Genomic DNA, 134,222 nt, shown 5'->3' with positions numbered 1-134,222 from the left:
CGGACCTTTGTTGGCAAAGTCATATCTCTGCTTTTTAATATGCTGTCTAGGTTAGTCATAACTTTTCTTCCAAGGAGCAAACGTCTTTTAATTTCATGGCTGCAGTCACCATCTGCAGTGATTTTGGAGCCCCCCAAAATAAAGGCTGTCACTATTTCCATTGTTTCCCCATCTATTTGCCATGAAGTGATGGGACCAGATGCTATGATCTTAGTTTTCTGAATGTTGAGTTTTAAGCCATCTTTTTCACTGTCCTCTTTCACTTTCATCAAGAGGCTCTTTAGTTCTTCTTCATATCTGAGGTTATTGATATTTCTCCCAGAAATCTTGATTCCAGCTTGTGGGGAGAGTCAACCATGAACCCTCAGTTTTGAGCAGGGAGCAGGCCTTCCTTAGTGGAAGCTTCTCCAGCTCAGAACTGAATGTTGAACTGCACCTGAGGTCCCCTTGAACCTGAACTACACAGGTGGGTTGCAAACATGTCGCTGTGTGCCTCTCGTTCTAGGATGTTTTCTCAGAGTGAATTTGTTTTTTGTGACATTGGCATTTTTGAAGTGTACAGACAGGTTAATTTTTATTTTCTTTTTGAATTATGAAAGCATAACACATTTACAGGAGACTTGGAAAATACAGAACAAGGTTACATAATAGTTCCACTGTATATTATAGGTATTTTTTTTTTAAAGTAGATCAGGCTGGTTAATCTTGCAGACTGTGTATCTGATGTTATTGATATTTCTCCCAGCAATCTTGTTTCCAGCTTGAAATTTATCCAGCCCAGCATTTCTCATGATATACTCTGCATAGAAGTTAAATAAAGAGGGTGACAATATACAGCCTTGACGTACCTTTTTCCCAATTCTGAACCAGTCTCTCCATGTCCAGTTCTAACTGTTGCTTCTTGATCTGCCTACAGGTTTCTCAGGAGACAGGTAAGGTGGTCTGGTATTCCCATCTCTTTAAGAATTTTCCACAGTTTATTGTGGTCCACACAGTCACAGTCTTTAGTGTAGTCAGTGAAGCAGAAGGAGATGTTTTTCTGGGATTCCCTTGCTTTTTTTAGGATCCAGTGGATGTTGGCAATTTGATCTCTGGTTCCTCTGCCTTTTCGAAATCCAGCTTGTACATCTGGAAGTTCTCAGTTCACATACTGTTGAAGCCTAGCTTGAAGGGTTTTGAGCGTTACTTTGCTATCATGTGAAATGAGCACAATTGCACGGTAGTCTGAACATTCTTTGCCATTGCCTTTCTTTGGGATTGGAATGAAAACTGACCTTTTCCAGTCCTGTGGCCACTGCTGCTTTTTCCAAATTTGCTGGCATATTGAGTGCAGCACTTTCGCAGTATCATCTCTTAGGATTTGAAATAGCTCAGCTGGAATGCCAAAAAGTAAAAAAACAGAGGGCAACTCCCATACCCATCGATATTGAATTTTTTTTTCTTTTGACCCCTTGTGTGATCTTAGTTCTCCAGTTCCCCTCCCCACAACAGGAGTGGGAACACCCACCCCACCCCCACCCTGCCCCCTGAGGTGGAAACTGATTCTTAACCCCTGAACCTCCAGGGAATTCCTCCATCACCATTGATTTTTACCTTAGTTGCATTGTAATCTCAGAACATTTTCTGCATTATTTAAATTCTTTGAAATGTGTTGAGATTTGTGTCACGGCCCCAGTCATCTTTGATAAAAACTGAATGTTTTTTAAGATTCTTTCCCCCCATTGGTGCATTTAGCCCCAGTTCGTTTATTTTGATTTCTCTATGGTGTCTCCCTGTGCAAATATATTTAGGTAGTTTCCAGTTTTTCTCTGTTATAAACCATGATGCGGCGAACACTCTGGAATGTGTCTCCTTGTTCCTGTGTGAGAGCTTCTGAATGTTTAAATAGAAGTGGGCACGCTGGCCTGACGCTGTTGGTTGCTTCAGCTTTACCGGCGCCTGCCAGGTTGCTCTGCATCGTTCCTCCATTGGCACACAGCCTCCTAACAGGGGAGGAGAGTGTCTGTCTCTTGGTACCAGCAGACTTGACGATTTTTCTTCATCCTCATTGTGATTTTAACCTGCATTTCCCTGGTCAATAGAGGAATTGCCCAGCTTTTCACTGTTTATCGGCCATCCTGGTTTCTGCTGTGAATTGCCATTTACATCCTTTGTTTCTTCCATGGGTTGTCTTCTCCTTGTTGATTTTTTAATATTTATTTTTATTTATTTGTCTGCATAGGGTCTTAGTTGTGGCACATGGGATCTAGTTCCCTGACCAGGGATCGAACCCAGGCCCCCTGCATTGGGAGAGCAGGGTCTTAGTCACTGGACCACCAGGGAGGTTCCTCCGTGTGCATGTTTTGGATGCTAATCACTTGCCAACTGTAGAGTTGCCAAAAGACGCCTTCCTTGTGTGACTTCAACTTTTTTATGGATTTATATTTATTTATGGCTGTGCTGGGTCTTTGCTGCTGTGGGGGCTTTTCTCTAGTTGAGGTGGGCGGCCCTCTCCTTGCAGGGCACCCCCCTTGATGCGAAGCAGGGGCTCTGGGGTGCATGGACGTCAGAGGTTGGAGCACGGGCCCTGAGCAGTTGTGGCTCCTGGTTCTCGAGCACAGGTTCAACAGCTGCAGTGCACGGGCTTCGTCGCTCTGAGGTCGCACATGGAATCTTCCCGGACCAGGGATGGAACCTGAGTCTCCTACTCTGGAAGGTGGATTCTTTATAACTGAGCCAACAGGGACACCCTTAAACTTTTTAAAGTGGTTTTACATTTTAAGGGCTTCCCCGGTGGCTCAGATGAGAAAGAATCCACCTACAGTGCAGGAGACTCAGGTCCGATCCCTGGGTCGGGAAGATCTCCAGGAGAAGGGAATGGCTACCCACTCCAGTATTCTTGCCTGGAGAATTCCAAGGACAGAGGAGCCTGGTGGGCTACAGTCAATGGGGTTGCAAAGAGTCAGACATGACCGAGTGATTTTCACTTACATTTTAACGTCCACTTTGAAAATTAAAAAACAACAACAACAACAACCTTTCAGAAGTTTTATCTAGATGTTTCAGACACTCATTTCGTGATAAAAAGTGACAGGTTCCCTCTGGGGAGCAGTTTGGGTACATCTTTCCAGACCTTTTCCTGTGCATCTAGGATCAGTTATTTACTTTCCTCTCAAATGGGATGTGGAGAAGGCAATGGCACCCCACTCCAGTACTCTTGCCTGGAAAATCCCATGGACGGAGGAGCCTGGTAGGCTGCAGTCCATGGGGTCGCTAAGAGTCGGACACGACTGAGCGACTTCACTTTCACTTTCACTTTCCTGCATTGGAGAAGGAAATGGCAACCCACTCCAGTGTTCTTGCCTGGAGAATCCCAGGGATGGCGGAGCCTGGTGGGCTGCCGTCTATGGGGTTGCAGAGTCAGACATGACTGAATCGACTTAGCAGCAGCAGCAGCAAATGGGATGAATACTCTGGGTATCATGTGGCCTTTACACCAGGTGACCTCTGTGTACCTCTCCTGAGGACAAAGATTTCCCCCTATGCCTACACATGTATAAACATGCGTACACACATATACAACCTGCCACCACCCCGCTCCGCCCTGATCTAGGAGTTGCCTAGCACTAAAGAGAGAACCAACCAGCCAGCTTGTCTACACATATTCCTTTTTAAAAAGGTTGTGGTAAAATATGCGTAACTTGGGATTTACCATTTTAACCATTTTTAAGTGTTCAGTTCAGTGGCCTTATGTATATTTGAAACAGGAGGGAAAAGGGCAGGGCATACATAGCCTTTAAAAGAATGACATAAACTGGTCAGAACTGATGGGGTCCTAGATGGTGGAAGATTTAACTTGACCTTGAGCCTCATTATACGCTCATTGTAATATATTAGCATATACTAAACAACACACCCACAAGTGCCACGGCAGTTCCGAGGGCAACCACAGAAGACCAAAACATGGGTGGTGGCCCCATTTCTGGAAATCTCTACTCCTTCTCCAAAATATTTGGAATAATTCTCCCATTCATCGGGTTTCCCTGGTGGCTCAGCTGGTTAAGAATTCGCCTGCAATGAGGGAGACCTGGGTTCGATCCCTGGGTTGGGACGATCCCCTGGAGAAGTGAATGGCTACCCACTCCAGTATTCTGGTCTGGAGAATTCCATGGACTATATAGTCCATGGGGTCACAGAGTCCGACACGAATGAGTGAATTGCACTTTCTCACTCATTCAGTTCAGTCGCTCAGTCGTGTCCGACTCTTTGCGACCCCATAAATCGCAGCACGCCAGGCCTCCCTATCCATCACCAACTCTCAGAGTTCACTCAGATTCATGTCCATCAAGTCGGTGATGCCATCCAGCCATCTCCTCCTCTGTTGTCCCCTTCTCCTCCTGCCCCCAATCCCTCCCAGCATGAGTCTTTTCCAGTGAGTCAGCTCTTCACATGAGGTGGCCAAAGTACTGGAGTTTCAGCTTTAGCATCATTCCTTCCAAAGAACACCCAGGGCTGATCTCCTTTAGAATGGACTGGTTGGATCTCCTTGCAGTCCAAGGGACTCTCAAGAGTCTTCTCCAACACCACAGTTCAAAAGCATCAATTCTTCTGCGTTCAGCCTTCTTCACAGTCCAACTCTCACATCCATACATGACCACAGGAAAAACCATAGCCTTGACGAGACGGACCTTTGATGGCAAAGTAATGTCTCTGCTTTTGAATATGCTATCTAGGTTGGTCATAACTTTTCTTCCAAGGAGTAAGCGTCTTTTAATTTCATGGCTGCAATCACCATCTACAGTAATTTTGGAGCCCCCAAAAATAAAGTCTGACACTGTTTCCACATCTATTTCCCATGCAGTGATGGGATCAGATGCCATGATCGTCGTTTTCTGAATGTTGAGCTTTAAGCCAACTTTTTCACTCTCAACTTTCACCTTCATCAAGAGGCTTTTTAGTTCCTCTTCACTTTCTGCCGTAAGGGTGGTGTCATCTGCATATCTGAGGTTATTGATATTTCTCCCGGCAATCTTGATTCCAGCCCAGCGTTTCTCATGATGTACTCTGCATAGAAGTTAAATAAGCAGGGTAACAATATACAGCCTTGACGAACTCCTTTTCCTATTTGGAACCAGTCTGTTGTTCCATGTCCAGTTCTAACTGTTGCTTCCTGACCTGCATACAAATTTCTCAAGAGGCAGGTCAGGTGGTCTGGTATTCCCATCTCTTGAAGAATTTTCCACAGTTTATTGTGATCCACACAGTCAAAGGCTTTGGCATAGTCAATAAAGCAGAAATAGATGTTTTTCTGGAATGCTGTTGCTTTTTCGATGATCCAGCGGATGTTGGCAATTTGATCTCTGGTTCCTCTGCCTTTTCTAAAACCAGCTTGAACATCTGGAAGTTCACGGTTCACGTATTGATTAGCCTATGAAATTAGCCAGCCCATAAAAACTAGCCACCCTATATTTCAGGGCCTCTTGCCTTCTGAGATGGCCCACACCCTGTCTGCAAAGTTTGTTTCTCCCAGGGACACTCTTGCCTTTTGAATTCTGTCTATGAAAAGTGTGTCTTTCTCTGTTTTAAATTAAAGTATAACTGCTTTACTATGTTGTGTTCGTTTCTGCTGTACAACAAAGTGAATCCGCTGTATGTCTACATACATCCCGCCCACCCCGCCTCCCACCCCACCCCTCTAAGTCATCATGGGGCACTGAGCTGAGCTCCCTGTGCTATGCAGCAGCTTCCCACTGGCTGTCTGTCTTACACACGGTCCTGTGTATATGTCAAGGCTACTCTCTCAATTTGTCCCACCACCCACTTCCCCCTCTGTGTCCACAAGTCTCTGTGTCCATATGTCTGCATATGTATCCCTGCCAAGCTGATGGTTCATCAGTACCATCTTTCTAGATTCTATATATATGGGTTAATATATGATGTTTTTCTCTTCCTGACTTCACTCTATATGACAGACTCAACAAGTGACCCAATTTCATTCCTTTTTAATGTTTGCATAATATTCCATTGTGTATCTGTATTACATCTTCTTTATCCATTTCTCTGTTGATGGACATTTAAGTTGCTTCCATGTCTTGGCTGTTGTAAATAGCGCTGCAACAAACATTTGTTGTTTAGTCACTAAGTCATGTCTGATTCTTTTACGACCTTGTGGACTGTAGCCCACCAGACTGCCCATGGGATGTCCCAGGCAAGAATACTGGAGTGGATTGCCATTTCCTTCTCCAAGGGACCTTCCTGACCCAGGGATTGAACCCAAGCCTCCTGCATTGGCAGGTAGATTCTTTACCACTGAGCCACAAAAGGAAGCCCACCATGAACACTGGGGTGCATGAATATTTTCAAATTACACTTTTCTCAGGGTATATGCTCAATAGTAGAATTGCTGGGTCATATGGTAGTTCTATTTTTAGTTTTTTTTAAGGAACCTCTGTAGTGTTCTCCATAATGGCTACATCAATTTACATTCCCACCAATAGTGGAAGAGGATTCCCTGTTCTCCACACCCTCTCCAGAATTGATTGTTTGCAAGTTTTTTTGATAATGGCCCTTCTGACCAGTGTGAGGTGGCACCTCCATGTGGTTTTGATTTGCATTTCTCTAACAATTAGTGATGTTGAACATCTTTTCATGTGTTTGATGGCCATCTGTGTGTCTTCTTTGGAGAAATGTCTATTTAATTCTCCTGCCCATTTTTAAATTTAAAAAAAAAAATATTTATTTGGCTGTGTGGGGTCTTAGTTGCAGCACGTAGGATCTTTCACTGAGGTGCACAAACATTCTGGTTGTGGCAGGTGGGCTTAGTTCCTCTGCTGCGTGTGGGATCTTAGTTTCCTGATCAGGGATCAGACCCACATCCCCTGCATTGCAAGGCAGATTCTTAACCACTGTTACCACCAGGGAAGTCCTGGGTTGTTTGTTTCTTTGATCTTGAGCTGCATGAACCGCTTCTATGTTCTGGAGATTCATCCTTTGTCAGTTGTTTCATTTGTAAATACTGAGCTGTGTACCTTTCATCACTTCTTATCACTTTGCCTCACTTGTTTCCTTCTACACTGAGACGTAAAGAACCTGAGCTTCGTTAAGTCCTGAGATCAGGTTTGTGATCTTTTTTAAAGACAGTGGATTTGAATCCCAGCCCTTGGGTTCAAGTCCCAGTGTGGGTTTTGGCCAGAGTTCGAGTCCCACCTGAGCTGTGCAGTTTCATATTCACATTCTTGGGCAACCATCACCACTGCCCATCTCCAGAACCTTCTCTCCTCAAACTGAAACTTTGTACACATTTAACAATCCCTCCCCATTCCCCACCTTTCTCAGCCCCTAACAACCGCCTTTCTACTCCCTGTCTCTATGGATTTGACTCCTTTGGGAACCTAATGTAATATGATCATACAGTACTTAGCCTTTTGTGACTTAGCATAATTGTTCCACTTAGCATAATGTCCTCCAGATTCACTCGTGTTGTAGTATCAGAATTGCCTTCCTTTTTAGGGTTAAATAATATTCCATTGTTTGGATAGATGCTTTTTTCCCCCACACCGAGCAGTTTGCAGGATCTTAGCTCCCCAACCAGGGATTGAACCTGGGCCCTTGGCAGTGAGGGTCCTAACCACTGGACTGCCAGAGAATTCCTAATAGACCACATGTTGTTCATTCATTTATTGATGGACTTTGGATTGTTTCTACCTTTTAGCTCTTCTGAAGAATACTGCTGTGAACGTGGATTGTATAAATATCTGATTCCCTGCTTTCAGTCCTTTTGGTTGTATACCCAGAAGTGAAATTGCTGAGTCATTCCCTGGTGGCTCAGATGGTAAAGCATCTGCCCGCAGTGCCAGAGACCCGGGTGCTACAGTCCATGGGGTTGACTGAGCGACTTCACTTTCACTTTTCACTTGCACTTTCATAGTAATTCTATGTTTACTTTTTCTGAGGAATGCTGTTTTGCATAGTGACTACACCATTTCCCATTTTTACCAGCAATGCACCAGTGTTCCAGTTTCTCTACGTTCTCGTCAACACTTGGTATTTTCTGTTTTGTTTTGTTGTTGTTGCTGTTCATTTGATAATGACCATCCTAATAGATTGAAGTGGTCTCTCACTGTGGTTTTGATTTTTATTTCCTTCATCACTGGACGTTGATCAACATTTCGTGTGCTTACTCATTTATGTACCTTCTTCAGAGAAATGTGTATTTCAGTACCTTTGCCTATTTTTCAGCTGGATCATTTGTCACTGAATTGTAGGAGTTCTTTGTATTAATCTCTTATCAGATATGTAATTTGCAAATATTTTCTCCCTTTTTGTGGGTTGCCTTCTTACTTTTGCATTGTTGTTGTCTGTATTTATTTATTTGGCTGCCCTGGGTTGGTTGCGGCCTGTGTGATCGCCCATCCTCATTGTGGCATGTAGGATTTTTAGTTGCAGCATGTGGGGTCTAGTTTCCTGACTAGGGCTCAAACTGGGGACCCTTGCACTGGGAGCATAGAGTCTTAGCCACGCACCACCAGGGAGGGTCCTCTTCCTCTGTTGATGGTGTCCCTTGATGTACAGAAATCTTCATGTTGATGAAGCCCCACTCACCTGTTTTTGTCTTCCGTTGCCTGTGCTTTTGGTGTCATATCCATGAAGTTGTTGCCAAATCCAGTGTCATGAAGCTTTTAGAGTTGTGTAGTGTGGACTCTCATACTTAGAACTTTGATCTATTTTGGGGTTAATTTTTGTGTCTAGTGTAAGGTAAGGGTCCAGCTACTTTCTTTCACCTGTGGATGTTAAATTTTCCCAGCACCATCGTTGAAAAAGACTGCCTTTCCCCCATCGAATGGCCTCAGCACCGTCCTTCTACACCTGTTCTTGTCTACTCTTTACACAGTCGTCCCTTCACAGTGTTGGCTTGGGGCTGGGCTCCCTCGGATGATTCTCTGTCCTTCAGGGGTGGAGCGGTGTCTGCAGAGGCAGACGGAGCAGTGCAGAGCCCAGGGCTTTCCCGCAGTCTGTGTGTCTGCTGCAGGCGGAGAGTTCGTGCAGTCCGCCCGCTTCACTGTCTTTGCTGTTCTCCAGTGGCACCTGGAGCCCTGGTCCTAACCCGGACAAGCTCTGAGACTAAGCTCAAGGAATGTTCATTGTTGTTGTTCAGTCGCTCAGTCGTGTCCGAGTCTTTGTGACCCTATGGATCGCAGCACTCCAGGCCTCCCTGTCCATCACCAACTCCCGGAGCTTTCTCAAACACATGTTCATTGAGTCGGAGATGCCATCCAACCATCTCATCCTCTGTCGTCCCCTTCTCCTCCTGCCCCCAATCCCTCCCAGCATCAGGGTCTTTTCCAGTGAGCCGGCTCTTCGCATCAGGTGGCCAAAGTATTGGAGCTTCAGCTTCAGCATTAGTCGTTGCAATGAATATTCATGATTGATTTCCTTTAGGATTGACTGGTTTGATCTTGCAGTCTAAGGGATCCTCCTGATTAATGATGTTACTGTGTAGGCTTAGGGTATTAGGGGTACAATGGAGCAGATTATCAGATATCAGAATGTTTCATGTAAACATTAAAACTTAGGATGTGCACCTGATGTCTGCTCTGGAGCCCTGCATTTTAGTTACCACGGCTGGTCATGTAGCAGGAACATGTGTGTGTGACCATCTTGTGAGTCTTTTTTTTTTTTTTTTTTTTTTTGGTAAGCTTGACTCTTTTTAAAAAAGAAGTTTAAATTATTTGGTCGCTCCAGGTCTTAGTTGCAGCATACAGGATCTAGTTTCCTGACCAGGGATCGAACCTGTGCCCCCTGCACTGGGAGCGTGGAGTTTTAATTGCTGGACCACCAAGGAAGTCCTGTGTGTGACCTGTCTTCTTATAAGAGCTCTGTTCCAAGACCTGAGTGGCTTTCCTCGGGCAGATAGCTCACATGTCCGTGGTTGACAGAGGGAACTAATCTCAGAAGGCCCTTGGAAAGTGCTGTTCCCCAAAGATGTGGCCAGCGGGATGCTGAGGAATGGTGGTTGAGTCTCCTGTCCATAACAGCCACCTTCCGCTACCTCCTAACTGGATCTGGCTTTCCCTGGAGGCTGCCACGTGGGGACATGGCATGTTGGAGGGACCTGCAATGCTTGGTCTGTCTCAACATCAGTTTCAGGAACCACCCCTCCTACTTCTGGCTGCCCCCCCCCCCTTTTTTTTGGCTATGCTCCAGCACTTGAGGGATCTTAGTTCCCCGACCAGGGATTGAACCTGGGCCATGGCAGTGGAAGTGCCGAGTCCTAACCATTGGACCGCCAGGGAATTCCCATGCTTCTTCTGGCTTTGATCTGCCCTCCGCTAAGACCTCATGCTCGCACAGGTCACAGAGCATGGGCAAGGGGAGCAGGAGAGAGTAAAAACCTCCCCTCCCCTCGCCATGCTCCTGGCTGCCATGGGGATGCTATGACTGCCATTTGTGTATTGAAGGGTTTTTTTTTAAGGGAGGGGCATTTTTATTTATTTATTTTTGTCCGTGCTGGGTCTTCACTGCTGCGTGGGCTTTTCTCTAGTTGCGGTGAGCCAGGGAGTGCTCTCTGGTTGCGGCTTCTCATTGCAGTGCTTTCTCTTGTTGCAGAGTGCGGGCTCTAGGGCAGGGGCTTCAGTAGTTGTGGTGATGGGCTTAGTTGCCCTGCAACATGTGGAATCTTCTTGGCCCAGGGATCAGACCTGTGTCTGCTGCATTGGCAGGCAGACTCTTTTTCTCCCCCGCTTTGGAAAAGGAGTACTTTTCAAGGCTGTATATTGTCACCCTGCTTATTTAACTTATATGCAGAGTACATCATGAGAAACGCTGGGCTGGAAGAAGATGGAATCAAGATTGCCGGGAAAAATATCAATAATCTCACATAATGCAGATGACACCACCCTTATGGCAGAAAGTGAAGAACTAAAGGGCCTCTTGATGAAAGTGAAAGAGGAGAGTGAAAAAGTTGGCTTAAAGCTCAACATTCAGAAAACTAAGATCATGGTATCTGGTCTCATCACTTCATGGGAAATAGATGCAGAAACAGTGGAAACAGCGGCTGACTTTATTATTTTGGGTTCCAAAATCACTGCAGATGGTGATTGCAGCCATGAAATTTAAAGACGCTTACTCCTTGGAAGGAAAATTATGACCAACCTAGATAGCATATTAAAAAGCAGAGACATTACTTTGTCAACAAAGGTCTGTCCAGTCAAGGCTATGGTCTTTCCAGTAGTCATGTATGGATGTGAGAGTTGGACTATAAGGAAAGCTGAGCACTGAAGAATTGATGCTTTTGAACTGTGGTGTTGGAGAAGACTCTTGAGAGTCCCTTGGACTGCAAAGAGATCCAACCAGTCCATCCTGAAGGAGATCAGCCCTGGGTGTTCATTGGAAGGACTGATGTTGAAGCTGAAACTCCAATACTTTGGCCACCTGATGTGAAGAGCTGACTTATTTGAAAAGACCTTGATGCTGGGAAAGATTGAGGGCAAGAGGAGAAGGGGACGACAGAGGATGAGATGGTTGGATGGCATCACCGACTCGATGGACATGAGTTTGGGTGAACTTTGGGAGTTGGCGATGGACAGGGAGGCCTGGCGTGCTGTGGTTCATGGGGTTGCAAAGAGTCAGACACGACTGAGCAACTGAACTGAACTTGGTTCTTTTTTTAAAAAAAAGTTATTTTTAATCAGAGCATAATTGCTTTACAATGTTGTGTTGGTTTCTGTAATACATCAACATAGGTATGCATATGTCCCCTCCCTCTTGAACCTCCTTTCCACCCCTCTAAGTTATTACAGAACCAGGTTGAGTTCGCTGAGTCACACAGCAAATTCCCAATGGCTATCTATTTTACATATGGTAATGTGTATTTTTCAGCGCTACTCTCTCAATGAATGTATGATATTTGTTTTTCTGACCTACTTCACTCTGTATAACAGGCTCTAGGTTCATCACTCGAACTGATTCAAATCCATTCCTTTTCATGGCCGAGTAATATTCCATTGCATACATACACACACACACACACACACACACACACACACACACACACCACAACTTCTTTATCCATTCATCTGTTAATGGACATCTAGTTTGCTTCCATGTCCTGGCTATTGTAAACAGTGCTGTAATGAACACTGGGGTACATGTGTCTTTAAAATTGTGGTTTTCTCAGGTTATATATCCAGTAGTGGGATTGTCGGGTCATATGGTAGTTTTATTCCTAGTTTTTAAAGAAATCTCCATACTCTTCTCCATAGTGGCTGTATCAATGTACATTCTCATCAGCAGTAAAAGAGGGTTCCCTTGTCTCTACATCCTCTCCAGCATTTGTTGTTTGCCAAGTTTCTGATGATGGCCATTCTGACTGGTATGAGATGATACCCCATTTTTGCTTTGGTTTGCATTTCTTTCCCTAATGATAAGTGATGTTGAGCAATTTTTTCATGTGCTTATTAACCATCTGTATGTCTTCTTTGGAGAAATGTCTGTTTAGGTCTTCTGGCAAGTGGATTCTTAACCACTGGACCACTAGGGAAGTCCAAGGAGGGACGTTTTAATAGCGTTGAGATAATTGTGGATTTTAAAAAATTACTGTATTTATTTGGCTATGTCAGGTCTTAGCTGTGGCTCTCAGGATCTTGGTCATGTCAGGCGGGATCTTTAAGCAAAGATCCCAAGACTGCTCAGGCTTCAGTAGCTGTCGTGAGTCGACTTAGGTTCTCCAAGGCATGTGGGATCTTTGTTCTCTGACCAGATATCAATGCCTGCTGCATTGCAAGGCAGATTCTTTACCGCTGGGCCACCAAAGTGAAAGTCGCTCAGTCCTGTCCAACTCCTTGCCACCCCATGGACTATAAAGTCCATGGAATTCTCCAGGCCAGAATACTGGAGTGGGTAGCCTTTCCCTTCTCAGGTTTTTATATTAAATGTGTTCGGTTGGTTTAAAAGTGAAAACCACTTCATCTGAACACCACCACCACCAACAAAACCTAATTTCTATACCACAGATGACCTCTGCCTGCATTTGAACTTCATGTAATTACAGTACAATGTGGACTCTTTGGAGTCTTTTTTCACTCAGCACTGTCTGTGGGATTCATCTGTGATGTCAAAGTATGGTGAGCAGTTTATTCTTTTTTCCAAGCTGTGTATTTACTGTGTGAATATGCCATGAGCTGTTTATGCATTCTACCGTTGATGGGTTTTTAGGTGGTTCCTAGTTTTTCATGCAGATCATGCAGATACGAGCATTTTTTTTGCCTGTGTCTTTTGAGACATAGCTCTCAGTTGTGTTGGATGTATGCCCGGTGGGGTGGAATCGCCAGTCACGGGGCATGGATGTGTTGAGGGGTTACTGGGCACTGTTTCTCCACAGCAGTTTTACCTATTTACTCCCCTGCTCACAAGAGGGACAATTCCAGCGGCTCCATATCTCAGCTGACCCTTGTTTTTAGATGCCTTTTTCAGGGCAAGGGGCAGGTCTTTTTTTTAAATTCAGTTTTAAGACTTTATTATTATTATGGCCCCACGGCATGGCATGTGGGATCTAGTTTCCTGACCAGGGATCGAACCTGACCAGGGATCGAACCTGCCCTCCCTGCATTGGAAGCATGGAGTCTTAACCCATGGACCATCAGGGCAGGGAAGTCCTATTATCGTTATTCTTATTTGGAGCAGAGAAAGATTTATTGCAGGGCCGTGCAAAGGAGAACAGGCAGTTTGTGGTAAAAAATGAACAAACCAACCCCAAGCACAACTGAACCTAAGACTTTATTTTAGGGCAGTTTTAGGTTTCCAGTAAAATGGGGAGGAAAGTAGTGAGATTTCCCATTTCCCTCCCCCCATGCAACACTCGCAGCCTCCACCATCGTCACCGTGCCCCCGAGATGGGGACTTGGTCACTAGTCACGGCCCTAGGGTGACACGCACTTACCCAGAGTCCAGAGTTTATACCAAGGTTCACTCTTGGCGTTACATAGTTTGGACAAGTGTATAATGACATGGACCCTCCTTTATAGTATCATATGGTGTTTTCCCTCAGAGGGCAGGTTCTTAACAGTTTTTTCAATTTGTTCTAGACTAACTGGTCTAGTCCTTTTTTCTGCCCCCCTGCTTCTTCTAGGATAAATTCTGTTAATTTCTGTTTCCCCAGAAAATAGACCATTTATGTAGATTTAAAATTTCACAGGTGTAACTTACAGGTTTTGACATATACTGTTTTCATTTTATAGTAATTTTTTCCCAAAATACAATATGCAAAGATTAAATCATATTGCAAGTCTTCTAACAAAACAAAACCCTCGGTGTCCTGTCTCACCTTCTCACTTTCCCAGATTGGCTCAGTACTGATATACATATGCTTTTTAAAAATAAGTGAATGCTGATGTTTACATATTTATTCCATTTAGGCTGTTTTTTAAAAATATTTATTTGGTTGCATCTGGTCTTAGTTGTGGCATTTGTTGTTGTTGTCTGTCGCTAAGTCGTGTCTGACTCTGCGATCCCACGGACACAGCACTTCAGGCTTTCCTGTCCTTCACTATCTCCTGGAGTTTGCTCAAATTCATGTCCATTGAGTCAGTGATGCTACCAAACTATCTCATCTTCTGCCACCCCCTTCTCCTTTTGCCTTCAGTCTTTCCCAGCATCAGGGGCTTTTCCAATGAGTCAGCTCTTTGCATCATGTAGCCAACATATTGGAGTTTCAGCTTCAGCTTCAGTCCTTCCAATGAATATTCAGGGTTGATTTCCCTTAGGATTGACTGGTTGGATCTCCTTGCAGTCCAAGGAACTTTCAAGGGTCTTCTCCAGCACCACAATTCAAAAGCATCAATTCTTCAGTGCTCAGCCTTCTTTATAGTCTAACTCTCCTCATACATGACTACTGGGAAAACCATAGCTTTGACTATATGGACCTTTGTCAGCTAAGTGATGTCTCTGCTGCTTTTTAATATGCTGTCTAGGTTGGTTATAGCTTTCCTTCCGAGGAGCAAGCGCCTTTCAATTTCATGGCTGCAGTCACCAGCTGCAGTGATTTTGGAGCCCAAGAAAATAAAATCTGTCAATGCTTCCACTTTTCCCCCTTCTGTTCACCATGAAGTGATGGGGCTGGATGCTACGATCTTAGTTTTTCTGATATTGCATTTCAAGCCAGCTTTGCCACTCTTCTTTTACCCTCATCAACAGCTGTGGCACGTGGGGTCTTTTGTTGCAGCATGTGGAATCTAGTTCCCTGACCAGGGATCGAACCAGGCTCCCTGCATTGGGAGCTCATAGTTCTAGCCACTGGACCACCAGAGAAGTCCCCTAGTCCATTTCTCGATTTATAATTTTTGAATTTCCTTGTTCATGTCCCAGTTGTAAAGGTTGAAATTGTAGCACTCTTTCCCCAAACCATCCTTCCAACCCTCTCCCTCACATTCTCTGTCTAGTTCCCTGACTCCATTCTTGGCTTAGTTAGTACTCAATGTCAACCCTTGTCACACTGAACCAAGTTGTGATTTCCTTTTTTTTTTTTTTTAAACAATGCTCTTTTTTCCTGGAGTTAGTAATTGCCTCATTTTCCTGTTTATTAGCTCTGTGTATCTATCACTAAATTTTCCCATCTCTGCATCAGAAGGAAACAGCTCTTCTGATTATGTTTTCTGCATATTCACACACATCACTTGTCCTATAGGTTCTGAGTTTTTCTTGGTACCTTCCCTTCAGAAGGCCTCCTGTGTTGGTCCAGGACCTTCAAGAAGGGACACCAAGGTGAGACTAAATGTTCGGGTTTGGGGTGGAGGGGGAGGGTTATCTGGGGAAATACCCAGAGAGACAAGGAAAGAGCTGGTCAAGGCTGCAAGGACTCCAGGGAAGGTGAGCAGCAGAGAAGGGTGGACAGAAGCTCCCGAGACGGCCGTGCACCCCCAGGAAGTTTCCGCAAAGCTGCCAGGGAGTTCTCAAACCAAAGTTGGCTCAGAGGCGTCCTGGGTCTCCCAGCAACCAGCCCGCCTCAGCATCTGGTCCTGTGCCCTCAGCAGGGGGGAGGCCCGTGGGAGGCGTGGCCTCGACACAGATTGAAGGGTGGGTTTCAAAGCTCCGCAGCGACTGGGGCTCTTGGTCAAGGATCCTCCGTGAAATCGGAGGGCTTTGAGGCACGTGTTTAGTTCCGTTTCTCCACAGGTTTGGGGAGCTGCAATCCCGTGGTTTCCGTGGGTCCTCCTTCCTCAGGGGACACCCCGAAGTGTGCTCATCCTCACCCTCCCCCATTGTCCGTTTCAAACTCCTCTCACCCGCAGTCCATCACCCGAGCAGGCGCTGGGGGCCTGCCTGGACGAGCAGCCCAGACCTTCCTTTCGGAAGCCTCGGAACACTTACCGTGCGTCTCCGGCGGGGGTTCTGCACGTCTGTTGGCCATTGCGGTGGGGTGAGGGGAGACCAGCCGCGTCTAGGTGGATCACCTGAGGTCCACCCACGTCGTCTCCCGTCCCCGCGCCTGCTGAGGGTCACCCCCACCCACGTGGCAGTTCTTCTCTGCTCCCGCCCATCCTCGGGCAGCAGGAGCCACCGTGTCCTGGCGGGAGCTGCAGCTTGCAGCGCGATAGGATCCGGGCTGTTGGTCCCAGGGCCGTCCAGCCCTGCAGAGCCTAGAGTGGTGGCGAAATGGGAGTGGGGCCACCCCTGTTGCCCTTCTCTATTTCAGCCAAGAGCCTTGTGTCCTTCCTTTGGGGGAAGGAACTAGATAGAAACCTCTGATTTAATAAAACAGCCCCATCCGGATGGACAGCACTCGTCCTTTGAGAGCGCTTCCTCAGCTGGCCTTTCAGCTGTGCCTTTAGGCTATTCCAGCGTCCCCCCGGCTGCCTCTGGGCAGTGTCCAATCTGAACGCCATCCCACGAGGTGGCTCCTTCATGGCCACGTGCTGTGCCGGGCTCTGGGCCCCTTACCCGCAGCAGCCAGAATCACCACACTGTTCTCCATAGTGCCTGGATCCATTTTTTTCCCACCAATATTGCAGGAGGGTTTCCTTTTCTCCATAGCCTCTCCGGCATTTAGATTTTTAGGTTAAGTGTTTTTAGATTTTCTTGGTGATGGCTGTTCTGACTGGCATGAGGTAGCACTCCATTGTAGTTCTGAGTTGCATTCTACTGATAATTAGTGATGTTGAGCATATTTTCATGCGCCTCGAAGAGGCCATCTGTATCTCCTCTTTGGAAAAATGACTTTTTTTAAGGCAAAAAATAGGTCTTTTGCCTATTTTTTGATGGGGTTGTGTTTTTTTCTGGGGATAGGTATTGAGCTGCATAAGCTGTGTATTTTGAAGATTAATTTTTTAAAAAAAGTTTTAAAATTTATTAATTTTTGGCTGTATTAGGTCTCCGTTGCTGTGAGGAATTTTTCTCTAGTTGCAGCAAACAGGGACTGCTCTTCATTGCAGCGTGTGGGCTTCTTGTGGTGGCTTCTCCTGTCACGGGGCTCAAGCTCAAGAGCACAGGCTCAGAAGCTGTAGCACTGTGGCTCAGTTGCTCTGTGGCATGTGCAATCTTCCGGGACCAGGAATCAAACCCATGTCTCCTGAATTGGCCAGTGGATTCTTTACCACTGAGCCACCAGGGAAGCCCTAAATGTTTATGAATTTTAATTTGATCTTCTCAAATAATTGGCCTTTGGTTTAACCCCTGTCTCTATTATTTTTCTGTATTTGACTTCATTGATTTGTGTGCCTTTATCTGTGTTATTTCCTCTTGTGCCGACTATGGTCTTTGTATTCTACTTTCTTAAGACAGAAGCTTAGGTAATTTGAGACTTTTCTTCATTTAATTATAAGCATTTAAAAGATAAATTCTCAGGAAGTCTCTGACAGTCCAGTTGTTAGGACTAGGAACTTTCACTGCTGGGGCCCAGGTTGAATCCCTGGTCAGGGAACAAGATCCCACAAGCTGCATGGTTTGGCCAAAAAAGCAAAAACAACTCCTGTGTATCAATGTTTATTCTGTCCTTTATTAACCCCTTGTATGTTTGGCTGGGTGTAGAACTCTAGTTTGGAGTTATATTTCTTCAGAATTTTAAAGGTATCCATTGTCTCTTAGCTTCCAGTGTTACCATTTAGGCTTCTCAGGCAGCGCTAATGGTAAAGAACCTGCTTTCCCATATAGGAGACACAGGAGATGTGGGTTTGATCCCTGGGTCAGGAAGATCCCCTGGAGGAGGGCATGGCAACCCACTCCATGTTCTTACCTGGAGAATCCCACGGACAGAGGAGCCTGGCAGGCTAGGGTCCATAGGGTTGCGGAGTTGAACACGACTTAGAAATGCAGAGTCCTTTTGATTCTCAAATGTTTGTAGGTGACCTTTATTTTCTCTAGGAAAGCTTGTAGCATTTCTGTTTCCAGTGTCTGCAACCTTAAGGCAATGTGTGGTCATTTTGGGTGTGGGTGATTTTCCTTTTTTCAAGTTGACATATATTTGATTTACAATGTTGCGTTAGTTTGTGGTGTACAACAAAGTGATTCAGTCATACATGTATATGTGTGCATATATATTTTTTCAGGTTATTTTTGATTTTAGGTTATTACATAATATTGAACATAGTTCCCTGTGCTGTACAGCAGGTCCTTGTTGTTTTTCTGTTTTATATATAGTAGAGTGTATCTGTGAAGCCCAAACTCCTGAATTGGCTGCCCCTCTTCCCCTTTGGTAACCAGCAGTTTGTTTTCTATGTCTGTGAGTCTGTTTCTGTTTTATAAACAAGTTCATCAGTCATATTTTAGATCTGCCTGTGATAGCATATATGTGTTTTTTTCCATCTTAGTATGATAGTCTCTAGATCCAGCATTGCTGCTGCAGATAGCAGTATTTCATTCTTTTTTATGGCTGAGTAGTATTCAATTGTGTGTATGTATATGTCACTTTTTTTTCATCCATTTAGTTGGGTGCTTGTGGGCTTTCTCAATCTGGAGATCCATGTTCTCAACTTCTTAGGAAATTACATTATTTCTTTGATCATTTTATTCTGTTTTCTTTCTAAAATTCCTGATTATTCCTTCTTGATTGAACCTCTGATTTTCTCTCCTATCTTCCTTCTTGTCTCTCCATCTTCCTCTTTGGCGGGTTGTCAATTTCATGTCCATGTTTTTGTGTGTTCATTTGCAAATATGTATCGACACTTATTTTAAGTGCTGGCGATACAGCAGTGAATAAGTCCATGCCCTTGCTGTTTCTAATTTTCCTATGTGTTTCTAGTGATATTCCAAAGCAATTATGCTAGCATATTCTAGTGCTTTGGAGAAAAAGCAATCAGTTGTTCGTACATTACAGAATATGTGATTTTGTGAGGGTCTAACTTATGATCAGTTTCCATTGCTATTCCATGGGAAACTAAGAAGGCTATGTTTTCTGTGACAGTAAATGAGTTGAATCAGATCAATCTAATAAGTATTGATACTTCGATTCAGGTTCATTTATGGCTCCCATGTTTATTGCAGCACCTACTATATTTGAGATACTGTGCAGGCCACTGGGGGAAATGGTAGGTGAGCACAAGCAGGATTCCTTTACTCAGAACTCTCATAGGTTGGTGGTGGAGGTTGTGGTGGGGGCAGACATTAACCAGATAATAGCCTCAATGGGAGAAGTCCTGTGCGGGAAAGGAGCTGTGCTCTCTGAGAGCATAACACAGAGGCATCTGAGCTAGAATGGAAGGTCACAGAAGGCTTTCCTGGCAAGGTGACAGGTGAGCTGAGATCTGAAGCATGAATTGGCCTTAGTGAGACAGAGCCGGAGGTAAGCAGTCCAGGTCCAGGATATGGCTGGTGCAGATGAATACCCAGAGGTGGGAGAGGAGCCTGGTCTTGAAGGAGTGGAAGGATGTCCAGAGGACGGAGTAGTGACACGTGGTGTGAAAGGAGCTGGAGAGGCAGGGAGGGCCATGGTGGACACGGCCCTGAGGGTTGCAGGATGGATTTCTGCCATACCCTGAGAGCAAGGGCAAGTCCTTGGCTCGTGGACCCAGCAGAGTGGTAAAAGTTTTCCATTTTGTAAAGATGGCTCTGGCTGTGGTGTGCAGAGCAGGTGATGGGAGGTGGAAGGGGAGGTTTATCAGAGTGAGTTAGGAGGCTCCTGTCATAATCTAGGGGCGAGACCCTAGTGTCTGGTATCAGAGTGGAGACAGAGGTGATGGAGAGAAATGGACAGATTCCAAGGGCATTCAGGAGGTTAAGTGGACAGGACTCAGTGATGGATTGGTTGGTCATGGGGGTAGCGGGGCTCGTCCGGCTGTGTAGAGGGACATGGCTGGCAGAGGTGGAGCTGAGGAGAGCACTGACCTGGCTCAGACATGATGAGCTTTTCCTTTCTATGCACAATTTTTTTTTTTAAATGCATACTCCTTTTATTACCCACTCCCTACTTGACTTGTCCAGGACTGAGATTATGTAATTCTTCAACCACGTTTTAATTTCTATCAGTTTCTTGTCTTGCATTTTCTTCTTAGAGTTTGATATGTTGACAGTTAAGGTTCATAACGGTGTCAGATCTTAAGATTTCTATATTTAATTCTTGTAGTAATGCCTGAGACTGTTAAAAAATATTTGAAATTATGGACAGTCCATATTTCTGTGCCCCCCTCAGTTCCATTCCCCTTTCTGAGAATCGTGCTGGTTCACAGCTTGAGCTGAATGATGAGATACTGAGTGGAGTATGTTCCTCACACTGTGAAACTTCCGTCGTGCTTCATGCTTTTTACCGAATCCCAGCTCTTCTGGGTGTGACTTCACAGCCTTGCCTTCTCACGTGTGTGTGCTTGCTGTATCTTTGCTCTTTTACTTTGGAATTGAGTCACTTACAAGCGTTTGGATTTATCTTTTTGGTCGAATATGAACTTTTTCTTCTAGTAAATGACTTTTTCCCTCCTAGATTAGTGCCAGTCACAGTCACTTGACCTTCACTTTCCTATTTTTCACACTACCCCCCTTATTAATGCTGCCTAAGTTTTTCCCAGAACACAAGCACAACTATGTATAAGATAAAGCATCTGATGGTAACAGTTATATAATTGATTGATTTAAAGCAATGCTGATGGAAATCATGAGAAAAACTTATTTGTGCACATCCAGAAACATGAATTCCAGGATAACATTTTCTCAGATTCCTATTTTCTGTTGACTTCCTTCAACATTTAGTATGACTCTTGTATTTCAAATTAATTTTTATTGGAGTATTGTTGCCTTACGGTGCTGTTAGTTTCTACTGTACAGCAAATGAATCAGCTGTGTGTACACGTATATTCCCCTTCTGGATTTCTTTCCTTTAGATCAGTGCAGAGTACTGAATAGAGTTCCCAGTAGGTTCTCATTAATGATCTATTTTATACATAGTATCAGTACTATAGATATGAAGCATAACTCATTTTTTGTAGGTGCCGTTATCAAACAAGGACGTTCCTTTCTATTGCTAGTTTGCCGAAACTGTTTAAAATGAATGGATGTTGGATTTCGTTAAATGCCTTTTGGGTGTCAGCAATTTTTCTTTAGTCTGTTGATATGAATGAATGTTTTTTAAAAAATATATGGTTTGCTGGTCTTCCCGTTGTGGAGTGTGGGCTCACAACACGGGCTCCAGGGCACTCGGGGTCATTGTTGCAGCGTGTGCTGGATCAAGACCACAGGCTCATTAGTCGTGGCGAACCATCTTAGTTGCTCCACACCATGTGTGATCTTCCCGGACCAGGGCTTGAACCTGTGTCCCCTGTTTTGCAAGGCAGATTCTTAACCACTGGACCACCAGGAAAGCCCTGAATAATTGAATGTTAAGCCAAACCTGCATTTGTTGAATAAACTCCACTTGGTCGTGATACATTATCCTTTTTATATGTTGTTGGATTCAATTTGCCAAAAGTTTAAGGATTTGTATGTCCAGGTTCATAAAGGATACTCGTCTGTAGTTTTCTGATCTTGCAGCATCTGTCTGGTTTTGTTACCAGGGAAATGCTTCCCTAATAGAGGAAGTATTTCCTTGTTTAATTTTCTGGAAGAATTTGTTTAGACTTGATAATCAGTTTAGTTGCTCAGTCGTGTCCAACTCTTTCCAACCCCATGGGTGGAATTGATAATATTTCTCTTAAATATTTGTTAGAATTCACTATCGATGATATCTGAACCTGGAGTTTTTTTGTAGGAAGGTTTCAAATTAGAAATTTAGTTTAATAGACCTAGGGCTTTTCAGGTTATCTATCTCCACTTCACTGAGCTTTGGTAGTTTTAATCTTTCAAGAAATATGTCCATTTCAGGGATTTCCCTGGTAGTCTACTGATTAAGACTTGGCACGTTCACCGCTGTGGCTGGGGTTTGATCCCTGGTTGGGGAACTAAGACTCCCACAAGCTGGGTGGACAAAAGAAAAAAATCTGTACAATATACATACACACAGACACACACATATATGAATTCTCTGTAAGCATTGCTTTTGCAGTATCCCACAAGCTTGACATGTCATGTTTTTCTTTCCATTCAAAGTATTTTTTTCTAGCTTTTCCTGTGATTCCATTTTGAGCCGTGAGTTATTCGTGCCAAGTTGCTTCTGTCGCGTCCAACTCTTTGTGATCCTATGGACTGGGGCCCACCAAGGCCCTCTGTCCGTGGATTCTCCAGGCAAGAATACTGGAGTGGGTTGCCGTGGCCTCTTCCAAGGGATCTTCCTGACCCAGGGATCGAACCCCCATCTCTTATGTCTGCTGCATTGGCAGGCGGGTTCTTTGCCACTAGTGCCACCTGGGAATTAGAAGTGCATTATTCAGCTTACACATATTTGAGGATTTTCTCTATTTTTAGTTTTGTTGTAGAGGACATACTTCGTATTGTTTCAGTACTTTCTCATTATCTTACTGCTCAGACTATGGTGTATCCTGGTAAATGTTCTTCATGCACTTGGAAGGAATATGTATCCTGCTATTGCTGGGTGGAATGTTCTATAAATGTTAATTAGGTCAAGGAGTTTGCGTTAATTCTATGTCCTTCCTCATTTTCTATCTACTTCGTTTATGGATTAGTGAGAGAGGGGTATTGAAATTTCAACCATACTTGTGGGTTAGACTATTTTTCTTATTTATATCAGTTTCTGCTTCAAATATTTTGAAGTTTTACTATTAGCTACATAAACATTTAGGATTATTATGTACTTCAGATAAATGAACCAATTTATTATTATGGAGGGATCTGCTTTAGTCTCAATAATATTCCTTGTCCTGAAATCTATTTTCGTATTATAGCCACTCCATCTTTCTAATGATTGGTGTTAGCATGAAAATGTGTTTTTCCACCCTTTTAATCTTTATGTCTTTATGCTTAAAGTTGGTTTCTCAAAAGTAGCATATAATTGAACCCTGCTTTTAAAATCCCATCTGAGAACTTCTGCCTTTTAATTGGGGTGTTAAAATGTAAGTAGTCCAATGTGAATATTTATGTTTCGTCATATATCCACCCTCCTGCATTGTGTTTCCTATTTGCCTCATTTCTTCTTTTGGATTATTTTTATGATTCCATTTTGTCTCCTTCACTGGCTGACTTTGTTTCTCTAGGATTTACAGTATACCTCTTTATCACAGTTTATTTTCAAATAATATATTAGCTCATACGTAATAAAGAATGTTGATGTTCCTCTCTTCCAACCTTGTGTGATAGCTGCCATACATTTCTTTAATATTATGAACCTCACATCTTCTTTTGCTTCAAGCTATTATTATCTCTATCTTCCATAAAAATAATTATTTATACTTAAGTAGTTAAGACAGAGGGAAATAAAACAATTGGAAGACAACAAAGAGGAGCATCTCAAGATTGTTAGAGGCTAATTTCTTTAGCATCTCATTTAGTATTATACTTGATGAGGTCAGTGTGATGATTTAGCATTGGGAGGAAATGCTCACCCCCAGACTTACATGATAATCAGACAAGTTTTCCTGAACCTGTGAACTCACGATGATATTCCTCAGCCCGCACATTATCCATCTGCCTGAAGAGTCAAGATCTGCTGGCACTAATAAATCTCAACCGTGTGTTCCTTTCAAGGTCCATTCATCTGTCACAGATGGCAGAATATCACTTTTCTTTTTTATAGCTGAGTAGTATTCCACGGTGTATCATATTTTAAAACTCTTTCACCATCAATGGACACAGGTTGTGACAGGCAGATTAACTCAGGAACAGCCAGAGAGACAGACGCGCAGGGTCCTGTATGGGGAAGGGCGCACATTTTATGCCAAGTCACAGGTATTTCATCTTTATACAACATACACCATATACAGTGTCTACCAGACGATGTCAGAAATGTTTGCTGTTATATGCATTAAAGAAATTGAGACAAGCCTTTTTAATATTTAATCCACACATTTACTATCGCCAGTTTTATGATGTATTGCTCCATAACTACCCCACAGCTTAGTGACTTAACACAGTAAATGCTTGTCTTCCACAGTTTCCATGAGTCAGGAATCCAGAATTGGCTTGTGGTTTCGTGTGAGATTACAGTGAAAATATTGGCCAGGGCTGAGTCGTTTGAAGGTCTGACTTGGGTTGGAGGATCCGCTCCAAGATTTCACATCACAGCCCTTTGATACAGCTACTCCCCAGTATGAGTGACCCAGAAGAGTAAGACGGAGGGGTCCTTTTGGGGTAAGTTTATATATAATTCTCATATAATTCACCCTTTAAAAGTATACAATTCAGTGTTGTTTTTTTGTAGTCTAGTCACAAAGTTGTGGGATATTTCTTATAATTGAAACCTTGTTTCCTCATATAATATGCCATTTCTATCTTGTTGGCTTTCAAGATTTTTCAGTTTTTAGATTCTATAATCATTAAGTTTGATTAAGAAGTCTCTGGGAATGGGTTTCTTTATATTTATCCTACCTGTGGTTTGCTGTGATTCCTGAACTATCCCCCAATTTGGGAAAATTCAGCCATTCATCTTTAAAAAAAAATGCCCCAATTCTCTTCTCATGCTGGGACTACAACTATGTCTATGTTAGGACTGATGTTGGGCTTCCCTGGTGGCTCAGTTGGTAAAGAATCTGCCTACAACGCAAGAAACGCGGGTTTGATGCTTAGGTCGGGAAGATTCCCTAGAGAAGGGAATGGCAACCCACTCCAGTATTCTTGCCTGGAGAATCCCAAGGACAGAGGAACCTGGCAGGCTACAGTCCAAAGGGTAGCAAAGAGTTGGACACATGAGCAAATAACACGCTCACTTTAGACTGATGTTAGATGTTTATGTTAGATCAATGTTTACAATCTTTTTTCTCTCATTAATTTTTTTTAAATTGTAGTTGTTTTACCATGTTGTATTACTTTCTGCTGTATAGCAAAGTGAATCACTTATACATTATGTCCACTTTTTAAAAAGATTTCCTTCCCCTATAGGTCATCACAGAGCACTGAGTTCCCTGTGCTGTAACAGTAGGTCCTTATTATCTATTTTATATACAGTAGTGTGTATATGGGGAGAGGGAAATGGCAACCCACTCCAGTATGCTTGCCTGGAGAATCCTGAGGACAGAGGAGCCTGGTGGGCTGCTGTCCATGTGGTCGCACAGTCAGACAACACTGAAACGACTAAGCAGCAGCAGTGTGTATACGTCAATCCCGATCTCCCAATTTTACCCTCCCCCAACCCTGGCAACCCTAAGTTTTCTATATCTGTGACTATTTCTGTTTTGTAATTAAGTTCATTTGTACCCTTTTGTTAAGATTCTCCCTATCAGTGACATATGATATTTATCCTTTTCTGGCTTACTTTAGTCAGTATGATAACCTCTAGGTCCATCCATGTTGCTGCAAATGAATGGTAATAGTTGATTTAAAACTCTGAGTGTTAGTGTTAACATCTGGGTCATCTCAGTTTCCACTAATAGCCTTTTCCCTGGAGTATGGATCTTTCTCTTGTCTTTTCATATGTACAGTGATTCTGAACTACAGCCTGGCTATTGTTAATCATACACTGTAGAAACTCTATTTCCATGTATTTTTTCAACACGACTCAGCCATAGGTGTGTATATGTATGTCCCCTCCCCTGAAGAACACTTTTAAAGTAGGCAGTCAACTGGGCTGAACTCATACTTCAAACTCTGGCTCTTCTGCGGCGGGCAGCCGCTGAGAACGTCCCTTTAATTCTTTTAGCCGGCTGCTTGGAGTCTGCTCTGTGGGTGTGTATTTACAGGCCATAGCGTCGGGCAGAGTTTGTACACAGGCTGTGGGGCCAGAGTTTTAACTACCCCACACGGTGCCCCTTGGGGCCTGTCTTCAGGCAAAAAGCCATAAAAGTGGGCACTAACTTGGTGCCACTCCCTTCCAACTGTCAGCTCCCCTCCAGTTTCTCCTGAGTTTGGTTGTCCTACGCGGCCTTAAGGTTGCTTCTGTATTTTGTTGAGAATTTATAGCTGTCATTTGTGGCAGGGTTGGACGAAACAGGAGTTGTTCTCCCATCATTAGCAGAAGCAGAAGCTTCTCCGTTGCTTTTCAAAAGATATTTTTGGTATTTCATCTTATTTTTAGCAGGAGGGTTGGTCTGAATTACAGCCCACCATTACTGGCGATCGGAACAGCAGCTGACAGTTGTTTTCGTTTATTTTTATGGTTTGCTGTTTTAATGACAGCAACGAGGGACACTGAGGTCTGGATGTGGCTTGCCAGGAGGCATGTGTCCCGGTCCCTGTGTGAGGCTGTGAGTGCCCTAGCTTAGCACTCGCGGTGCTACAGCCTTCCGGGGAGGGAGGCAGGCCCGCACACCCTGTGGGCAGCAGCTGCATCAGCGGAAGGCTCAGGCAACCAGACCCCAGCTCCTCCTTGCCTAAGATGGTCAGTGGTTCCCCTACTTCTAGTAGGAAGTTGTTGGCACGGTCCTTCCCTGTTTACAGAAACTTTAAGCCGAACAAAACGTGGGTGTGACTATGTTCTGATAATGAGCTCAGGCTCTGGAGGCAGGAAGATCTGGGGCAAATTAGCTGACCATGAACCTCCTCGTCTGTTATAACATGGGTAATGACATTTGCCCTGCCTACACTGTATCATGAGATCTTACTACAAGTGTGACATGTCTGAGCAGCACTCTGGCCCACGGTGTGGATTACACACCGGATTTGGATTTGGGAAGACGAGGACAGCGGTGGCTGTGGCAGCCTTTGATCCTACGGGCAGTGGTTGGACTGAAAACGTCTGCGAGCAGGGAGTAGGCTTCTCTGTATTTCCTGAGGGTGGGGGCTGTGAGGGATTCCGCGGGGGAGGAAGGACAGTGGGCAAGGCCCCAGGCCTGTGCTCCCTCTGCCACGTGGCAGGCGCTGGCGACAGCGACGCCCACCGCAGGGGCCCCGGGCACTGCCGAGTGTGGCGCTCAGCGCCAGACTCCCCTGTGTCTGATCTGACCCAAATTTGCTAAGCTGTGTCTGCAGCCACATTATCAAGAGATGTGTGGGCAGGGCTGGGGACAAAGGCAAGAACCTTTGGGATAACAGGGCCATTCAACTAGTTATTTAATCTGCTTCGTCAGTGATACTCTGGATGCCCCCACTTCCCCACCTTAACCTAGAGGATAGAGATGCTTCCAAATGCTTTGTTGACATCTTTTATTAAGAGTGGACTTCTTGAGAAAAGACAGTCTATTCAATAGAGGTGCTGGGAAAACTGGGCAGCTACGAGTGGAAGAAGGAAATTAGAACACTTCCTAACACAAGACACAAAAACAAACTCCAAATGGATTAAAGACCTAAATGTAAGGTCAGATACTATAAAACTGTTAGAGGAAAACATACTCTGTGACATAAATTACAGCCAAGATCTTTTTCGATCTACAGCCAAAAGCAATGAAAATAAAAACAAAATTAAAAAGGACCTAACTAAACTTAAAAGCTTTTGCACAGCAACTAAAATCCTAAATAAAACAAAGACAGCCCTCAAATAGGAGAAAATTATTTGCAAACAAAGCAACTGACAGGGGTGTAATTCCAAAATATATGAACAGCTTGTGCAGCTCAATATAAAAAAAAAAAACAAACTTCAAAAATGGGCAGAAGATCTAAATAGACATTTCTCCAAAGAAGACATTTAGATGGGCCAAAAGACACAAAAAGATGCTCAATGTCACTAATTCTTACAGAAATGCAAATCAAAACTATAACAGGGTTATCACCTCACACCAGTCAGAATGGCCATCATCAAAAGTCTACAAACAATAAAATGCTGGCGAGGGTGAGGAGAAAAGGGAAGCCTCCTCCACTATTGGTGGGAAAGGTGAATTGGTACAGGCACTAGGGGAACTGGAGGTTCCTTAGGACACTAAAACCAGAACCACTGTATGACCCAGTAATCACGCTCCTGGGGTATTATCTGGAGAAAACCATAATCTGAACGGATGCATGCACCTCGATGTACATTACGGCGCTATTTACAAGACAAAACATGGAAGCCACCCAGGTGTCCGCTGACAGATGAATGGATAAAGATGTGCTACATCTATACAACAGAACATCACTCAGCCATAAAAAGGAACGAAATAACGCCATCTGCAGCGCTACGGATGGACCCAGAGAGTGTCACACAGACTGAAGTCAGTCAGAAAGGTAAGGTGTAATACTGCTTATATGTGGAATCTAGAAAAATGGTACAAATGAACTTATTGGCAAAGCAGAAAAAGTCACAGGTGTAGAGAACAAACTTAAGTTATCAAGGGGGAAGGAGAGGCGGATGAGCTGGTCGATTACGACTGACCTACTTACACTACTATGTATAAAACAGACAACTAACCAGAACAGACTGTATAGCACAGGGACTTCTACTCAATGCTCTGTAGTGACCTAAATCGGAGGGAAAGCCAAGAAAGAGCGGATACATGTATATACACACATGTAACTGATTCACTTTGCCGTACAGCAGAAGCTGACGAGACTGTAAAGCAACTGCACTCCAATAAAATTATTATTAAAAGAGAGTAGACTGCAACCTCTACCTAGCCTGGTCTGCTTTTCCCATCTGTGGACTGACACGCGACAAGAGGCTTATGATGACACTGCTCTTTATTTGCAAACAGGCTGGGAGTTTGGTCCATCGAGTCTTCTGTTACAAAGGGTGTTTAAGAAAAGCTTTCAGATTTAAGGCCCACGATGACGGACAGGGAGCTTTACAGTGGGACAACTACCTTTTCCCTCAAAATAGGCAGATTTCTAAAGTACAACAAAGAGGGCATAGATAGCCTTTATTATGAAAAAGCTAATCAAAAGGATAGAAAAATAAAAGATGTCAACATTGGGCAAAAATATGTCAATATTGGTTTGTTTGCAGAGCCTGGTCAGAGGCCGATATGTTTGGTTTTAAGCCCCACAATGTGAAGGATCTGTTTGGCAGACCAGCCCCCAGGTGAGTTCCTGCCAGGGCAAGTCCAGGACCCCTCGCAGGCCCCCCGGGTCCTGTCGTGAGGACACTTCCTGCTTTTGCTGTGAGCAATCTGCTCAGACATGGAGTGGCCTCTTATGGAAAGGCTCTAGGAAGCCCTCAGGGGTGCGCCTCAAACCTGCCCAGGTGGCCCCTGGGCCCTTCCCCAGAGGAGCTGTGGCAGCAGACACGCGTGCAGGCGCCCCAGGACACACGGGTGTGGGGCACCTGTACTCAGGCTCACTCACCCGCCTCCCTGCACCAAGTCCTCCAGCGTGTCGAGAAGAGCGTCCAGACCCTGGACTGGCCTAGGCTAACGGCGGTGGCCCTGCTGCAACCCAGCCACTGCCAAGATCCGAAAGCCGAGACAGGAAGGCAGGGCTTTCACCCCTCGACAGGGGAAGCCTCCTCAGTGACGAGCTGCATTACCAAAGCTGTGCTCATCTGGATAATGGAAGTGTGTCTGTTTAAATCTGATCTTTTTAAAGTGTATTCTAACTCTGTGAAGACTGGCAAATTGCCTGTGGAGTACACGAAAAACTCAATAAACCTGAATGGTGCCTAATATTCTTGTGATACTTCAAATAAGGCCCCTTTATTCCCACTCCAGACTGAGAAACTAAGGCTCTGAAGAGCTCTGTCATCGAGGAAGGTCCTGTGTGGCCATGAGGGCCACGTGCTTCCAGGAACCTTGACACACAGAACCTTGTGGGAGCGATTCTCTGACCTGTCACTGTTGAGTACAGCTTGTATAAATATATCCCCCAAGGCTTTGAATACCATTTCTAAGCTTTCATCCTGACACTGGGAAAGATTGAAGGCAACAGGAGAAGAGGGTGGCAGAGGATGCATCACCAACTCAATGGACATGAGTTTGAGGAAGCTCCGGGAGGTGATGAGGGACAGGGAAGCCTGGTGGGCTTCAGTTCATGGGGTCACAGGGAGTCGGACACAACTGAGTGAGTGAACGACAACAACATGCTTTCATCCCAATCTCTGAGCTTTAGTTACCTCTACCAACTAGACCAGGACTCCCTATCTTTTCCTTATCTTAGTTTTGGCAATTAATTGTTTTCAGGTCAGAAGCCAGAGTCATCATCCAGCCCCCACCCTCTGCATCCACCGTGGCACCAAGTTCTGTCTGTCCTTCCCACTCCAAGAGCCCAGGTCAGCTCTCACAGGAAGGCCTATTGGCAGAAGAGCTCAGTGAAGGACAGAGAGAGGCAGGGAGACCCAGCAGGTGACACTGAACGATGCAGACACGGAACGCACCAGTGGCCAGGGTGGCAGGGCCGCGGCCCCCGTGGACGGCGCTGGGGAGGCAACACTGTTCCCGCCGTCGCGCAGCTGGTGAGGCCGTGACTCACCGCACCATCAGCTCAGAGGCCAGGGCCGCTCCTCCCATATGACCGAGTCCTCCATCTCCTCTACTGATGCCAGGTTTCTGCCCTCCCCTGTGAGCCTGCACGGCTGGGCACAGCTACCCTACACTCGGGGTGGGGGGAGGGGACGGAAAACAAGCCACAGTGCTGACCCAAAGTGTGAGAAATCCAACGCCTCCGACAGAAAAGGATCGACCGCCACAAGTTAGCGCATGAGCTCGCCAGGCCCGGGAGGATCCAGTGAACTCTCCTTGGAAGGCTGACGCGTAACCTGCCCGGGGCGAGGCCCCCAGAACCCCGGGGCTGGAGTGCTAGCTGGGGGGGCCTCCTGCCCCGTGCTGCCCTCTGCCTTTGTCCTCTGGACATTCACTTCCTGCCTCTCATTCCTCACAAGACAGAAGTCTGCGCCCATTGCCTGGCAGACCTCTTCACTCCCCTCAGCCTCCCCATTCCTCTGTCTTCCTGGGGTCCAGTGGGCACTGGAGGAAGCCCAGGCACCCCACCCTCCTATCTCAGGACCCTCAGAGCCTCTGTTCATCTAGGAACCAGGGGAAGGCTTCACAGGTTCTACCCAACAGGGGGTAGACTTCCTGGATCTTAAGAAACTGACCAGGCAGAATCCATCTCTCAGCTGGAGTCCTCCAGGTCCATCTCCACTAACTCGGGTATCTAAGAGCGCCACTGCACAGCCAAGGGTCACCGCTGAAGAGCACTGCACTGAGTGAGATTTCCACAGCGGACCACGAGGCACTGAGATGAGACCCCTGCTGACCGCCGGCTCTGAGCGGTAAGACATCCAAACTGGGCTTGGCGCTGAGTTCAGCGGGCAGAGAGACCCTTGGCCCAGTGCTGGCCTCTGTCCATCGGGACAGAGGAGCACTCCCCACCCTGCTCCCAACCTCCTCCTGGCCGGCACACCCAGCCCTGTGGATCGGCATTCCCGGCTAGGCCCCCAGTTGTGCACTGAGAGCTACTGCTGCACACCCGCCTCACGGGGGGGATGCCCGCCACCCCACCTGCCTCACATGCCAGGTGAGCTGAAGCAAGGCTGGCGTTAGACCACGAGGGTGGCATCAGGGTGTCTGGTTCTGTTCAAGGAGCACTTAGTGACTGACACAGCTTAAACTGAAACGTAACTGAAATACTTCCAACAGAGGCAAAGGGCTTTGAATTCCAAGGAAAAGGTTGGGGAGGAAACAAGTCATAGCTGACACAGTCCTGGGAGAGCTCCATACACCAGAGGCTGGATTCCGAACCTGGAGAAAAGACCTCACAAGTGGAAAGCAGTGTGTAAACTGCGTGGGAATAGAATTTCTGGATTAAAAAACAAACAAAAGTCTCTTACCTGGCTTATACCTCCAAGAAGAGGGGAGGGCCTGGGTTCTAAGTCACAGCTCTTCAGTACAAACGTCTGTGGCAAGGCTGACACTGGTGCTAGGAGCCCTGGCTCCTGAAGTGATCCCATCGCTGGAAACTGCCAAAGCAATGGGACCGAGTGAAGGTGGGAGGCTGTCCGGGCCCCTACGCGCTGGAGGACCAGGAGCCGAGCGGGCTGGCCTCCGTGGAGGAGGAGAGCCGCACAGCGCACATTCACGCATGTACCAGACTGCTACATTCTGAGGCTGTAACACACGTCAGACGTTACAAAACACAAACACCTGCGGACGACGCTGCAGCGGGCTGGTGGTTCCGTGAGCACTGCTATGCAGGCACGGCGGATTCTATTTTTAACACTTTATTGGCGAAACAGAGCTCCCTTCCCTCCACCCTCACAGAGAACTAGCCCTTTTCCTTTGCTTGCGGGTAACGTAACTCACCTGCTTCGCCAAGGCCTGTGCTGGCATGCTACAAAGGCAGTTCACACAGCAGCCGGCCGCACCCCTGTAGCCCCCCCAGCCTGAACTGCTCCTACACAGGGAACTGTGTAGCTGTTTTACTCAGAAAAGGCGTAAGTGGTAATAATAGTAATGTGACGTGCTAGGCTTTGGATAAACTGCTGTCGTGTCTCCATTCGTTCAAATTAGAAGAAAGTGACTGCGAGTTAGTGGGAGTTCCAACATGCAGACTTGTTGCACGAAAAAGATCCCCAGACTGAGGGTGTGGGGGGCAGTCCATGATGGAACGTTGCCAACACCCCTTGCCTAATTAATGCAAGAGACTTCTTAGACAGAAAACCCCAAAACTCAAAGAATATCTGAGAAACCAGGAAAAGTAAGACCAGGACCTAAGTGTATCAAGCAAGGCTGAGAGGCTGGAAGGAGAAACTGGAAGCACGCAGTTTAACTGCACCCCGCCTCCCACCTTTCCCTGTCAGGAGACCACACCACCTCCAGAACCGGGCACGTTCTGGCGCGGCTCCTGGGCTTAATTTAAAACAAAAGGAACATTTGTGGTCACTCTGCCAAAGTTTCAAGTGCCCTGCAGACTACAGCTGGAATCCCGATTACATTCAGGAGTCCTGTATGGGTATTCCCCCCACTAAACCTGCATAGGAGTGATGACAGAAATTTACCTTCTGTCTGGAATTGTTTTGTAATGAAAAGTCAGAAAAATGAAAATGGCCAACTGCCAGAAGGTTATTTTTGACTCTGGTCGGCACTTGCCCTTGATCAGGGTCATTGTGGAAGAGCCCCCCCCTCCCCCCCCCGCCCCCGCCTCTCGCCCCGCCCCTTAGTTAGCTTTCGGCATCCTCGAGGGCATAAGAGGGCTGGCTCCTCAGCAGGGGTCGCACTGTGTACTCCTCGTCTCCGCTGAACCCAGAGACTGCTGGGAGCTGTGTGGACAGCGGAAGCCTCTGTCCTGGGACGTGTGCAGCATGAACCACAGCTGCGGGGGACGCCGCTGGTCTCTTGGACAGGCCGAGCAGGTAGGTGGTGACGGGAGCTCCACTTGGTACCAACACCCAAAAGTGAAGGTGAGGTAACAAAGGCTAGAAAGGAGGCACTTATTAAAAACAATAACAACAAAAACCAACAAAACCACCAAAGAGCCTTCAGTGGGACCTGAAGACATGGAGGAATGCAGTACGCTGACGGCCACATGCACCGCCCGCCTGTGAATGCCGCACACCGCGACCTCCAGCCACAGGGCCAGTGCCCCCGGTTTCTACACAGGTCACCTGTCTCAGGGAGAGCCCAGGACAGCAGGCCCCTCTCCAGCCTGTGCTCCCAGGTGTACAGGCCCATCCCCGGCTTCCCTCGATCCAGATGACAGGCAACTCCCCCATCAGGCACCCCACGGATGCCACTCACATTGGTCACCGCCTGGACGCTGGCCCCCCGTCGAGGCTGTAGCTGCAAGCTCGAGCTGCGACTCCTGCAACGGAGGGCCCGTCTTTGGGGGGCGTCTGAAATTTGTCCCCAGTGCCCAGCTGTCACCACAGGGAAACCAAGACTGCAATCACAACAGCAAGGACAGGCTCGTGTTGCTTTTTTCCTTTTTTTTTCTTAAAGGAGTGAGGGCATGGAAAATACAGCACACCAATGAAACAAAAGGCCAAAAAAAAAAAAAAAATACAAAAAAAATAGAAAATAGAAAAATGTATTTACAAGTAGTACATTACTATGATCAGAAGCACAGACACCTGCTGCCATAATACATGCATTGGTTCAAGAAACTACTGAAAACCCTGCGAGGAAGAAGCCTGTCAAAACAAAACAAAAAAACGGGCCAGAGAGGTTTAACTTTTCATCCCTAATTTGCTACACTGATCAAAACCAAATGAGAGTCCCCTATAGTCCATGAGTCTATCAGTACAAATACTATACTGGTTTTTAACTGCACGTTCAGTCGTGGAGGGAGAGACAGCAGCTTGTCTGTATACAAGGAAGCCAGCGGGAACTGCTCTACATGCTAGAAATTACAGCAAGCCCCTGTCCGCTACACAGCATGAGCTTAGCGGGTTTTAATTTCTGTTTATTCATATATATCTATGTGCATGTGGGTGTGTATGTACGTATAAAAACCGTGCCCTCGTTCACTGCCAACACGACGTCTGGGTGGACATGAACTCATTACAACAAATTCTTATGTGTATGTTGTAAGAAGTCACTCAATGTCTGTGGATTTAATAAGTCACTTCACACCACAGAAAATATTTAATAAATCCAAAAAAAGGAAAGAAGAATATAACGACAGAAGAGCTTCTGTCTCAGTTCTCTGAAACTGAGTCCCCCGTAGGAAACTGGTCCCAAAGTTCTTGAGGGTTCACTGAAGAAACCAGTTTGCTAAGGTTTCCATCCTTTTAGTGTCAAAGGTACAGAACGACTGCTTGCCGTTGTCAGTGTCAACAGCCGCATCTCCATCCCCCGCAGGTAACAGTCCGGTGCAGATCCATAAAAACGGGGGAGGGAGGTGCGCTGGGGGGTGGGGGAGGACCTGTCACTCCAGGAGGGGCTCCACCTCTCCGGCGGCAGGAAGAGAAGGAACCACGCAGGCTCCAGCACCTCGCTCCCGAAAATGCAAAATCTGGGCACACGGCAGTCCTTACACAGGTGCATCTCCAAGTACCAGGCCAGCTCTAAGAGGAAACAAGCCACACGTTGACAGAGAAGGACTGAGAGGCCATTCTGGTCGCCCGCTGTGATCCATCATACTTCCAGGAATCGGGAGCTGCTGGACTTGGAGTGGAATGGCTCAGACCACATTCGCCGTAGGTCACCCTGGGAAAGACAACGACTTCAGCCACATGTTTCAGATCGAGGCACACCTATCTATGTACAAGCCCTTCCTGACTCCTGACCTCAGAGCAGATTGGTTCTGTGCAGAATCAAAGAACATTCACATTTTACTCATTGAAAAGTAACCTCCCAGTTCTTTGAAGAACTTGCTAGAAGGGCTCTTGGCACCCCGAGCAGAAAGGGCTCTGACTCGGTCCTGGGGGCAGTTCAACCACTTGTGAGTCATATGATCCAGGCTCATACTTAACCTCTGTGTCTGCTTCCTAGTCTGTAAAATGTGAGTGACAGTATAAACCTTGTGAATCAGATAGGGCCCTCAGGTTTTACATTTCTTATTTCCAGTCTTTAATGCAGAGTACTAAAAGAGCTATTAGGTGGCAATAGCATGCTGCTTTTAAGAGAAACAGGAAGTCTCTGCAGCAGGGTTTTAGGGATTTCAGTTAACTAATCCATGACTAGGTGGTGAGGGGTCTAACTCATTAGTATTTTCAGCCAATGGCTGTTAAAAATCTGGAAGAGGTTGCTAGTAGCAGGTTAGCAAAAACACACAGATCCCAAGATGAAGAGCTTAGGGGAATACCTCAAGCAAGGGAAATACCTAGCCAAGTCCAGGGTCAATGCCATTTTATCATTTCCACTGGCTTATACCTGCCTTTCTCACCTTTAAATAGGCCATCGTGAGGAGTGGCAATAAGGTAAATGGCACCAAATAGAGAAGGGCAGGCTGGGCCGCTCGGTGAACCCGAGACGCCACAGTCGCGGTGAGCAGACCTGCAGGGAGAGAAACGCTGGTGAGTAACTCCAAGCAGCAAGCCCACGGGAGGAGGCCTCTGCCACCTGACGGCTTCGCAGCATGGCCCTGAGACTGTGCAGCTCTGATGTGACGCTCCCCCCAGTGGTAGGGAGTGACTTGCCTAGCTTGAGCAGGGAAAGAAACAGGGAGCAGCACAGCTTTTTAAAAACTTAGAATTCCAAGGACCTGTAAGTGGCCCAAGTCCCTGGTTCCAGACCTCATTTCGGCCCCAAATGTGCCTGGTCTCCCCGTCTCCTATATATATGATGATGACAGGCGTGTGGACGTGCTAAGCTGCATCAGTCGTGTCTGACTCTTTGTGACCCCATGGACTGTAGCCCGCCAGGCTCCTCTGTCCATGGGATTCTCCAGGCGAGAATACTGGAGTGGGCTGCTTCCCGACCCAGGGTGGAACCCGCATCTCTAATGTCTCCTGAATTGGCAGGAGGTGGGCTCTTTACCACTAGTGCCACTGGGAAGCTGGATGAGGACAGACTTGGAGGCAAAAGACCTGGGTTCAAGTTCTAGCCCTGCTGCTTATGACAGCCATGTGGCCTTGCACATCTCAAGCCTCAGGGCAGTGGCCCTGGCCCACTGGGAGCTGCTGGAGTGGAAATGAGCGCAGGCCTAGGAAAGCGCCATGGAACTGTGCAGGGCTCCCTCAGCAGGAGGCACTGAGGTGAGCAAGGTGCTCCTCTCCCCTCGCTGTCACAGCTCACGCAGGGCAGACATACAACCGTCTCTCCCTGTCCAGCCAAAACAGAGCTGGCTAGAGAAACACTAGCCATGGGAGAGTCCAGGTGAGAGGTGATGGAAATGTCAGAGCAGATGAAGGCAAATATCTGTCAAACAGCAGAGGAAATAAACATGACATCCATTAAACTCACGCTGAAGATGTAATTAAGCACACACACTGCTCCATCACCGTGCGGTAGGTGTTCTCAGCTCTGAGGCCCGACCACACTTTTCCTACAATGTCCTTCAAACACACTATTATTGGATAGGGAACGAGGCTGCTGGCCTCACCTCAGGGTCAGGAGTTTCCTTCCCCTTTGTGGTTGTTTATAGCAACGACTAGAGTGACTGCTCTTCTTCCTCCAGCATCTGTAGCTGCAAGATCTGGGTTAACTCCGGGGCTTGGAAGATAGTCAGGGAGGGGATCGCATGCAGCCTCCCAGGTCCTCTTACCTACAAAGTATCCAATGAGGGTGCAATGAAAGTAGGAAACCTTCTGCATGCGCCCGGAGATGTTGGCGGGTCCGGAGGCACCGCAGGAGTCACCGCTGGCTTGCTTCTTGTAGTTGTCATAACGCAGGACAAAGCACAACAGGAGTCCAGGCATCACGATGTCTCCGATGCCCAACATAGAGAAGTGGCTGCCTGTGGAGCTGGAACGCAGTGTCACACGTCAGGGGCTTCACCCTCTACAACCCCACACCTCCTCCTGCTCAAGGTCTGTTCGCTTTTTAAGAAGCCAAAAAGAATTCATCTGACGGCTGATGGCAATCGCTACTGGTTTGACAGCACTAGCTGTTAGAGGAGTGTGGAGACTGAGCGCCACTGGAGTACTGGAAGAACGGTCTGCAGCAGCCAGCGCTGTGGGACAGCACCACCGAAGCGGCTGCTGAAGCTCCGCATGGTGCTGCCGCCTCTAGAGATGTCAGCTCACCATGTGTCACACATTCACTGCTGAGATTTCCCGTAAGCACCCGACTACTACCAGACATGGGAGATGAAAGCAGCACATTAATTTTTCCAAGATTATAGTTCCAGGGACTCTGTAATTTTAGCATTAGCACATTTTTACAAATGTCTGAAAAGTAAAAAAAAAAAAGACCCAGATCCTCCTGTTAATCCCCTCTAGCCAACTTTAAACTGCAGTACAGCAGTAATGTATGGCTGTTTGATAACATTAATCAATTATTAAAAAGCTGCATCCGCATCACTTAATGACCCATCTCTGGAAGTTGTCAGTACTCCTGTCCTGTCATCTGTAAGATGGAGACGATTCACAACCCTTTCCTGGTCCCCATCAGAATGCTGATGACAACGACAACCAAGCGGGGACGGAGGGGCAGAGGAGGGTGGGGTCCTCACCCTCCCGAGACGAGGCCCAGTCCTACCTAGGGAAGACCAGTTTTCCAGGCAGAGACAGGCGCGGGACATCGCGCCCAACGTTGGGCCCCAGGTGGAGCTTCCGGGATAGGACGTCAAGGGGATTGTCAGCCGGCTGCGTGGCCACCTTCACCATGACGTTGCTATTAAAGATGTAGGCGGAGAAAAACACCTGCCAGGGGAGAGTCACCTTTACCAGAGGGAGCTAGAGGCACCCTGACCCCACCACCAGCCCTCTTTGTTTCTGAAAGCAGAGTCTCAGGACTGCAGCATCAGGCTTTTCAGACTGTACGCTTTGAGGAAAGAGAAGATCTCTGCTCTTGTATGTGTTGCAGATTTCTTCTCTCCACACCCAGAGAGGGAGCCCTGAGTGCACAGCTGGCCATGGTCCAGGGTTGAGAGCCTTGCTTCTCTCCAGGGCAGAGAGCCTTGTGCTCCCTCCTCACCCAAGAGTCACCCGCGGACTCTCTACTCTGACAAGTCTCCGTGCACACAGGCCCGCTCATGTTCCAACAGGTACAGTGCTGGCCCGGAGGAGTGGTCTTGGACAGGAGGTACCCTGGCCAGCAGACTTGGCGTACCGAGTACATTTTCAGGAGTGAATGTTCCAGTCAGACCCGAAGGAGAGCAGCAGCTCTGGGGGAACACTCACCCAAAAGACATCGTAGATGAGAAGCCCTGAGAGCAGCAGGCAGGAGACCTTGAGGCTGGGCAGGCGGACGAAGGCGATCATGGCGACACAGAGACCCATGGCCAGGGCTGGGGAGGAGACGGCGGTCAGAGTGGAGCACATGCACAGCCTCCCTCCACACGCTATTCAGCTCGGAAACCTAACAGAGCTTGTAAGTCCCTCAGCCCTACGCCCCAGGTGAGGTGCTTATACTCCACGAGTGCAATGTGCCCACCTCAGCCCATTCTGACCTCCTGGTATTTGGGAAAACCCCTTGCCTTATGCTGGCGATGGTGGTCAACTAAGACCCCCAGGGCTGTTTTGAATGATAAAGCTCTAGGCCAAGCCCAGCTCTCCCAGCTCTGTCTCCTGCCTCCCCCACTACTTCACTGCATTGCCCTTACTCCTTTAAAGCCACACCCTAGAGCACATCTTCTTCACTTCCTTAAGGACACTGTTCCAGTCAAGTCACTCCTTTATGCTCATCCTCTCCACCTGGGTCTATAGTAAAGGGGACAAGACAGAACTGCTCAATGACAGGGTTTCTCATGACTCCACACAATGTCATCCTATTGCTCATCTTCGAAGCAAGAAACCCTGCGTTCCTTTTCAACTTAACACAACCTTCCTCACGCGTGCACAGGCTGCTGCTACCATCTGGGGTGCTCCTCTTTACCACCACTGCACATCTCGGTCCGGATTCCCCACACTTCCTGCTTTGCTGTGTGTATCCTTTCCTGTTTTCTCTCTCCCCCGCTTACACTCTTCACTGCCCTTGTCAAAAATCATCCCCTGCCTCAAGTCACGAGGTCCCCTTCTCTGTGATGGATCACTTCTGACTGAGGAGGCACGACTCACACACAGGCTATGCTGCAGGGGCCTGGCCCCAAGTTTCCTCTTGTGTTCCTATTCCTCCACTGATCCTCCTCCCCATCTGAGTTGAGCGATAACCTCCTTCCAACCGTGCCAACCAAGTCTCCCCACCAGACTCCCAAGTTCCATGTCTGAAAAGGCAGCGTGCATCCCGTCTGACTACTACAGAGAAGGTTCTCAGCACAAGTCCAATGACAATAAGTTCAATGCCCACCAACCGAATAGCGCCACCAGCCGGTCACAGCCCCAAAACACACTCTCAAGTATTCATCCGGTTGGCCTTTCTTTTTCTTCATTCTTTCACTCAAGTCATCCTTAAAAAATCTTACCTCCTCTTCTGGGTTCTTCTAAGGAATAGAGCTGACAACTTTCCCTCACTGCATGCTGCCTGAGAAAACCCAAGACTTTCCCTAATAGATTTACCAACAGACTTAACTTCCGGTTAAATGTAAATTAATCAAAAATGTTAGAGAGGTAAATTATTAATCTCTGCCATTTAGTTATAATTATTTTTAATATACTATTGATAGACTCTCGATCACTTTCTCCTTCTCAACCAGGAGGGCCAGGAACAAAGAAAAGGACACCAAGCCAAGACGCAATGTTCTCTAAAAGGACTGTGTAACCTGGAAGGTCTTAAGCAGTGCTCACATCTAAGACAAAGGCTTCCGCAAAGCTAATCTGGATGTGGACCAAGCGCCAGAGTCTAGCATTTTAAAACCAAACCAAACAAAAAAAAAAGATCAACTGCTAGATTTCTGGGATTGACCATTTTCTAATCCTAGGCAAATAGGAAGAGCTATAAAAGGAGACATCTATCTGTCAGGGCTCTTCTAGGCCCTGAACTGCTCAGGGGAAGTAGAGTATGAACCTGGCTCAATGGTCCTTGAACATGAGGAATGTGTGTACAAGATTCATCAGCCTTTGTAACATACCACACCACTTACTGGTCAAATTCTTTCAAGTCCTTCCAAATTTAAAAGGTTAATTTGTTAAGAGTAGGAAACTGAGTAGGTAAAAAAGAAGCTATAGATTTAGTTCAAGAAAACTCTATAAAGTACCTTCTTAATATTACTGCTTCTCAGAACAACTCTGAAAACAAGCTTCAAGCCTCACCCTTTAAAATAACCATATTTATCATTCTGTTTTCACTGTAAATTAACTTCAAAGAATAGGATTTAATTGAAAAAACACTCATTTAAAAGAAATCCACATTATCACTACCTACAAAATGATACCTGATTCTGCACAGAAGTCTGGAAAGACAGTTTGCATGTCAGGGGAGAACATATTTCAGAATGTTACAGATGTGTGGCTAGCAAGCTAGCTTTTCTGTAACAGCAGAAAACAAGTCACAAACATATCAGACAATGATATATATGAGAAACAAACAACTAAAAGCTCAAAGGCTCTCTCTCTTTTTAGGGAAAACTGTAAACTTGGTCACAAGGACAATTTAACCAGTATAACCAGTAAGAGATCCTTATCATTTGGGGAAGTAGCAAAAATGATAGAAAATGATATAAGTTTACAAGTTAGGGCCACTAAGGGTTTGGGGAGCCTAGATGAACACTCAAAAAATGTCAACTATTAGGTACATTTCACAATGGAAATTTGTTTCTGATCCTGGTCTCTGGGAAAATAAAGCTTGTCCTTTATGGCCAATTTGTACTGACTCTAGTCTAGAGGCAAGAATCCCGTGGGGAGATGGCCCCGTCCCTGTAGAACAGCGTGTGGAGAGCTGCTGCCCCCACTTTGCTACAGAGTCTAATAGGGCTCTCCCCACCCTACCTGCAGCCGTGCAGTACAGACCATTCAGCTGACTGCTCTCAAAACTGAGCTTCAGATGGCTGTGCAAATCAATTTATCTGGAAAAGAACGTCACCTTCCCTCATGCCAACCTCTTCTTTTTTAGAGGCACGCTACTTTGGTATTTTCCGGTCCTACGTAATGCTCGAGGAGAGGAGAGAATGGAGTATGAAGGATACGCTGCTTGCTGTTTTGAGAGGAACCTAGTCTTTTAAAAACTGGGTCAGCAGCTTAGTAAACTTCAAATCCTTAGCAAAACCTGTAAACAGTATCATGTGTGTCCAGTTGTTGTTTAGTTGCTCAGTCGTGTCTGACTCCTTTGTGGCCCCATGGACTGTAGCCTGCCAGGCTCCTGTGTCCATGGGATTTCCTAGGCAACAATACAGGAGTGGGCTGCCATTTCCTTCTCCAGGGGATCTTCCCAACCCAGGGATTGAACTCATGTCTCCTGTGCTGGCAGGTGGATTCTTTACCACTGAGCCACCTGGGAAGCCCCAGCTCCACGGAAGCAGAGCCACCGACAGTATGGAGTGGGATTACAGAGAGCCTCAGACTACCCAGGGGCCAGAAGCTCCAAGGTTGTTCAAGCATCACCATCACCACGTCAGCTCTGAGTGCCAGGATGGAGACTAACCAGTCCCAGGTAGGTGACTGTGGTTTCCAGAGGTCTAGGTGAAACTGTCGTGCTTGGAGCTTTCCTCTGTGTTCATGAACTTAGGGGTGCCATTTATGGGAAAGGGCTCTGTCATTTAAGGACATCATCACAGAACATTTTCTCTTAATATGTAGCTAACAATCATCCAAACTGTCAATTTATACGGGACTGAAATAATTCAGTTTAGATTTTAACCAACTAACCAACCTTTATATCAAGTTTTTGTTCAGAAGTAGTAGAGGAGAAATGGCTGTTTGCTTCCTCATCAGGAAGCACTGGACTGGATGAGATTAAAGGGCTATAATCACAAAAGCAGCTGTGAGACTGACTTACTGACACTACTCTAATCATTAACAGGACCAACACTCCTTAATTTTCTACAATACATATTTTAAAGACCAATTAGGTTCTATTAAAGTCTTTCAAAATCACCTACATGCTCAATTTCAATATTGCTCTTGGTTAACAAATCAGCCCTTGGAAGGAATCAGGAGTTAATGTTAGGAAAAGTCAAATGCAGGTTAATGGCTACATTACGACTACTAACTTCTAGTCTCTATAAAACAGTTCTTACCCTTCTGCTATAATCTGGCCAAGCCCTGCTGTGACTGTGGATGGAACTTCTTCTCAACTTATTCTTTATCAACCTTCAGAAGCACTTAAGTTATCAACCACCAATCCACAAGGATACTGAAAGCACAGATACTTGAATCTGGGAAATTTAGCAGTTCGATAAACCACTTAAAAATTCTAAACACTACACTTCAGAATGCATATTTATATGCGCAGTGGGTATTCCAGTACTGAAGCAAATGATCATAGTTAATTTTTTTTTTTTAATCAGGCAATATATGGCACTACCACAAGAGACCACGCCTGTCAAGAGATCAGTCCGTCACTACACAGACTGGGCCTGGTGATTGAGACTCTTGACTTCCTACTGAGTCATTTAAAGGTCTGTATGTAAGTCTAAACGGTAACTTGATCTGCAACCTCAAGGAACTGCTTTTGAGTTCCCATACTTGGTCTATCGTAGGCACTTAAAAAAAAAAAAGGCACCCAACAACAAGTATGACAGCAAGTATGCAGAGTCATATCCCAGGCCGCAGGTGCGAGGCCTTGTACCACGGCCACAGAAGCAGAGCCCAGAACCAAGGTCACCTCCAAAGCTAATTGATCCCCTTTGTAACCGTTGCCAAAAGCCCCTGATCATCACTATCAGGCTTCCTGACTCCCAGTTAGGCAAAGATGCCCACTCCGGTAAACACCCTGTAGCGCCCCAACCTGACACCTAATGCCAGCCTTCCGGCGGGAAGCTACTTTGTCTTCAGGCTATAAAAACTGGCTATTAACTCACGAATACTGTCAACTCTCCCTGGTCTGTCCAGAGGTCTGCCTACTGTGCTCACAGTGCCCACAGTATCTCTGCTCTTTGTTCTTAATAAACTCCTTCCCTTCTGAGATGCTCTGTGTCTGGAAATTCTTTTCTGACCCGCACCTGGACAGCCTCAAATATATACAAACAAATTATATAAAATCGTAAGTACATATATTTAACGTTTCACAGATTATCACCGGCAGAAACAGCAGTCTGGCTTCAGACATGCAGTTCTGTGGGTGTGAACATGTGCAGAGACGTGTAGAGCCACCCCCACACTCAGCAGAGAGCAGTGTGTCGCCCCGCAGAAGCCCTGTGCTGTCCCTTCACGGCCACACCCTGCTCTGCGCTGAGACAGCACCGCTGCAGGCGTGCCATCCTCCGAGCTGCAGGACACGGAGCCTGGCAAGAGGAGGAGCCCTCAGACTTGGCAGTGCCTTCAAAAAGCTCTGTCCTAAGGCCTGGATTAGCCTTGTGGTTGTTGGAATGGGTTAGAGGAAGAAGTGCCACCCATACCCATATCTCTGCTTTCCAAATTCCCCACTTTAAAAAATTCTTTAGATAGTGCTGATACACATTACAACATGGATGAGCTAAAACAGCATAAAACTGACTGTAGTATTTCAACTTCCTTCCCTTCTGAAACATCAAAAGAAAGCAAAGGGTGAACAGACTTCGTGGGGCAAGGCAGTCAGATAAACTCTCATGAGATGAGTAAAGTGAACTGTGAAAACGAGAGAAGGAATGAATGAAAAAGGAGGTGAAGATGGTTACAGGGTCTTAAATCAAGAAGAGACTAAAAGTCACTTCTCTGAAATTATTTCCTCTTCTGTAAAATAAGAACAACAACAGTACCTACTTCAAAGAGCTGTTTTCAGGATTTCATGAAAAAATCCATGTAAAACACTCAGCAGCTCAATGTTAGCTATTATTACCCTGTATATAATGATATAGACGTGTATTTATATCAATACACTATTATATAGTCCTCATATTTATATATAATATGGATATATTATAGTATAAGCCCATGTATATTAACAAAGTACAGAAATTTGTACTCCATTTCTCACAGTAGCATTATTCACAACAGTCAAAATAGTGAAAACAACTAATGAATGGATAAATAAAACTGATGCATCTATAAAATTAAACAATATCTGGCCATAAAAAGGCACAGAGGAGTACTGATGTATGGTACAACATGGATGAACCTTGAAAACAGTATGCTAAGTGAAAGAGACAAAAAAGGTCATACATGATGTCATTTCTGCAAAATGTCTGTAAGAGACACATTCACTGAAACACAAAGTAGACCAGGGTATATCTGGGGCTGGGGTGGGGAACGGGGCAGTGACTGCTAATGGGTGTGGGTTTTGGAGGGTGGGTGTTAAAATGCTCTAAAGTGGTGGCTGCCCAACTCTGAACATACTAAAAACGACTGAATTGTACACTTCAAATATATAAATTGTATGATATGTGAATTACATCTCAAAAAAGCTGTTATTAGAAAATATCTTAAGAGTGTGGGTAAAAACTGATAACAAAACACCATCTCTGGACACCTAATAATTCATGGTAATCAGAAGTAGTATATTACTAAAACACAGAAAGTAGAGGAAGAGGACAAATTTAACCATAAATGATATTACAATTTCAACTTGTCACCCAGTAGTTACTTACCATCCATGAGAAGCCAATGGCCAGTGAGAACCCAGATGAGGACGAGCATGACAGACAGAGAGAAGGACAGTAGCTCAGCGGCAGTGAAACGTCCACAGCAACCAAAGGAGATCCTGGGAAACAGACAACACTGACTGGACTAACAGACAGTAAGTTACGTTCAGGAAGCAAACTCTCCTTTGGTTCTTCATGTTCAGAATCTGCGATGGCCAGAGTAAAATAGGAGGCAATACCGAGATACCCAGAAACCCAAAATACCCGAATTTCTTTGGAAGAAACTACAGAAAGTTCAAAAGGATTACATTTCTGCACCCATTAGATAATGTACCTTTTATCCCAGATACCAACATGGGTATTGAGAAGTTTGAAGTGATAATATCAATATTTGAAAAATTAAATACAGAGAAATTTCTAATTCTTATGAGGAAAATAAAATGAGGAAAGTCAATAATTCAATTCATTAACCAAAGGTGAATAAAATTAAGACAGTCCATCTATTTGGTTATCACTAATTCCTGGGAAAATCAGCCACCCCAAGCAACTGATTTCCTAAGAACTTATAGCATTTCCATTAGCACAGCATTTTGTTTCCATGAAGCAATAGCTTTAGGAGTTAAGGTGTGAACACTAGAATTAAACCTAAGCGGCTAGTATATATCTAGGTCATCAGAGACAAAAGGGAAAGAATGTCTGAGTCAAGCACGATTTTCATATTCTATTAACTAGAAAAGGGATAAAAAAAACTGCTCATCTTTAAATAATCTAAGCAAGGAAGCATACTGCAATGACTCTGACTTCCTAAGATTTGTTTAGATTTCCTCTGCTATGAGAAGGTGCAAAAAGAAGTATCATTTTCCAGTTTTAAAAAATCAAACATCTCATTTTCTAGTCTTCTGGCATTTTCGTGCTTCAGTCAATATCAGAAAATGTACTCTTAATATTGCTATCAAGTACGAAGAAAAAAAACATACACACTTATAAGTTTAGAGGAATCCCAAGTTCTTACTTGTTCTGAGGTGAACAAGGCCTTGTTAAATACTGGCACATCGGGAGAAGAAGAAAAGCAAAAGCTATCGTTGCAAGAACTAGAGAAAGAAAATGTATGGTTAATTTTTTTGTTGTTTAATGTTTTACTAATCATAAGAAAAATGGCATGACTTACAGAAATAATTATTGCCTACAATACTTTCCTCCACAAGTGCATACAATAATATTAATTAACTAGAGAAAAGAACAGTGTCTTTCTTTAGCAGCACATAGATAACCACTTTGCACTCCTGGTTTGAGGTAGGGGTAGCACTGGCAGGTTTTCTCTTTCTCATCTATCTCAACAAGAAACGATAAACGGCAGGCCAGAGTATGATCTAACAAGGCTAGCATTTTTAAAATTAATTTATTTTAATTGGAGGCTAATTACAATATTGAAGGCTAGCATTTTAATGTTTTACATTGATACATGTCCACCATCAATCATCATGAAAACTGATCAGCTAGCTGACAGTCAAATTACTGTGATTAGCTCTCAGTGTTCCTATCTGCAGAAACATGCATGGGTAAGGGTTGCCAACGACGACTCTACCAAACTGGACCTTCTGGTAACTTATCAGACAAGGAGTCAAAGCCAAAGCAATTCTGCTCTGGTGCCACAAAGTTCTTGAGTTTTTAAACCCTAGCCTTTCATCCAGACTGAGTTGGCGAGTCGGAACTGATGACAGAGGTATCAGGTGGTTCAGGGAGGGGTGGGGAGGAGGGCGGAAAGGCAGACTTGGGGACAAAGAAGACTTAGGAAGAAAAACTTGCAAAAGAGTGATGTATAAATCTTAATTTTTGAATGGTGATTTTTAAAAACGTTAAAAAATTTCCTTTTAAGCTTAAGACTAGATAGCAGAACTCATTTACCTGCTGTACATATTGTAAAAACTACTTGAACTGAGTCAAAGAAGAAGAACATTACTAGGAGAGAGACAGATGCTCCAATCGGAAGGAACAGGGCCTGGGTAGAGTCAATGGTCTGGATGCCTGAAAGAGAAAGGAGCATAGTAACAGCTTACGTTAACAGGCTCTGCGCCCATGGACTGAAATACATTAACTCATCAAGGTGCAGACAGCTCTAGGGATTAGTACATACGATACAGAACACCAAGGCCCTCCGATTCTTTCCTAGGAAGCGCGACTATGTACTCCCTGCTGTCCCCGTAGTGCCTTCACTATAGCAGGTGCCCGTATGCTATGCTCTTCCAGTGATCCAAGATCACTGTTTCATGCCAAATTCACCTTCTCCAGGAGAACCCCTTACTAACTTCACCCACTGTTGCCCATCTTGGCTCGTCTTTCTCTCTAGTCTATTTGTACATGGAGGTCAAAATGACTTCACCACTGGTGCTTACTCTGACCTACTGACAGCAGATGCTGGTTCAGAAGGGACTCTGAGGCTATGGTAAAGGTCCATTAGAAAAAGCACCTGCTCGAGGTATAGGGTGGAAAGTGGTATTTGCTGTCTTAGCACTTTATTAACACCTTGGGGGTATTCTGGCCACACTGCCTATGCGACAGCTTGAGTACTAACTCTCTTTGCAACTTTCAAAATACCTAATAAATGTCAAGTGAATGGTGAAAGAAAAGTGAAAGTGAAGTCGCTCAGTCGTGTCCAACTCTTTGCCACCCCATGGACAGTAGCCTGCACCAAGCTCCTCCATCCATGGGATTTTCTAGGCAAGAGTACTGGAGTGAGTTGCCATTTCTTTCTCCAGGGAATCTTCCAGACCCAGGGATTGAACCCAGGTCTCCCGCATTGTAGATAGACACTTTACCATCTGAGCCACCAGGGAAGTCCTGGTGAATCGTAGGTACCCAGTATCAATCTCTTAATATTATCAAGTCTCCTTATTTCTAAATTAGTACCTTCTATAACAAGCATTACCAACTTTCTAGTACAATTCACGTACCATAAAATTTACCAGTATTAAGTAATTCAGTATTTTTTTGGTAAGTTTATCAAGTGTGAAGCTACCCAGGTGGCACTAGTGGTAAAGAATCCACCTGCAAATGCAGGAGACATAAGAGACCGCGGTTTGATTCCTGGGTCCGGAAGGTCCCCTGGAGGAGGAAACAGTAACCCACTCCAGTATTCTTGCCAGGAGAATCCCACTGACGGAGGAGCCTGGTGGGCTACAGTCCATAAGGTCACAAAGAGCTGGACACGACTGAAGTGACTTAGCGTGCACCAACTGTGAAAGGTTCACTATAATCTAGTTTTAGAATATCCTCATCTCAAGAAGATCCCTCACGCCAGTTAACTGTTAATTCTCCTTCCCATCTCTTGACCCAGGAAACCACTAGTCTATTTTCTGTCTCTATTTGTCTTTTTGGAAATTTCATATAATTGGATTCTTAAAATACGTAGTTTTCCATCTGGCCTTTTTTACTTAACAATGTTTTGAGGTGCATCTATGTTGGAGCATGTTTCAGTAATTCATTCTTTTTAATACTGAATAGTATTCCATTGTGTGGACATAGTGTATGCTGTTATCCCATTAACTAGTTTACTGATCTTTGAGTTGCTTCTACTTTTTGGCTATTATGAATAATGCTGCTGAACACTTGCCATATAGCATACTTATGTTTCTTCAAAGTAAACATCCTTTAAAATCTGAACTACCAGAGGAGATACAACAGTTCTACAAGTACTACAAGTAGCTATCTTTAAGAGTCACTAAATGAATTTATGATCAACACCTACAAAATTATCAGTCTCACCAAAGGACTTAAATGAAGCTACAAGCAGACAGATACCCATCTATCTTGCTTGTCTTTAAGAAAATAAAGAATCTTGGCTGCAAGCTTTGAGGCACAGTTAAAAGGAATTCACAAGAAATCTGTAGCTCAGATTCAGAACATAAAACTTAAATTATACCATACAGATTCAACTGTATTATTATATCAACTGTAATCCTTAAACCCAGTAAATTATCAATTGGGGTTATAGAAAGAATCAAATTAAGACCACTACATGTAGACAGTTAATTGTCAAAAAATGCCTTACTATTATTGGTGCTGTTGCCATTGAAAGACCCAGAAGAACTGTTACTGTCTTTCTCTTTATCTTGGTTTTCAAAGTCCATATTAAGGGACCTGTGGGGAAAATTGTATAGGTAAGTTTTAGTTTCAAGAAAGAAGTAGATCAGAAAAGTCAGTAATGAGACATAGTTTTAAATGTTAAAGCACTAGGGAAGAAAGGAAGATTTCTTTTGAACAGCTCTGCAAAGTTCTTCATGCTAGTTCAAGAGTTTTCCTGACGCATAAAAAAGCATTCCACTGTGGCTGGATATTCCAGCCATATCTCTGCACATCTTTAATTACTTCCGTATGAGGAATACCTAGAAGGAGAAATACTGGGTCAAAAGGCAAGCACAATTTTGAAACTTTTACATACCACACAACTGCTTCCAAAAAGGGTGGACAATTTACTCTCAGAGCAGTGCATGAGAGTGAGAGTCAATTCCTAGGCAGGTGGATAAGAAGTCTGGGGTCCCCGAGGAGGAGAAAAGGGTCTGGGGCCCTTAAGGAGGAGACAGGGGTCTGGAGTTCTCAAGGAGGAGAAAAGGACAAACATTTTTTTTTTTCTTTAAGCCCAGAGCTGATGATTGCACAACAAAACAACTCATCTTGCTCAAGGATGTGTTTTCCCTTAAATTCTGCACCAATGACTATATAACAACAACATATCTTGCTCAAGAATTTGTTTCTCCTTAACTCATCTTGTTATTTTAAAACTTGTATACTGTGAGAGTGGGTTTGGTAAGACCTTTCTATTGTCAGTTCTAATCTTGTTAACTTAAGATGTATGCTGTAGGAGTAGGTCTGGTAGAAAGTATGTAAGGCCTTGCTAAGACTACGGACGGGGCACTCTCCGTCCCCCTTCTGAGGTCTGTGTCAGATTTCTCTGTCCCTTTTTCACTTTAATAAAACTCTGCTACACAAAAGGTCTTCAGTGATCAAGCCCGGTTCCTGGTCCCAAAGCTAAATCTTCTTCGGAGATCACAAATTCGACATCGTACACCATGAGCTATCAAGAGCACTTGTTTCTCTTCACCGAATCAGCTCTCCCTCAACAGCAACATGTACTGAGTTACTGCTGTATCCGAGCGTGTTTTAGGTACTGGAGAGAAACAAGTAGAGAGAAAAAAAGGCTCTCATGGATTTTATATTTGAGGACCGGGGAGACTGACAATAAATAAGAAAAATTAAATACTGTATATGGTATGTTAATGGTAACAGCTAAGGAAAAAGGCAGGAAATGGAGAGGGTAGATATGAAATTTTAAATGGGGCATGCAGGGCTCATCGGTACTATTTCTGAGTCAAGACCTGAAGAAAGTAGACACATTCAATCTGGGGGACTAAAAATGCTGTGCATGTCCTAATTTAGAATCCTTTAACCACTAAACAATTTTATGTACTGACCTTGACCATTTCTTTCTCTTTGTTTGAACCATTCAAGTCCTTAGCTCATTTTCTACTGCCGCCTTCATTTCAAGTGTCTGTGTGTCCAAAACAACTTCCTGTGATGGTGGAAATGCCCTGTAGCCTGTACTGACCTATTTGGTAGACATGAGCCCATTAACACTTGAAACGTGCGAGTGCAACTGAAGGACTGAATTCTGCATTCCATTTCATTTTAATTAATCTAAATTTAAATAATTTGAGAGCTAAAATGATAAAACTTGGGACAAAATCTTTGTGACCTTGAATTTGGCAGTGGATTCTTACCTATGACACCAAAAAACACAACTGAAAAATTGATAAATTGGACTTCAACAAAATTAAAAACCTTGTGAGCACCAAGGAACACTTTAAAAAAAAAAAAAAAGACAACCGCAAAAGATGGGATAAAATATGTGCTCTCATGTATCTGAGAACGTTCAGAATATAGAAAGAACTCCTCCAATTCAATAATAGACAACCCAAATAAAAAGTGGGCAGTGAATAATCTCTCACCAAAGAAGATAAGCAAATGGCCAGTGAGAACATGAAAAGTTCTTTAACAACACTAGTCATCAGGGAAATATAAGTCAAAATCACAATGAGGTACCACTCAATTAGGAGGGCTGTGACCAAAGCGTCAGATAACCACCAAGGGTCAGCGAGGCTGTGCGGCATCACACACTGCAGGCAGGGCTGTCAACTGCTGCAGCCTTTGCGGAAAACACTGTGGCATTTTCAGTTCCTTTAGTGAGTGCAGGCCACTCAGGCTACCTGTTTCTCTTGAGGGACCTTGGGCATAGATTGTGATTTTTAGATACATCAAAAAACTTATCCATTTCATCTAAGTCATCAAATTTATTGGCATAAAGTTGTTTACGGTCATCCCTTATTAGCCTTTTAATATCTGTGCACTCTAGTAGTATCACCTCTTGTCCCCGATATTAAGTCTGTGTCTTCTTTTTATCCCAAAGTTAGTCTGGCTAGAGGGGTACCAACTTTATTGATTTTTTTTTTAATCAGCTTTTAGTTTCAGCCATTTTTCTCCACAGAGAAAATCTATTTGATTTACTTTGGCTTTGATCTTTATTCTTTCCTTCTGTCTACTGAATACAGTTTCATTTGCTCCATTTTCCTGGTTTAGTCAGAAATGGTAAAAGGTTTAAATCATTGATAACTTTTTCTTTATTCTAATCCAGGTATGTGGAGCTACAATTCCCTTTGCTTTCGCAGCAGTCCATAAATTTGGTATGTTTTCAACTTTAATTCAAAATATTTTCCAATTCCTTCTTGATGTCTTGTTTGATACATGCAAGAGTGTTACTTTTTGTTTCCAAACATCTGGATTTCTCCAGAGCTTTCTCTGCTCAATCCAGTTGTGATTTGTTACGAACCAAATGTTTGGGTCCCAGACAAGATTCATTTGTGGAAGCCCTAACCCTCAATGTGGTGGATGGTATTTGGTGATGGTGCCTTTGGGAGGTAATTTTCCTAAGGTCTTGAGGGTGGGGCCCTCCCAATAGAAGTGTATCCTTCTAACAGATCTCTCTCCTCCCCTCACTCCTTGTTTCCCTCTCTCCCTTCCAGGGCAACCATACGCCCAAGAAAGACCATGCACATGAGCGCCTTGTAAGAAGGTGTCCATCTGCAAGCAGGGAGACACGGCTCACCAGAACCCAACTGTGGTGGCACTCTGGCCTTGGATTTCCACCCTCCAGAACTATGGGAAAAATTTCTGTTGTTTAAGTTGCCCAGTCTGTGGTATTTTGTTATGGCAACCCCAGCTGACTAACAGAGATCAGCGTTCATCCTTTGTATGCCTTGAATCCTTTTACTGAGACTTTTTTTTAATGTCCCCAAACACATCCTATCCTGGTAAATATTTCACATATACTTGAGGAACATGTGTATTATTACACTGCTGAAGTGTTCAATAAATGCCAGCTTGACCTGGTTGAGAACATTGCTTAAGTGACTATAACCTTACTGATTTTCTGCCGACTTGGTTCTTTCGATTATTGAGAGAGAGGTACTGGAATCTTTATCTACATCTGTGCATTTGTTTTATTCTTCCTTGAAGTTGTATCAGCTTTTGCTTCATGTATTTTGAAAATTTCCTGTTAGATGCATAAACATTAGGGATTATTATGTCTTGTTGCTTAACTGACCCCTTGTATCATTATGAAAGAAGGGTTTCTGTCTGTGGTAATATTACCTGCTCTCAAAGTTGCTTGGTCTGACATCAGTATAGCCACTCCAGCTTTCTTTTGATGAGTATAAGTTTTATCTTTTCCCAACCTTTTACCCTAAATCCTTTTTATGGCTTTATAGTGTACTTTCTGTAAGTATCATGTAATTGGATCTTACTTTTTTATGCACTCTACCAACACTTGTCTTCTAATTGGGGTTTTTAGGCCAATTTCATTTAATGTGATTTTTGTTATGATTAGGTTGGAGACTATGTTTTTTGTTGTTGCTCCCCTGTACCTGCCTTCTTTTGGATTAACACAGTATTTTTTTAATGACTCTGTTTTATTTCCTTTGTTGTCTTATTAGCTATAACTCTTTGTTCTTTTATTTTAGTGGCTGTTGTAAAGTTTATAGTGTACATCTCTAATCAACACAGTTTACCTTCAAGTTATATGGCAGTAGTTCATTTATAGTATTAAAACCTGACAACAGTTTACGTTTATTTCCCTCTCAACCCTTGTACTATTATTACCGTGCATTTTATTTTTACATGTCATATTATGAACTCCATGTTATATTATTATTTTTGTTTATATAATCCATTATCTTTTATAAGGAATTTTAAATAAGGGGAAAAAAATCTTTTGTATTTATCACTGTAGTCAATTTTTCTTTTTTTTTTTTTGGCCTTGCCCTGTCAAACATTATCATTGGTCACTATCACACAAAACAGAAGTCTGGCTAAATGAGGCTGTGAGGATCCATATATTTGCTCAAACATGAAGATACATGTATTCCAGCTTTCTAAAACAAGATCCGTGGACCTAGGTTTAACAGATCCCGGGCTACTGTGACTGAGGTCCAGTAATGGCTACCCACACTGCACAGCTGCCATTTCACAAATTGCTCTTCATTCAATAGTACGCCAAGGATATATTTCCACATCAATACATACAACTCCTTTACATTAAAAAAAAAAAAAAAATAGGGACTTCCTGGTGGCACAGTGGATAAGAATCCACCTGCCAATGCAGGAGACACGAATTCAATCCCTGGACCGGGAAGGTCCCACACGCCAAGGAGCAACTAAACCCGTGCGCCACAGCTACTGGGCCAGTGCTTGAGAGCCCAGGAGCTGCGACGACCGAGCCCACGCACCCTAGAACCTTGCTCCAAGGAAAAGCCACCGCAATGAGAAGCCAGCACACAGCAATCAACAGTAGCCCCCGCTTGCTGCAATGAGAGAAAGCCCTCGTAAAGCAATGAAGACCCAGCACAGCCAAAAAGAATTCTATTTAAAAAAGCCAAAATATTTCTCCTTGAGTTAACTTGATCTGATACCATTTTTGGCTCAATTCCTGCCTTACTAGGGACAAGCAGTAAGAAAAGCAACCTTTTACAGGCGGATGATACAGTTTTGATCTTGAACTGGGTGGGGTATAACCAACAACTGAATCTGCCAGATAAATAGCGTCAGAAAGAATGACAACTGATCAACATTCTTCAAATTTAAGCTGATATACAAGTACAAATCCCACTGTGCATTTTTGGGTCACTTTGATATATTGGGTTAGCCAAAAAGTTCATCTGGGTTTTCCCATAACATCTTATGGAAAAACTCTAACAAATTTTTTGCCAACCCAATAGTTTGATTCAAATACTACATCAGGAAGTAGTTTAACATTCTCTGAGTGCTTTACTAAGGTTTTATTGGGGTGGAGGTGGAGATCTAGTGATATTTGCTCTAAATGTTTTTTCAGGCTAAAACTGATTCAGCTATAAAGAATAGAACTTAAGGAAATCAACTTACCAGATTGAATTACAGGGGATTTTCTGGGAAAGTCCTGGGCCCATAAGAACTTCCACTGCTTGCTCGGGACAAGGGGAAATGTGGGCTTATAGTTAGGCTGTTTTAGGTTCCTAGGTTGTGATAAAAATGCAAATGTGCCGTGAGAACTGTTAAGACAAAGAGGCCTATATTCAGCCAGCCATACAGTACATGTCTGGACCACTGCCCACGTTTATCAAGAGATCAATATTCAGAAATAAGCAGTTGAAGAACTAATAACGCACTGATTTCTCTAGATACTATAAAGTGTAACGTTAGATCACAGTAAGCTAGCAATCTAGACCACAATTTTCTGCTACTGGTTTTGTCTCCTCAATTTTGGCAAAACTGCTTTTGCTGAAATCTAATTTCATGAAATGCCACCAGGTTATATTGAAGAGTACTATAATTCAGTCAACAAACAATCAATGTCTGTTATGAAATGCTATGCAATACAACGTTGCATCCTCCTTCTGAGGGTCTTTGGGATAAACCTATGTCTGATCTTAAAAGCAAGAATAACTGCAATTCACCTACACAATTTGGTTCTTTTATTCAGGACATTGTAAAGTTTTAAATATCTTTCATTCTTCTGAAAGTTGGCTGCTAGAAAGCTTACTGTGTATCTGTGGACCACCAGGAGGGGTGTTGGCCACTATGGTATGTATTTTTAGACTTATTTTTGGCTCTACTTTGTCTCCACCCATACCTTTTCTTTGGCCCCATTCTAATTTACCTTATCTCATCACAGCTTTTAAAACTTAATGGTCTGAAATACTTTTGAACAGGGCAGAGTGAAAATAAACAATTGACAATTGCAGGAAGCAAAAGGGAGCTGAGAACACATTTACTGAAAAGTTTTACTTGTTCACCTGTTTGAATTCTGATAATGGAATACAATTATGAATACTGGAGAAGAAAGGCAAAATGGAATTTTTTATTTTAGTATTTTAAGACTACCATGTTTTTTGATCATTCTAATATTGGAAGGAAGTACAATGAAAGGGAGCATTCACTTGGTCAAGGTAAACACTATATGGTGGAACTTTGCTGTAAGCTAAATGTGTGTTCCCAGAAAAATTATAGAGTGGTTTCTATAAAGGGAACCTTGAAAAAGGAACTGATGAGGCTGTTATATATATCAAGGAACTTGTCCATATGCATTACAATGTACATAACCATTCCCCACACTATCCGATGAATTCAGATTTCTATAAATGTTTTCTTAAGATAGGACAGGATATGAGATGGCAAAAGAACAATTCAAAAGATAAACACATCACACATCAGTGTGTGATAAATACATCATGACATGTGTTTAGTCACTCAGTCGTATCCAACTCTTTGCAACCCCATGGACTGCAGCAAGCCAGGCTACCCTGTCCATCACTAATTCCCAGAGCTTACTCAAACTCATGTCCATTGAATCGGTGATGCCATCCAACCATCTCTTCCTCTGTCATCCCCTTCTCCCACCTTCAATCTTTCCCAGCATCAGGGTTTTTTCCAATGAGTCAGTTCTTCGCATCAGGTGGCCAATGTATTAGAGCTTCAGCTTCAGTATCAGTCCTTCCAATGAATATTAAGGACTGATTTCCTTTAGGATTGACTGGTTTGATCTCTTTGCAGTCCAAGGGACTCTCCAGAGTCTTCTCTAACACCACAGTTCAAAAGCATCAATTCTTCGGCGCTCAGCTTTCTTTTTATAGTCCAAGTGTCACATCCATACACAACTACTGGAAAAACCATAGCCTTGACTAGACGGACCTTTGTTGGCAAAGTAATGTCTCTGCTTTTTAATATGCTGTCTATGATCATTACTTTTCTTCCAAGGAGCAAGCGTTTTTTAATTTCATGGCTGCAGTCACCATCTGCAGTGATTTGGGAGCCCCCCAAAATAAAGTCTGCCACTGTTTCCACTGTTTCCTCATCTATTTGCCATGAAGTGATGGGACTGGATGCCATGATCTTAGTTTTCTGAATGTTTAGCTTTAAGCCAACTTTTTCACTCTCCTCTTTCACTCAAGAGGCTCTTTAGTTCTTCTTCGCTTTCTGCCATAAGGGTAGTGTCATCTGCATATCTGAGGTTTATTGATATTTCTCCCAGCAATCTTGATTCCTGCTTGTGCTTCTTCCAGCCCAGCATTTTGCATGATGTACTCTGCCTATGAGTTAAATAAGCAGGCTGCCAATATCCAACACCTTGACTTACGACTTTCCCTATTTGGAACCAGTCTGTTGTTCCATGTCCAGTTCTAACTGTTGCTTCTCACCTGCATACAGATTTCACAGGAGGCAGGTCAGGTGGTCTGGAATTCCCACCTCTTTAAGAATTTTCCACAGTTTGTTGTGATCCGCACAGTCAAAGGCTTTGATGTAGTCAATAAAGCAGATGTTTTTCTGGAATTCTCTCACTTTTTCTGTGATCCAATGGATGTTGGCAATTTGATCTCTGGTTCCTCTGCCTTTTCTAAATCCAGCTTCAACATCTGAAAGTTAACGGTTCACGTATTGTTGAAGCTTGGCTTGGAGAATTTTGAGCATTACTTTGCTAGCGTGTGAGATGAGTGCAGTTGTGTGGTAGTTTGAGCGTTCTTTGGCATTGCCTTTCTTTGGGATTGGAATGAAAACTGACCTTTTCCAGTCCTGTGGCTGCTGCTCAGTTTCCCAAATTTGCTGGCATACTGAGTGCAGGACTTTCACAGTATCATCTTTTAGGATTCGAAATAGCTCAGCTGGAATTCTATCACCTCCACTAGCTTTGTTTGTAGTGATGCTTCCTAAGGCCTGCTTGACTTTGGGACTCCAGGATGTCTGGGTCTAGGTGGGTGATCACACCATCGAGATTATTTGGGTCATTAAGATCTTTTTTTGTATAGCTCTTCTGTGTATTCTTACCACCTCTTCTTGTTAGCAGATCAAGGATATTAGAAATAAATTATATTTCTGTCCTTTATTGTGCCCATCTTTGCATGAAATATTCCCTTGGTATCTCTAATTTTCTTGAAGAGATCATCAGTCTTTCCCATTCTATTGTCTTCCTCTATTTCTTTGCACTGATCACTGAGGAAGGTTTTCTTATCTCTCCTTGCTATTCTTTGGATCTCTGCATTCAAATGGGTATATCGTTCCTTTCCTCCTTTGTCTTTTGCTTCTCTCCTCTTCTCAGCTATTTGTAAGGCCTCCTCAGATAACCATTTTGCCTTTTTGCATTTCTTTTTCTGGGGATGGTCTTGACCCCTGCGTCCTGTACAATGCCCCTGTCTATAGTTCTTCAGGCACTCTATCACATCTAATCCCTTGAATCTGTTTGTCATTTCCACTATATAATCGTAAGGGATTTGATTTAGGTCATATCTGAATGGTCTAGTGGTTTTCCCTACTTTCTTCAATTTAAGTCTGAATTCTGCAATAAGGAGTTCATGATCTGAGCCACAGTCAGCTCCCAGTCTTGTTTTTGTTGACTGCATAGAGCTTCTCCTCTCCATCTTTGGCTGCAAAGAATTTAATCAATCTGATTTTGGTGTTGACCATCTGGTGATGTCCATGTGTAGAGTCTTCTCTTGTGTTGTTGGAAGAGGGTGTTTGCTATGACCAGTGAGTTCTAAAACTCTATTAGCCTTTGCCCTGCTTCATTTGTACTCCCAAGGCCAAACTTGCTTGTTACTCCAAGTATCTCTTGACTTCCTCCTTTTGCATTCCAGTCCCCTATAATGAAAAGGATATCTTTTTTGGGTGTTAGTTCCAGAAGGTCTTGTAAATCTTCATAGAACCGTTCAACTTCAGCTTCTTCAGCATTAATGGTTGGGGCATAGACTTGGATTACCGTGATACTGAATGGTTTGCCTTGGAAACGAACAAAGATCATTCTGTCATTTTTGAGACTGTATCCAAGTACTGCATTTTGGACTCTTCTGTTGACTATGATGGCTACTCCATTTCTTCTAAGGGATTCTTACCCACAGTAGTAGATATAATGGTCATCTGAGTTAAATTCACCCATTCCAGTCCATTTTAGTTCGTTGATTCCTCAAATGTTGATGTTCACTCTTGCCATCTCCTGTTTGACCACTTCCAGTTTGCCTTGATTCATGGACCTAACATTCCAGGTTCTTATGCAATATTGCTCTTTATAGCATCGGACTTTACTTCCACCACCAGTCACATCCACAGCTGGGTGTTGTTTTTGCTTTGGCTCCCTCTCTTCATTCTTTCTGGAGTTATTTCTCCACTGATCTCCAGTAGCATATTGGGCACCTATGACCTGGGGAGTTCATCTTTCAGTGTTCTATCTTTTTGCCTTTTCATAATGTTCATGGGGTTTTCAAGGCAAGAATACTGAAGGGGTTTGCCATTCCCCTCTCCAGTGGACCATGTTTTGTCAGAACTCTCCACCATGACCTGTCCACCTTGGGTGGCCCTACACAGCATAGCTCATGGTGAGTTGGTTTGTGAACCATAAGACTTACTTTGGTTAACCTGGTCTAACTTTACAGTTACCTGCATTTGGTATAAAGGTCAAAAGAATCATATAAAGTACATTCCTTATCATCTCTGCACTGTCTTCCTAGAGTAGGTTTGGGTATAAGCAAATAAACTACCCTCAAAATTAAAGAAAGCACAAGGAGGTGCTTGCCTTAAAAAAAGAGTAGTTACTCTATAAAAGTTCCATTGTTCCTTTATATAGTAACTTTACATAAACATAAACAGATACATCTGTATTATATTTATGTATTAGCTTTTTATCAATTATAAAGTACATCTTCCTTTTGATTTCCTTTTAGATCTACTTCAAACCTGCTGTTCTTTTTTTTGTCTGTGATTCCCGTGGGGACAGAACTCAAGTATCTTCACAGTAATAAGCTGCCTAAAAAATTCTAAACCATCTCACACTGTGTTCCTGGGTCCCTATGCCCATCTGAGTGGTCCCTTTCACCTTCCCTGCCCCTCCATTAATGTTTTCCTGTTGGTTTGTCAAAGGCTGTGGGGAAATACTTATTACATGAGTAATTATGCTATTTTCTCCCCCTGAGCAGCTGGAAAGATTAGGGCGATCAGGTGTCATCTTTAAGTAACACAGGAAGTCCAGCAAGCAGAGCTCAGCCAAGGCATGGCAAATGTAAGGGCTCTTAGATTGAGGATTTGTTTGGGGCTTTAAAATCTAGTTTTATTTGCCACAGTTCTCCCCTCTGTACTTAGAAATGTGAAAGCCTGGGGGAAAATAACCAGTACAATGCACAAACCTTTCATTCTGCGTTTTATGATTTTCTCTCAATAAAATGTATTATTTAAATGAGCAAATAATGTATTTTTTATGGTCCTAAATCAGAGGAGGTAAGAACATTTGGCTGGGCATCGGGAGAGACAATAGGGATAGGGCTAATCAAATTCAAGAGGCATTTCCTGTGCAAGTCCTATATGGAAGGCAACATGAAAGCGGAGGCCAAGGGAGGAGAAATCTGCGGGAAGTAGTGGTGATAAAACCACCAAGGCTTGGCAAGGATGAAGACTGAGAAGAAATGTTTTTGACTTAGCAAAAAAAGGAGACTCTGAGAACTTCAGGAGAGCTTCAACAGAATTGTAAAAGGTTAAAAACATATCAATGAGTGGGCCCATAAAGTGCCACCAGCAATGAAGGGCCAACAATGCGCAATAACGGAAAGAGTTTATCCAGTGTGCAGGTCACCTCAATGAGGATAGAGTACAGGGCTCCCATCCTAAGCCTACTGAACAACCCTCCCCAGATGATTCTTATGGTTGGAGAACCCTATGGAAGAAAAACAAACAAAAAAAATCACAAAAAGGGGTTTTTAAGAAACTTCTCATTTCTTCTGACTTTACTGTCAGATCAGTTTATTTGCTTCACAACTGAAATGTTATTGTTCTCAATAGCCAGCAGCAGTAGAGTACTGCCTGAGTTTAAATCCCAGCTTCATCCCTTATTACTTGGGTGAGCTACGTAACATTTCTGGGCCCTAGTTTCCTCATTTATAAAATGGGAATAACAGTATCTATTCTGTTGAATTGATATAAAGATTAAATGAGACTTTAGGTAAAGCATTTACCACTGTACGTGGAACATAAATGCTCAGTAAAACATTAGCTATTTTCTTCATCAGGTTTCTTTAATAAAGTCAACGTCTAACCAAAAAAAATTCTAGTAGCCAGTAACAATCATACATCTCTAAACAACCCCCTCAAAGTAACAAATAGAAGTCACTCACAACGTCTGAGAAGCATCTAAACTGGTAGCAACAGCAGAAGCGAGACAGCAAGAGAGACTAGTCAGCACCATTTAGCACCCCAGGGGACCCAGAAGAACTGTACAAAAAGATCTTAATGACCCAGACAACCACGACTGTGCGATCACTCACCTAGAGTCAGACACCCTGGAGTCCGAAGTCAAGCGGGCCTTAGGAAGCATCACTACGAACAAAGCTAGTGGAGGTGATGGAATTCCAGCTGAGTTATTTCAAATCCTAAAGGATGTGAAAGTGCTACACTCAATATGCCAGCAAATTTGGAAAACTCAGCAGTGGCCACAGGACTGGAAAAGGTCAATTTTCATTCCAATCCCAAAGAAAGGCAATGCCAAGAATGTTCAAACTACTGCACAATGGCACTCATTTCACACGCTAGCAAAGTAACACTCAAAATTCTCCAAGCTAGGCTTCAACAGTACATGAACTGAGAACTTTCAGATGTTCAAGCTGGATTTAGAAAAGGCAGAGGAACCAGAGATCCACTGGATCATAGAAAAAGCAAGAGAATTCCAGAAAAACATCTACTTCTGCTTCACTGAGTATTCTAAAGCCTTTGATTGTGTGGATCACATCAAACTGCAGAAAATTCTTAGAGAGATGGGAATACCAGACCACCTGACCTGTCTCCTCAGAAACCTATAATGCAGGTCAAGAAGCAACAGTGAGAACTGGACATGAACAATGGACTGGCTCCAACTTGGGAAAGGAGTACATCAAGGCTACATACTATCACCCTGCCTGTATAACTTATATACAGAGTGCATCATGCAAAATGCTGGGCTGGATGATTCCACAAGCTGGAATCAAGATCGCCAGGAGAAATATGAATATGATATACAGATGACACCACCCTAGTGGCAGAAAGCGAAGAACTAAAGAGCCTCTTGATGAAAGTGAAAAAGGAGAATGAAAAAGTTGGCTTAAAGCTCAACATTCAAAAAACTAAGATCATGGCATCCAGTTCCATCACTTCATGGCAAATAGATGGGGAAATAATGGAAACAGTGACAGACTTTATTTTCTTGGGCTCCAAAATCACTGCAGATAGTGACTGCAGCCATGAAATTAAAAGATGCTTGCTCCTTGGAAGAAAAGCTATGACCAACCTAGACAGCATATTAAAAAGCAGAGGTATTACTTTGCCAACAATGGTCCATCTAGTCAAGACTATGGTTTTTCCAGTAGTCATGTATGGACATGAGAGTTGGGCCATAAAGAAGGCTGAGTGCCGAAGAACTGATGCTTTCTAACTGTGGTATTGGAGAAGAATCTGGAGAGTCCCTTGGACTGCGAGGAGATCAAACCAGTCAATTCTAAAGAAATCAGTCCTGAATATTCATTAGAAGGACTGATGCTGAAACTGAGGCTCCAGTACTTTGGCCGCCTGACGTGAAGAACTGACTCACTGGAAAAGACCCTGATGCTGGGAAAGATCGAAGACGGGAGGACAAGGGGAAGACAGAGGATGAGATGGTTGGATGGCATCACTGACTCAACAGACATGAGTTTAAGCAAGCTCCAGGAGATGGGGAAGGACAGGGAAGCCTGGAATGCTGAAGTCCATGAGGCTGCGGAGTCGGACATGACTGACTGACTGAACAACGGTACCAGCTGGCTGTGCCCTAATGAATTCCCTGTATTTTCATCAAGCAATCCATGTCCAAATAAGTAATCGGTCAGTTCTTCATTCAGCTATGCCTTGTTTACATTAAAGCAAGAACTCAGGAAATCACTCTAGCAGCCTTGCTCACTGGCCACTGCCAGTTTTGTTTCTGCTGCCGTGAAAAGGACTGTTTTTGGCTGCACTGGGTCATCACTCCCATTCCCACCCGAGCTCCGCCTCCTGCCAGGTCAGTGGTGGCACTGGATTCTCACGGGAGTGCAAACTTGCTGTGAACTGTGCATGTGAATGATCTGGGTTGCACGCTTCTTATGAGAATCATCCGGAAACCACCCTCAGCCCCCTCACTCTGCCAAAGTCTGTGGGAGAACTGTCCTCTATGAAACTGGCCTCTGGTGCCAAAAAGGCTGGGGACAGTGGATTTAAACTATAAAAATGTACACAGTATGTAAGTACATGCCAAATAAAATGTCATTTGAACTAACAAAAGGAGTTTCAGAGTTGTGAGTCTAAAGTTTTGTTTTTTTTTTTTTAATTGTAAAAACTTCTGAAATGTTATTATATACTCAAAAAGAAAAAACCAAAAATTTGTCTAAAGCATAGAGATACAAAAAATACAGGATTATGCTGATGAAGTTCTAAGCTGCTCTGGCTTGACTGATGCTTCCTAAGGGTGGCTAGGAACCTAGGGTTCTCAGCAGAAGTCTCAATGAGTAAAACATTTATCAACTGATACTGGCATTATCAACAGTTTTTTACTTGTTCTACTCAATGCTGAGATAAAGCCTGGAAGTGTGTAATTTTACCAAATACTCATTAAAATCCAAACATAGTACTGGGTAATTCAAAATCCTTAAGCTTGATTATTTCCTTTAACACTGCTGCTCCCTTTCAAGTTCTCAATTTAAAATTTTCCAGGCAGCTTTCATTTTTAAATTTATCCACCACAAAACTATCAGTTATACAACCACTAAGATTTCTCTAAAGTAAGAATAGTGAAAAGAAGGGAGTGAGTATCTAGCTTCCTTATCTTTGTATTTCTATGGCTGTCTGCTAGGATGGGAACTTCAAGAAGATCCAGTCTCAGCATTCCTAAGGTCAGCAGAGAGAATACTTGGTAAATGCAACCGTGCACAATTCTCCTAATAGTAGCCTGAACCTTATAAAATTACACGTGTATGTCAAAAAAGTTGACTATCTACTGGCAATATCATATATGGTCAACATAGGTCAATGTATTTTTTTTTTTTTAATTAAGAAGAACATTCTGTCCCTTTGAGACACTGCAGAATCACTGTCAAGGACTCTCTCCTTAACTCTCTCAATAAGTATACTTAATGTGAATCATTTTTCCCACAGAACCAGAATTTAAGCGACTAGTTTTCACTTATTTGCATTAAAATGCCAAAGACATAAGCAAAACCAAGAAGTGTTTTAACAGCCAACCAAAGAATAAATATCAGAATTATCCTGTTCAACTCAATTCCTGTCAAAGTCATGTTTCTCTTCAAAGAAGCAATAAATTCTGGTCCCAACACCCAGAACAATGCGTCTTCCACCTCCAACAGAAATCAATCCCACTTTGAGAGCATCTTACCTGAAACTACCATAGACTATAAGTAGAATGGAAATCAGAAAAGTAGACACTTGACTGGAATCCACCAGGGAATAGGCCCTAAAGAAACGAGAGGGAAAAAATTTAATCACATGGCAGCAAACGCATGGAGTTTACAGTCTAATGGAGTTCTATAAACTCCACTAAGCTTTATTTTTATCTAAGAAGGAAAAAAGGTATAAATTGGCATGAACAAATATTCATTGAAACACAGATCTGGTACAGACTCCCAGTTTTCATTAGTTGCCTCCACTGGGTGTTCAAGGGTATCAACGCAAAACCCCTGTCACATTATAACACACACACGTGCTTCCACTCCCAAGTACCAAAACATCTGCCAACTCGGTACTTCTGAATTATCAGTAGTATCTTAGTGATTTTACTCAGTAATAAAGTAAAGCCATGTCTCTCCTGGATTCTAGTTTCGTTTTTTTTTTTTTTAACTGTCTATTGGTTCTCTTCATGTGGATATCCCATAGAAGGTTCTTGAAAGTCAACAGGTTGAAAACTACAGTCATTGCTCTTCCCTTCATACCTGACCCTCTCAGGGCATATCATGATTCCTTCGGCATTCTTGACACCCTCTTCCCTTCCTTTCCATATTATGTTGACAGTCAGAAAGTCCCACAACTTCCACTTCCCCAAATAACCTCCCCTTCACGGATGATCGCCTTGTGACGAAGGCGCTTGTGTAACTCAGCGAAGCTAAGAGCCATGCTGTGCAGGGCCACCCAAGATGGACGGGTCATAGTAAAGAGAACCGACAAAACGTGGTCCACTGGAGGAGGGAATGGCAACCCACTCCACAGTATTCTTGCCAAGAGAACCCCAAAATTATATGAAAAGGCAAAAAGATATGACACCAGAAGATGAGCCCCCCAGATCGGAAGGTGTCCAATATGCTACTGGGAAGAGCAGAGGGTAATTACTAATAGCTCCAGAAAGAATGAAGAAGATGGGCCGCAAATGATGCTCAGTTGTGCATGTGTCTGGTGGTGAAAGTAAAGTCCAGTGCTGCAAAGAACAATATTGCCTAGGACATGAATTTGAGCAAACTCCAGGAGACAATGAAGGACAGGGAAGCCTGGCATGCTGTAGTCCATCGTGTCACAAAGAGTTGGACACGACTTAGCAACTGAATAACAAAAATAAATACCCTATTTCTCTCAACTTTACTGCCAATTCCTTAGCTCCCTTCTATGGCTTGACTATCAGAAGTAAAAAAAAATCTTGGGGCACACCGTGTGGCACGCAGGATTTTAGTTCCCTGACCAGGAGTCAAAGCTGGATGCCCTGCAGTGAAAGCTCGGAGTCCTAACCACTGGAGTGCCAGGCAAGTCCCAGTGTTTTCAAGTCTGTCTTCAGAAATTCACCCTTCCGAGTATCCATTCATGTTAGGGATTTTCCCAGAACAAATTTTTCCTCTTTTCATTCATCAAATATTTAATGATGATTCTGTGCCTGGCATTCTGCCAGCCCGCAGGGATGGAATAAAAAATGAGGTTGTCTTGGTCCTGTCTCTTAATGTCTTTCTAAAGGAATTTAAAAATTAAAGTTTGGGCTAAAGGAATGAAAACAAAAAGCTAATATAAGCAAGTGAATGTAACTGCTGAAAATGTTATAAAGGGGAGGAAGACAAGTACAGGATACCCTGAGATGTCGAACTGGGGGTGGGGGGCTTCCTTAGGGTGGTAGATGAATGAGAGAGACACAAGACTCAATAAAACAGGATTTGGTGACTGTTCAGGAGAGAGGACCCCAGGTTTCTGCTAAGCAGCTGGTAGATGGCTGTACCATCTGGCAAAAAAGGCAACAACAACAGGAGGAGCAGAGTTGAAGTTCCCAATGTGGCGAGGAGCAGCTGGCTCCCTGGGTCCAGAGTTCAGAAGCAGCTCTAGGCTAAGGACACAGACCGGGAGCTCACAACCCTCCACATGGAAACTGAAGCCACGGGTTGCACGAGAGGAGGACCCAGGATGAAAGCCCGAAAAGCCAGAAATCTAAAGATCAGGAAGAAGACCCAGGATAGCAAGGTGAAGTGTTTGCAAAGAGGCAGCAGGATCAGACGAGATGGTGCCTGAACCTAAAACTGCTCTACCTCTGACCGCAGCTGACCAGTTACTTAACCTCTCTAAGCTTTAGCTAGTCCCCACCTGTAAAACGAGGATAATGACAACACCTCCCTCAAAGAGCTGTCAAAGGATTAAATGAGGCTTCCCTGGTGGCTCAGTGGTAAAGAATCCGCCTGCCAATGCAGGAGATGTGGGTTCGATCCCTGGTCCGGGAAGATCCCACATGCTATGTGGCAATTAAGCTTGCGCCACAACTACTGAGCCTGCACTCTAGATCCTGCAAGACACAGCTGATGAAGCCCTGCGCCCTAGAGCCCACGCTCTGCAACGAGAAGCCACTGCAATGAGAAGTCCGCCCACCGCAACCCAGAGCAGGCTCTGCATGCCACAACCAGAGGAAGCCCGCACAGCAACCAAGACCCTGCGCAGCCCAAAATAAATAGATAAATAAAATTTTACAGAATTAAGATTAAGACAAAGCTCTACATTAGTAAAACAAATTGCTTAAAAAAAGAATGAAATGAGAATTCACGCACAGAGCTGAACCCAGTAATCACTCAATGTTCACTGCTTGTATTGGAGGGAGAGGTCATGAGTGCTGAAGGTGGCTGAGTTGTCAAGTAAGATGAAAACCGCAGAGTCACTGGGTTTATTTAATGTGTGAGTCACTGATGACTTTAGCAAGAACAGTTTTAATGGAGTGAGCAGTGGGGACAGGAGTCAGGCTGGAACTGGCTGAGAAGTTAAGGTAAGGAAACGGAGATAGCTTTTTGAAAAGTACAGTTCCAACGGAGACAGCAGCTAGAGGGGAATGAATGTAAGGTAAGGGAAGTCTTAATTTATTTTTAAAGACAGGAGATACTCAACCTTTCTTGTATGCTGACTGGAAATTATACCAGTGAAGAGGAAAGACGGATGAACACAGAGAAGGATAAGTTTCCTTTAACCTTTCTAAAAAAACCCAGGACATAAAATGAAATTTCACAGTAAGACACTGTGGCCTGTACTGTCAAATTTTTCATCTTTAAAGATACTTGCTGAAGTAGCTCTGGGTAAAATGATATAAGGCTTGCATTAAAATATTCCAGGAATAAGAAAAGGTAGGAAGGATGTTTTTTTTTTTAAGGTGAAATTGTTTTTAATTATTGAAACTAGAATGACAGGTATATGGGGGTTCCTTATACTCTTCTGCTTTTGCATATTTTCTGAAAACCTCCACACACACACAAAAGGAAAATTTCTCTTTTTTACAGTAGTCTTTGAGAAGGTGAGACAATGAAAAGCATGAGAGGTGAATGAATACAGCCATTTATTTTCTGGGTCATGAGTTCTGTCCCACAGTGGGCACCCACAATTTCCTAAAATTTCAGTCAGCAAAGGGTATGCAGATGCAGGACAGTGGACGGCCACTCCAGCCCCTTCGCTAGCTTCTGTCCAGCTATCAGCTTACCCACTAAGAGATACCTGGAACAGTACATTTCCTATATTAGGAAAATGGATTTCAATTTCCCTTTACTCTAAAGTTATCTCATGCTCTGCCATAATCTTTGCACACATCTTTCAAAATTCTCAAAACAAATGACCTCTCTTTAGAGGGAGTGTTTTCTAGAAGTTAAAAAATACCTTTGGGGGGAACAGGAATCAAAACTGTGTATAGTACACACTGACAAGTCTCACTCCCACCTGGCCTCCTCCCCCATATCCTCCTCACAGGACCAGTTTTATTAGTTTCTTCAGTAGCCTTCTAAAACATATAAACATACTACTTCTTACCATTTCTTCACACACAAGACAGGCCGTTAAATACACTGCTCTGTACTCCTCCACCTTCCCCTTTACCATACAGCCTAGAGATCGTCCCCTATCAGTATATAGAGATCTTTATTTTCTTTAAACATCTGCATAGTATTCCACTGTGTGGACATACCACATTTTTTTTTTTTCCCAAAAAGCAAAAATCCCTTTTGCTTCTAAAAATTCTGCTACAATTCTGTTATAAAGAGCTTTGTAAGTTATACTCACAGTCATACACAAGAACTAACATCTCCAGAGAATAAAGTTCCTGAAAATAAGGTTGTGGGATGGAGGAGGAAATGCAGCATGATAAATGTGGGGGAAATGCAGCGTGATAAACGTGGTCAAGCTACTCACCAGAGAGGTTTTATCATTTTGCACTATGACCATAACAAACCAGCGTCTCGGTTTTCCAAAGTCTTGTCAACAGTGAGTGTTGTCCAACTTTTGAATTTTTTTTAACCAATCTAACAGATGAAGATTCATATTTCAATATGGTTTTCATTTGCATTAATTACTTTTGTGATGTAATTAATTTCAAAGTGAATTAAAGTGAGATTGAGTAGCTTTTCATATGATTAAATGCCTGGTCTATAAAGCATGAAATGAGCATGTGTGTGTGTGTGTGTGTGTGTGTGTGTGTGTGAGTGAAATGAGCGTGTGTGTATGTGTGTGTAGGAGAAGGACTTGACTTTTCTTTTGCTAGTGTTTTACTTGGATGACTTGACTTTTTCGTACCCTTCACATTCTGAAGCATACTGTCATTCCCTAAAAGGTAGATTAAATGTTTAAACTTGCCAAACTCCTCGTCTTAAGTCTGATACTATTGTTTCCTTGCTACAACTGTCAAATCAACACAGACTCTCCAGAGACATCACTTAAGACTTCTATAAGTCTGGGTTGAAGTTTTGTTAAACCAGCCTTCCCTCCTCCACAGATCCCCTGTGCTCTGCTCTGCGTGACTAACTATACTGAGTCACTGATGTTCTTCACAATCTACTTTTCAAGGTGAAGTCTTGGCCATGTGCAAAATATCTTATGAAGAGGCTGATTAGCACTACCAGTTCTCATCTCCATTTCCTGGACCTGCACACTACCCACTAGAGAGCTAAATGCATGGTTTCATTTAATGCTTTCTTCTATACTGGACGATTTTATTTTCCAAATAAATTTATACTAAAGAAATCTGGTTAAAGCTGACTCAAAATATAGTTCATGGCATAATTTATAATAAAACTTTAAAAAACTTTTAACAACTTTGCAAACTGTACCAAATTTCACATAATTAGAAGTTATGATTTATTTCACAGTGCTATTTGAAATTTCATATACTTTCAACTCAACCTACAACTATGGCAGTTTTACAAAAAGCCTTTAACAAAAAGTAGTATAAAATACAGAACAGGAATTAAAATCAAAGCCCAGTGGTCTACCTTACTTTACAGCCTATCCTATACTTCAGACTCCACAAAGCATCAACAGGCATGTATCATTTCTCGGGCCCTCCAACAAGGTGTCTGTTTCCAGCGACTCTGGACTCACTTTAAAAAAGACAGGAATTACTCTACACTCTGAAGTAAAAGGAATTCCTACAGAAATGCAAACAGAAACTAAATACATGCATTTGAGACACACTGAAATCAGGTTAGCCAAATGTACTAAAAACAGACTCAAAGACTTGGCCAAATGAGGTAGGAGTATTGGTCAGCTGTTGAGCTGCAATATTTTATATGGTTATTACAAAAACCATTAATTTTTTAACTGCATTCCCCCAAGCCTTAATAGACAAAGACAAAGAACTACCAGAAAGTTCTCGCATATGTAAGGTTATATTCCATACCCTAAGATTTTTAGAACCATACTGGATTTTAGTAGCTGCTCTACAGTCAAGCATCTATTTCTAGCTGCTTTACCAGCAAGTGCTTAGACACATATCCTGCTAAAAATCATGCCAAACCGAGACACAGAGTGTACTGTTCTATAGCGTGTCCTGTGTCAGCCTTGCAGCTATACAATGAAAGCATTCTTGTCCACCCAACAAACCAAGTCACTACTATTCCAACCCTGCACATTGACTGAGAATAGCACTTGGCAAATTTTTGGTCTTGAGACCATCTACACTCGTAAAATTAAGGACCCTGAGAACTTCTGTTCCTTCAGGTTACATCTACTGATATTTATGCCACTAGAAGTTAAAAGTTAGAAAAGTTTTAAATGTTTATTTACTATTTCACTTAAATATAATAAAACCATTACAACACGAGCACATAAATTACATTTCTAAAGGAAATATAACAGTTTTCCAAAACAAAAAATTTAGATGAGGGGCATCCTTTTACGTTTTCATAAACCTCTTTAATGTCTGACTTAAGTAGAAGTCAGCCAGATTCTCATAATTGCTTCTGCATTCAATCTGTTGCTGTATGTTACTTTAGTTGAACTTTATGGGGGGGAAAATCTGGCCTCACATAGATGGGTAGCTAGAAAAGGGAAGAACATTGGAATAATCTTTTCAGATAACTAAGGATACTCTTCTTTGATACTACCCTAAAATTCAACAAGTCGTCATTTCTTACAGGTTACCTGAAATGTGAAATCCGAAACCTTGTCTGTGAATTAAAGAAAAAAAAAATTATTACATTAAAATCTCAAAGACTATGCTATCAAATGGTTCTTTTATCCATGGGTGATGTAACATCACACACTGGTCACTAAGTCGCACAGCTCCTCCAGATGTTGTCACATTTCATTACAAAATATCTGAAAAACCTCATTTGTTAATTTCACTCTTGAGGCTAATGATAATGGAGGCAAAATTTCCAAAATGCCTTATTTTCATGCAAATTTTATCACTGGCAAAAATAACTTTTTCCCTCCTTGAAGTGACAGGCTCACTTTATTCATTTGTGAGAAACTGTCAGCCACACACTAAAGTGTGAATAACTCCATAGTTTGTCTACTATTTATTCTTCAAGTAAAAATGGTGTCCCAAGAAAACAGTAGCTAGTTCAGCTAGCATTTTAGATGACCACACAAGTTTTTTTGTCTTTTTTTTTTTTTTTTTAAGAGAACTAATAGTACTTTTATTATATAGCTGAAGTGCTTAACAATAACTTTTTGGGTTTTTTTTTTGTTTGTTTGTTTTGCTTTAAACTGAAGTATGTAGTTGACTTACAATATACTAGTTTCAGGTTTTTACAGATTACACATCATACAAGTTATAAAATACTACCTTCCCTACGCTGGATATTACATCTCTGTGACTTATTAACTGCTGGTTTGTACCTCTTAATTCCCTTTACCGATTTTGCCTCTTTCTCCCTGTGCTAACCACTAGTTCGTTTCCTGTATCTGTTTTGTTATATTTGTTTGTTTGGTTCTTTATATTCCACATATGGTATCCATCTTTTTCTGTCTGATTTATTTTACTAAGCAAAACAGCCTCTAGCAGCTCCATCCTTATTGTCACAAATGGCAAGATTTCATTCTTTTTTATGGTTTAGTAATATTCCACAGTGTGTGGGTATGTATGTATACACAGGTCCCCTTTATCCATTCATCTATCAATGGGCACTTAGGTTACTTCCACATCTTGGCTATTGTTAATAAGGCTGCTATGAGCTATGAGCATTAGGGTGCATTACCTTCTCAAATTAGTTTTTCTGTTTTCTTTGGATAAACAGCCAGAAATGGAACCGCTGGTTCATATGGCAGTTCTAATTTTTTGAGGAACTTCCATACTGTTTTCCATGGTGGCTGCATGGATTTACATTCCCACCAACAGTGCTAGAGGGTTCCTTTTTCTCTACATCCTCGCCAACTCTTGTTACTTCTTGTCTTTTTGACGACAGTGATGCTGACAGGGGTGAGTGGTATCTCACCGTGGTTTTGATTTATATTTTCCTGATGATTAGTCTCAACGGGCATCTTCTCATGTGCTTGTTGACCATCTGTATATCTTTTTTGGAAAAGAAGGTCCTCTGCCCATTTTTTTTAATAAGGGGAAATTTTGCATTTTATTAGAGAAAAACAAGTGTGCTCAAGCGCTGAGATTTAATAAAAGCAATTTTCACTGCTTCACCCTAAGTGAAACTTTTCTTTTTTTAAAGCAGTATGTGCATGGTGGTGAAGAATACAATGATTACTAGTTCAGCTTGATTCGTGTTACAGCATCACAGTGACTTTTTTTCTTTTTTAACCCACCACTGCTTTTCACTGTAAGAAAAAAAAAAATTCAAAATGAAAAAAACAAATAAAAAAAAAATAGCACTATGAAAACAGTCTAACCCTGTAGATTCCCTGATATAGTCTGAGTAAACCCCAGTGATCCACTGGTCACAATCTGAGAACTGCTGGCTATATAAACACTTTTTCTCACATGCGATTCTAACAGATCATAAGACAGCAGGGTAGCTACAATTTGTTTCTGCTTTGCAAAACGTCCAACTTCAAATACAATATGCAAAATATGACTTATATTCCAGGCCTAAGAAATGGTACAATCTTTCCCTTAACGGTGAAATACACTGAAACAGAAATTTGTATTTTTATCTAAAATACTGTCTATCACAATGTTCACAGTAATGGTCTTTCACATTTTTTTCTTATTTTCAGGGGAAAAAAAGCCAAGCATGTATTCTAAACATAGTAATGGAATAAGTATCTGATCAGATGAAATTTAACAAATCTTCATATGTAAGATACAAAACAAAGAACAAAACTAGTGGAGGTGATGGAATTCCAGTTGAGCTATTGCAAATTCCAAAAGATGATGCTGTGAAAGTACTGCACTCAACATGCCACCAAATCTGGAAAACTCAGCAGTGGCCACAGGACTGGAAAAGGTCAATTTTCATTTCAAAGAAAAGCAATGCCAAAGAATGCTCAAATTACTGCATAACTGCACTCATCTCACATGCTAGCAAAGTAATGCTCAAAATTCTCCAAGCCAGGCTTCAACAGTACATGAACCAAGAACTTCCAGATGTTCAAGCTGGATTTAGAAAAGGCAGAGGAACCAGAGATTAAATTGCCAACAACCCACTGGATCATCGAAAAAGCAAGAGAGTTCCAAAAAAACATCAACTTCTGCTTTATTGATTATGCCAAAGCCTTTGACTGTGTGGATCACAACAAATTGTGGAAAATTCTTAAAGAGACGGGGATACGAGACCACCTTACCTCCCTCCTGAGAAATCTGTATGCAGGTTAAGAAGTAATAGTTAGAACTGGACATGGAACAAACTGGTTCCAAATAGGGAAAGTCATACGTCAAGGTTGGATATTGTCACCCTGCTCATTTAACTCATAAGCAGAGTACATCATGCAAAATGCTGGGCTGGATGTAGCACAATCATGGAATCAAGACTGCCAGGAGAAATATCAATAACCTCAGATATGTAGATGACACCACCCTAGTGGCAGAAAGTGAAGAGGAACTAAAGCGCCTCTTGATGAAAGTGAAAGAGAAGAGTAAAAAAAGTTGGCGTAAAATTCAACATTCAGAAAACTAAGATCATGGCATCCAGTCCCATCACTTCATGACAAATAGATGAGGAAATAATGGAAACAGTGACACTTTATTTTCTTGGGCTCCAAAAATCACTGCAGATGGTGACTGCAGCCATGAAATTAAAAGATGCTTGCTCCTTGGAAGAAAAGCTATGACCAACCTGGACAGCATATTAAAAAGCAGAAACATTACTTTGCCAACAAAGGTCCATCTAGTCAAGGCTATGGTTTTTCCGGTAGTTGTGTATGGATGTGAGAGTTGGACTATAAAGAAAGCTGAGCACCGAAGAATTGATGCTTTTGAACAGTAGTGTTGAAGAAGACTGTTCAGAGTCCCTTGGACTGCAAGGAGATCAAACCAGTCAATCCTAAAGGAAATCAGTCCTGAATATTCATTGGAAGGACTGATGCTGAAGCTGAAACTCCAATACTTTGGCCACCTGATGCGAAGATCTGACTCATTGGAAAAGACCCTGATGCTGGGAAAGATTGAAGGTGGGAGGAGAAGGGGACGACAGAGAATAAGATGGTTGGATGGCTGGCATCGCTGACTCGATGGACATAAGTCTGAGCGAGCTCTGGGAGTTAGTGATGGACTCTGGAGAGAAGCCCGGCATGTTGCAGTGCACGGGGTCGCAAACAGTGGGATGCAACTGAACTGAAGATACAGAAAATAAGACAGTCATTTAAGACAGTTACAATCTAGTAAAGAGACACTGAACAAGGCAAGGTAGAAGAATGTAACATTTAACAGAGAAACTTAGAAAGTTTCCAAAAGAGGGTGAGATGGGGTTTGGGGAGACTGGAATTCAAATACGATCTGTATTTTTTTAGCTGTCCTTTCAGATGAATTAAGGTATGGAAGTTAGCTGCTGTCTCCTATGTGAAAAGCAGTATTAGTAACCAGAATAGCAGCATTTACCTGCAGCAGTGTTTAGTGCTGAATCAAGATTCTCAACTGATGTGATGTGACTAAATAAATTTTAAAATATATATATGTAACTGCAATGTTGTTGATACTTAGTTTTAGAAAAACTTCATCTTTAATTGTGGCTCTTTGAAATAAAATTCTACTATATAGGAATGTTATATTTAATCATAAAATATAAGCTTCTAGCATTTGGTTAAAAATAAAAAAGTACAGCAAAATAAGAAATCACAAAAACTTCTTTGTCCTTTTCTTAACATGTACACCACAATGTTTAAACTTTAAACACAATTTTAAAAAAACTTAGTGTTATTTTAAAAATTCAAATAATAAAGAAATGTGAAATATTGAGTCCCATTTTTAACAAAAGGAGGATTATGTGATATATTGGTCTTCAGCATGCTTCTTCCTGTAACAGTTTTCCAAGCTGTTCTTTTAAATTTCTTCACGGCAGAGTGAATTATATGTGCATGTTTACAGCAGCTTTATCCAAAACTGACAAAAACTGGAAACAATCCAGATACCATCAACTAGTGAAAGGAGAAACTGTGGTACCTACACAGTGGAGAAGTACTCGGCAATGAAAAGCCACCAACTCTTGAGCGATCCACTATGGATCAATCTATAATGCATTATGTTTAGTGAAAGAATCCAGACTCAAAGCACTACAAATATACCCCATTTATATGACATTCTAGAAAAAAATCTCATGGGAGAAAAGAGACTAACTTCCAGGGGCTGGGAGGAAGGGATGATTACAAAGGGGCATAAGGGAACTTTTGGGGGCAATGGAAACATTCTATTTCTTGACTATGATGGTTGGGCCAAGAGTGTGTGTTGTGAAAATCCACAGAACTCTACAGCTACAAAAAACTGAATTTTACTGTTTGTAAATTGTACCTTAAGAAATCTGACTTTAAGGAAAGTACGGGGAAAAGGGATGACTGGTCGCTGTATTAAGAATAGATTACAGAAAAAATCTAAGGGTTCATCAACAGATGAATGGATAAAGAAAATGTGGAAAATATATATTTTATATAAAAATATATAAACAAAATGACTACTCAAACATAGAATGAAATTTTGTCATTTGTAAGAACAACATGAATGGACCTGTATTATGCTAAGTGCAGTAAGTCAGACAGAGAAAGATAAATACTGTAATGATATGTAAGTGCATACGTGGAATCTAAAAAATACAGCTAGTGAATAAAATATAAGAAAAAAGAAACACAGATACAGAGAACAAACTAGTGGTTAACAGTAGGGAGAGGGATGGGGGAAGGAGAAGATGGTAGAGGATTACGAGGTACAAACTACTATGTGTAAAGTAAATAAGCTCCAAGGCTACACAGTGCAACACAGGGAATATAGTCAATTTACAGTAATTATAAGTGGAATGTAACCTTTAGAACTGTGAATCACTATGTTGTACACCTAAAACTTACATAAATTTGTATATCAACTATACGAAAATAAAATACATATTAACCTGGAGAGTGGGGGAACAGATTCTAGTGGGATAAGGCAGAAGCAGAGAGAATGGGCTACTGTGGGAATCCAGGCACGAGGCGACAGAAGGTGGCTGGCACAGGGGTAAAAGTCATGGTAGTGATGAGAAGTGATCTGATTCTGGTTCTATGTTGAAGACAAGCTCTGCCGAATTTCCTGGTAAGAGTGAGCATGGAGCAGGAGAGAAAGAGGAGCAAAGGATTTGATTACTATGTTTTCAGCCCGGTCAAGTGGAAAGATGGAGCCACCATCAAGGCAGATGGGAAGGCTACAGATGGAACAATGTATGTCCGCGGAGGTAGGCAAGGGGGTTGGGAGCGGGGTCAGGAACTCAGTTCTAAGTTCTAGTCTGCTATAAAAATACATAATGCCACTATTAAACTCATGGTTTGTTTTTTTCTATAACCACCACTGCGTTCTCCATTTCAGTCGGAAGTCCTAATATGTAGACTTTGTTGTGACTCTAGAGGGAAGCCCAGCCACCACACAGTTCTGCTCACTGCAGCTTGAAGAATTTACCCGTTCTCCCCGCAAGTTAGGCCTGCTTCTCTTACAAAAGGGGAAAATGGGTTCACGACCTTTGGCCCCTTTAATCAGGTTCCACTCACACCCCTGTACAAGAAATTCCTCCATGTTCCTATTTCTGTATTTCACTCCTTATGTTAAATGTTTACCCCACCAGTTTATGTGGAAGAGAGGTTGTATCCTTCGGGAGTTCATATCTGAATCACTTATATTTCTCATACAGCTTCTCCTTCCTATCATGCAGTTTTTCATTTCCACTAATAAAGTGTGTGCTTAATAGAAACAAAAACAGCTTCTCATTTCTGCTATCTCTTAGCAGTTCCTCTGAAGTTCTGTAGGTCCCAATCCTTTCTGCAAGGGCTCTCTATTTTCTCCTTTACATTGACTATCATTTTAACCTGAGAGTTGAAGAGACAGAAAAAGCTACTATAGATTCCTACTGGAAGGTCTCTCCTCTGAAGGGACGCCAGTCCTGCCTCTGATGGTAGCACTGTCACCTAGAAACCAAAATCCTCAGCTGACATAACATTTCCAGGCTAATCTAATTCCTAGGAAACTACTTGGCACAGTTCAATCCATAAAAACCAGCAGGACACTCGCCTTTATACCGCCAACAATCTTAACTCTCAGACTGTAAATTCCTAATCGTAATTACAGCTGCTTGGTTTCACTGACCATTAGTATGTGTAGGGTGCTGTGCTATGTGTTTTAAATAAATCAGTCCATGTGACACTCAAAATAATTCTGTGACAAAATTATCATTACTGTTAATCCTATTTTACACGTGCCACATTAGCTTTCAATTTACAGTAACATTCATAAAAACAGGAGGTATTACGTCAACCTTAGAAATAAAATAAGCATCAAGTACTTAAAATTTGGTTTGAATGTCCAATATTTAGGCTGTATACTAAGGAGTAGAGTATGGCATTTAATTAATCCCCAAAGGATCATTAAAGATCGGTCTCTGCCTTAGACTATTATTTCCTGGCTCTAATGTTTGAAAGAAAAAAGAAAAACAGAAGTATGCCCCCTCTTAGAGAAAACGGGTTGTTTGAAAATGTCAAGTTGCTCTCACAGCAGTTCAGGGCTCACTATACTGTACAGGCATCTTGTTTGCACACTGTTGCTTAATAAAAGAGATCTGACTGCAAGAAGGCTCTTCAAAAAACAGGGGCTTGGGACAGATGTTTTACTGAGCCCTTCCGAAGTATAAGGGGTACTTTATGCACTACATCAGCCCTGTGGCAATATGGTGATACCTCTTGGCTCGTGACCTCAAGACTACCATCTAGGTGGGAAGAGAAAACACACACAAACAACTCTAAGTGACCCAGCAAGAGAGCTAAAGTCCAGTAAAAGGAGCAACACAAGAGCGACAGGAGAGGAGGAAGAGGCTGCTTCTGACCAGAGTTAACTTAGCCTCTTGTAAAGAGGCAGAAGAACATTCAGAAGCAAAGGCTACAAGAGGAATGTGGCAAAACGACAAGGAAGTGCGGGGTGTGCTAAGTACCTGGAGGTAACGGGAGCACAAGGACCAGAGGCGAAACAGAGGAAAACAAGACCGGGTAGCTGTGGGCAGACAGGCAACAGGCCTGAAAACAGGGGCAGTGACCAGGAGACCGCCTAGACAGGAAAGACTATTTCAATCATTTTAAGAGGTAGAAGACAGGCAGAATGGCCAGCACTTGATACAGTGGAGTGAGAGAGAAACAGGAGCAAAGCCGGTTAAGTAAGAGGGTGGTAGTACAGTAACAAAGATAAGCATGAAGCAAAGGAGGAGAAACAGATGCATGCAAGAAGGACAGGGAAAAGAGTTTTTCCTTATACACTGAGCTTCAGGTGACAGCTATGGAAGTGGAGAGATCCACTTCTGTTTGTTTTATATAACTCAAGTGGGCTGCCAATGTGGGGCTAGAGCTGAAAATTGAGATTTCATCTTAACATACACATATGAAAGGTGATTATAAATTTGCAGAGCCCTGACCTACGAAGGATGAGATGGTTAGAGAGCATCACCGACTCAATGGACATGAATGTGGGCCAACTCCAGGATGCAGTGGAGGACAGCGAAGCCTGGAGTGCTGCAGTCCCTGGGGTTGCAAAGAGTCAGATGTGACTCAGCAACTAAACAACAACAACCTTTGTAGACTCAGAATAAACGTGTGTCAAGGATTAGACACTTTCACTTACATTCTTCTTTAATCCTAATGAGATGATACTTATCTCACAAGATTACTTATCACTAGCTCCTGAGATTTTAGTACTTGGCCTATCAATTCTTCCTAGCTTGTGAGTTCACAGTTAGAACGCTTATGTTCCCCCGAGTCTGGAATGCAGAAACAAAGCAAACCTCACCAGGCTGAGTTTTAAAAGCATTCAGTCCATAACAGGCACACAAGCTAGTATATGAGAATCTTTTAGTTCATTTTTACTCCTCCAAGCTCCCTGATCTCTTTAGCACCATTACACACGCTACCCAATTTCAAGCCAAGCGTGCCACCCATGGTTAATAAGGCGCCGCAGTAGTGAGAGGGGCTCGGCGGTCCGGAAGTCGGCTTGGTGGTCTCCTACAGCGGTGGTGAGCGGCGGGGGCGACAGGACGCCGCCCTCTGCAGTACCCTTTAAGACACTGTGGAAAAGATCCGCGGCGGGGCCATGACAGCACCCACCTGGACACCTAACATTCAGGAGGTGGGCAGCCAAAGAGGACCAGGGGTGTTGCCACAGACGGAGCAGTTAGCAGCCTACTACAACAAAGGGAGACATTCTCTCCAGACGGCCTATGTGACACTGCCTTCTGCAATTTTAGAATTCTCTTTTCCTACTAGAGTGAACAGGGATCAGTTGTACTATTCTCACCATTATGAATGGTATGAAAAGCACTAAATGATGGTCTTACACTACTCCGGTTTACCCAAAGATAAAAACACCCTTTTGGGTCTCCCTTTCCATAATTCTGTGTTTCATTAATGAATAATAAAACAAGTATTCATCTGTGTACTAAGTAAAACGTGCCAAAAATACATGGTAATAAATCTTCCACGTCATCACATGGAATCTGATATGTCTTTAAAAAAAAGTACAAGCCTCCAATAATTGAAACATACATTTCAGAATTACAGTACTTTAGAGATGGAAGATAACTGGTTTACAATTATTTTATAGCAATGAAAAATGAAGTTCAGACAGCTTACTTAGCTTGTTGCTTTAATGTTTTCTCCTGGTTTTGAACTTCAACGTTATCACCATAGGGGTGTTATATACCAGCTATTAGTGAACATCTTTTCTGTTCTGTTGGACCACAATATCCTGGAAAATAGAGACCCTGTTCTAATTTTTGTTAATGATATCCAACAGAGTGTCCTATGCATACAGAAAGACAGTGAAAGTGAAGTCGCTCAGTCGTGTCCGACTCTTTGCGACCCCATGGACTGTAACCTACCATGCTCCTCCATCCATGGGATTTTCCAGGCAAGAGTACTGGAGTGGGTTGCCATTTCCTCCTCCAGGGGATCTTCCCGACCTAGGGATCAAACCCAGGTCTCCCACATTATAGGCAGACGCTTTACCGTCTGAACCACCAGGGAAGTACAGAGTGTATAGTAAATGTCTGTGAAATCAGTCATCACTCAGAAAGGAAGGAAGGAAGGAAACTCTCAGCCAAATAACATATTGTTCTAAAGCTCAGAGTGAAAAACTCCTTTCTATAATGGCAACCACACTGTACTTAACCATCCTCCTGATTCACAAAGGCTAACCATGTAGTCCTCACTGAGCAGTAGCTCTGGTTATCTCTCATTTCACAAATTCTATGAAAGCTTATTCCTTACAGTTTGAATAGACGATCGAGAATTCTTCCAGCAAAGTCCAGAATCTCTAACCTTTAACTTACTCAGCTGCCACTCTCACAACAAAACAAAGGAAGCGTAACATTTGACAGTCAAAAAAAATCTTCAGAGAAAACGCTTTTCTGGTTTCAAATCCTTTGCTGAAACGAGGGTCTCTTTCCTTCTATATAATACTGCTGCTGCTGCTAAGTTGCTTCAGTCGTGTCCGACTCTGTGAGACCCCAGAGACGGCAGCCCACCAGGCTCCGCCATCCCTGGGATTCTCCAGGCAAGAACACTGGAGTGGGTTGCCATTTCCTTCTCCAATGCATGAAAGTGAAAAGTGAAAGTGAAGTCGCTCAGTCGTGTCCGACTCCTAGTGACCCCATGGACTGCAGCCTACCAGGCTCCTCCGTCTATGGGATTTGTCAGGCAAGAGTACTATTCTCCCTTAAAAGATCTTTTATATTAAGTTGAAAACACCTTGGAAAAGATACAAACAATATCCTTACGTCCTACCCAAAAAGCCTAATGAAAAAACAAAATTCTGTATGGTCTCTTAAAGTTAGTAATATAGAAAGCTGGAACGATGTATACAAAAAGGCCCTGGTATTCTAAGATCACGAGAAAACAGCTAGCCTGGGAAAATAAAGAGAGGTGAACCATTCCTAACATCTTAACAGCCACTTCAAGCAACCACTTGTTCTGAAAAATACCACAGGCCCCCTGGGAATTCTTAGATCTGGTTGGTAACTTGAACTTAGCAACTTGTCTTGCAAAGGAACTGTTCTATTTGAAACAGGCATTAACTGAAGAATATTATGTAATCTTACCATATTCTTTGCACTTTTTATGGAATTAAAATTAATTCACGACTCGAAATGAAGATAACGTTTACAACAGATCCAAGCAGACACACGCGCCATCACTTCTATAATGCAACTGTCTTATCTTGAGCATGCAAAGCTGGCCTCCAGCAATGCCGCTCATGTCCGCACACGCCGGCAGCTCCTCCCTCCAGGAGGCAGAGTCGATCTCCCCTGCCCTGGAGCCCTGCTTAGCCCTGTGACTGCTCCACCGACAGACTGCTACAGAAGTAAGGCTGTGCCAGTTTGGGGCCCAGCTCAAAACAGACTTGGCAGCTTCCATTTTTGCTCTCTTAGAGCCCAAAGCTGGCAAGTAAAGAAGTCCAGGCTCTACAGCTAGAAGCAAGAGGCCATGTGGAGAGAGGCCCTGGAGCAGAACAGACCACACAAGAGGCTGTAGGGAGGAGCATTAGACACCTTAATGGAAAGCCAGCACCGAGGCTCTAGGCATGTGGCTAAGCCCACTCTGGATTCTCCAGTCCCGGCACAGGCCAGCAGATACCACACGGAGCAAAGACAAACCAACTCAACTGAGAGCAGCCCTAACTGCAAATCCACAGAGCAAACATACTCTTTCTGAAAGGTTAGAATTTAGAAATGGCGGACAGTGGTTGCCAGTGGTTAGGAATGGAAGCGAGGGTAGCAGATCAGCCTCAAGGAGGAGGTGGGTGTGGGGTATGCTCATAAAAGGGCAACATGAGGGGCACTTTTTAAACTATTTTAAAAATATTTATTTATTTGGTTGCTTCAGATCTTAGTTGCAGCACACAAGATCTTCAGTTGCTGCATGGGGGATCTAGTTCCCTAACCAGGGATCAAACCCCTGAGCTCATGGTGTTAGCCACTGGTACACCAGGGACGTCCTCAAGGGTACTTTTTTAGTATTAGTCCTGCTCAGAACCTTGGCTTGGTGGTGGCTATACAGACACAGGTGACAAAACCGTGCAGACCTTAACACATATACATGTGCACACATACCTGTGCAGATAAAATTGATAAAATCTGAGTAAGATCAGTGGATTGTATCAATGCCAATATCCTGACTGTGAAACTACACTACAGTTTTGCAACACTTACCAATGGTAGAAACTGGGCAAAGGAGACATGGGATCTCTCCACATTATTTAAAAAAAACAATTTTTTTAACAACTGTATGTGAATCTACAATTATCTCAAATTTAATGCCAATTAAAAAGTTATTTTAAGCTATGAGATTTGGAAGTGGTTATACAGTAATAGTTAAGTGACACAGAGCAGTAAACTTTAAAATAACTAATAGCTCAGCTTTATAAGAGAAAAATTAAGGGTGTGCTCAGTTGTGTCTGACTCTTTGCAACTTTCAACTCTTCGTGAGCCTATGGACTATCGCCTGCCAAGCTCCTCCTCTTGCCATTTCCTTCTCCAAGGGATCTTGTCAACCCAGGGATCAAACCCTCATCTCCTGCACTGGCAGGTGGATTCTCAAGCAGCGTCGCTGGGGCAGCCCCAGCAGGTTTACTGGCCATAAAACCGCCCTTGCCAAGCGCTGCTAGCAGTGGCAGCAACAGCGCATTCGTTTACTTGCCTTTGACCAAGCAGCTCTCAATTACACACAGAAATGCTCCCTCCAACTTGCTGAAGAGACATGGGGAGAGACAAAAGTCACACATGAAAATGTTTAATACTATCAATAGCACACTTTCCCCACATTTTAACATCTCTGAAGTTGAAGTGTTTAAAAATTGACAGTTTTTAAAAATATTTATTTGGCTGCTCCAGGTCTCAGTCGTGGCATGCGGGATCTTTAGTTGGGGGATGTGGGATGTAGTTCCCTCATCAGGGATCAAAACTTGGCCCCCTGCATTGGGAGCTCGAAGTCTTAACCACTGAATCACCACGGGAAGTCCCCCCTCCTCCTTTTTTCTTTTTTTAGTGGCACAAACATAATGGGGTCATTTTAAATTAGCAGTCTGAGGTTAGCTGAAATACATTAAAATATGAGCTTTTCTGAACTTCAAATATGTATTTAGCTGCATTTTAAATACAAAACATTTGTGTTTTTTATAGCTGTTTCCTGTTTCTAAGTCACTATTATCTTGAGTTTTTATTACATATGTTGTTCAGTGGCCCAGTCGTGACTGACTCTTTGCAACCCCCTGGGCTGCGGCACATCAGGCCTCCCTATCCCTCACCATTTCCTGGAGTTTGCCCAAGTTCATGTTCACTGCATCACTGATGCCGTCCAGCCATCTCATTCTCTGATACCCCTTTCTCCTTCTGCCCTTGATCTTCCCCAGGATCAGGGACTTTTCTAATGAGTCGTCGGTTTGCATGAGACAGCATCAGTCCTTCCAGTGAACATTCAGGGCTGATCTCCCTTAAGGCTGACTGGTTTGATCTCCTCACTGTCCAAGGGACTTTCAGGAGTCTTCTCCAGCACCACAAGAGGAAAGCATAAATTCTTTGGTGTTCTGCATTCTTTACGGTCCAGCTTTCACAAATCTACATGACCAATGGGAAGACCAGGGGTCTTATTACATATTACTTATACTTCTTACATACAGGTAAACTTATGTATTACATAAATATGGTCTACAACAGTATAATCCAAAATGTATCTCATGGAATCATAGTTTTTCAAAATATCCCTTTCTTGTGGAAAAGGGTTCCATAGTTCAGTTAGGAGGGAAAATACTGTCCTAGCCATTAAAATCTAGATTCCTCCAAGTCTACAAAAGTCACTCCTCTGCCAGCACTGGAACTGGAAACTCTCAAAAAAGACAAAAAACAATTTTATAATTCTCTCCATGGGAACATATGACAATTCTGAAATGGTCCTTAGATGACCTGAATGTTTCTAAATATAATTTTAAATGCCCCATCTTTTCATTGATTCTATATTCTAGTAGTTACGAAAGTCTTATAACAAATGATGTATTAATATAAACTGGGGCTTCCCTGATGGTTCAGTAGTAAAGAATCTGCCTGCCAATCAATGCATGAGGCACAGGTTTGATCCCTGGGTTGGGAAGTTCCTGGAGAAAGAAATGGCAACCCACTCCAGTATTCTTGCTTGGGAAATCCCTTGGCAAGAGGAGCCTGGAGGGCTACACTCCACGGTGTTGCAGAGCCAGACACAACTGAGAGACTAAACAACAACAGAAGCAGTTTAGTAAAGGTCTCCAGACACTGAGGTAAGGAATTGAACATGGCACCACCATGACTGCTTTCTCAGTTCAGTTCAGTCGCTCAGTTGTGTCCGACTCTTTGCGACCCCACGAATCACAGCACGCCAGGCCTCCCTGTCCATCACCAACTCCCGGAGTTCACTGAGACTCACGTCCATCAAGTCAGTGATGCCATCCAGCCATCTCATCCTCTGTCGTCCCCTTCTCCTCTTGCCCCCAATCCCTCCCAGCATCAGAGTCTTTTCCAATGAGTCAACTCTTCGCACGAGGTGGCCAAAGTACTGGAGTTTCAGTTTCAGCATCATTCCCTCCAAAGAAATCTCAGGGCTGATCTCCTTCAGAATAGACTGGTTGGATCTCCTTGCAGTCCAAGGGACTCTCACAAGTCTTCTCCAACACCACAGTTCAAAAGCATCAATTCTTCGGCACTCAGCCTTCTTCACAGTCCAACTCTCACATCCATACATGACCACTGGAAAAACCATAGCCTTGACTAGACGAACCTTTGTTGGCAAAGTAATGTCTCTGCTTTTGAATATGCTGTCTAGGTTGGTTATGATTTTCCTTCCAAGGAGTAAGCATCTTTTAATTTCATGGCTGCAGTCACCATCTGCAGTGATTTGGGAGCCCAGAAAAATAAAGTCTGACACTGTTTCCACTGTTTCCCCATCTATTTCCCATGAAGTGATGGGACCGGATGCCATGATCTTCGTTTTCTGAATGTTGAGCTTTAAGTCAACTTTTTCACTCTCGTCTTTCACTTTCATCAAGAGGCTTTTTAGTTCCTCTTCACTTTCTGCCATAAGGGTGGTGTCATCTGCATATCTGAGGTTATTGGTATTTCTCCCGGCAATCTTGATTCCAGCTTGTGCTTCTTCCAGTCCAGCATTTCTCATGATGTACTCTGCATATAAGTTAAATAAGCAGGGTGACAATATACAGCCTTGATGTACTCTTTTTCCTATTTGGAACCAGTCTGTTGGTCCATGTCCAGTTCTAACTGTTGCTTCCTGACCTGCATACAGATTTCTCAAGAGGCAGGTCAGGTGGTCTGGTATTCCCATCTCTTTCAGAATTTTCCAGTTGATTGTGATCCACACAGTCAAAGGCTTCGGCATAGTCAATAAAGCAGAAATAGATAGATGTTTTTCTGGAACTCTCTTGCTTTTTCCATGATCCAGCAGATGTTGGCAATTTGATCTCTGGTTCCTCTGCCTTTTCTAAAACCAGCTTGAACATCTGGAAGTTCATGGTTCACGTATTGCTGAAGCCTGGCTTGAAGAATTTTGAGCATTACTTTACTAGCATGTGAGATGAGTGCAATTGTGCAGTAGTTTGAGCATTCTTTGGCATTGCCTTTCTTTGGGATTGGAATGAAAACTGAGTTTTTCCAGTCCTTGTGGCCACTGCTGAGTTATCCAAATTTGTAGTAAATAAAACATCATTTAATAATTTAGTCTGAGTTTTATTAATGGTTTTAATCACACTATTAAAATGTACCCAAGTATATTCTTACATAATCCTAATCTACTCACTCTACAGAGAAATCTGTTTTTGTCACAGTTTTACGCACCTTTATTCCTAAAACAATACTTATGACTACACAGATTATAGTTCTCAGTTCTTCACTCCATCCTTATTAGAATTATACACCTGCGTTGCCTGTCATGTGACTTTGCAATCTCACTCTGTGGAAACAGTTTATTCCTGGCCCCACTGATGCTGCGCTTGGCCATGTAATTTACTTTGGGTACTAAAACTGGGAGAAGTTATCAGCACACGAGTTCCCAGATGAAGCCTTAAGAGACAATGCATTTCTAGTCACCATCTGAAACTCCTGCAACCCTATGTGAGAAGAACATGTAGCCAAATGCCCAGAGAGCCACTGCTCTCAGCCTAGGCTCCAGAGCACAAATGAAGGAAAGCAACCTGAACCTGGCCAGAAGTTCAAGCCCAGCCTGGCCTAGACAAGCAAAGCCTAGATCCGCAGAACTACACCAACCTGAATACCCATGAACAAAAATAAATGTTGTTGGTTGTAATCCACTGAGGTTCTGAGGCTGTTACCCAGCAAGGGGGGAAAAGGCCACCAGAGTTATACCAGGAAATTAATTTGGGTACAATTCACATGAAATGCTGAAACCCACTCAATGCTCATCTCATTCTCCTCACTGATGCCCACAGGAGGATGTTTAGGCCACCTTATTCACTTCTTTGTCCTGTTACTTATCAGAATTAACTGGAAGGGTCATATAGAGATGATGTTTCAGACAAAACTCAAGTTACCCTGGTCACTAAAAGCCCAACCTTTGTGTCAAGACTATCACTGAGCAAAAGTAAAAACATTCTTCACCATCCCTTTAGAACGAAAACTCGGACAGTGATTATGAATTCGGCCCACGCTTATTATTTAAAACAAAGGAGTCAGTTTTGCTTTAAAAAAGCTACAAAATATTTTACCAACAGAAATACTTAAGAATAAAAAGGCATAGGGCTCTCCCGGTGGCTCAGTGTAAAGAATCTGCCTGCCAAGGCAGGAGGTCCGGGAAGCCCCCGCACGCTGCAGAGCAGCTAAGCCGGTGTGCCACAGCTACTGCGCCTGTGCTCTACAGCCCGTTCTCCGCAAGAGAAGCCACCTCAACGAGAAGCCCGCACGCTGCACCTCGAGAAAAGCCCCACAGCAACGAAAAGCCAGCACAGCCACAAATAAATAAAACTATAAAAAAAAAGGACACAGACATCCAAAGCAGGAAAGGCCAGAAAAAGAATAGGGTTGGTCTTCTGAGCAAAGATGGGCTTTCTGAATTCAGCAGGTCACCAAATGCAGACTCGCATGCGGGGAATGCACACTTACTTTTTCCTTAGCAGCTCTACAGAGAGAAGGGCGACTCTGCAATGGGCCCTTGCTGCAATCTCCAGCACATGCTTCCTTTCCTAACAGAACGCTGGCCTGGGTTGCACCCGAGAAGCTCCAGCTCATACCAAATCCTGACCAAAGATAAGCATGCAACCCAAGACAGATCAACAGGATCAATAAGAGTCAAATGGGCCTTCTGTTTAAGCCACCAAGGAACTCTAAGAGTGAAGAAACAAATCTTGCCCAAAGGCAGTGTTACCTGGACTTTTCAATTACTGTTCTAGAAAAGCCTCAGTACTGCTTAAGCCACTGGGCTTTCTATTTTATTATTTGCTTCCAAACATTCAACTGATAAGACTTTTAGAGTTACCAAGGAGCACATGAGTACCAAAGTACTATACATCAGCCACCAGTCCAAGAAAGTGGGCAGACTCAAAACATTCAATGAGCTACCTTCAACTTATCTTTAAGAGTCCTTCTCTTTCAATAACCAAAGGTGGAAAATAGCATAATACTACTCCTAACTCCATGGCTACATTATATGTAGATACATCTGATAATTCCATTCAATGAACTAGTCAGCAACTATATTACCTAACAATAAGATTATGAAACGGGGCAATTCTATTCCTAGGTATATACTCAGATCAGATCAATCGCTCAGTCGTGTCCAACTCTTTGCGACCCCATGAATCGCAGCACGCCAGGCCTCCCTGTCCATCACCAACTCCCAGAGTTCATTCAGACTCACGTCCATCGAGTCAGTGATGCCATCCAGCCATCTCATCCTATGTCGTCCCCTTCTCCTCTTGCCCCCAATCCCTCCCAGCATCAGAGTCTTTTCCAATGAGTCAGCTCCTCGCATGAGGTGGCCAAAGTACTGGAGTTTCAGCTTTAGCATCATTCCTTCCAAAGAACACCCAGGACTGATCTCCTTCAGAATGGACTGGTTGGATCTCCTTGCAGTCCAAGGGACTCTCAAGAGTCTTCTCCAACACCACAGTTCAAAAGCATCAATTCTTCAGCACTCAGCCTTCTTCACAGTCCAACTCTCACATCCACACACGACCACAGGAAAAACCATAGCCTTGACTAGACGAACCTTTGCTGGCAAAGTAATGTCTCTGCTTTTGAATACGCTATCTAGGTTGGTCATAACTTTCCTTCCAAGGAGTAAGCGTCTTTTAATTTCATGGCTGCAGTCACCATCTGCAGGTATATACTCAAGAAAACTGAAAAAACATGTTCACGCACAGAAAGAACATGTACACAGATAATTCATAACCACTCAGGAATGGATAAACAAATTGTGGTATATCCATGCTATGGGCAAAAAGGGATGAAGTACTGACATATGCTACTACCTGGATGAATCTTGAAAACACTATGCTAAGTGAAAAAAGTTAGGTACATAAGGCCACATATTGCATAATTTCAATCATATGACATGTCAGAAGAGGCAAATCAACAGAGACTGAGAGTAGATTAGTGGCTTCTTAGGGCTAGGATGGGGGATAGTAGAATGGAGTGACTGTACATGCGAGAGTTCTTATGGGAGGAATAAAAATTAGATCATGATGGTGGCATAACTAAAAACCAGAGAACTATATACGATGAAAGGATGAATTTACGTTAATTACATCTCAATAAAGCTGTTATTTTAAAAAACAATAAAAGCTTTGAACTGTTCATATCTTTATTATTCACTGGTTTTCTTAGCTATGCATTTTTAAATAAAAAGATTACTTATATGGAAAACATCTGGGCTGTCTCCTTTCTGCAACTCAGTTTTTTATTATTATATATTCCTGAAACCTTGTTGCAAGAGGATAAATAAAAGGCCACATTACATATTTTCCATAAAAGAGTGAAAACAGAAACTGCCTCATTTGTTCCTTCATGTGAATAAGGTTAAATTACTTGACTGTGTAAGTCAGAAGTTCTGGAATATGAAACAAAATGTGTTAATTGGGCAAGTCCCAGTCTGTGCTTTATACAATTAGCCCAATGTTATCTAAAAACAACTACCCCTTGTTATCTAAATCTATTCAGTTTCTGAGTTGGGAAAGTGAAAGGTCAGACACAGAGTGATAACTGAATTTTCCTTGGGTTGCAGTCTCAGTATCTAACTGCCTCACAATTACAACTTCTTTCTTCAAAGCAAAATAAGCATCAATGTAAGTTCTTTCTCCTCTGACTGCTAATCAATAAATAGCCTGAATCACAGAACTACTGGCTTGCATATTTAAATATGCACCAGTACTATTAGGCATTTAAGGAAAACATGACACAGTAACTATGACATCCTAAGCTTCTACCACACCACAGTACTAGCTTACTATCTGGAATGGCGAAGTTAAGGATCTGCAGCCTGGATTTATTTTGATCACCACCAGAGACTGTCTTGAATCTCTTCTACTGGACTGTAGCACTAGAGAGAGAAAATAAAGTGTAGCTGTTAAGCTGTGGTGGCAAAAAGAAGGGTACAACTTGATTTTTGAGATAGTGGGTCAGAAGCACACACAGGAAGTTGATCCTTAGGTAGAGTAGTAAGAGAAAATAGTCATTAAAGTTCTCTGATGGTCTATCTGACTGATAAAAGTAACAATGCCAATGCATACCACAAAGTTAAAGACATCTATTAATACAAACAAATATCAGAAAACTTTTGTTTCTTGACAGGACAAAACATTATATTACACTCCAAGTTACAGAGGGCGGGCGGAACCTCACCAATAGCTTAGAAGACGTTCCTGTGAAAAAATGTTTCCAAACAGATTATTTTTCAAAAATAGAGAAAAGGAAAAAAATACAGTATTAAAGACAGAGCGCTAACGTTCAGTTAATGGAAAAAAACACCAAGGCATTTTTTCTTTTTAATGCAAAAGAACAGGAGCTGATCAATGATCTGGAAGCTCCAAGAGGCAGTACACACAGACACACAACTACACATTTTGCACTATTTCTAGCTTGAAATATATTAAACTATAGCCTCAAACTAGTAGAGTGAATTCCTGAGCCCATTGGCAGGAGTGCAGCTACATGAAGGACCACTGAGCCTGTACTCCATTCAAGAGCATTCACACCATGAGGGCTCACAGTTCTACTAATATATGTCCGGGTCCCCAGGTGGCAGATACATATATTATATAAATTACATAGGGACATTTTTGTTGACTTGTATTAGGAACAAAGTATATGTTTGGTATACCTGTTCTCTCTCAGAAAGCATTAATTACCTGTTCTATCTATTCTTGATACAACACTTTTTGATTCAAGAGTTTGTATAACTGCTGTCTCCTTCCTCACTTCTAATCCCTGACCACCGAGAATGCTCTCGTCAAGATCATGTGTGACTCTCAAAACCAGTGTCACTGTCGTCCTTATTTAACTTGATCTGTGAGCAGCATGTTGATTTCTACCCCTCCTTCTTGAAACTTTCCACTTTGGTTTCTCTGATGCCACAATCCACTGGCTTCCTCCCACGTCAATGGTCATTCTTCTTCAGTCACCTTTGCTGGCTCTTTCTCTTGGAGTCCTCAGGGTTCTGTCACCTACAAACTGGCATTTGCCATTTACCTCCACAGGGCTTCCCTGGTGGCTCAGTGGTAAAGAGTCCACCTGCCAATGCAGGAGAAGCAGGTTTGATCCCTGGGTTGGGAAGATTCCCTGGAGAAGAAAATGGTAACCCACTCCAGTATTCTTGCCTGGAAACACCAGGCAACAGAGGAGCCCGGCGGGCTACAGTCCATGAGGACGCAAGAGAGTCAGACACAACTGAGCTGTAACAATTAGCCTCTGCAAGGGTAAGATGATGAGCCACTGCCGCTGCTCACCCTCGACACCCCCTGAAATGCGCTCAGGGTGGGGATCAGAAATGAGGCCCCCTGGACTCTGGGAAAAACTGGCAGAAAAGGTTTTCACATAGACATTTTCAAGAGATGACTTTATTTATGAGTGCAATTCTTGCATCTCCTTGTATCTTGAAAAACACTAAAATCCTTCTTGGTGAAGTCCGATCCTAGTGACCAGCAGAAACTTTTTCCAAAAATATGTACTTGATTGCATGTACTCCCCCTTCACCAAAATCACATATATACTGACCTTCCCTCCTACCTCTAAGCAGTTTTTCAGAGCTATATGAAATGCTGTCTCCCAGGCTACAGTCCTCAATCTGGCCCAAATAAAATTTAATTTGTTAAGGCTCACCCTGGGCAGTTTTTTCAGTCAGCAGTATTAGGTCTTCCTTTCTCGATCTACAATTTCTCTAATGATCTTATAAAGGCCAGTACTTTGAAATAGCACTTGCTTTCTAATGCTTAGTCCTAAATGTGTACTCATAGACTTGGCCTCTCCTGCGAACTCCAGAGACATACACCCAATTGCTATTTTGAGATCTCCAGTTGACTCTCCAGTAACAGATATCTTGAGCTTAAAACAGACAAAACAGAAACACTTGATTTTTCTCCAAAGCTGCTCTTCCCCCAGTTTTACCATATCAAGTAAAGGGCACCAGGCGCCCTGGTACTCAAATCAAAATCTGCAACACAAGTGAATCAACCATACCTCCAAAGACCTATCCCAAATCCTTCCACTTTAATCTCCAGTGTAAGCATCCTAATTCAAGTCACCACCATGTCTACCCTAAACTACTGTAATAGCTCCAAACTGGTTTGTCTTCCATTCTCCTTCTCCCAACCCACACAACCAATTCTTTATGCCTCTGTTAAATACCCCCTATGGCATGCCACTGTCTCAATAAAATCCTCACTCCTGTCTGCCTACCTGACCTCAAACTTATCCTTATTCCCTAAAACATCCCCTCCCTCACCCCATACTATACCAACACAAACACTATCATTCAGCCTCACTGCCCACCTTTCTGTTTTGAATATCTGACTCATTCCCACCGAAGATACTAGGCCCTCTGGCTTAGAACATGCTGCCTCTGATCATGGCATGGTTGGCTTGTTAGACATCAGCTTAAATGTCACCTTCTCAGCCAGGCACTTCTTGCCCACCCAATTTCGGGGCCATCCCCATCACTAGATGGCATTCTCTATTCATTCTCTGCTTAGAATTCCTTCTTGGTACCTTTCTTACACTAGTTCACTGCTCCCCGTGAGCAGGGCAGCTCCCCTGGGGCAGGGCCTTTGACACTGTGACCACTGCTGCATCCCTACCACCTACAGGAGTGCCTCGCACACACCCAGAGTTCTGAAAACATTCTACATAACTGAAAAGTAGGGACATGCTACAGGGACTGATACAATCATTTTCTCATTTCATAATGCCATTTGCAGAAACATCGATGAATCTAGAGACTGTCATACTGAGTGAATTAAGTCAGAGAATGACAAATATCATATATTGCTTATATGTGGAGTCTCAAAAAAAAAAAAAAGGTACAAATTAACTTATTTTCAGAACAGAAATGGAGTCACAGATGTAGAAAACAAACTTTTATGGTGACCAGGAAGAAAAGCAAAAGGGGTAAGGAGATAAAACTGGGAGACTGGGACTGACCTATACACACTACCATATATAAAAAAGATAACTAATATGTACTGCATAGCCCAGGGAACTCTCAAAGACACTGTAATGACTACAGGGGAAAGGAATCTAAAGAAGAGTGGATATAGGTGTCTGTGTAACCAATACTCTGCTGTACAGCAGAAACCTATGCAATACTGTATATCAACTATACTCTAACAAAAGCTCTGTACATCAACTACACTCTAACAAAAATTTTTTAAAAAATGAAGTGAAAACAAAGCCTTCAAATTTCATAAAATCATTTCAAACACACGTGGAGCACGGCATATTTGTTTAGAGTGTCACCATTTCATCAATGGTGTATGTCGAGCTCTTCAAATAAAATTTTTAATTGTAAAGGCACTGTTTTACTGTTTTAAATTGATGAAACATGAACCATACTAGTTTCTGGTTTACTCCCACAGCTGTGATTTCACTTTAAAATAGTCGTATGAGAATCCTAAAGCCTGAGCATGTTTTATCCTATGAAGGCTTTGGAGAATAAACTAGTGAGCCAAGGATGTTTTGCTCATTTACTTTATGCTACGTAAGACTTGAAAGAGAAACGAGTTTTACAATTGGAGTTTAAAAAAACGTGCAGCAAAGTAGGTGAAATACGGTAAGTTTTCAAGAATAATAACCATTTCTTTTAAACTAAAAAAAAAAAAAAAAAAGGCTTGGAAAAAGCTGGCAAAAGAGAAGAGAAACAGAGTTTTTGAGCACTCAGTGGAGTAATTTATAAGGTTTTTAAACCTGTTTCACAGAAGCTCTTGGAATGGATTTCATATTTTTGTTTGCAAGACAGAGGGCAGGATCAGGAAAGCCAGAGAGTTCATGGGGGTGGAGTGTGGAGGTTTCTCCCCAGCTTTCATCTGGGTATTTATATTGTGACAGCAAATTCTGTGGTTAATCCTGTGCAGTAATTAAGTGGTGTGTTTATAACTTAAATCTCAATGGACTTTTCTGAGATTTCCCCTCAGGCTCGGGAAGAAGTGAAACAGGATTCTGATTTAAAAACATCAATAAATGGAAGTTTTATGTCACTGAACACCCGAACCAACAGCCTGGAGCTTCACTATGCACAGGACCAAGCATCAGGAAAAAGAAGATTCAAACAAAGGAGACCCCTTCACATACACAAAAAAGACTTAACACTGATTTCAACACTAACCTGAGAGAAAGAAAACAAGAAAGGGGGAAAAAAACCCCACCTAATCTTGTTAGTCCTCTGGGAAGGCAGGAAATACAGATTAGGTTTATTTTTAAAGTAGCCATTTGAACCCAATTTTAATCTAATTAAAAAATAGTGCCAATATTCATAACTAGTGTTCCATAGCAGAGCACTGTCTTCCTGTTCTTCTGTACTTACATGCCATAATCAGTTTGGGTGTGTACCCTTACTTTCTAAATGCCAGAGTGAATGTGAACCTGTAGGCAACTTGACTGCTAAGATAAATGGGAAAATCTCTATTTGGTAGAGTCATTTTTATAGGCAGTTGAATGTCTGGTGATAGAGAAGAAGTAAGGCATTTTGCAACAAAACTAAACTAGACTTGTTCATAAGCACTGGAGTGGAATGGAGAGGTGGTCTGTGTTTACAAGACTGGACTCTGACCTGTAAATCCAATGCTGTGAAGAACAATACTGCATAGGACCTTGGAACATTAGGCCATGAATCAAGGTAAACTGGAAGCAGTCAAACATGGACATGAGCTTGAGCAAGCTCCAGGAGTTGGTAAAGGAGAGGGAAGCCTGGAGTGCTGCAGTGCATGGGGTCGCAAAGAGTCGGACATGACTGAGAGATTGAACTGAACTGAAACAGGAGATGGCAAGCGCAAACATAACATTTTGGCTATCAGTTTGGTTCAGTTCAGTCACTCACTTGTGTCCAACTCTTTGCAACCTCATGGACTGCAGCACACCAGGCTTCCCTGTCCTTTACCAACTCCTGGAAGCTTGCTCAAACTCATGCCCATCAAGTCAGTGATGCCACCCAACCATCTCATCCTCTGTTGTCCCCTTATCCTCCCGCCTTCAATCTTTCCCAGCATCAGGGCCTTTTCCAATGAGTCAGTTCTTCACATCAGGTGGCCAAAGTATTGGAGTTTCAGCTTCAGTATCAGTCCTTCCAATGAATATTCAGGACTGATTTCCTTTAGGATTGACTGGTTGGATCTCCTTGCAGTCCAAGAGATTCTCAAGAGTTTTCTCCAACATCATAGTTCAAAAGCATCAACTCTTCGGCGCTCAGCTTTCTTTACAGTCCAACTCTCACATCCACACACGACTACTGGAAAAAACTGCAGCTTTTACTAGATGGACCTTTATTGGCAAAGTAACGTCTCTGCTTTTTAATATGCTGTCTAGGTATGGACCGGAATGGGTGAATTCAATTCAGATGACCATTATATCAACTACTGTGGGCAAGAACCCCTTAGAAGAAACAGAGTACCCCTCATAGTCAAAAAAAAGGCTGAAATGCAGTACTTGGGTGCAATCTCAAAAACAACAGAATGATCTCTGTTCCTTTCCAAGACAAACCATTCAATATCACAGTGATCAAAGTCTATGCCCTAAGCATTAATGCCGAAAAAGGTGAAGGTGAACAGTTCTATGAAGACCTACAAGACCTTCTAGAAATAACAACACCAAAAAGAGATATCCTTTTCAACATAGGGGACTGGAATGCACAAGCAGGAGGCCAGAAGATACCCAGAGTAACAATCAAGTTTGGCCTTGGGAGTACAAAATGAAGCAGGGCAAAGGCTATCAGAGTTTTGCCAACAGAATGCACTGGTCATAGCAAACACCCTCTTCCAACCACACAAGAAAATACTCTACACATGGACATCACCAGATATCAATATCAAAATCAGATTGATTATATTCTTTGCAGTCAAAGATGGAGAAGCTCTATACAGTCAGCAAAAACAAGACCGGGAGCTGACTGTGGCTCAGATCATGAACTCTTTATTGCAGAATTCAGACTGAAAGAAAGTAGGGAAAACCACTAGAACATTCAGGTATAACCTAAATCAAATCCCTTACAATTATATAGTGGAAGTGACAAATAGATTCAAGGGATTAGATCTGACAGAGTACCTGAAGAACTACGGATGGAGGTTCGTGACATTGTATAGCGGGCAGTGATCAAAACCATCCCAAGAAAAAGAAATGCAAAAAGGCAAAATGGTTGTCTGAGGAGGCCTTACAAATAGCTGAGAAAAGAAGCTTAAAGGCAAAGGAGAAAAGGAAAGATATACTCATTTGAATGCAGAGTTTCAAAGAATGGCAAGGAGAGAGAAAGTCTTCCTAAGTGATCAATGCAAACAAATAGAGGGAAAACAACAGAGTGGGAAAAATTAAGAGATCTTTTCAAGAAAATTAGAGATAACAAAGGAACGATTCATGCAAAGATCGGCACCATAAAGGACAGAAGTGGTAAGGACCTAACAGAAGCAGAAGATACTAAGAAGAGGTGGCAAGAATACACAGAAAAACTATACAAAAAAGGTCTTAATGATGTAGATAACCACCATGATGTGATCACTCACCTAGAGCCAGACATCCTGGAATGTGAAGTCAAGCGGGCCTTAGGAAGCATCACTACGAACAAAGCTAGTGCAGGTGATGGAATTCAAGTTGAGCTATTTCAAATCCTGAAAGATGATGCTGTGAAAGTGCTGCACTCAATATGTCAGCAAATCTGGAAAACTCAGCAGTGGCCACAGGACTGGAAAAGGTCAGTTTTCATTCCAATTCCAAAGAAGGGCAATGCCAAAAAAAGTTCAAACTACCACACAATGGCACTCATTTCACAAGCTAGCAAAGTAACGCTCAAAATTCTCCAAGCTAGTCTTCAACAGTACATGAACCGAGAACTTTCAGATGTTCAAGCTGGATTTAGAAAAGGCAAATGAACCGGAGATCAAATTGCCAACATCCGTTGGATCATAGAAAAAGCAAGAGAATTCCAGAAAAACATCTACTTCTGCTTCACTGACTATACTAAAGCCTTTGACTGTGTGGATCATGACAAACTGGAAAATTCTTAAAGAGATGTACCAGACTACCTTACCTGCCTCCTAAAAAACCTGTATGCAGGTCAAGAAGCAACAGTTAGAACTGAACATGGAACAACAGACTGGTTCCAAATTGGGAAAGGAGTACGTCAAGGCTGTATATTGTCACCCTGCTTATTTAACTTCTATGAACATGTGAAATGCCAGGCGGGATAAATCACAAACTGGAATCTAGATTGCCAGGAGAAACATGAATAACCTCAGATATGCAGATGACACCACCATTATGGCAGAAAAGAGGAACTAAAGACCCTCTTAATGAAAGTGAAAGAGGAGAGTGAAAAAATTGGCTTAAAACTCAACAATCAGAAAACTAAGATCATGGCATCCGGTCCCATCACTTCATGGCAAATAGATGGGGAAACAATAGAAACAGTGACAGACTTTCTTTTCTTGGGTTCCAAAATCACTGCAGATGGTGACTGCAGCCATGAAATTAAAAGACGCTTGCTTCTTGGAAGAAAAGCTATGGCAAACCTAAAGAGTATATTAAAAAGCAGAGATACTACTTTACCAAAAAACAGTCCATATAGTCAAAGCTATGGTTTTTCCAGTAGTCATGTACAGATATGAGAGTTGGACCATAAAAAAGGCTGAACAATGAAGAATTGATGCTTTTGAACTGTGGTGTTGGAGAAGACTCTTGAGAGTCCCTTGGACTGCAAGGAGATCCAACCAGTCCATCCTAAAGGAGATCAGTCCTGAATATTCATTGGAAGGACTGATGCTGAAGCTGAAACTCCAATACTTTGGCCACGTGATGTGAAGAACTGACTCCCTGGAAAAGACCCTGATGCTGGGAATGATTGAAGGTAGGAGAAGGGGACGAAAGAGGATGAGATGGTTGGATGGCATTACCGACTCAATGGACATGAGTTTGAGTAAATGCTGGGAGTTGGTGATGTACAAGGAAGCCTGGCGTACTGCAGTCCATGGGGTCGCAAAGAGTCGGACAGGACTGAGTGACTGAACTGGACTAAAACTACTTTAATCATATTTAGAATCGCTATATGACTTTAATCATCTGCCTATCTCATACAGATTAACTGTGAAATTAATCTACATATTTAAGATTAAAGGAAGCCAAATTTATAATTTTTGTAACTATTTCTTAATGGTTTCATTTCCAAAAGTCAAACTTAGGCTAAAGAGAAACGCTAGGTTTTTCACAGGTATTTTTTTCTTCTAAATTAATTTCTTTAATTGGAGACTAATTACTTTACAATATTGTGGTGGTGTACATGTGTCCCCCATCCTGAACACCCCCCCAACTTCCCTCCCCACTCCATCCCTTTCAGTTTTCCCAGAGCACTGGCTTTGAGTGCCCTGCTTCATGCATCAAACTTGCACTGGTCATCTATTTTATATATGGTAAAATACATGTTTCAATGCTATTCTCTCAAATTACCCCACCCTCGTTTTCTCCCACAGAGTTCAAAAGTCTGTTCTTTACATCTGTGTCTCTTTTGCTGTCTTGCATAAAGGGTCATCGTTACCGTCTTTCTAAATTCCATATATATCCATTAATATACTCTATTGGTGTTTCTCTTTCTGGCTTACTTTGCTTTGTATAATAGGGTCCAGTTTCATCCACCTCATTAGAACTGACTCAAAAGTGTTGTTCTTCTTTATAGCTGAGTAATATTCCATTGTATACATGTCCCCCGACTTCCTTATCCATTCATCTGCTGATGGACATCTAGGTTGCTTCCATGTCCCAGCTATTGTAAACAATGCTGCGATGAATACTGGGGTACACGTGTCTCTTTCAATTCAGGTTTCCTCAGTGTGTACGCCCAGCAGTGGGATTGCTGGGTCATATGGGAGTTCTATTTCCAGTTTTTTAAGGAATCTCCACACTGTTCTCCATAATGGCTGCACTAGTTTGCATTCCCACCAACACTGTAAGAGGGTTCCCTTTTCTCCACACCCTCTCCAGCATTTATTGTTTGTAGACTTTTTAATGGCAGCCATTCTGATGGGCGTTTCACAAGTATTTTAAAATACTGCTGTTGCAGCATATCTTATTACATCTAAGAATAAGGAAATGATGAAGGAAGTGAACAGTAAGGAAAAGAATTTTTTTAAAAAACTGCATGAACTATTCTTTCTCTCCTCTGTTATAACACCAATGACAAAAAATAAGCACACCAGAGATGATCCAAAAGACATTCAGTTATTTATTTTAACCATCTTTTGGGATCCAAGGTGTAATGCAAACTTGATTAGGGTATATAAATGTTTTTACATTAATGAAAGCAAAACTAACGTTAAACTTACACATACCCCCCCATCCCCCACACAAGTACTCTCCCTAACAAAGTTACCACAGATGGGATCATCAACTCTAAACAGCTTTATTATTGCTGTTCAGTGGCTAAGTCGAGTCCAATTATTTGTGACCCCATGGACTGCAGCATCCCAAGCTTCTCTGTCCTTCACTATCTTCCAGAGTTTGCACAAACGCACATCCATTGAGTCAGTGATGCTATCCAACCGTCTCATTCTCTGTCACCCCCTTCTCCTCCTGCCTTTCACCTTTCCCAGTATGAGTCTTTTCCAACAAGTCGGCTCTTTGCATCAGGTACCCAAAGTATTGGAGCTTCAGCATCAGTCCTTTCAATGAATATTCAGGGTAGATTTCCTTTAGGATGGACTAGTTTGATCCCCTTGCAGTCCAAGGGACTCTCTAGAGTCTTCTCCAGCACCACAATTCGAAGGCATCAATTCTTTGACGTTCAGCTGACTACTGGAAAAACCATAGCTTTGACCATATGAACCTTTGTCGGCAAAGTGATGTCTCTGCTTTTTAATACGCTCTCTAGCTTTGTCATAGCTTTCCTTCCAAGGAGCAGGTGTCCTTTAATTTTATCGCTACAGTCACCATCCACAGTGATTTTGGAGACCAAGGATATCAAATCTGTCACTGTTTCCACTTTTCCCCCATCTCTTTGCCATGAAGTGATGAGATTAGATGCCACGATCTTTGTTTTTTAAATGCCAAGTTTTAAGCCAGCTTTTTCACTCTCCTCTTTCACCCTCATCAAGAGGCCCTTTAGTTCCTCCTCACTTTCTACTATTAGAGTGGTATCATCTGCATATCTGAGGTTGTTGACATTTCTCCCAGCAATCTTGATTCCAGCTTATGATTCATCCCGCTCAGCATTTCGCATGATGTACTCTGGATATAATTTAAATAAGCAGAAGCAGGGTGACAATATACCCTGTGTGACGACCCAAGTCACTATGGGTGACTCGATGTTCTCCTTTCCCAATTTTGAACCAGTCAGTTGTTCCATGTCCCGTTCTAACTGTTGCTTCTTGACCTGCATACAGGTTTCTCAGGAGACAGGTGATCTGGTATTCCCATCTCTTTAGGAATTTTCCACAGTTTGTAGCTTTATGGCACAATTTATCAAACCACTTGAGCTTCCCAGGTGGCTCAGTGGGTCAAGAATCCACCTGCAATACAGGAGATGCAGGTTTGATCCCTGGGCGAGGAAGATCCCCTGGAGGAGGGCATGGCAACTCACTCCAGTATTCTTGCCTGGAGAATCCCATGGACAGAGGAGCCTGGCAGGCTTCCACAGGGTGGCAAGGATTCCATAGGGTCGAAAAGACCATTTGGTCCATAGGGTCACAAAGTCAGACGAAACTGAAAGGACTGAGCACACACCACATATATAAACCACCTAAGTCAGTTTTCTAAAGGTAGAAAACTCATGTAGTTTATACCAACTTCTACAAAGCTGTGGCCAACTGGCAGGACATCTCCTAAGCTACTGTTTACCTAGCTACTGACAGATTAATGGGTCACCAAAAAAGCAGATGAAATGGTGATCTGTTTACAACAGCAACTGTTTAAAAAATCATGACTTTTACCTAGAAAATCAAAACTGCTGTAAAAAGAGAGACCAACATTCTGTGTATGATTTTTGCATATGGCATCTGAGAAAATCTCCAAGAAACGATCTGGCTTTATCTAAGGCATTCGAGGACTGGGCAAATGCTATTTAGCGAGAATTTTTATTGGAAAATTTAAGACTGAAAAAAATGTGGACAAGGACTCAGTAAAAACAATCATTCCTAATGGTGTAACAGACATACTCAGGCAGGCACTGGTCAGATGCTCCCCTCGGCTGAATCGCCAGGCTGCGGAAAACCCTAAGTGTGCACTTCAGAGGTTCTGAAATACTACCCTCTGGTGTACACACGTAAAATACACTAAGCTTGGAGAAACTGTTCTAAAGAAAGTTCCTGGACCAAACTAAACCTGGAAATGGGATGGATGATCAGTAAAAAAACAAACAAACAAACAAAACCCAGCTCCAGAAGCTTCCAGGAGAAAGTTCTAGAACCCTCTTCACTAAATTAAGCCTTCTGGAGACACTCTTATCACAGATGCACCAGAGGTTTAGGAGTCCTCCCCACTGCCCCTTTCCAATCTAATCACTTACTCAGTCTCTAGAGCCAAAGGCAATCCTCCACACCATGGAAGCTTATACCACAGGGTAGAAGTCTGAAAAGCCGACTGCTGCTATCCCAGACTTCACACTAGGAAAAAGAATGTTGAATAATGGACTAATGACTTCTTAAAATTTCCCCTTTTCAACTTGAGTAATACCCTGTTAGTTTTCTATTACTCCTGCAACAAATATCACAGACTGACTTAAAACAATAGAACTTCTGGAGGTCACAGACCTGCAACGAGTCTTATGGGGCTAATGATCAAGATGCTGGGAGCACTGGTTCCTTCTGGGGTTCCTGAGGGGAGAATCAGTTTCCTTGCCTCTTTCAGCTTCCAGAGGCCTGCCCTTGAACACACCACTCCAACCTCTTGTTTCTGTCATCAAATCTCATCTCCTGTCTCCCCTTTCTAAGGACCCCTGTGATTATATTGGGCTCACCAGTATAACCCAGGCTAATTTTCTCATCCACGATCCTTAACATAATCACATCTGCAAAGTCTCTTTCACCATTTCACACACAAAAGGAATTGGCATGTGGACATCTCTGCTGGCCATTATTCAGCCTGCCACACACCTGTACAGAGATTTTAAATTCTATAAAGTATACTTATCAACAATATCTCACGCAAACCTTATGAGGTGTTGTCATTAATTTTTTCGGGGTGGGGGGACTGTGTCTCAAGGCATGCAGAATTTCCCCAATCCGGAATGGAAACCACACCCCCTGCAAAGGAAGCGCAAAGTCTTAACCACTGGACCACCAGGGAAGTCCCTCATTACTTTTTTTAAATTAAGGATCAAGTGGGTCTAGAAAGCTAATTTCTCTGGCATCATAAAATCAGCCAAAGAATCAGGACTCAAAACCAGAGCTACATATTGCCTTCTCCTCTATGATGCTATTTATAATTCCCTGGCCTTTCTCCTCTTTGTTTTCAACAATTTTTTAACATAATGAAAGTCCAAACTGCAAAGTATCAAAAAAAATCCAGACCACACCAGAGGTTCCTAAACTGTCCCAGGTCACTGCTCCCTCAGAATGTCATTTACACATGGCACGCCCAAGGGCAAAAGAAATGCCTAACAGTTTGTTTGGTCCAAACTTCATAAGCTGCTGCTGTTTAGTCGCTAAGCCGTGTCTGACTCGTTGCAACCCTATGGAGTGTAGCCCACCAGGCTCTTCTGTTCATGGGATTTCCCAGGTAAGAATTTTGGAGTGGGGTGCCATTTTCTTCAGGGGATCTTCCCAACCCAGGGATTGAATCCATGTCTCCTGCCTTAGCAGGCAGATTCTTTACCGCTGAGCCACCAGGGAAGCCCAAACTTAATAAGCATTTATGACCTAACAACTTAGCATCTTTTGGGTACTCCACAACTTCTCAACTTCTGATTCTAATAACTTACGAAGTAGACTTTCCCAGCGGAAGAGCTTCCAGAGAGCTCAATAAATGAACAGAAATAACATAGATTAATGGTATTTTTCAACTACCCAATTAGAAACTGGCAAACATATATAAACCAATTTTTGTCAAATAAATCATAGGTCCCTGTTAATTAGTATTATGACTTAAAAGCTTAAATTTCAAAAAAAATTACTGGTCTCAAGGAAAATAATAGTTGCTTCAGAAATGTGCTGTCTTCTTTCTGGCAGTGCGACAGCCTTGCTCTCGTCCACATGTGGATGGACTAAGCCACTCCTGTAAGGAGCAGAGGTGTGCCTGAAGCCCGAGAGCTGCACCAGGATGGAGTCACTTGCAGACACTGCGCACATTCCCCACCCAGACACCCCTGGAGGGCAGCCGAGAGAACTCCAGTCTCAACAGTGGGATTCTAAAAGGCCCAAAGGCTGACTCCTGATAATCTTAAACCAGCACTGTCCAACAGAACTTTCTGTAATAATGAAAATATTCTATATCTGCACTGTCCAGAAAGTCAGCACTAGCAAAGTGGCGAGTGTGACTGAGGACCTGATTCTGTCATTTTATTTTAAATTTAAATAACTACATGTGGCTAGTGACTACCTTACTGAACAAGAGAGATTTAGGACAATCCTGGAGATTCCAGTCCCCCTGGCAGTGATCTGGCTTGGGCTTATGACACAATTCTGACCAATGAGAAAGGAGGAAAAGGTTCCTCTTGTACTAGGGAGGTGGAGCAGGGAGACACACACACAAGGCAGAGAAAATTCTTTTCTCTGCCTTTGGATATGGTCTTGAGGATGTGGAGTCTGGGAAATGCTGCAGCGATCTTCCCAGTAGTGGGGCAGCAAACCTACAGTGACACAAATATGGTGGAGAGAGCAGAACAGAAGAATGAGAGAACACGGCCCCGTGAAGCTAACATCAATGAGCTGCCTGACCACTCCTGAGAAGATAACATTTTCATCTAGTAAGATATTTACATATTTTCATGTATTCAGATATTTCCTAAGCACTGATTACAGATACAGTACTGATCATAAGGGATAAAAATCCCTGTCCATAAGAATTAAACAAATTCTTACTGTTTAAGTCAGCAAAATTAGGATTTTTTGGTTAACTGCAGCTGAAGAGATACTAATTCACAAAAGCAACAAACTACAAGTGGATGAAGTAAACTCCCTTCCTTAGAACAGTAGTGAAGTAAACCGAGGTATTTAAATATCGATATTGATGTCAATTCCAAAGAAAGAAAGAAACTCTAGAATTTATCCTAAATAATGGGTCATAAGTACTTCGCTAAAAAAATCACATCAGCAAATATTAAGGCCAGACTACTAAAGGAACATAAGTAAATACATATCATTAACAGTAAACTAACCACCTGTATACTACCATCCAAGGACTCATTTCAAGTTATAACTAGTAAGGTATAAGTACAAACAGAAAAATTTTCTAACTTAATTTCTCCTCCATTCACCTCCCTCTGTACCATTTTACATTAAACAATTACAAAATACATATTATTTAATTGTCTAAGTGATCTGAAACCAAATAATGGTCCAATAACACATTATGAATTTTACTCATCATATAAACACAGACTAAGTGAAATAATTCAAATCTGTCCGGATCAAGTAAGTGGATCACACTGGAACTTTTCTACTTTATTGTGTTAAACAGGCCATATGCACACTTGAAGTTAAAAAACAAAGCTAAAACACTATTGCTCACAATTTTTGGCACTTCTGTGCTAAAAAAATTTTTTTCAGAAATTTAATTATGGGACAGGACGTCTAGAATGATGCCAGCAGCCAGGGCACAGTTTTTTCCTGAATCCTTCTAAATTCTCGCATAAAAAACACTGAGCATCTGCATAGCAAAACTGCACTCACAACGGTACTGAGTGAGAAGGTATCCTCACAAAGCCCCAGATACAAATAGGTGGGGAGGCACTACTGACTGCTAAAGGCTCATGTGGAACTACCATCTGTGTGAGAAAAGCAACAGGGTATTTGATGAACCTGAATTTAAGAAAACCCCAAAGAGACAAGAGATAGTCACTGGAGAGTGCAGCGGGCCAAAATGAGAGTAGTTGGAAAGTTGTGTACATTTCTACTTATGGGTGAGACTGGCAGTCCGTCTCACCCAAATGGGTGAGGAGTACTCTGGGCCCTATAAACTCAAAGTTAACCATCTGGGACTTCCCTGGTGGTCCAGTGGTTGAGTGTCTGCCTGCCAAAGCAGGAGGAAAGGTTTGATCCCTGGTCCAGAAAGATCCCACATGCTGTGGAGCAGCTAAGCCCATGAGCCACATCAACTGAGCCCGTGCTCCAGGGTCCGGGAACGGTCTACTGAGCCCCCATGCTACTGAGCCCCTCAAGCCCTAGAGCCCAGCTCCGTGATAAGAGAAGTCACCGAATGAGAAGCCCCTGATCACCACAACTACAGAAAGCCTGAGAAGCAACAAAGACCCAGTACACACACACACACACAACTCAGCACAGCCAAAAAATAATCTTTAAAAAAAGTTAGTCATTTGAAGTTCTTTTCAGAACAGAGAGTCTTATACTGAGAAGAAACTAGTATGGAACAGAATCCAAATTAAGCAGAACAGAGACAAGAACAGTAAAGGGAGGCTGCAGCCCAGACACGGAACTGGGAGGAGAAAGGGCCAGAAAATGAGAAAATTAAGAAGAGGGAGCTCTAGAACCATGAAGCTAGAAAAGTTTTCAAGACTCACCTTTTTCTAATAGTTTAGAAAAATTAATCTCACTTTAAAATGAGCAAGAAATAGTAGTGTAGTTATACCTAAAAGATATTATATGGAAAAGAAAAAAAATGGGGGGGGGTACAGATAGCATACCTAAAACAATGAACGCATACTAGAAAAACAATCCTTTAAAAGCACATGAAAACTGTATTTCAAAGCAAGCTTTAAAATTTTAACAAAATGATGTAACAATGTCCTAATGCCCCAAAGGGGGAGAAAAGATCAAAGCAATGCAACATAATACTTAAAAAAAAAAGTAAGAAAAACTTCACGAAAAAAAGTCTACATTGAATCACCCAATCCCTAATGACCAACTCTAGAAACAGTATAGTATAATTACTGGATCTTTTATAAAGCGGAAGTCCTGGCATACTGGCAAAAAGTCAAAGTCACTTGCAATGTTAAGACTATCAGAATATTGTTAGTCTTTGACAGCAATGTTACATGGCACTGAGGAAACCAAATGTAAGTCAAGAATTTACAAGCACTCAAACTAGGAGGAGTGAAACTGCAGAGTCATACGGCAAATTTGCTTAACTTTTTAAGAGCCAGTTCCTTTTTAGAAACTATTAGTGTTTCCTTTACTTATTAACTGAACAGTGTTTTATTTTCATTTTTTAAATTTTGTCTCATTATGTCTCTTGGAGGCAGAGTACAACAATTTTCCAATAGGAAGATTTTATATATGCAGTAAATTTATAGTGTGCTATACACAAAATATAAGGCTAAGTGCTAACATGTCCTCCTAAATAAAACAAAGAATGCCAAATCTGCATGCTTTTATCGAGCAGTAACTGAGGTTAGAACTGTGGCAGTACAGTGCCCAGACTACACACAGTAGTGTCGTGGGTTACTTCACCCTCCTACCAAAACAACTGCAGTACGTGAAACAGAAATTTTTAAAGAATTACTGATTTAAAAGAATTTTTTGAACACTTCTGCCTACAGTCATACTGTCCCCATTAATAAGAAAGCTCTGTTAAATTTCAATAGAAAATATAGAGTCCAAAAGTCCTGTCAGTTGCTGAGGTGATAAAGCACACATCACGTGACCCAGGAAGGGCGCGGCTCACCGCTGGAAGAGTCACACCACTTTCAGGAGGTAGCTTCATCCTCTTTTGGCACACTTAACCACAAGTGTATAATATACCTGGTCTACGAAATACTGGCTAGAAAGGGATGAGTAAACTGTATAAATGTCAAGGTTTTCTCATCAAACACTGACTACTAGAGCAGGACTATTCAAAGTGTGGTTCGGCACTGGTACTGGTCCACAAACCATTCGTTACCGATCCATTTAAAAGGACGGTTAAAAACAAAGAATAAATGTTGCAAAGCATTTACACAATTTGGTAATTTTATGTCTGTTGACCCTGAGAATGAAAGTTGGGGACATGCATTTTGTAAGGTTTTTTTAAATCTGGTAATTTATGTTTAGTGTATTTTATCCAAAAATCTGTTTGTGACAAACTGGGGGGAGGAAGGAAGGAGGAACTGGTATTTTATCAGAAATAGTTTAAGAAGCAGAAGCCAGCAAACTTCTTCAGTAAAGGGCCAGACAGTAAATATTTCAGGCTTTACAAGCCATACAGTCTCTACTGCAACTACTCAATTCTGCTCTTACAGCATCAAAGAAGCCACAGCTGACAGGCAAACAAAACGGGTCTGGTCGTGTTGCAACAAGACTTGAGCTACAGAGACAGGCGGTGGGTCAGATTCGGCTTGCAGGTCATAGTTTGCTGACTCCCGTAGCGTAACATTAAAGAAAAATAGGCTAAGGAAGGAGACAAAGCACAAAATATTCTGAAAGGAAAGAACCTTGGGAAGGGTTTTAGAAAAGAGTACGATTTCTGGAAACCAATCCTGAAGAGACTGCTACCCATGTGATCTAGATTTCCTTTAGCTATCCATCAGCCATGTTTCTAGTTGTTCGTGAACCAGACTGTAGTGGACTTCTGCTTCGTTTAATAAATAAACTTCAGTGCCCTAAGATGACACTACACAGATAAAATATCCTTGTTTATATACTTTTTAGCAAAGGACTGAATCGTGGTGTAACTGGCAGGGGACTGTTACTGTCTGACATTACACTTACAATCAAATCTCTGGTAGATTTTTAAAACATCACATTCTTCAAATAACATATAACAAACAATCCAATCTCCTAACAGATTATTCCTGTCCCTCAGTATTCGTGTTTTAAAATAGTTTTTGTGCCTAGGAAGTACAAAGCTATGCTGGTGGTATGTATTACTAAGAGTATAAAAATAAGATTTTACCTTCAGTCCCCAGCTCTGAGCTGCCTCAGGAGAGGCACAGACATCACAGAACGGACACAAATCATCCACACTGTGCCCCATTCAAGGTTTGCAAAACTAATAGCATAGTTTTAAGGTACTAAGTTACTGGTGGCTTCTTATTCCATGAACGTAACTGAAACAGGAAAAAGTAAAGTATACCATTGTAAACTCCTTAAATTTTAGGTGAAATTGCATAACATTACTTCAAGAGCAATGGTGATAAATTAAAGATGTACACTGTAAATCTTGTATCAACCACTAAAATTATAAAACAATGACATTAAGTTAAGTTAGTAAGCCAAGAAAGCCAAAATGGAATCATAAAAATACTCGGCTAATGTTAAGAAGGGGCAGGAAAAATGAGAAAGGAGGAAGAAAAGATGGAACAAATAGAAAACAAAAAGCAAGAAAGAAAATATCTTAATACAAGAATATCAATGATACAGTAAATGTGAATGAATTAACTGATTAAAAGTCAAAGATTGGATTGGACTGGAAAAGCAAGACCCAACCTATGCTAACTATAACAAACCCAGTGTAAAAACAAAGACACAAATAGATTAAACGTAAAAGGATGGAAATATATATATACACTATGCAGGCACTAATCTGGAGTGGCACAAACATCAGCAAAACAGACTGTGGAACAAGAAATAATAGGGGATATTACATAACAAAGGAGGGGTTAATCATCAAAAGGACATACCGATCCTAAACACGTATCCTGAACAGAATTCAACATTCACTGAACTGAAAGAAGAAACAGGCAAAGCAATTAACGTTGGAAACTTCAACACATCTTTCTCAGTAATTGACAAAATTTTAAAAAATCAGCAAGGATTTGAACACTATCAATTAACCTGACCTAATAGATATTTATATAATGTTTTACCCAAAAACAGCAAAATCACATTCTTACCTAAAACATGAACATATTTTGGACCACTAAAAAAAAAGTACACATATACAATGAAATATTATTCAGCCAAAAAAAGGAACGAATTTGAGTAGGTTCTAGTGAGGTAGATGGACCTAAAGCCTGTTATACAGAGTGAAGTAAGTCAGAACGAGAAAAACAAATATTGTATATTAATCCATATATGGGGACGACAGAGGATAAGATGGCTGGATGCATCACTGACTCAATGGACATGAGGTGGGGTAAACTCCAGGAGCTGGTGATGGACAGGGAGGCCTGGCATGCTGCAGTCCATGGGGTCACAAAGAGTCGGACACGACTGAGACTGAACTGACTGAATCCATATATATGGAATCTGGAAAAATGGTACTGATGAAGCGATTTGCAGGGCAGGAACAGAGACTCAGACACAGAGACCAGACCTGTGGACAGCAGGGGAAGGAGAGGGTGGGAGGAACTGAGAGCAACAGTGAAATATGTACATTAGCGTGTGTCAAACAGATAGCTACCGGGAAGCTGCTGTACCGGCAGGGAGCTCAGCCTGCTGCCCTGTGACAGCCAAGAAGGGTGGCGTGGGAGACGGGAGGGTGTCAAGGAGGGGACATGTGTATGCCTATGGCTGATTCAGAAACCAACACAACGCTGTAAAGCAATCTTCCTGCAATTAAAAATAAATTTTAAAATAAATAAATGAATTTTAAAATTAAAATTTTGCAATCAGAAAAACAAAAATTGGTGAGGGACAGGGAGGCCTGGCGTGCTGCACTCCATGGGGTCGAAAAGAGTCGGACACAACTGAGCAACTGAACTGAAATAATAAAAAGCACATTCTCTAACTAGAAGAGAAACTATAAATTAATAGAAAGATACACTTCTAAATATATAAGCCATGGGTCCAAGGAGACTTTCAGAAAAATAGAAAATATTTTGATTTGAATGAAAAGAAAACAGATTAAAGTTTATGGGCTAGAGGTAAAGAAGTGCTGAGGGGTAAATTTATCACTTTAAATACTTATTTTGAAAAAGAAGAAAGATTTCAAATCAATGACCTAAACTTTCACCTTGAGAAACCAGAAAAAGAAAAGCAAATAATATACCACATAAGAAGAAAGGAAATAATAAACATAAGGCCAGACATTTAAAATAAAATTTTAAAAAACCCACTGAAGAGTCAGCAATAAAAAACAAAAGCGACTCTGAAAAGACAAAATTAGTAAACTAGCTAGACTGATCAGGAAAAAGAAGACACAAATTACCAATACCAGAAATGAAAGAAGGGATATCGTAACACACAGCACAAAAATAAAAGGTAATGAGAAAATAAGAAATAATATTATGAGAATTAATAAAATATTATAAATTTATGCCAACAAATTAAGACAACCTGGAATAACCTGAATAACTGAGAAGACAAACTACCAATTGCAATACTAACAGCGATAAAGATATATACCATAAACCCTAAATCAACCTCCAGAAGAAAGAAAACCTAAATAGCCCAGTTTCTGGTAACAAAATTGAATTTATAGTTAAAAAATCTTTCTATAAAGAAAACTTCAGGCCCAGCTGGCTTCACTGGTGATCTACCAACCATTTAAAGGAAGCAATAATAATACCAAGTCTACACAAACCTCTTGCAGAAGAGGAGGAAACATTTCCTCACTCATTTATGAGGCCAGCACTACCAAAACCAAAGATGTTACAAGAAAATAGTAGACCAATACATCTTATGAATATAGATGCAAAAGTCTATAACACAACTTCAGCAAACCAAACCTTGCCACAAATACATCATAATCCCAGGAATGCATGATTGGTTTAACATTCTAAAATCAGTGTAATCTGCCATATCAAGAAAAAACATATATATAAGATCATCTCAACAGACACATACAAAACATCTGACAAAATCCAACATCCATTCTGATAAAACCTCATGACAAGCTTGGAATAAAAGGAAACTTCATCCTTATAAAAGGCATCTAGGAAAATCGCTTGATGGTCCAGAGGTTAGGACTCCATGCTCTCACTGGCAAGGGTCCAGCTTCAATCCCTGGTCTAGGAATTAAAAGCCCACAAGCCAAGCAGCGCAGCCAAATACATAAATGGTATCTAAGAAAAACCTAGATCACAGAGAATGTAACAGGCTCAATCTTTTCTACCTAAGATCAACAAGATCAAGATGTCCACTCTTGTTATTTCAACTCAACATTCTGATGGAAGTCCTAGTCAGTGCAATGAGGCAAGAAAAAGAAGAGGCATCTGAATTAAAAAGGATTACACAGAAGTACCTCTATTTGCAGATGATATAACTGTGCAAGTACAAAATCCTAAGGAACCCACCAAAAATTACTATAAAATGTGTATTTAGCAAGGTTGCAAACTACAAGAGCAGTTAGAGCAGTTATATTTTTATATACTATCAATGAAAAATTGAAAATTAAAATTTCAACACAAACACTATTTGCAATTGCATCAAAAATTTGAAAAGAGATACATTTAACAAAGTATGAGGAAGAACTATGCACTGAAAACTACAAAGCACTGCTGTAACAAATTTAAAGACAAATTTAAAGTAACAAATTTAAAGTCTAAGCAGAGATACTGTTAGGACTCAATATCCTTAAGATGTTAATTCTCCCAAATTGAGCTTGAGACTCAACAGGATCCTAGTCAAAATCCCATCAGACTTTTAAACTAGAAATCCACAAGTTGACTCTAAAATAGGAAGGACCCAGAATAGGTCAAACAATTTTAAAACAGAAGAAAACTGAAATATCTTCCCTCTCTGATTTTAAGACTTGCTATACAGCTATAGTGATACAGTCATTAAGACAATGTAACAGTGATGTAAACATAAAAACACAGATCGACAGAACAGAGAAACCACGAATAAACACATGTGTTTATAGTTAATTGTTTTTGACAAAGGTGCAACTAATTCAATGTGAAAAGGACAGTCTTTTTAAAAAATGGTGCTGGATCAATTGTATCTTCACATGGAAATGGAAATAAAAAACAAGCAGTATCTTACCTCTCACACCATACACAAAATTTAACACAAAATGGATCAAAGACCTGAACAAAGGACATAAACTTTTTGGAAAAAACCAGGGAAAAACTATTATGACCTTAGGTTAGGCAAAGATTTCTCACCTAGTGCATGAAAAGTATGCATAATAAAGTGGGGGGGATATATTAGACCATCAAAATTTTAAAAACTTTGTTCTTCAAAAGTTACAAACATGCAAAGAATATATCTGACAAAGAACTTGTATCCAGAATATACTTAGAATTCTTATGACTCAATAAAACAAAAAACCAATGGAAAAAATGGGTAAAAGATTTCAATAGACATTAACAAAGAAGACAGACTAGTTTCGACTAAACACGTGTAAATGCTCAAATGTAGATGCTCAACATTATCAGTCACCACGGAAACACAAATTTAAACCAATAGTGAGATGCCATTACACACCTAGAATGCTAGAGAATGAAGCAACTAAAACTGTCTGCTAGGGGATTGGAGAAACTGGACCTTACACTCTGCAGGTGGGAATGCAAAATGCTACAGTCTTTTTGGAGACTATGTGAGAACAGTCTCACAGCTCACCGAGACAGAACAACTAACTCAACTGACAGTCAGTTGACAGTTTGACAGTTTCTTTAAGATTCAACATACACTTACGACATGACCCATTCCTGCTCTTGGGTTTTACGCAAGAGAAATAAAATCATGTGTCCACAAAAAGACTTGTATTTGGATATTCATAGCAGTTTTATTTATAATAACCAAAAAAAATAGGAGAAAGTGTCCATCAACGGACTGAATGGTAAACATATTGAGATATATCCACACAGCAATTAAAAACAAACTTCTAGGGAATTCTCTGGCAGTCCAGTGGTTAGGACTCGGCACTTTCACTGCCACGACCTGGGTTCAATCCCTGGTTGGGGAGCTAAGATCCTGCAAGTTTTGCAGCAGAAAAACCAAAACAAAAAGCCCCACAAACATTCCTGCAAGCAAAGTGAAGAGTTACACTAAGTGGAATAAACAGGTCACATAACTAACTTCACATTAGTTCAAGTCTTGTGTTTTTACTACAGAAGAGCTCTAAATTATATTTTACTACCAGAGGAATGGAATTCTTTAGCTTACAAGACAAGAGAAGAAGTAAGGCTTCCAATTCTGCCCCACTGGCCCAACCAACTTGAAGCTTAGCCACTTGCAGACTGTGCACTCAGCTGAGAACAGGCATTAATAAAACAGCCCTTAAATTAATATTTCATCATACCAACAAACCAAAGCATTTAAAACTCAACACTAAAAAGCATCATTATTCTTCTGTTAGGCAAACGCTTGCAAGCCCATTTCAAAAAGTTAACGAAGAGTCAGACTTTATTTGGAAATTATCAAAATCATAACGTGTGCCAAAAACACAACAAAGCCAAAGAAACTGTTGACCCCCACCCCCCCCAAAAAAAAAACAACGGTACCACTCATAGTATTCCTTGATCCCACAACTGTGCACTAAGGACCCACAGTACAAAGGGTTTCACATGGCCTTCAAATCCATGAACTCAAAAACGGGTCCTGGGGCCACATGATCAAAAATGCCAAGAGCACAAAGATGAGTGCAGTAGGCTGTGCCACGTACACGTGTGCATTAACTCGTGATCTTTGTTTTCTCAGTCAGGACACCACTCACAGAACCCAGTCCAAAGGCATGTGAATTTCATTTACAGTAACGGCATTTCAGCACTCAGAAAATCACAACGGCTGACAGAACATTTGTTAGAACATTAAGGTACCCAAGAGTGAGTGAGTGATACTGAATGCAATGGTCACATTTGGTGACAGTATTTGTGCCTTCAATATGCAAGTGTCTATATCCAGTATCACTGGGGCACTGATCTGTTATCTCCCCATCCTTTTTTTAAAAAATATTTATTTTATTTATCTTTGTTTATTTGGCGGCTCCGGGTCTTAGCTGTGACATGCAAGATCTTCAATCTTCGTTTCAACATGTGGGATCTAGTTCTCTGACCAGGGATTGAACTTAGGTCCCCTACAAGGGGAGCATAGGGTCTTAGCCACTGGACCACCAGGCAAGTCCCCTTAACCCATCCTTGAGGCAATGAATTGATCAGACACCAGGAGGCCACAACCTGCCTTCAGGGCTAAATAAATAACACAAACCAGTGATGTAGAGACTCAGTGTACAGGAACAGAAAGTGGTAGGGACTGAGCCAAATCAGAAAATGTACACCATGAGTAAAGACACTCAAATATTAAGACACTTGACCAAATTTAGTCCTTCTAGTAATCAAGTGATTGGGACCCACAACCCACTCTTGACACCTCCTTTCTCTCAAAGCTGTCTTAATCACAGTTGCTGGCATTTGACCCAGCAAATGCCAAATAGTCTCTAACAACATTGCAAACTCATAGGAGAGAGAGTCCCAGCAGGCATAAAGTCATTAATTAATTATAGAGATCAAACCTACAACTTTTAATGTCTAACCAAGTGAGTTATTCGGTCAAACAGTACAAGTACTGCGTAAGTGATAAAGAACAGGCCAAAGCAGACCCTAAACATACAGAACAATTATAATCAGGACCAAACAATAGCAGATCTAACAGATTTCTTTCATTTGTAAGAACAATGGAAACTCAAACATCCTTTAGGATGAGGGAGACACACTGTTTTTTCCTCTTGCTAATCTTTACTCACGATAAAAAAATTGACCTGTAAGGAGTTTGCTTCTCTGTACCCCTTTAAAGACTGTCTTCCACATTAAAATAGAACACACAAAAAAAGTCAGGCATAAAATAACACAAATTTAAACTTAAATGTGTTGTTAGAAATTTTATGTAACAACTAAAATTTAAGAACCAGAAATACAGGCTGATCAGCACTCATCTGTTTCTCCAGAGATACACAATCAGCATACACGTGAGCAGAAAATCTAGATCAAAGCTCTTAGACCTTCAGGACTGTGTTGTACAGTATGGTAGCTGCTAACCACGTGTAGCTACTGAGCTCTTGAAATGTGGCTAGTCTGAACTGAGAAGACCTTGTACTAAAAATATAAAGTATCTTGCTAATAATTTTGTACTGGTTACATACAAAAAATGATTCGATAAATACTTTTGATATATTGATAAGTAAGTAAGTGTTGGTCGCTCAGTCCTGTCTGACTCTCTATGATCCCATGGACTGTAGCCCAGCAGGCTCCTCTGTCCATAGAATTCTCCAGGCAAGAATACTGGAGTGGGTTGCCATTCCCTTCTCCAGGGGATCTTCCCAACCCAGGGACTGAACTCAGGTCTCCCACACTGCAGGCAGATTTTTTACTATCTGAGATACAGGGAGGAACCATATATTGTTATGTGTGCTAAATTGCTTTAGTCATGTCTGACTCTTTGCAACCCTATGGGCTGTAGCCCACCAGGATTCTCAATCCATGGGATTTTTCAGGCAAAAATACTGCAGTGGAGTGCCATTTCCTCCCAAGCGAATTCTCGACCCAGGGATCAAACCTGCATCTCTTACTTCTCCTGCATTGGCAGGCAGGTTCTTTAACACTGAAGCCACCTGGGAAGTCCTATATATTGATATATATAATATTAAATAAATAAATGATATTATTAAAGTTAATTTCACCTATTGATTGTTACGTTTTAATTTGGCTACAACTAAAGTTTAAATCATGTATGTTCCTCATATTTCTACTGGACAGTGCTGCCCTAGAATTCTACAACTAACTCCTCCAATGATTACTTTCCTGGCAAAAAGAGATCTGAAGCCTCACCCCCACCCATACAAACAACAACTTCAGTCATTAAGCCAGTCCCATGACTACTGACAATGCAGCAGGTTGCCAGAGTAATCTGATCCCTCACAAACCCAGAGGTAAGTTACTAGTTTAACAAACCTGAGGCTACTTTCTTCCTAAATGATTCTAGCATGTAAAAGAAACAAGGAGTAGGAAGAAAAATCTGCGAGTCAAAAGATGATATTTTTTCCCCTCAATGCTAGATTTTTAGGTGACTAAAACTAAGGTTCAATTTTGGTACTAAACTGTTAAGAACAAACAGATGTAACATTCTAAAACCACCATTTCCTTCCTCTTCTATAAATCCTTAAACATAAATTACACAAAACCACTTCACACCCACTAGAATGTCTATAATTAAAGATGGACAATGAGGGACTTCCCTGGTGGTCCAGTGCTTAAGAATCCACCTTGTTATGCAGAAGACTCAGGTTCATCTCTGGCCAGGGAACTAAGATCCCACATGACACAGGGTAACTAAGCCCAAGAGCCACAACAAAAGATCCTGCATGATGCAACAAAGATTCCACATGCCACAGCTGAGACCTGATGCAGCCAAATAAATAAATACTAAAAAAAAAAAAAAAAAAAAAGACGGACAATGACAAGAACTGGTGAGATCAGAACCCGCATACACTGCTAAGGGAATAAAAAATGGTGCAGCCATTTTGGAAAACTATTTGGCAGTTCCTCAAAATGTTAAAACCCCAAAACCCTAAGAGCCAGCAATTCAACTCCTAGGATTTTACCCAAGAGAAATGGAAACATGTGTCTTCACAACAACATTATTGTACATAATAGCCAAAAGGTGAAAACAACCCGAACAATTATAATGTGTATAAACAGAATGTGGCATATACATACAACTGAATGCTATTTGGCAATAAAAAAGAATGAAGCACTAACACATGCTACAACATAATGGACTCTGAAGACATTACGCTAAGCAAAATCAGTCAGAAGACATTATTTTATTATTCCATAATTATATGAAATAGACAAGTCCACAGAAACCAAAAGCACGTCAGAGGCTGCCAGGGCTGGGGAAAAGGGAAGGAAGGAGTTGCTAACAGCTACAGAGTTTCTTTGGGGGTGAAAAAAATGCTCTAAAATTGATTGTAGTCATGGTTGCACAACTCTGTGAATGTACGAAAAACCAGTGGGTTGTACACATTAAACTAATGAATTGTATAGCATAGTATGTGACTGCAGCCATGAAATTAAAAGACACCTGCTCCTTGGAAGAAAAGCTATGACAAACCTAGACACTGTATTAAAAAGCAGAGACATCACTTTGAAAGCAAAAGTCTGTATAGTCAAAGCTATGGTTTTTCCAGTAGGTCATGTTATGGATGTGAGAGTTGGACCATAAAGAAGGCTGAGCACCGAAGAACTGATGCCTTCTGATTGTGGCGCTGGAGAAGACTCTTCAGAGTCCCTTGGATAGCAAGACGAGTAAACCAGTCAATCCTAAAGGAAATCAACCCTGAGTATTCGTTGGAAGAACTGATACTGAAGCTCCAATATTTTGGCCACTTGATGCGAAGAACTGACTGTTTGGAAAAGACCCTGATGCTGGGAAAGATTGGGGGCAGGGAGGAGAAGATGGTGACAGAGGATGAGATGGTTGGATGGCATCACCAACTCAATGGACATGAGTTTGAGCAAGCTCCGGGAGATGGTGAAGAACAGGGAAGCCTGGTGTGCTGCAGGCATGATTTACTGACTGAACAACAATAGTACGTGAATTTTATCTCAGTAAACCCATTATAAAAATGTAAAACATTAGAATGAAAACCATAATGCTCCAGAAAGGGACCTATATGAAATGCTTCATTTTAGAATAGAGAGAACAAATGATAGCTAGCCATACGAAAAGAAAAGAGAAAATTTCAATTATGACCAACTGCCATTACCGGCCCAAATGCCTCACTCCTTCCCAAATCTACTCCTCAGCCCTGTGATTTTGCAGCTCCTCCCACCAAACGATCAAGGTTGAATTTTGTGGCTCCTTGTCTCTGGGTTCCACCACGTGACTTGTTCTGGCTGAAAGAATGAAGGACAGATGGCAGTGTGCCACTCCTGAACGTCAAGAAGTCTTGCACGTTTCCATGTGCCCTGCTGAGCTTCTGCCACCGTCATGAGAACTTCCCTTGGGCAGCTGCTGCCCATGCAGCCTGAGCTCCGAACTGAACACACATGGAGCAGAGTCACCCGGCTGACTGACAGATCTGAAGCCAAGGGCAAAGTTGCCCAAGTCAACATGCAGATCGATGGCTATTTTAAGCACTGAGTTCTGGGGCACTTTGGTATGCAGTATTATGGTGGTGATATTAAACTAATACAGTAACCAATTTTCCCACTGTATTTTGAAGAGGTTCCATGAAAGAAAGTGATTATCAAGGTAGGTCCAGCTTAACACCTTGAATAAAAAGTTTAATTTACTCAGCTTAAGAGAATATATGTATCTCAAATTTTAATGCTTGTCCCTTTAACCTCTTAAACTAAAGGTTGAGAACAACTTAAGATATTATACACTCTTTCATCTTACTAATTTTATTATTTTAGTATTTTTATTTAAAAAAATGAAAGATGGAATAATAACTAATTTAAATAAACTATGTACTAAACCACTAGGGATAAAGATATGAACAAAGTATAACCCACATCCTCAAAACTTTACAGGGATATAAACAAGGAAACAAACAACAGCTGAAAGAGGCAATGAAGTGTTCTAAGAGAGCATGAAGGGTCATCCAGGAGCAAAGATAATGAAGAGGAGGCAAATGTTTAAAATTATATACATGTAATATATAATTATAAAGGGCTTCCCAGGTGGCACTATTGGTAAAGAACCCACCTGCCAATGCAGGAGACCTAGGAGACGAGGGTTTGATTCCTGGGTTGGGAAGATCCCCTGGAGGAGGGCATCGCAACTCACTCCAGTATTCTTGCCTGGAAAATCCCATGGACAGAGGAGTCTGGTGGGATACAGTCCATGGAGTTGCAAAGAGTCAGACATGACTGAAGCAACTTGGCACGCATGCACAAAGATGTCTCCATCATCAGGACTTACTGACATGCTTGATGAAAATCAAGAATGTCTTCAAGGTTTTTAGCTGTGACGCTCAAACCAGATGCTTTCAACAGCTATGGGACAGGCTAAAAGATGCAGACTCATTATAAACTTAAGGCTAAACTGAGGCACAGAGCTGAATTTCCAGACCTTCATGGAGCCTTGTGTACCTTTGTATACAATGACTCGGGTTTAGTTTCCTATCCTCTAGTAGCTGGCACTGGACCATCTGGTCTCATTACTGGAAGCTTCCTGAGTCTCTAGCCTTTGCCTTTGCTTCCACTGTCCAATCATGTCTGTTATTCACTGCTGTCCACTGCTATGGACTTCTCTCCTACCTGTAATTCCTTTCCAAGTTCGTGATAACCTGTAGTTCAGCTTTTAGAACTTCTGCTATTCACGAAAGCCAGAACTTCTGCTAGCCAAGCTAATATATCATCCTCAGGCCCGCAGGTTATTTTTCACCATTGCACAGAAGGCAAAGGTTCAAAAACAAGCTCCTAGTTCCCCAGCTTCAGGTTTATGCCTATTCCATACGACTAGGTTAATTAATTCTGACCTAAGACTGACTCACTACTGTATCTATGAAATTTAAAACATGCACACACCAATTCAGGAGATTTTTTAAAATTGCCCTTTCTGACAAATATCATATGATGTCGATTATATAAGGAATCTAAAAAAATGGTACAAATGAACTTATTTACAAAACAAAATTAGTCACAGACACAGAAAACTTACAGCTATCAGGGCGGAAGGGATAAATTAGGAGACTGGGATTGACACACTATTTTATATAAAATAGATAACCAATAAGGATCTACTGTATAGCACAGGGAACTTCTCAAAACTCTGTAATGACCTATATGGGAAAAGAATACCCCCAAAAGAGTGGATATATGTATAACTGATTCACTCTGCTGTACAGCAGAAACACAAAATTTTAAATCAACAATACTCCAATAAATTTTAAAAATTAAAATTACAACTCTAATTGCCACTCTGAAGAATTATTAAACAAAAAAAAATTTAATAGTCTTTTAGAAACAGGAAAAAGATGAAATGTAAGTTTCTATTTTTAAAAACATTAACTTTTTAAACAGAAGCTTAAACACAAAAAATATGAATTTCTGAAATAGTAACGAGAGAGAAAATGTTAAATTGTTCAGAAAGTAGTTTCCATATAGCTTTGAGCTCTCAAAGGAAGTTTTCTGCAAACTATCTTCATTTGAAAAAAATTTCCCCAAAACTGTTTCGCTAACTGCAAAAACAAAACAGCAGAGCTCCTCTACTTGTATATGTGTCATACATGTCCTATATGTCACATATTTAACAAGTGCTGATTTGGGAGAATTATAAACAAATAGTTAGCAGTCAGTGTGTGGGCGTTGAGGACTGGAGAGAAACGAAGATGACTACTCTAAAGGGCCTGTGGTCCTTTGTAAATGTCTCCCTTAGGAGTTCAGTTCCCAGGCTGAGCCACTTTCATTCTCTACGCGCTGAATGGATATTAGGAAGTCAGGTACATCTGGCCACAACAGGTGACCCAACTTAACAGTAACAATTCTACTCTTGTCTTTTCTTCAAAGAGTAATGAGACATCAGGCAAGTATCACTTTCTCTCTTCTGTGTGCCCTGTCATTTTATTTTTAAGGACACATTCTATTCTAAAATCCTGCACCTGACAAACTTCACCGCTAAAGGAATCATTCTTTGGAGGAAAATAAAAAAAAAACCTGATCATCTATCATGTATTACAGATCCTTAAACTGCGAAATTAATGACTCTGATCCTACCTTTTCAGAGTTCACTGCCAAGGTGGGAAGAGAGCCACATAAATACATTCAATACAAGGTCAGAAAATCGTAAAAGCACAGCCATCTGACAAGATCAGATAAAGAAGTACAGGCATCAGAAAAATATTTCTCCTGGGCCAATCAGAAGGCTGTAAAGAGGACAGCATTTCGGCTGGACCTTGAAAGACAGAGAAAGGCTAACCAGGTATACCAGCCAGCTTAAAGAAAAAGGGAACAGTGAGTAATCCAGCCTGGCAGAAACAACAAATTTTTAAAGAAGATACAGGACAGTAGGGTTAAAAAGCCAGGTTATTTTGACAATCAGACCGAAGACTGGATTCTACTCTGTAGGCAATTAAAAAAAATCCTACGAATTCAAATGCAATACAATCCAAACAAGTGACAAGTAAAGATCAAAAGAAACAAAGACTATATGTACATTACACAGCGTTCATTCTCCACTGAGTCCTCTGCACAACTCCTAACTGAAATCCATGAGTTAAAAAAAAAACAAACTCTAAACTACAGTAAAAACAAACAAAAAAAATTCTTTCCAAGATCAATTTCTCCTCCTTGGCTTCAAATACACAATTCTCTCCCCTACATAAAATAAAAACAAAAGACCCTAATGACTCTGCTGTCTCTATCAACCATCCTTCCTTGTGTCTTTCACATCTCATCTCTCAAACAAATGGCCAGACCCAAAGGATGCCTTTATTTCTTCACTATCCACCCCTGATTTGGTTTTCACCCCCTCTACTCTGATCTTTATTAGTGCACTTTCAGGAATGACGTCCTTTGCAAATTCCATAGCCCGTTTTTTCTTCATTCTCTTTGAATCCTGAAGCTTTTTACACTCAGATCAGATCAGATCACATCAGTCGCTCAGTCATGTCCGACTCTTTGCCACCCCATGAACCGCAGCACGCCAGGCCTCCCTGTCCATCACCAACTCCCGGAGTTCACTGAGACTCATGTCCATCGAGTCAGTGATGCCATCCAGCCATCTCATCCTCTGTCGTCCCCTTCTCCTCTTGCCCCCAATCCCTCCCAGCATCAGAGTCTTTTCCAATGAGTCAACTCTTCGCATGAGGTGGCCAAAGTACTGGAGTTTCAGCGTCAGCATCATTCCTTCCAAAGAACACCCAGGGCTGATCTCCTTCACAGTGGACTGGTTGGATCTCCTTGCAGTCCAAGGGACCTCAAGAGTCTTCTCCAACACCACAGTTCAAAAGCATCAATTCTTCGGCACTCAGCCTTCTTCACAGTCCAACTCTCACATCCATACATGACCACTGGAAAAACCATAGCCTTGACCAGACGGACCTTTGTTGGCAAAGTAAAGTCTCTGCTTTTGAATACGCTATCTAGGTTGGTCATAACTTTCCTTCCAAGGAGTAAGCGTCTTTTAATTTCATGGCTGCAGTTACCATCTGTAATGATTTTGGAGCCCAGAAAAATAAAGTCTGACACTGTTTCCACTGTTTCCCCATCTATTTCCCATAAAGTGATGGGACTGGATGCCATGATCTTCGTTTTCTGAATGCTGAGCTTTAAGCCAACTTTTTCACTCTCAACTTTCACCTCCATCAAGAGGCTTTTTATAGTTCCTCTTCACTTTCTGCCATAAGGGTGGTGTCATCTGCATTCTGAGGTTATTGATATTTCTCCCAGCAACCCTGATTCCAGTTTGTGTTTCTTCTAGTCCAGCGTTTCTCATGATGTACTCTGCATATAAGTTAAATAAGCAGGGTGACAATATACAGCCTTGACATACTCCTTTTCCTATTTGGAACCAGTCTGTTGTTCCATGTCCAGTTCTAACTGTTGCTTCCTGACCTGCATACAGAATTCTCAAGAGGCAGATCAGATGGTCTGGTATTCCCATCTCTTTCAGAATTTTCCACAGTTTATTGTGATCCACACAGTCAAAGGCTTTGGCATAGTCAATAAAGCACAAATAGATGTTTTTCTGGAACTCTCTTGCTTTTTCCATGATCCAGCGGATGTTGGCAATTTGATCTCTGGTTCCTCTGCCTTTTCTAAAACCAGCTTGAACATCAGGAAGTTCACGGTTCACATATTGCTGAAGCCTGGCTTGGAGAATTTTAAACATTACTTTACTAGCGTGTGAGATGAGTGCAACTGTGCGGTAGTTTGAGCATTCTTTGGCATTGCCTTTCTTTGGGATTGGAATGAAAACTGACCTTTTCCAGTCTTGTGGCCACTGCTGAGTTTTCCAAATTTGCTGGCATATTGAGTGCAGCACTTTCACAGCATCATCTTTCAGGATTTGAAATAGCTCAACTGGAAGCTTTTTTACACTACTGCCCCTAAAGGTTCTCTGAGCCTTTTCTTTCGTCACCATCACACTTTGCTAATTACCCTACCTCTGATGAAGCATCCCTTGACTACTCTTCTTTCCTCCATTTCTCAACTGAGTATCCCAGGGCTCAACTCGAGTCTTTCATTCTTCCTCTCCGTACTCTCCCTTCAGCTCTCCCACCTTTGGTCCCAGGAAGTATTCCTGTAATAAGACTCAACTGAGCCCTATGAAGTTAGACTTGAAAATGTTTTTAAGGTATTAAACCTTAATATTTTTAAGATATTAGTGCTTGTACTACTCAATGGCATAAGTAAGAGAATTCATTCTCTAAAACTAGCTTTTACTCCTAACAGGAGTATTTTTGCAAGCACTTCTGAGAAATGAATGTAAATTTCTAGGCATTTACAAAACCAGAGCATACAGTCAAAGGTTTAAAAGTTAAGACTGTCAGGCAAGGCCTGAACATTTAGTCAAATTTGGAAAGCCAAGCCAGACTATTCTGGGCAAAAATTAAGATAAGGAAACAACAAAAAGTCATGCACTATACTTAGGTCAAATGTGTATAACCAGGTTGAAGAAACAATTAACAAAACTTGGCTACACATGTCCTATTTAGGTCAAGAGTGAAGCCCAAGCCTGAGGCCTTCAGAGGGAAGTGGGTGTGCCTGGCGGACGTGAAGAGTGAGGAAAACAGATAACCCACCGCTCGCAGCCCCTCCTCAGGCACTTTAAGGTAGAAAAATTTCCTGTGCACTTCAAACAAAAACAAAAAACAGGCAAAGAAGAGGATTATCCACGATTATGAAGAAAACTATCTTCAAAAGATCAAAATAAACTAAACTTACAAAAAAATTTAACTTTAACTGAAGTCACAGTTTTTCTTGTTTTCTGGTTAAGTAGCAGTGGACTGTGAAACTTGTTAATAAAAGATGACCTTGTAACACCAAGACCTCCCTTGTGGCTCAGATGGTAAAGAGTCCGCCTGCAATGCAGATCTGGGTTCAATCCCTGGGTTGGGAAGATCCCCTGGAGAAGGAAATGGCAACCCACTCCAGTATTCTTGCCTGAAGAATTCCATGGACAGAGGAGCCTAGCAGGGTTACGGTCCATGGTGTCTCAAAGAGTCAGAAACCAACGAGCTAGCGTTTCACTTATAACACATTTCAAAGGCAACGACTGAAATCAATGACAACTTACAAACTAACATTTCTAGTTCTTTTTATGCAGCATTATTCAAACATCTCCACAGAATTCTCACCAGAATAAACATCTCAAAGTTTCAATGTTGGTTAAATTGTGAAACAAGAAAAATCTTTTCTTGTGGGGAGGGACAAGAAAGGGATAGGGGATGAAGAAGTACAAGCTACTATGCATAAAACAAATAACCTACAAGGATATACAGTACAGCACAAGGAATACAGCTAATATTTTATAACAACTTTACATGGAGTATAATCTATACAAATATTAAATCATTAAATCACTATGTTGTACAGCTGAAACCAATAACGTTGTAAATCAACTATACTTCAATTTTAAAACATGTTTTTTTTTTGTTTTTTTTTTTTTTTTTTAAATGTTTTTAGGGAAAAAAAAATCTTTTCTGCAGTGAGGAACTCTACCTAGAGCCAATTTGGGTCTACAAACGTAGAGAACAAATAACTTGCTTTTATATTGCATGCAGCAATTTTCAAAGCCTTTTCACATGTATGATCTCACTGAATACTGGCAATAACCCTGTGGAGTAGGACAGGAATTAATAACCACTGTACCAAATTCAACCCTGGGACTAACACAAGACTGTGCCTGTGTGCCAAGTCACTTCAGTCATATCTGACTCTATGCGACCCTATGGACTGTATTTGTAGCCTGCCTGGCTCCTCAGTCCATACATTCTCCAGGCAAGAATACTAGAATGGGTTGCCATGCCCTCCCTCCAAGGAATCTTCCTGATCCAGGGACTGAACCAGTTAATCAGAGATGAAAGTGAAAGAGAAGAGTGAAAAAGTTGGCTTAAAGCTCAACATTCAAAAAACTAAGATCACGGCATCCAGTCCCATCACTTCATGGCAACTAGATGGGAACAGTGGCAGACTTTATTTTGGGGGGCTCCAAAATCACTGCAGATGGTGACTGCAGCCATGAAATTAAAAGACTTCTTGGAAGGGAAGTTATGACCAACCTGCTGCTGCTGCTGCTGCTAAGTCGCCTAAGTCGTGTCCGACTCTGTGCAACCCCATAGACGGCAGCCCACCAGGCTCCCCCATCCCTGGGATTCTCCAGGCAAGAACACTGGAGTGGGCTGCCATTTTCTTTTCCAATGCATGAAAGTGAAGGCGCTCAGTCGCGTCCAACTCCATGTGACCCGATAGACGGCAGCCCACCAGGCTCCCACGTCCATGGGATTTTCCAGGCAAGAGTACTGAAGTGGGGTGCCATTGCCTTCTCCAATGACCAACCTAGACAGCATATTAAGAAGCAGAGACATTACTTTGCCAACAAAGGTCCGTCTAGTCAAGGCTATGGTTTCTCCAGTAGTCATGTATGGATGTGAGAGTTGGACCATAAAGAAAGCTGAGCGCAGAAGAATTGATGCTTTTGAACTGTGGTGTTGGAAGACTCTTGAGAGTCCCTCGGACTGCAAGGAGATCCAACCAGTTCATCCTAAAGGAAATCAGTCCTGAATGTTCATTGCAAGGACTGATGTTGAAGGTGAAACTCCAATACTTTGGCCACCTGATGCTAAGAAATGACTCATTTGAAAAGACCCTGATGCTAGGAAAGATTGAAGGCAGGAGGAGAAAGGGATGACAGAGGATGAGATGGCTGGATGGCATCACCGACTCAATGGACATGTTTGAGTTAACTCCGGGAGTTGGTGATGGACATGGACTGGTGTGCTGCAGTTCATGGGGTCACAAAGAGTCAGACATAACTGAGCAACTGAACTGAACTGAATCAGAGATGAAAATCACCCTCCAACTAAAGATTTATCAATTTAAAGAAACCAGAACAGAATTAGACCCTATCTTAGGGTTTCAAATAAAATTTAATGAGTAATCACTTATATTTAGTATAATTTACAAACATGTAAAAAACAATCAAGACACACCTCTACTTTAGTGCCTTTCAAAAAAATCCTTTAGCAGTTCTTCATCATATCAAACCTGGAACTCCAAAACAGAGATTATCAAGTTTTCTTTACAAGATAGAGTAAAGTGAACAAACCAAGAAATAGGATTTTCTATTAGGTCTCTATTAGACTAATGCATATTCATCAGACTAATGCCTTAAAAGTATTTAAAAACCTACCTTTTTCAGAGGCGCTCAATCTAGTCTTATCATGGCAAATGAGTGCATCTGCTTTATTTTAAGCTGCGGCTCTAATGAGACCTATTAACAAAATCTGAGAGGTAATTCATTGTGAGCATCATGGGAACTAACTGTAGATTTTCCCTGTAAAATTGAATTTGATCACCTGGAGCTCCTCTAGATACCCAAGGGGTTAAAAATTCCAGAAGATGCGCACTCTGCCTCTAATTCTTTAAGTGAGGATTAGGAAATAACCCATAGAAACTCAAAGTTGCTGATGTTTCTTGATTTATACATACAACAAATAAAATCACTACTTTCCTTTAAATCCTAAGAAGGAATCATTAAACTCCAGAAAATATAGAATTCTGAAAAATCAAATTATACTTATGGCTCTACGTCAGGGACAGCAATCAAATAAAAGTTTCAGGTGCTAAACATAGCCAACTAAAACAGTACCTCATGAGACGCTCTCAGGACATCCTTGATTTTGCACAGGATGGCTTAATGAAACAGGTAAGAATGATGAAAACTAAGTTACTAATGTTAAAGTAAAATACAATTATAGAGAACTACATAATACCTCGATGCAGTGGCATTTATATCTCTAAAATAAATGATTACTGAAATGTATTTTGAGAAATGCTTGAACAATAGGCATTTTAATTCACAGTACTACTTGATAAATTACAGGCTGACATGGTTACCAACTCTTCAGCTCTCCCCCTCCCCAAGGGTTTATAAGAAACACTGAGGAAAATTATTTCAATACAAATTCATAGTCTTAGCTTCGGCTACTTTTAGCTTGAATCATGTATCACCAAAACATTACTACTACAGCACTGTAACTATAGGCAAAACATGTTTTAAAAATAAAAGCAAATCTAAAGTCTACAATGCTGCTCACACATCTTCAAGTAAATAGTTTCCCTCTGAAAAACTTTCAGCAGATGCAATGATCACAATGCACAATCAGATATGATCACAACAGATACAGTGATACATAACAGAAATCCAAAAACAGATGTAACTCCCATTTGCTCCAGAGATCCACCTTGTTTTTCACTCTCCAGTTTTAGCATTATTCACAAGCATCTGACATAACGATGTCCTTTATCACAACAACATATCACCCCAATATAATGCAGTCCTCAGAGCAGATCTTCAGATAGGCAGCCCAGGGGGAGGTATGCACATTCATTTGTTCAGTAAATATTAATATTTGCCAAACCACCTATTGTATGCCAGGCACTGGACAGAGCACCAAAAGAGAAAGACTTTCATCTGTGTAACTTGTGGTTTACTGACGTCCTTCAAAAACACACAAAATGTGAGGAGCCCCATTAAGGAATTTGGATTCTATTCTAATGTGGCCAAAAGCCATTGAAGAGTTTTGAACAGAGAACTGAGGTGACCTGAATCAGGCTGTCAGAAGACTACTCAGGAGAATGGATGGTGGTTGTGCAGAGAACGGAGGGAACCAGTGCGGAAACTAAAAAGAGATTCAAGCAGAAGAGGGTTGGCTGAGGGTAGTGACTACGGACAAAGCAGCAGAGAGTCAGTGTTAGAATTTTGGTGTCCAATAGTCTAGACTTAGAACCATTTTTCCATTTATATACTTGGGCAAGTTAGTTATACCCTTGAGTCTTGGTTTCCTTATCGATCAATGCTTCTAAAGCTGCAGCACACAGAAAACACAACAAATTATGATATACTATCAATTCTTTGATAACAAATTCATCTGAATGAGGTTCACATGGGCTCACTTCCTCCCCCCAACCCTTGCTTACACCAAAATGAACCCTAACGTAAGTAATTTTTACCAAGAGCAATTATACACAAGTACTGCAGTGACTCCATCAAGAGAGAAGGATGTTTCTCACCCACCTTACGCTAAAACAACTGCTCATATATATAGATTGAGCAAGGTGTTTTTCTCAAATTAACGAAACTCTAGTTTGCACCTTCAATGTGTGTTTTCACATGCATTATTTTATTTCCTCAGTGTTTATGAATAAAAACGAGACAAGGAGAACCTTGCGGTTGACCGTGATAAAGACTGTGGTGTTACTACCAATTATTTTAACTTCTGTCAATCGTTTTTATTTAAAACTATTAAGGGACGGTACCCTCACTCTGACAGCACTGAGACACCAGGGAACTAAGTTACCAGCTTTCTTCTGTAACTATAAGTTTACAAACATTCAGCTGTCTGCAGCTTCCCCTTACATTTTTTTCTTTTTTCAGTGTGAAAAAATTTTTATTGAAGTTGGCAGTTAATAGGATACTGGTGACGTTAACAAAATAACCTATTTGGTATTTTGGTTGAGGAAGCTAGATTAATGTAAGTTTAGGCTTGAACTGATATTAATAAAACATATTCTACTCTCTCTAGAATATAGTCGGGAAACCTGTGCACAGGAGAGGATTATTTTCTGGGTTTTGATTTTAAAAACGATCTGAGGCTTGGCTGCATGAAAAAGGGAAGGTGGAAAACTGAGCAGAGAGATAGATACTTTATGACATTCAGCCCAGGAAGGAAGTGGCAGTACTGAGAGCCAAAGTCAAGCTCTCTCAGGGACAACACCTATAAACACCCTGGTGTAAAGGTTCTGGATCTGCCCCGACACTTATCCTTTCAATAAAGGATGAACTACCCTTTGAAAACCTATATATTCAATCGTTCAGTAATTACTAAGCACGAGCTATAGGCAAGACAAAGTGCTGGGCGCTAGAGGAGGACAAAAGTTAGTGGAATTGCATCCTAACCCTCAAAAAGCTTGGGTTTCCCTGGTGGCTCAGTGGTAGAGAATCCGCCTGCCAATGGAGATCCCTCGATCTGGAAGATCCCCTGGAAGAGGGCATAGCAATGCACTCCAGTATCCTTGCCTGGGAAATCCCATAGCCAGAGGAGCCTGGCGGACTACAGTCCAAGGGGTCGCAAAGAATCAGACAAGACTTAGCAACTAAACAACAGACCTTCAAAAAGCTTGGCTGGGCCCAGTGGCGTGCACCTGTAGTCCCAGCTACTCGGGAGGCTAAGGCTGGAGAATGGCTTGAGCCCAGGAGTTCTGGGCTGTTATGTACTATGCTGATTAGGTGTCTGCACTAAGTTTGGCATCAATATGGTGACCTCTCAGGAGTGGGGGACCACCAAGCTACCTAAGGAGGGGTGAACCTGCCCAGGTCGGAAATGGAGCAGGTGAAAACGCCTTGCTGATCAAAAAGCTTACCATCCAGTGAGGAGACTAGGTATTCACACGTGAAAAGAAGAAGTAAGGCAGACAGAACAAGTGTCAAAAACAAAGAGCTCACTTTCAGTCCAGGTGGTCAGAAAAAGTATCATAGCTGGGTAACAGAACTGACCGAATTTGCTAGAAAAAAAGCAGGCACAAGAAACCAGAGAATAGCATGAACATATGTGTAGGGGCTTTCTTAAAAAAAAAAAAAAAAACTATCATGAAAAATTTCAACATGTAAAATGTATACAGGATAAATGGACTCGCCACTGAGCTTCAACAATCATCAACTCAAGGTCAATTTTCTCTTATAATTTACATGTTTGCCTCACAAAAACCCTAAAGGAACCTATTTTCGAATGTTCCTACATTTTTCACTGACTCCATCTTCAGACAAATCCATACCACAGTAGTCTCCACAAGGCTGACTTTCCTAAAGGCACATACAAATAAAGTGCAAGACTATTTTCAAAAAAATCAACTCTTGATTGTTTACACAAACCAACAGAACAGTGACAAAGTTATTCCAATATGACAAGACAATCCAAAGAGGTTTGCATGTACTTTGAGATTACCTTTTCCATACTTAATATGTTCAATAGTTAAGTTCTCATTGACTATTAAGTTCTCATTGAACTTAATAGTTCAATGAACATGAATAAAATGATGGGGAATTCATGTCCTAAAAAAAAAGCATCACAGGTGAAGTATCTTGGACAAATCCTTTGGGCTCCTGAGCCTGTTTCCTCCTCTATAAAACAGAGAAAGATCACCTGCCTCAGGTACTTGTGAGAATCAACTGAGTGTGTATGTTAAATGCCACATGGTTGGCTCTTTATATCACCCCCGACTGACTTGGGAAGAACTAGTCAGGAAGCAAGCTGCCTCGTTTCCCAATCCTCTCTCCCCTTTCTCAGGATGATGCCTGGTTTCCCAACTCTCTCTCTCAAGATAATGTAAAAACTTTCTCCATCTCAAAACGTGCTAAAGATGAGGAGCTAAGCGTTCTGATTTCAAGGAGCTTCTTTCTTCACCTTAAAGCAAATTAAGGGACCTGAGCTTGAAGCAAGTATTCAGGAGGATAAATCTTAGAGAGTATCAAACTTCACAAAACACCTCCGCCTTACAACACTCCCCACCTCCCCCCAGCAGAGCCGTCCAACATCACACAAGAGTGTGGCCTACCTAGTAAAACACTCCCACTATCCCCACTTCTCAGCCGCTGCGCTTACTCTCTGAACCATCCACAGCCCCTCTACAGCGCGCTACAGACAGCAGGGCGGCCATCAGGACACTGAGCCGGGCCAGCGTGTTAAGAAGCTCAAGATGAGGCATGCAAGGGCACCTGCACTTGCTTTCTTACTCTGTCCACGAGAAAGCGCGAATTCTAATCCCGGTGTTCCGAATCACGTGCTATGAAGAGGCAGTTCACCGTTGCTCAAAATAATTCACCGTTGCTCAAAATCATCAAGGAAGTTTAAACAGCTTTTAAAAAATATATGTTGTCACAACTGTTCATTAGGATTTTCATTCTTCCTTTAGCATTGCTTTCTCTAAGTTATCTTCTTTTTTTTCTTTTTTGTATGTACGTAACTGAAGTTCTCTTTTGAATTATCTTCTTCAATCACCAATCCTCTTTCCCTATGAGAAGACATAATGCGTTCCTCACTTACATAACCCCATCCACCACAAATCATCCCCTGGGTTAAACCTTCATCCAAAGCCATTCTTCTCAGGTATTACTCATTTCTTCGCTGTTCCCCTAAGATAATTACAATGTAGTGAGGTGTAGCACCTTACAGTTCACCCTGTAGTTTGTAAACTTGATTCATTTACTCCTTACAGCTTATGAGAAAGATAATTCTATTTTGTAGGTAAGGGGAAAAGAATGGAGAACTTACTATCTTGTCGAGTTATAAAGCAAGTTAAGAGGTGAACCCGACGTCCAAACCAACTCTAAACGCCAAGCTCTTCCCACTCTATTATGCTCTTTTCTAAGAAGGGAAAGCCTACAGTTCTATCAAAAACCACATTTGCTTCCAACAGAAAACAATCTTCGAACAATCGCTCTAGATTGCAACCAGATTTTCCATCTCTGCACCTACCATCATCCCATTTCTCGCTTCCTCTCCACTCCACTCCTCATGGATATTATCGTCACTCCTTCAACCCCCTCCAGCATATATTCCACCTCAGCCTGCTAAAGGGAGGTGCATCCCTCTCGCCCCAAAGCTCAGCCCTCCCTTCTCAGGACAGGTATAGTTCTCATTCCATGAACTACACAGTACGCTTGTCAGCCCTTAGCAAGGTATTTTATAACTTTTAAAAAGTCTCTTTAAAATGGACACGACTTGTAGCTCCTTCATCCCCATACTTGCCCCAGGGCATCAGGCTACGTCCTATTCTACAGAACAGGGTACCAACCCTCACAAAGATTTCTGCCAGGCCCCACTATCATCAGCGACTTCCTCTCCAAAATCTAGTTATCCGAACAGGCTCCCTTTCCAACCTCTTCAGCAGGGTGTAGCCTCCAGGGTTCCCTGGACTCTTCCCTTCCGCGGCTTTCCTCTGCTCATGTCTGGGCCTCTGCCCACCTCACCAACTCTTCCCTTCACTCCCCATCCCAGGGGTAAGGGGCAGCCCCAGTGGAGGTGGCTCCTCCTCCCTGACAACTTTCAAGTTCGACCTCGTATCACCTGTTCCCAGAAGATGCCTCTCGGCCCGGTGGACCCCGCCTTTGCCCCGACCCGCCCCTCTCCACCGTGTCCATTCCTCTTTTCCAGCAGCCTGCCGCCTCGGGTCGGTTCCTGAGTGCCCATGGGAATCCATTTCCCTCGCGTGGGCTTCCCACCTCGGGGTCAAGCTCCCCTTTCTCCATCACCTGCTCCGCCCATGACCAGATGACATCCGCCGCGGCCGCCGCCTCCTCCAAGCCACTCCTCGGACGCCGGGCCCCCGGCCGCTCACCGCCTTCCGCGAGCGCCAGCCGCCCCCTCCGGCAGGGGGCGAGGGGGGCGTGCACCCCTATGCCGCGGTCCCCAGCCCCCCTCCACCCCGGAAGCGCACCTGTTCCTCCTCTTCCTCCCCGGCCGGCCGCACCGGCGTCCCGACCCCCACCCTCGCCGCGCCCCGGCCTCCCCGAGCCCCGCACTCACCACGAGTAGGTCTGCTCCGCCATGGCGCTGACTCTCGAGGGCTCTGCTGCAGGCTCGGGCCGGGCCCGGCCCGGCGGCAGGGGAACAAACGGGCGGCGGGCTCGTTCGGGCCGGGAGCGGAAGGCGCGGCCGCGGCCCGGCGCTCGCTCGCTCGCACTCTCGCTCACACCGCGGGCGGGCGGGCCGGGAAAGTGACTGGCGGGGAGAGGCCGGCTCCGAGGCGGACCCGCTCCCTGGGCCCCGGGGCGGGGCGGGCTCCGCTCTCGGCCTCCCTCACCGGCGGCGGCGGCGGCGGCTCCGCTGCGGCTCTAAACCCAACATGGCGGCGGCGGCGGCGGCGGCACTGAGAACAAGGGGGCCCCGGGGCGGGCGAACGGCAAGAGGGCCCCGCGCTCACTGCGCGCTGGGCCGCAGGGGCGCCGCGCTCGTGCGGCGGCGGCGGCGGCCCGGGGACATGGCCGGCGGGCGGAGGCGGAGGCGGCGGCGACTGAGGGGGGCGCTAGGCGGTGAGGCGAGGCCGCTCGGCTCACAGCCGCCAAGGGGAGGCGAGGAGGGGGCGGGGGGCGAGCCTTGGCCCTGCGCGGGTCACGTGCCCAAAACACGCTCACGTGACGCGCGCGCCCCGCCCCTCGCGCCGGGCCCATGCGCGGAGACGTCGGTTCCTCGGTTCGAGGCGACTGTTGCTCGCTCGGCTTCTGGCGGTTGCGCCGCCTCCCGCCGCTTGGTGCCGCGCCCTCCCCACGCGGGGCGGTCGCCTCGTGGGGGGGCCTTCTTCCCTTACCCTTTCCGAGGGGCTGCTGCGGCCAGCCAGTCAGGAACCCCGTGCGCGTCTGTTGACTGCCGCTCAGCTGTCACCCATCCATCAAGAGTCTGCTGGCCACGGGCTTCCAAGTGTCAGTCAACCTGTCAGTCAGCAGGCGGGACGCTGCTTCGCTTAGTTGGTCTGCTCGTTGTTTCGTTCATTCGTTTAGCAAATAACTCCACGCAGCCAGCTTTTATTGCGCCCAGGCTCTGTGCCAAGTCCTCGAGGGGCCAAATCGAATACCCCATACTGGCCTTCATGTGATCCATCAACAGATATTTATTGGGTGCCAACCATGTATCAATTCATTTTGCTGGGTCTGCCCTCTGAGCGCTTACATTCTAGAGGAAAAGACTTACAGGTAGCCCAAGCCGACAAAGAAGTGAAGGTGCTTGCAGATGCTGCTAAGTTTTCTGAAGATGATAACACAAGATAATGCGACACAGCGTGAGTAGGTGTGCAGCCTAGTTTCCATGGTGAAGGAAGGCCTGGCAGAGAAGATGACAGCCGACACCTGAAGGATGAGAAGGAGCTGACCACGCAAGAGCAAAGCTCAGGGAACAGTCCATCTGGAGGCAGACATAGAAGTAAATTTAATGGGGCTAGACCAGATTCACGGAGAAGGCAATGGCAACCCACTCCAGTACTCGTGCCTGGAAAATCCCATGGATGGAGGAGCCTGGTAGGCTGCAGTCCATAGGTCGCTAAGA

General features: G+C 42.5%; 1 protein-coding gene, 1 long non-coding RNA gene and 1 other non-coding gene across 6 annotated transcripts; all 3 read right to left on the bottom strand.

The window, feature by feature from the left end:
* Positions 1–10,199: 10,199 nt before the first annotated feature.
* Positions 10,200–10,271, bottom strand: TRNAG-UCC. Its single transcript has one exon. It is a non-coding gene; the product is annotated as a tRNA-Gly (tRNA).
* A 7,390-nt stretch (positions 10,272–17,661) lies between these two features.
* LOC112579916 lies at positions 17,662–33,398 on the bottom strand. The gene is made up of 2 exons (XR_003104207.2): positions 32,105–33,398; positions 17,662–24,189 (listed from the first exon to the last, which is right to left on the bottom strand). It is a non-coding gene; the product is annotated as an uncharacterized LOC112579916 (long non-coding RNA).
* Positions 33,399–34,283: 885 nt separating this feature from the next.
* Positions 34,284–133,224, bottom strand: SPPL3 (signal peptide peptidase like 3). Of its 4 annotated transcripts, none has more exons than XM_025267491.2 (11): positions 132,711–133,224; positions 64,394–64,471; positions 49,457–49,545; positions 47,314–47,433; positions 46,421–46,499; positions 45,415–45,527; positions 38,999–39,105; positions 38,355–38,518; positions 37,420–37,619; positions 36,100–36,209; positions 34,284–35,420 (listed from the first exon to the last, which is right to left on the bottom strand). In XM_025267491.2, the coding sequence occupies exons 1-11, from the start codon at positions 132,731–132,733 to the stop codon at positions 35,349–35,351; spliced, it is 1,155 nt and encodes a 384-aa protein (XP_025123276.1). In that variant the 5' UTR covers positions 132,734–133,224; the 3' UTR covers positions 34,284–35,348. The 4 variants fall into 4 exon arrangements, with proteins under 4 accessions (XP_025123276.1, XP_025123275.1, XP_025123280.1 ...); XM_025267490.1 differs by lacking the exon at positions 132,711–133,224 and adding an exon at positions 132,437–132,477; XM_025267495.2 differs by lacking the exon at positions 64,394–64,471 and having other exon boundaries at positions 132,711–133,223.
* Positions 133,225–134,222: the final 998 nt, after the last annotated feature.

This window comes from Bubalus bubalis, chromosome 17 (assembly GCF_019923935.1).
Source record: "Bubalus bubalis isolate 160015118507 breed Murrah chromosome 17, NDDB_SH_1, whole genome shotgun sequence".
Classification (NCBI taxonomy): domain Eukaryota; kingdom Metazoa; phylum Chordata; class Mammalia; order Artiodactyla; family Bovidae; genus Bubalus; species Bubalus bubalis.
This window is presented reverse-complemented; position numbering and strand designations above follow the sequence as displayed.

Bases quoted from the DNA above. Each gene is read 5' to 3' on its own strand.
- SPPL3 (XM_025267490.1), bottom strand. From the start codon at position 132,462: ATGTCATCTGGTCATGGGCGGAGCAG. The intron at 39,106-45,414 runs GTAAGTAACTAC...TCTCCTCCCCAG, and splicing joins CCATTGGCTTCTCATGGATG to CCCTGGCCATGGGTCTCTGT. The intron at 36,210-37,419 runs GTAAGAGGACCT...CTCTCCCTGCAG, and splicing joins CCTCATTGGATACTTTGTAG to GTCTGCTCACCGCGACTGTG.